The 136,733-nt window shown below is 45.1% G+C and overlaps 2 protein-coding genes across 4 annotated transcripts; both read right to left on the bottom strand.

The window, feature by feature from the left end:
• Window positions 1-20,899: 20,899 nt before the first annotated feature.
• LYPD6B (LY6/PLAUR domain containing 6B) lies at window positions 20,900-65,781 on the bottom strand. Of its 3 annotated transcripts, none has more exons than XM_032115067.1 (6): window positions 65,663-65,781; window positions 26,656-26,753; window positions 25,360-25,514; window positions 24,229-24,327; window positions 23,212-23,342; window positions 20,900-21,846 (listed from the first exon to the last, which is right to left on the bottom strand). In XM_032115067.1, the coding sequence occupies exons 3-6, from the start codon at window positions 25,472-25,474 to the stop codon at window positions 21,682-21,684; spliced, it is 510 nt and encodes a 169-aa protein (XP_031970958.1). In that variant the 5' UTR covers window positions 25,475-25,514; window positions 26,656-26,753; window positions 65,663-65,781; the 3' UTR covers window positions 20,900-21,681. The 3 variants fall into 3 exon arrangements, with proteins under 3 accessions (XP_031970958.1, XP_031970960.1, XP_031970957.1); XM_032115069.1 differs by lacking the exon at window positions 65,663-65,781 and adding an exon at window positions 27,066-27,161; XM_032115066.1 differs by lacking the exon at window positions 65,663-65,781 and adding an exon at window positions 26,889-27,049.
• Window positions 65,782-67,751: 1,970 nt separating this feature from the next.
• Window positions 67,752-134,211, bottom strand: KIF5C (kinesin family member 5C). The gene is made up of 26 exons (XM_032114524.1): window positions 134,029-134,211; window positions 114,473-114,563; window positions 110,305-110,378; window positions 105,804-105,908; window positions 103,398-103,446; window positions 102,515-102,570; window positions 101,550-101,637; window positions 100,207-100,331; window positions 98,603-98,707; window positions 98,145-98,293; window positions 95,083-95,231; window positions 92,087-92,262; window positions 90,751-90,819; window positions 87,367-87,573; window positions 86,405-86,551; window positions 84,102-84,290; window positions 82,444-82,561; window positions 81,871-81,947; window positions 80,755-80,864; window positions 79,832-79,933; window positions 79,172-79,232; window positions 78,754-78,825; window positions 78,145-78,249; window positions 75,373-75,589; window positions 74,308-74,421; window positions 67,752-71,638 (listed from the first exon to the last, which is right to left on the bottom strand). The coding sequence occupies exons 1-25, from the start codon at window positions 134,152-134,154 to the stop codon at window positions 74,315-74,317; spliced, it is 2,874 nt and encodes a 957-aa protein (XP_031970415.1). The 5' UTR covers window positions 134,155-134,211; the 3' UTR covers window positions 67,752-71,638; window positions 74,308-74,314.
• Between the last annotated feature and the right edge of the window lie 2,522 nt (window positions 134,212-136,733).

The raw sequence follows: 136,733 nt of genomic DNA, 5'->3' as shown, positions 1-136,733 counted from the left end.
ACACCTCCCACTGTCCCAGGCTGCTCCAAGCCCCGTCCAGCCTGGCCTGGGACACTTCCAGGGATCACCCCAGGGGCAGCCACAGCTTCTCTGGGCACCCTGTGCCAGGGCCTGCCCACCCTCCCAGGGAAGGATTCCTTCCCAATATCCCATCTAAATCTCCCCTCTTTTGGTTTAAGGAAGCATCTCCCTGGGTTTTATCAGGTGGCAGCTGCAGAAGTGGCTGAGGCACAGCAAACACGCCATGGTTCTCTACAGAGGGAGGTGGCAGCCAGCCTCATCCCAAAAATAGATGGGTAGAGAAAGAAATCTCCTTTTAGAGATCAGAAGAGTGGAACAGACCCAGAGCATTGCTAACAGAGGGTGGACACTCTCCTGACTCAGCTCAAATCCATCAGACCAAGAACCCTCACCTGACACTCGGGATTTAACAACACACCCTAATTATTTCCATATTTATCCACACAGATGCCATGAACAGGAACAGAACAATCTGTGTGCTGCTCTCAGTGCCTGTGAATCATCCCAGTGAATCAATCACAACACACCAAGGAGCTTTAGCGAAGAGAAAAGGAGCAGCAGCCACCTCTGAGACAGCAGCAGCACGATGAAAAGTTTGACAGGACACGCAAGAAATCCCGACCCAGAATCAGGATTAGAAGGGCCACAAAAGCCTTGTGCTCCTGCAGGGAGATTAGGAGGTCAAAAAGCCTCGCTGAGAAGGTTTAGATGAATCAATTTATTCCAGTCAGGATCCATAGGAGCGAACCCCTCCCTGCCTGGGTGTGCATGCACAGAGGGATTTCAAGCTTTGTATGGAACCCCATTGTGAAAAGAGCTCATAAAATCATGTCAGTCATAAATAAATCGGGAAGCATTTGAAGACTCCCGTACAGAGGTGAGGATTAAAGAAGGAATTGATGTCAGGCTTTGAAAATAAAAAAAAGCTGGGTAATTCTTTGGGAAAGACATCTCTGAGGAGCAGCCAGGCTCCACCTGCTGAGTGTGAGTCCTGATGTGGGGCATTTGGGGCAGCACTAACCAGAACATCCCAGTAAGTGCTGGGGTGTCTCACGCTGAGCCAAACTGGGCAGTCCTGGAGCATCCACAGGCAGCTCTTAACAGCAATTATTAACTCATTAATTGAAAGCATTCCATGGAAGAACTAACGCTCATAGAGGGTGACATCATCTCTGGGGTTGTCCTTCTGCTGAGGGACATCTGTTCCTCCACGAGTGCCTTCGAGGGCCGTGCCTCTGCCTTGGGGCACCCAGCAAAAATAGGTTTGAATTTTCACACCTCTTCAGACACTCCCGAACTGGGCAGGAATGAGCCCCATCGGCGTTTCCGCAGCTCAGCCCTTGGCTTCTGGGGCAGCTTTCAATGGCTTTCATTCATTTCTGGCGCCGGGTGCTTCATGAACGATCAGCTCATGGCTGCGGGAGATGAAAGCTGAGTTTCTAGCACAGTCAGCAGCTGCTGGAAAGGATTCCTCAAATTCCTCATAAACACTGGGGAAAGAGCTAAACTGGGATTAATAATTTCATTCTCTGTGTTCACCAGACCTAGTCTAGTCTAGCACAAAGCTGGGCTTTATCCGTGCCTCAGAGCAGTAATTCTGCTGTTAAATATAACTTATCACTGCTATTTATGGCTCTCCGCTATCAGCATCAAATAAAGCACGTCTGCCTAAATGAAATTTTGCTGTAGCCTTTTTTTTAAAAGCCTTCTGCCAGTTTTAAACCTTTGCTGAAGCAAAGAGCACCCAGAATTTGGTGTTTCTGGAAAACCAGTTTAGTTATTGCATGTAATCCCTGAAGGGGGATTAATTCTTGATAAACTTTTGGATTCAGCTCAAGATTTTGGAGGACAAAGCACCTTTGGGCTTGTGGAATTGGGGCTGGGTGTTGGAGCAGCCCTGAGAAGAAGGATTTGGTGGATAAGAGGATGGATATGACCTGGCTCTATGTGCTGGAATCCCAGAGTTGCATCCCAAGATTTTCCAAGTTTTGATCCTCTGGGTATCCCCTAATTCCTCCAAACCTCAGGAATTGAGGTGTTTGTGTGCCGGCCCTGGGGAGCATCACCAAAACCCAGCAGTGGCAGCAAGAAAGAGTCCAAAATCGACATTGAAATGTTAAAATTTACATCCAAGCAACACCATCAAAACGTTGAGTTTGGACACTTGGAGCTCCAAATCCGCTACCAAAATCCTGCCAGATTCGCTCCTTTGGGAGAAGATTCCAAGCCAACAGCCCTTGGAGAAGTATCCCAAGGTAGTGGTGCTTTACAGGCAAATCACAAATGTGGGGCTGAGGTTCCTGCATGCCCGAACAGTCCTGGGTTTCACCTGGAATTAGTGACATAATTAACAACTTTTAATAACCCTCAGCAGATGCTCGGAGCCAGAAGGAGCAGTTTAAAGACTGAATTTTCCAGTCCTGCAGAGGGAAGAAAAGAGAAAATCTGTGGTGTTGCTGGTCTCCAGCATCTGACTGCTTTCCCAGTAGTAAAACTGGGAACAGGTTATTTAATCCCAGTGCTTTAGGAAGAACGGGATAGACTGGGAGTTCCTGTGTCCCTCATTTCACTCCAGGCTTCCTGGTTCGAGAATTATTCAAACAGAGGGAAAAATCTGATTAATTCTCAATCCTAATTCCATCTAGTTTAACACCTCAACCAGCAAAGCACCTCAAAAATAAAAGGAATTCAGCACATCCCTTAGTTTTCCATGATAATTCCCAAACAGGATTCCTCTTGGACATGCCTGTGAGAGGAAATTGATAGAACAAAACACATCTCTAGTTCAATTAAAAAACAATTAATACCTCAAATAAACAAGGAAATATTCCAGGGAAGAGTGAGGTAGGAAAGACAGGCAGGTGAAGGAAAGCTGGAGGGGAAAAACAGGAATATTTCAAGGGCACAGAACATGGAGAAACAATTCCAAGTTGGCCAAAGAAGATGTGGGAATGTGGAAATGTTCAAGGCCAGGCTGGACGGGGTTGGAGGTTTTGAGGTGTGTGGTCTGCTGGAACAACACCCCACAATTTATAAACTCCGCTTTTAATGTGCCCATCGAGAACAAGATTTCAGCAAACAACTCACGGGGTGCTTTTCCTGCTTCCTTGGCCAGGAAGAAAATTCCAGAGGCAGGGACTGAGCATAGAAACTACGGCCGTGAGCCTTCTTGCTGGATGAAAAGTGCTCCGCAGAAGGAGCGCTTCTGGATCAGCAGCAGCTGGAAAAAAACATGGAATAAAGAAGTTTTTAAAAGGGAACCAGTGATGTAAAAAGGGGTTAATTTTTTTCCACAATCTTATTTCTTTTTGCTAAAGGAAGGGAGACAAATGAGAGGAATGAAAGAGACCCTGTTTCCCTCTGATTATCTGCCAGGAGCAGCAGCGCTTTAATTCCGAGAGTGAAAACCAGTGAGGAGCCCAAGGAGGGCTTGGCTTGGAGGCTTTGGGGAATTTCTGGTGGAAAATTGGGAATGAAGCCGATGGCTCCATATTCCATTCACTCTTCCTCTGGGATTGGCATAAAAATGCAAATATGGGAAAGCTCCTAAGGGGCTTTTGACAACTTTTGAGGATTTCTTGCTTTTTTTCCTCTTTCCACCTGGCATTGGAGTACTCCAGCATTAAAATTCATTTCGCCTCAACTCCAGCTGTGGATGTTTCATCCCTGGCAGTGTCCAAGGCCAGGTTGGATGGCGCTTGGAGCACCCTGGGATAGAGGAAGGCGTGGCAGGGGGTGGAATGGGATGAGCTTTAATATCCCTTCCACCCCAAACCATCCCGGGATTCTGTGAAAATAAAATAACAAATATCTCTATTTTTTTCCCTGTAATTAAACTCCATCCAGGAATTAAATTTTTTATTTTTTAATTTTTTTAATTGTTTATTAATTAATGAATGAATTAATTTTTTTTCTGAGCTTAGTTAAAAAAAAAAAAAAAAAAAGAAACAAAAAAACCCAGAGGAAAATCCATTGGGAAAATCCTTTAGAGTTAAGATGTGAATGGTCCAAGCTGACATCTGTGTTCTTCCTACCTTCTCCAAATACATGAAAACCCCCCTTGCTGATGATGTCAGCTTGCTTCGAGAGCGCACAGCAGATTTATTATTTCCTTTAGGAAAAAAAATGCACTTTGTTCTTCCTACGAGATCATTCCCATCAGCTGCAGCGTGCCAAGAGAAGCTGCTTTGGGAAGAAGCCAAGAAGATGGAGACCATGTGGGAGACCCTAAGCACAGACTATTTATGGGCTAGGGGAGAAAATCTCGGTGTGATTTTGGATGTCTGTGTTTGCTGTGAGTTAATGAGAAAGTCTGGGAGCCTGAGAAGTCTCATGAAGAGATGTCACTCCCAGATCCCATCTTGGTTTCTTCAATTTTCCTTTAAGCTGCTCCCAAGCTGGCTGAAAAGAAATCTTTATGAGAGAGGATGAGAGAAGCATTGGGAATTTTGAAGGCAAAGATGGCCTGGACAGATTTGTTGCAGTTATTTCGCTCTTGTGGTGAGAACTGACTGTGGCAGGGCTCTGGAAGCCCAGCTGTGTTTTCTTCCAGCTGTTCCCGTGTTTTTTTGGGATGAGCAGAGAGTTTCTGGGATACAAATTCGGTGTCAGTGACCCAGAAGGGGTGGAGTCCCCATCCCTGCGGGGATTTCAGAGCCCTGTGGATGTGGCACTGGGGGACATGGGCAGTGGTGGCCTCAGAGGGCTTTTCCAACCTAAAAGGTTCTGTGATTTAAGTGATGCAATCAGAGCTGAGTTACCTGCCAGGAGCTTCACCAGCAGGGCTCCATCCCAGATTCCTTGGCCATTCCCTTGTCCTCACTCGGCCTCAGGATTGGGAGAACGTGTTCAGTGTGCTCCTCATTCCCAATCCCAGGGTCCCTGCTGAGCCACAGCCATGCCCGGCAGGTCCCTTTGGCTCCTGGCACTGACATCAAACCAGGCTGGAGGGGAAAGCTGCAACATTCATTTAAGAGTTCAGCTCAGTCCTTGCTGCAAGCCCAGGTCTGGAAGCAGTTCTGAACCGAATTCCAGACTGGTTTGGGTTCAAAGGGATCTTAAATCCCATCCCATCCCACCCCCTGCCATGGGACACCTCCCACTGTCCCAGGCTGCTCCAAGCCCGGTCCAACCTGGCCTTGGACACTGCCAGGGATCCAGGGGCAGCCACAGCTTCCCTGGGCAACCTCCCCACCCTCCCAGCCAGGAATTCCTTCCCAATCTCCCATCCAGCCCTGCGCTCTGGCAGAGGGAAGCCATTCCCTGGGTCCTGTCCCTCCATGCCTTGTATACATAGAATATTATATAATACATGAACTATATTTATAACATAACCCCAACTTCACTTCTTTTTTCCCCTAAATTAACAGCAATTCCTAGGGAATTTTCCAGCGGGAGTTGTGGCATTGCAGCTGTTCCAAGGAACCCTCTCATCTGCCAGGTGGGCAGGCAATATTTGGAAGGATTTACAAGGAAGGAGAAACACAACTTCCTCTCTCCGTTCCCTCCCCAGGACCCTTTCGTGTCCCAGGCACGGAGCCGAGCTGTCTGCTCCTCACAGAAACCAGAGCAGCTGGAAAATTGCATCAGTGTAGAGATAAATCCCTCACCTGGGAGAAGCAGGGATCCACAGGCGCAGGGAGGAATGTGAGATGCGATCTCCCACAAACGCTCCCTGATAGTAACTGGGCAACTCAGAACGCTCCCGACCTGCACAACCGCACTGAAATCCAGCCCTTTCCCTCGCAAAAGTGCGGCTTTCCACATTTTTTTTTAATTGGGATGCACAGATATCCTAAAAAAAAATCAAAATGGGCTTTCGTGGTTCTTCCTGGAGTATTAAAAATTCAGATTTAATTTTTTTTTTTTTCAAATCTTCGCTACAAATCTCCAATGGTGAATGTGATTTATTGCTTCCCTGGAAGTGGAAACTTGTGGGAACCAAACCCTTCTCACCTTTTTTCCTGCTGATAATTCTTTTGGCACATTTTCAAGCTCATTAGCTGCCACTTGAATGATTCTGTTCCTAAAATAGCACCGTGGAAACTCATTTTCTCCGGACTATTTTCATCCCAGCAGATTTTTCATCACCGAGATGACTTCGTTTCATGGAAAACAGAACAGCTGAAAAAACTCCCTGTTCAAGGCAAATGAATTCTCTGGCAAACAGCAGCAGCTGTGGCTCAGGAAGGGGAGAGCCAAGGATTTCAATCAGGAATGGGAATGCTATGAAACCCCTCTTCCATGGTCCAATCCAAACGGGAATTGGATTCAGGTGGGATTCTCACAGGTTTAAATGTATATATCTCCCTGGCACAGCTTTCCAGAGCAGCTGGGGCTGCCCCTGGATCCCTGGCAGTGTCCAAGGCTGGGTTGGACATTGGGGCTTGGAGCAGCCTGGGACAGTGGAAGGGATCCATGGAATGGGATGGGCTTTAAGGTCCCTTCCCAATCCAAATCATTCCATGTTTCCAGCATGGTTTCAGGCTGGGATTCAATCCAATTCAGTCCAGCTGGCCGCTGGAACAGACTCATCAGAGGGGGAGAAAGGCTCTGGCGATCCTGATCTCCAGTGCTTCCCCAATTCCTTCAGCCTCACAATTTTCCTCCTGCTCTTCCCTGTGTTTCACCTCCCTGTCCTGCTTCCCAGAGCCTTCTGCCCTGCAGACACCCCCATCCTCCCACACCATGGATTTAGGAGAGGCCGGGAAGGAGAGAGACAGAGAGAAAGGGGCTTAACCAGCAGAGAAGGAACAACATCAAAGGGAGCAACAAGAAAGAGCAGAGCTCAAACCTCACGACATCAGAGAAAGGTCCAAAGGGTGGGAGCTCTTCAACCCACGGACATTTCCTGACAGAATCACAGGGGAAGTTCCTTAAAAGTTGACAAGGAACAATCCATTCAGCCTGTTCACAAGAGAATCATAGAATGGGTTGGAAAGGACTTTAAAGCCCATCCCATTCCCCCCCTGCCACGGGCAGGGACACCTTCCACTATCCCAGGCTGCTCCAACCTGGCCTTGGACGCTGCCAGTGCAGCAAAAACTCCTCAAACCAGACAGGAACAACTTTACAAGGATCAGCAGTCCCAGCCCTCTTCCAGGGATGCAGGACACTCCAAGCAGCGTCTGGGAGTTCTAACTTGTTTTCCCAACACATTAGTGACTGATTTATCTTGTTAATCTGAAAGGCTGGGAAGAGATTCCTGTCTTTAAGATTGATGGCAGAAAGTGGAGGGGGGTGGGGGAACGTGAAACAAAATGCCTTCGAGAGCAATTTGCTCATGCAAAATGATTCATGGGTGATGTGATATTGATGGGGGGATTTCTGGAAGTATTCCTGCAAGATTTAGGAGTCAGTCCTATTTTCCTGGGCCTCAAGTGGAAGGGCATTGTAGGAGAGGTTGTCCCATAATCAAACCCGTCACTGCTCTCCTTTGCAGCACCTGCAAATCAAAAAATCCTTCCCTCAGCCTGAACTGATTTAGAGGTGAAGGTTTTGGTGAGTGTTGAAAAGCTTTTAATCCAAAAACCTCCTTGTAATTTCCAATGAACTGTCAAAGAGGATTTTTTATTCTTCCCTTTATATTATAAATTATTATAATTTATCATAAATTAGGCTCTGAGCAAACCAAAGCCAGAGCCTGTGCAAACCTGGTCTTAACTAAACACAGACTTCCCGTGGCAAGGAATTCCACAGGGAAGGGGTTCAGGCCCTCCCCTTCCTCCGGGTGGTTGAGCCCCAGTTCTGCAAACAGAAAGGAAATTGTCATTCCCATGGATTTTTGGAAATCATACCTTCAGGATGCAGCCTGGATTTCACAGAAGGCAGAGGTGGTGTCATCATCCAGAGTGAAATCAGCACCTTTGGCTGTGGCATCCCAAAGAATCAGATCCCAAATGGGAAGGGGTGGAGGGAAAAGCTGCTTGGAAGCACCAAGGATTAACCCCAATACACATTGGTCCAGCATGTTATTAAACACAGAAATGTATTTAACGTGTCTGATTTTCACTTAGGGAACTGCTTAACAGCCAGCAGTGCATCTTGCTTCCCTGGAATGAAAAATGCCATTTTTCCCCCCCAAAATCCCCTTTCCTATATATTAGTGGAGCACAGCCCAGCCCTGATTTCCTCCAAGCCAGCAGGGCAGCCCCTTTAATCATTTTCAGCCTCTTTAAACTCATTTTCAGCCTCTGAAGCCCATGAATAACACCATTGTTGCCCCCTATCAGTGTTCAACGCTAGGGTTACACCACTTTGGGAAATCAGCAGCCTTGGGATCACCCCTCCTCACCAAGAGCAGGTTTGAGGCTTTTAAAGGCATTACAGCATACCAAACAAACCACAGGAAAATTAAAGTATCTCTAATTAGAACGAAAAACATGGATTCGGAGTGGCTGGGCAGCAGGAAAAACACAATTCCCTCCACACAACCAGCCTTCCATGGGCTCTACCTCCGTGGATTTATTGAGTCCAAGCTAACAATGGGAATAGTGAGGGGATCCAGGCAGGAAACACAGAGCCATTGAGGCCTATCGAGGGTTCCATCATCCCGATGTCCGACGGCACATTCCTGCTCTCTTGGATTTCAGCAGATACGGGGGGAAAAGTTGAGCAAATTTGATGTAATTGCCGTGCACTTTGGAGCTGCATTTCCCAGGAGCAGCGTGACATCCAGCTCTGCCATCCCTCGGGATCATCCCAGAGCTTCCCCAGCACTGCTTGACCTTGGGTTAGACCAGGAAAAAAAATCCAAAATATTTAAATTCCTCCCCTTCCCGGCAGATTTTACTGGATTTTGGGGTGAAACTCATGTTGTTGCATCAAGCTGGGGACAATCAGAGGCAGGAGGACCAAGCCAGCCAAGCTTTTCACGTGAGACAAATTGCTCTGGGTTTATTTGCCAGGAATTTCATGTTCCTGCTGGTTGTCCCCTTTGAACCTGGGCAGGATTAATCATCAGCTTAAATCTCTCCAAAATCTGCTCCTTAACGCACCTCTGGCAGCTTCAGCAATAAAACCACGGGGATTCATCGAAATTATGCTGATTTTTACTCTCTCTGGGCAACACTTCCAGTTTTCCCCCTGATTTACATAGCATGGACCAGCCTGGAAAGGTGGATTTGGTAATTTTGGGGGGTTTTTTAAGGTTATTGTAAAATACAAACTGCAGCAACTTCAAAATCCAACCCTGTTTGTTATTGAAAGTGAGGAGAATTTTAGCCACCTCCTCCCTTCTCTAGTTCACAAAGGATATTTTGGGACTTTAATGTGCCAGAATTTAAATTTTTAATGCCAGGAGTTACACAAAACTGGCTGGGATGACGAACACGTCAGCTTATTGTAGCCCCTGGCTTAATAATATGAATATTTATTAACATTTTAAACATTTTTATTTATTTATAGATTATTTATCTATTTTATATTTGTTTGATAAATGTATTTTATGTTCTTAGATGTAAAGTGTTTTCTAGTTTTATTTATCTACTTATTTCAATGTTATATATAATCCACTATTAACATTTTAACGTTATTCTTTACGAATGTTTTTAACATTTATAACTTAAAACGACATTAATTAATCGTTAATTAAACCAGACTTGTTGCCTTCTAATCCATCCCCTCTGACACACAAATATTACTTTAGAGAGAGCAAATACAGACAGAATTACACAGTGCAGCTGCAGGAGAAGAATTAAAATTACCCAAGCAATCAAGCCACTCATTTTAGGGGTTTTTTCCCCAAAATCTTTGTGAGGAGAAGCTTTTCCAGAGGTCTAATTACTGCTTAATCCTTGGGAGTATCGGGGATTTAAACAGCTGGATCTGGACATCAGGGCAAGATTAGGTTTGATGTCATCAGCTCTGGTGAAATCTGGTTAAAGCGACCAAAAATCCCTAATAAAATCCCATAAAAGTGGCACAAAAGAACACCAGGATTTTCAGTTTGGACAAACAAATGGGATTTTTTTAAAAAAATAGTCTATTTTAATTTATTCTTCTACCTGTAGAGGCACTTCCGAGTGAAAAACCAAAGCAAGCCACGAGAACACAGCAAAAACAGATTTTTTTTTCCCTCCAAAGTGGTTTTCCTTACAACCCTCCCAGTCTATTTTCTGAAGTTTGGGGACTTTTTTGGCAGATGGATCCTTTTGCTTCATTTTGTGAGGGAGAAGGAAACCTGAGAGTTTTTAGCCTGAGGCCCCACATTAATCCTTCCCTTTTTGAGAGATGTTGGCCTCCAGCTTTTGGCCAGGGAAAAAAGCAGGATAAAGCCCACGTGTCCTTGTTGAATATACGGCTCGGGATGTGGGAAAAGGAGCCCACAGAACCTAAAAAGAGCCAGAAAAGTGACTTTTAAAAGCCTCAAAAGAGCCTGGAAGGAGCCTAAAAAGAGCCTGGAAAGGTCTGAAAAGAGCCTAGAAAGGGCCAAAAAGAGCCTGAAGAGAACCTGAAAAGAGCCTAAAAAGAGCCTAAAAAAAGAGCCTTAAAATGACCTAGAAAGGCCTGAAAAGAGCCTGGAAAGCGCCTGGAAAGAGCCAGAAAGGGCCTGAAAAGAACCTAAAAAGAGCCTAGAAAGGGCTGAAAAGAGCCTGAAGAGAACCCAAAAAGAGCCCAAAAAGAGCCCAAAAAGAGCCTGAATCTAGCCTAAAAGGAGCTGGAAAAGGGCCTGTAAAGAGATTTAAAAGAGCCTAAAAGGAGCCTAAAAGGAGCCTAAAAGGAGCCTGCAGGGATTTCTGTTGGGCTTCCAAAGTGCCTCCAGCCTCATCCCAAGGTAAAAAAAAAGATAAAACATTGGAATAATCAATCAACACACAGGAATGTGGTGCAGGAATGAAGACACGGAGAGTTCTGGACCCTCCATCAGTCCCACAGCAGCTCGTGGGGAGGGCAGAGGGATGGAGCCGCTCTGGGATGAGAGATCCCTAGAATGGTATTTAGGCTCCATTTTGGCAGCAGCCTGGATATTTATGGAAGCTGCTTTTCCAAGGAAAGATGGAAAACAGGGCTGCCAACACCTCAGGCAGTTTGGGACACGGCAAAATCTGCTCTGAGCTGATGGCAAGGATGAGGTTATGAGGGAAGTGTTGTGCTCCCAATAGACACAGGGCTCTCTTGGAGCCTGTAAGAAATCCTAGAAGAAATCTGAAATAGCTATTAAATAAATATTTAATTATTTAATTATTCTTGCATTAATGGGTTGCCCAGAGCAGCTGGAGCTGCCCCATCCCTGGAAGTGTTGGGAACAACCTGGGATAACAGAAGGTGAATCTTCCAATAGGACGATCCTTAAAGTCCCTTCTGCCCCAGACCACTGTGATTCCATGAGTCAAAGTTGTCCCTAAATTCCTTCCGTAGGATGAAAGGTGTAAATATAATTTATTTCATTTATAATAAGGCCTGAAAAAAATTAATCTATTAATTATGCATCCATCCATCACTTTTATCCATCAGATTATTCTTTCATCCAAACCACAGATATCCTTCTCCAAAAAGTTCATACAAACCACTTTTTTTTCACCAGAAAAGTAACAAAAAAACCCCCAAACCCACTGAAATCCAGGCACTTTTCCTATCTCCAAAATCATCTCCCCGTGCTGGATTCAGGGCAGAGATTGACGGGGCTGAATGGCAGCCAGGGCCGGGGGTCACATCAGGGAGCTCTGAAATTCCCTGCCTCAGGACAACAAATTCCAGAGCAGTGACAGGGAAGCTCAGGGATAATGACAGCTTTGGATGGGCTGCTGACAGATGGAAAATTGTCCCGTTCCCCTGCAGTGCCAGCGTCCTGCTGGAGAGGGGAATTCCCTCTGGATAAAGCATTTTCTGGAATTAAGGTGTCTCTGGAAGCATCACCAGCTGTGCGTGTCAGCGTGACTGGGATGGGCACACTCAGATCCCAGTCACAGCTGGGATGGGCACACTCAGATCCCAAACTGGGATGGGCACACTCAGATCCCAGTCACAGCTGGGATGGGCACACTCAGATCCCAAACTGCGATGGGCACACTCAGATCCCAGTCACAGCTGGGATGGGCACACTCAGACCCCAAACTGCGATGGGCACACTCAGATCCCAGTCACAGCTGGGATGGGCACACTCAGATCCCAGTTACAACTGGGATGGGCACACTCAGATCCCAGTTACAGCTGGGATGGGCACACTCAGATCCCAAACTGCGATGGGCACACTCAGATCCCAGTCACAGCTGGGATGGGCACACTCAGATCCCAAACTGCGATGGGCACACTCAGATCCCAAACTGGGATGGGCACACTCAGATCCCAGTTACAGCTGGGATGGGCACACTCAGATCCCAAACTGGGATGGGCACACTCAGATCCCAGTCACAGCTGGGATGGGCACACTCAGATCCCAAACTGGGATGGGCACACTCAGATCCTAGTCACAGCTGGGATGGGCACACTCAGATCCCAATTACAACTGGGATGGGCACACTCAGATCCCAGTCACAGCTGGGATGGGCACACTCAGATCCCAAACTGCGATGGGCACACTCAGATCCCAGTCACAGCTGGGATGGGCACACTCAGATCCCAAACTGCGATGGGCACACTCAGATCCCAGTCACAGCTGGGATGGGCACACTCAGATCCCAATTACAACTGGGATGGGCACACTCAGATCCCAGTCACAGCTGGGATGGGCACACTCAGCTCCCAGTCACAACTGGGACCTACAAACTCCCACCTTCCCCGAACTCTTCTCGCCCTGTCCCAGCCAAAACGGTTTCAGGTTTCGCATCCAGTTCCCACCCTGGAATTCCAGGATGAATCCCTGGGCATTTTCAGTCCCCACCACTGGCTTTAAGGAACATTTCCTCAAGTCGAGTTCCCTCACGTGTTTTGCCTTTCCTCCCTCACGGTAATTCCCAAATTTCCCAGTAATTGGCTTTTCCAGAGCCTCCCTCTCCCCAGGCTGTGCAGGGACAGCTCAGACACCGCCAGCTCCCCACCCTTCCTTGCTCCTTCTCTCCCCATTCTTCCACATTCCCAATCCTCCTTTTCCAGCAGGATTTCCTTTTTTTCCCGCATTTATTTTAGATTATTTTTCAGGAGGAAACCAAGCTCCCCAGAGTGTTGCAGCTCTCCTGATGCTCCAGGAGATGATTTGGCTCAGGATAAAAAGAATCCCAGGATGGTTCGGGTTGGAAAGGACCTTAAACCCATCCCATTCCACCTCTGCCATGGCAGGGACACCTTCCACCTTTTCTGCCCCACACATCCCTTGATTTCCTTCAAGAGCGACCACTTTAGGTCTAACTTGAGCCTAACAAAAATAATCTTCCTTCTTCCCATTAAAAATTTTATAATTCAGTTCTCCTTCAAAGCCCACAGACCTCTCAAGTTTAATTTATAGGCCACGAGGCCAACCTTCGATGCAAAACTGTGCATCCAGTATTTTTCTGGAGATTTTTTATTTGAATTCCCTGACTGACCTGAAAGAAGCTTAATATAAATTGAGAAACTTCTAAACCTGGGTTAGTCGGACTTCTAAACCTGGATCAGCCAAACTTTCAGATCTAGATCAGTCAAATTTTTAAACGTGGATTAGCTGAACTTTTAAACCTGGATCAAACTTTTAAACCTGGATCAAATTTTTAAACCTGGATTTGTGAAATTTTTAAACCTAGATCAGTCAAACTTTTAAACCTGGATTAGCTGAACTTTTAAACCTGGATCGAACTTTTAAACCTGGATGAAACTTTTAAACCTGGATGAAACTTTTAAACCTGGATGAAACTTTTAAACCTGGATTTGTCAAACTTTTAAACCTGGATCAGCCCAACTTTTAAACCTGGATGAAACTTTTAAACGGATTAGCCAAATTTTAAACCTGGATCAGCCAAATTTTTAAACCTGGATCAAACTTTTAAACCTGGGTTCGTCAAACTTTTAAACCTAGATCAGTCAAACTTTTAAACCTGGATCAGCCAAACTTTTAAACCTGGATCAGCCAAACTTTTAAACCTGGATCAAACCTTTAAACCTGGATGTGTCAAACTTTTAAACCTGGATCAAACCTTCAGACCTGGATTAGCCAAATTTTTAAATCTGGATCAAACGTTTAAACCTGGATGAAACTTTTAAACCTGGATTAGTCAAACTTTTAGACCTGGATTAGCCAAACTTTTAAACCTGGATCAGCCAAAGTTTTAAGCCTGGATCAAACTTTTAGACCTGGATCAGGAAAACTTTTAAACCTGGATTAGCCAGATTTTTAGACCTGGATTTGCCAAACTTTCCGGCCTGGATCAGCCCCAGGATTTGCTGGCTGGACAGAAGAATCTGTTTCATTTCATTTCATTTCATTTGTCTCTCCATGGATGGATCGAGAGCAATATTCCAACCTTAAATCCATAAATACTGGATAATTCCAGCTAGGGCAAGTCCAGCCATCCCAGAATAATGAATCCACGCATACAAATGGATGGATCCCATGGAAATCCGAGCTTCAGGGCCCCTTCCAGCCCAACCCAGTCTGGAATTCTCTGGCATTCCCCAGTTTTCCACAAGGATGACAACCATGGAAAAGCAGCCGGCAACAAACAGGGAAACACCAAAGAAAAGCCAAAATTGGGTTTGAGTGGCCCTTTGAAACTGGCCTGCAGCAGGCATGGAATTCCAAGGAAATTCCAAGGAAATTCCAAGGAAATTCTGATAAAATTCTGATAAAATTCTGATAAAATTCCGATAAAATTCCGATAAAATTCCGATAAATTTTTAATAAAATAATGATAAAAATCGAATAAAATTCGAATAAAATTCTAACAAAGTGCGAACAGCAAAGGACAATTTGGGGTTTAAAAAGTCACAGCGGCTTCCAAGCCTCGATATCCTGGCGGGGTGTTGTGAAATCACAATTTTTTTTAAACAAAGTTCAGTTTATTCTTTCAATTTCCTCGAGCAGAAAGCAGCAGAACATTTCCTCGGAGACGATTAGAAACTAAAATTAAAGCTGGTCAGTGATGGTCACCAAAAATCCATCAAGCAAATGGGCTTTTCGTGAGGATTTGGAATTTTTTAACCAAACTTGAGGAAGTGTTGAGGCACAGATGAGAGCCAGCCTGGATCCCCAAATGATCCCAAAAATCGGGCTGGGATTTGCATTATTCCAATCCAGGCAGGGAAAGTCCTAAAGCAACAATTAATCCGTGCCTAAATCCTGAGCCTACAACTTCCAGAAGTGTGAAGTAACTCACAGGGCTAAAATTGGCTTTCCCGGTGTAAAATACAACACTCATTTTGTTGTATCTTTCATTTCTGACGTTGGTGTCTTATCTAGAAATGAATCCGAATTTTTTTGCATACTTAATTGCTTTTTTCAAACATTCTCCCCGCTTCTTCTTGTCCCAAATATATCCCAGCACCTTTAAGAAGAGGGAAGTGAGGCGTGAACAGGATTTCGTCTAATTTCTCTCATCTCTTTGGATTCATGCCCCACTTTCTCCATCAGTGTAAAATAATTCTTTCCCAAAAAAAAAAAAAAAAAAAAAGGCAAAACCCACCACAAACCACGCAAAAAAAACTTCCCAGGAACTCTCCAAAAAAACCCAAAAAACCCCCAAGAAACAAACTGCAAAAAAACCCCCCAAACCAATAAACCCAACAATGTTCAGCTCAGACCCAAGGACAAAGAGAAACCCATCGATTCCAGGAATTCCTTCTTCCTCACAACTTCCACGGGCTGCAGGAGTGATGTTCCAGGAAAACTCATCAAGGAAATGTTCTCCATGGGGAATTTCCCACAAATCTGCTTTGCTGCCAGCGTGAGCAGATTCCTCCTGGCCCATCCCCCTCTGTGCCCAGCACGGGCCGGCATCAGCCAGAGCGCTGAATTCCCAACTCTGGAACATTCCAGAACTTCCCAGGGGACACAGCCAAGCCAGGTCCTGCGAAAGGCACATCCCCCCCCAGGTTACGGGAACTCAGGAACGGGGGAAAAAAGGAAGAGTTGGAAGAATAATTCTGTATTTTCTCCATTGCTGAGGGCTGCAAAGTTCATTTATGGCTTGATTATCCAAAAATCTTATGGATATTGGATCTTACGGATTTCCATGGGCGAGTCCTCCTGATCTGCATCAAGTCCAGAAATTTTTTTTTTTATTGTTATTGTTATTTTTATTTTTATTCTATTCTATCATATTTATTGTATTTTTATATTATTTATATTTATATCTATATATACTAATGACTATATCTATATTTAGATTCATATTTATATTTATACTTATATTTATGCTCATGTTGATATTATTATATTTATTGTATTTTTATATTATTTATATTTATATATATCTATACCTATATGCATATCTATATTTATATTCATATTTATATTTATGCTTATGTTGATATTATTTTTATTATTATACTATAATATGTCATATTTATTGTATCTTTATATTATTTATATTTATATTTATAGCTATATCTATACTTACGTTTATGTTTATGTTTATATTATATTATCATATTTATTGTGTTTCTATATTATTTATGTTTATATCTATATCTGTATTTATGTATCTATATTTATGCCTATATTTATATTTTTATATACATTTATATTTACATTTATATTTATATCTTTATCTATATTTATATCTATATTTATATGCATATCTATATTTGTATTCATATTTATATTTATGCTTATGTTGATATTATTATTATACTATATTATATCATATTTATTGTATTTTTATATTATTTATATTTATATCTATATCTATACTTATGTCTATATTTATATCTATATTTATATTCATATTTATAGTTATGTTTATATTTGTGCTTATGTTTATATTATTATTGTATTATATTTACGGTATTTTAATATTATTTATATTTTAATATATATCTATATGTTTATATCTATATTTATGTCTATATTTATATCTATATTTATATTTACATTTATACTTATATCTATCTATATTTATGTTTATGTTTTGGTTTTTATTATTTTTATATTATTACTATATTATCATTACTACATTATATTATTATTGTTATTGTTATTTTGTCCTTAAAAGGAGAAGAAAATTAAAATACCTGGCAAAAGCACTGTAGGAAACAAGGTTATCCCAACCCTGTGCCTGACACCATTCCCAGGTCAGCTGTAATTCCCAGATGGATTTGGAGCCTCTTGGAAAGTCTCTTCCCGGCAGAGGTTTTGTGTTTTCCAAGGTTTTTGGATGCCCTGGATATTTATGGATATTGGATCTCCCCACTGCTCCTCACTGGGCTGTTCAACAGAAAATGAGCTTAAAACCAACCCAAAAAGGGGGGGAAAGGGAAGCAAACGGAGAAAAAAGAAGGCAAAACCAAAATTAAAAAAAAAACCATACAAACCAACACGGTAAAAAAAGGAAAGGGGGAAAAAAGATAAAAAATGTTTAAAATCCACCCAAAAAATTTTTTTCAAAAAAAAAAAAATTAATGCAAAAATTTTTAAAAATCCACACAAATTCAAAACTACAAGAAGTCAAAAATTTTAAAAAAAAATCAAAAAAAAATTATTAAAAACATTTAATTAGCCAAAATCAATATAAATTATAAACACCCCAACCAATGACACCAACCAGAAATAAAAAATATAAAATCTATGGAAAACTTAAAAAAAAGATAAAAATAAAGATCCCAACTCCCCTCACAAAATCCAGAAATAAGAATCCCCAACAACCAACACTAAAACTGGGATAAATGATCCCAAACAAACTTTGTGAGGTGACCTATAAACCCTTAAATCACTTCCTTTTTAAACAGTCTCAAAGAATTATGGATATTAAACACGAATATTAAAATAGAAATAGATGAATATTTATTTTCTCTTTTTCCACTCTCTCCTCCAACCTTGCAGCTGCTTTTTCTGCCTCTCCTCGATGCCACCAGCAGAATAAACGAGATTTCCATTTTATTTCCATTAAACCACTACAAAACTCCAACGAAAATTATTCCAGCGATGATTCCGAGTTTCAAAAATGCAAATAAAATTCAGTTTTCTTCAAGTCCTTTTTTAGTATCTCTGGGCACAGCGAGTCCCCATCAGGATAAATTACCCTCAAAAAGAGAAGGTAAATATTCCCAAAAATATTGCTGGGATAAGGCAAAGAAGATGAAATTTAAATTATGCCGAAGCCAGGGCAGAATTTAATTTAAATTACGAATTTAATTTAATGTAAATTTTGAATTAAATTGAAAATCACCACAAACGCTCTCCACCAGGAAATATTTGAATGTTTTTTATTAAAAGTGCCATTTCTGGAGAAGAATTCAACCACTTCCACAGCAATGAGAAAACATCCAAACACTGAATAATGAGGAATTTTGTCAGGATTTCAGCTCTAAAAAGAAACTTTCTACAGACTGTCCAGTGCAAGGTAAATAAAAATCATATTCCACACATATATATATCATAAAAAATACACTGAACTGCACAAATGGATGGGTTTGCCATTCTTTCAGAATTATTTTCAGCTTCAAAAATGGATGGACTTACAGAAACATCATTCCCAAATGTTTGGGAGTAAATTTAGGCAATGAAAAGTTGAAGATCTTTAAATTACAACATTTGTGGACCTAAACTGAGATAAAACGTCACTGAAAATTGATTTTATCACAAGAAAAAATGAAGATATTTAAATTACACTATCTGTGGACCTAAATTGAGATAAAACATCACAGAAAATTGGTTTTATCAGATGGGAAATTGAAGATATTTAAATTATAACATCTGTGAACCCAAACTGAGATAAAGGTATCACAGAAAATCGGTTTTATCACGAGAGAAGATGAAGATATTTAAATTACAATATCTGCGAAACCAAATTGAAATAAAGATGTCACAGAAAATTGGTTTTATCAAATGAAAATTGAAGATATTTAAATTGTAACATCTGTGAACCCAAACTGAGATAAAGATATCACAGAAAATTGGTGTTATCAAATCAAATAATACTTTTTGAAGTGAGATCTGAAGAGAAAATTCAGCTGATACCTGAAAGGATTTAATAGAAAAGTTCTGCCACAAATCAAGGTCGGATTTCTGTGCAGTCATTCATCCTGCCAAAAATACAGTGAATTTTAATACTCTTCTCTCTCCCCTCAGGAATCTTTGTTTTTCCTACAAAACCAGCATTGAACATCAAATCCAAGCAGGGTTTTCCATAAAAAAAGACGAAGAAAAAGGGAAAAATGGATATTCCCTCTTAAATTCCCTATTTCTTCTACCAAGTGCCTGTTTGTGCATTGCATTAACAGCATTTGCATATTCAATTCCCCATTAAAAACAATCCCAAACCTTGCAGTAACGAAGGTATTGATGCATCCAGGTGATTACAACTCATCCCGAATATTCTCCACTCTGGGAATTCTCTTCTTTTAAAAAATGAAATCCAACATCAAATCCTTCCCCACGGCCAAGCTGCACCCTTGGATCTTCCATTGGTTTCTTGGGGTTTATCCCAAACAATTCTTTCCCAAAAGCAGAGATGTTTTCTGAGGTTTAAAATCTTCATTTTAAGATTTCTTCACTTTCCAGTGAGGGGGTGGAAAAATCACTCAACCAAGGCAAAATCCCAGGGATTTTCCCTCCTAAAATGTCCTTTTTTTTTGGTTGGTGCAGCCAATTCCCTCTGCCCATCAGTTTTTTAGGGTCTCCTTACCATTCCCAAAAGCTCTGGAATGGCATTTCCAACATAAAAACCCTCAGCACTCAGATTATTGTAAATTATTGCCAGGAACTCCTGTAAGACCATGAGGCACTTGGAGGCCTCATTGAAATAGCAATAATTATTCCCAGAAATTGGATTTGAGAGAGATTTGTGCTTAGAGGCAGAAGCAGGAAAAATCCGATGGCCCAAAAGGTGGGAAACAACTTCCACCTGATCCAGGAATTCCCCCTGGAGCAGAGAGAAAGCTGGAATGGTTTTCCCACTAGAAAAAAAATCCTTTCATATGGAAAAATCCTTCAAGGAGCAGGAGGATGATGTTAATTATAGGATCATCAGAGAATCATGGAATGGTTTGGGTTGGGAAGGACTTTAAAGCTCACCCAGTTCATCCAGGGACACCTTCCACTATCCCAGGCTGCTCCAGCCTGGCCTTGGGCACTGCCAGGGATCCAGGGGCAGCCACAGCTGCTCTGGGAATTCCAGCCCAGCCCCTCCCCACCCTCCCAGCCAGCAATTCTCAATTCCCAATCTCCCATCCAGCTCTGCCCTCTGGCACTGGGAAGCCATTCCCTGTGTCCTGTCCCTCCATGCCTTGTCCCCAGTCCCTCTCCAGCTCTCCTGGAGCCCCTTCAGGCCCTGCAAGGGGCTCGGAGCTCTCCCTGTGTCCTTCCCTTCTCCAGGTGACCATTCCCAGCTCTCCCAGCCTGGCTCCAGAGCAGAATTCCAGCCCTGTTGGATGGCACAGCCACAGCCATGAGAATCCAGAGCTTGGGAAACCTTAACTCAGACATCAAGACCCATCCTCCCTTGGCAAGGAAAAAGCTTTCCCATCCAAGTTTTGTAGCTGGGCCATCGCCCATCCAGAAACCACAGACAGAATTCAGACACCTTCTCACATCCTAAGAATATTGTGGAGGCAATTCTGGAATGTCAACAAGCCTGGAAATATTTCAAAACCTGTTTTACAACTAAAATCTAATGAGTGGCATAAAATAGCAAATAATTAAGACAATATTGATGTAAAAGGACCCAAATTGGTTGTTACTCGAATTTTTCAGGGAACAGTTCCAAATCTCTTTTTTCAGTCACTTTTAGTGATCCATCCTTCCTGAAAAACATCCATCAGGACAGTAACACTCCTGGGAGAAACCTGTGCAAAATCAAGAGAGAACACAGCAGAATTCCTTCCTTTTTTATTCCAAGTGCCCACATGGAATTTTTAGGATCATGAAGCTGCTTGACCATAGCTGTGATTTCCAAGTTGTGATACCCCAATATCACAAAAACGATATTTTTCTGATATTCTGAGGTGAGACTCAATTGCAAGGAAAAAAATCCCTTTGGGCTGGAGGATCAGGAATTCTGCTCTAGGTGCTCCAAATGTAGGAATTCTACATTTCCCACCACTTTAAAATGGGAGGATGAGACATTTTACAGAAAGAAAAGATAGAATTTTGTCTTATTGCCGGGAGAAATGAGAGCTCCGATCAAGCAGAAAAAAAGAAATCTCATCCTTGTCCTCTATGAAAACCAGAGGTGTTTATGAAATCAAGATAAGCTTAAACACACCTTGATAAAACAAGAAACTCCATGTCCTTTATGCAAATAAAAGCTTTCAATCCAGTTTCCACCTGGCCACGTCGCCCATCCAAAGCTCCTTTCGGTCGTGATTGTCACAGTTCTGTCCCAAAAACCAAAACCACGCCAAGCAAACGCGCATTTCCCTCAGAAAACAGGGCATTAAAGCTTAGAGAGTCCACCCCACTGCCCCATCCACAGTTTGGGGTTTATTTTCAATCCTGGTGGGGAAGGATTCGCACTAAAACATCCAAGGAGTTCAGGATGTGCCTTTCTACCGTGCCCTTAACTTCGCTGTGGTTAAGGAGCATCAGCGACTTCTCCTTGGAGATCCTGGAGGTTCCTGGCCCAGGGACTGTCCCAGCAGCTCTGTCTGGGGGTGTCAGGACAGTGCCATTGTCACCACTGCCACCAGCAGTGCCACGCTGGGCACCCCGCGGCTGCCCCCGGCCGTCCTGCGGGCCTGCAGGACAGCTAACACCGCGTTGGTGGCGTTGGTGGGGATCTCCACGTTGCAGATCATGCCTTCACAGCAGGAAACACATTCCTGGTGGGGAAAAGGGGGAATTAATTAATTCAGGGGTGATTGATTTGGGGGTGATTGATTCAGAGAGGCTTTAACAGAAAAACGTGCATTGAATGGTGCAAAGTTGAGCTAAACAGACTCCGCAGCAGCCTGGCCCAGGGCAGCAGGTGGAGCAGAGATGCTAAAAATCACCCTAAAATCAAATCTATCCCTGAATCCAATCTCCAAATCAGGAGTGCAGTTTTCCCGGAGTAACTCATCCCGTGGGGTGTCCCCAAGCTGAGGTGGGATGTCACAGAGCTTCCCCTTCCAACGCACAAATTAAAAACATCCACTGGAACCTTTCAGGTCTCAGCTGTTTCAAGCTGGAAAATCCTGACTCTAAAAACTTTGCTCCCACTCAGTTTTCCCCTCAAGGTCTTGTGCTCAGTGCAGCTCCACGTGCTGAATCCACTTTATTTTTCACTCTCCAGGGCCACCAAAGCACTGACACAGCTGACTGCCAGGAGAGAATACAAACCCAATTCTCTTTACGTGACCACTTTACTAGAAAAGCCCAGAGAATAAATGAATAAAATGCCAATTCTTATCTAATCCAAAGGCACAACAACTTTTTAAAGATAAAATCCCTGCCCATGGCTGGGGGTTGGAACTAGATGAGCTTTAAGGTCCCTTCCAACGCAAACCAGGCTGGGATTTTGTAATTCTATGGAAATGCAGCAGAAGGAAGGATGCAGAGTCGTTTTACTCCCTCAAAACCTCTTGGAATCACTGGAATTTTCTGCAGAAAACACAGAGATGCTCTTACATTTAACATGGATGCTGCCTGCTTTGTTTTTTGGTGTCTGAAATGGTTCACGTTAAAAATAACAGAACTAATCTTCACATACCCCTATTAAGGAATTAGTGGATAAAATTTAACAGCAGAAAATAACACTCTGATGGGCCGTGCTTGATTATTAAGATTAAACTTTTCCCCATCATCCCCAGGCTGGGAGGAGACACCAGTTTGGGCTTTTTCCCATGGAACAAAACCTCAGCTGTGCCTCGTTTAAGCCCATGGCAAACAGAGTCTTGCACAACCTCCCTGAGAGCTCAAATCCCGAGCTCCAAGCCCTGGGAACACCCCAAAAAGCCCAGGAGTTCTCCTGGGAGTCATTGTCATCCTGTCCCACCCAGCAGGAGCAGGGAAGGAGGAAGGAGGGCTTGGTCCTGCTTCTCTTGCAGCAATTTGATTGTTCCCCACTGCGGAGCGGCTCTTGGCACATCCTCCTGAGCTCGGCAGGAAAAACGAGTCCTGGAATGCACAGCTCCGGCCCCAGGGGCTCCCCCTGCACCAGGAGTAGGGCAGGAGTAGGGCAGGAGTAGGGCAGGAGCAGCGCTTACCGTGTGCCCGCTGTCCCCATGGCGGTGGCACCCGACCAGGTGACATTCCTCGCCAGTGGCACATTTCTTGGTGACCGAGGTGCTCTCCCCGTGGGCCGTGAAGAGGTGAACTGTCAGGCAGTACTGAGTGCCTACAGCAGAAAATTTAGGATGTTTATTGCCAGAAATGAAGCCTTTGGAACAGGGTTTTAAAACTACACACAATCAAGGAAAATATTCCCCGAAAACGGCTGCACAAAACCGTTTGCAACTTGATCAAAAGAGCATTGAGCAAGAAATTAATTAGTGTGAAGTCTTAACTGACCCTTCAAGCCTCCAGAAAGGCTGCTTTTATTTAAATTACTAATTAGCACCATAATCTACACATTTATTTTCAGTTCTTTTTGGCAGCACGTTCCTGCTTGGTTTCACATTTGTTTCCTCATTCCTCTGCTTTGCTTCTTCCCCTTTCCCACCATTACTGAGAATGTCACCGGGAAGAAAAATGAGGAAACATTTTCATTCTTTTCTGGGTTTTATCCTCCTCTCACACAGGTGTGATCCCCAGTCAAGCAGGTCCTGCTGCTCACAAGGAACCACTGAATTTTGGGATGGTATCCAAGAAATTCTTCAGGTTTTTAACAGTTTTAATTTCAGTTTTAAATTCTTCAGGTTTTTTAAAGAACATCTTTCAGATTAACTCCTGGGAAGCACATCATTATAAATACACACAGAGAAACACATATGGCTAATTAATGTTGCTCTAGTGTTCAGAAATCTGTTTGTATATTAACATTTTATTGTTATATAGGATATCAAATTGAGAGAGACAGAGAGAAAGAATTTTTCACTGCTGCTTTACAGTCCAGAATGGTCAAAATTGTCACGTCAGCAGAAATTATCTGACTCAACCAGAAAACTCAGGGCACCACTGTGCTGGCACATGAATCCCATGAATCAGCCAGACTTGTACAAGGGGGTGAGTCAGGGAGAAGCCAGGTTTAAATATCACAAAGGATCTCCTTAGTTCAGCCTTACTTTCAGGACACCACCTATCCTCAGCCCATCTGTTGCAGTTGTAGTTGTCCACTGCGTTGTCACAGGTGAAGCACTTGAAGCTGTTTGGGAATGGAGTGGCTTGGAAAGCATTGAGAAAAAAAAAATTAAAATATTCAAAATAATGCTTGCACCTGCATATGTTTACAAAAATAAATTACATCTATTTACATCTTTTCACTGGCAGACAAATAAAACAAGTTTTGCAGAGACCTTTTTTTTCCCCCTAGGACTGAATTAAAATATATCCTCGTGTTTTCCTTCCCAAAATCCAAAATTGAAGTAGTGGTGGGAAAAGCAGGAAAGAAGGAAGAGTTTATCTTCCTCCTCATGGAGCTTTGCACAGCAAACACAAATCCCTGTTTTCCTTTGATGGAAAAGCTGCGTTTCCAAAGCAGCTCCAGAGCCTGATCTCCCACTCGGAAGGAGAAGTTGGATCCTTTAAACAAAGGGATCCAGAGGACTCTTTGAAAACGTCATTTCCATTATTGAAAGGAATTATTTGAAGGTGCAGGGTTCATTAGGGGCACATATTATACCCAGCTATTATATCCTGGCTGTTTTAATGATGCACATTATGCAAATGAAGGCACGAAACACCGGTGATGCCAGATAAGAGGCAAAAAAAAAAAAAAAAATTATGCCATTAGTGCCAGCTGGCTTCACAGGTCCCACGAGGTTTTTAATTACCTTCAGACTGAATTAATTGCATCCAGCAACACCTATTCCTCCCCCTTACAAAACCCCCAACAAGATAAAAGACCAAAACCACCTGTTCTGGGTTATTTATGAGCAAGCCGCTGCAGAATTTCCTCTGCAGGGAGACAGAAAAAAAGCTAAGAAAAGCCCTTAAAATGTCCAAGTCCTCATGCACTCTTTAATTTAGCAGTGCAGGTGATTTATTCCCATTCAGCCAACTTGTCAAATATTAGGGATGAAGGGCTGTGGGGTGAGAAGCAGAATACTTCTTTTAAAGTTTCTGTGGAGGCAAATGGGAGACAAACACCTGAAACCCGAAGGACTGGAAGGATGTGGCAAATAATTAAAAACTTAAGCTAGAATTCCACACAGAATTCTAGCAAAGGCTAGAACTCCATAAAAATGCCTACTTACGGTCTAGGGGAGGCCTCACGTTGTAGAAGTTGATGTTCTCAGCTGAAACCCAATTTCCCGAGAGGATGAGGAACGGGAGAACGGCTCCGGCCAGCGCCTGACGGAACAACACCATCCTGCCTGTCACTGCACATGGAAATCCAGACTCTTCAGGCCTGGAAAAGCAAGGGAACACATTTTTGAGTGGGAATCCTGAAAATTTGAGCATGCAGGACGATCGGTTTCCTGTGAAACCCTGCTGGAAGCTTGGAAATCCAGCCGGGAATGCCGGCGAGCCGGCACTGCTGAGCAGCACAAAGCTGAGCTGGTGGTGCCTTCTGCTGGCCAGAATCCCTCACAAAGGGCTTGGGCTTCCACAAAAATTCAAGTTCACGTTTTTTCTTTCATCCATTTGTCCTCCTGAGCAATGGGAATCTTAAAAATTCCTTGAAAGGATTCCTAAAAATCAACAGGGAAATTGAGGTCCTTCAGATCCGACTCAAAACAGCCTGGAATCAACAGCACCAAGGAAGCAAAATGCAGAGAAATCTCAATTTTAACACCAACAAGCAACCCCTCACCTGAGACAAAGAAATTTAACTTCAGACAAGCCTCATCATCTGAATTTTAAGTGCACTTTACATGGACACAGCATCGAAAATTCGAAGTGTAAATTCAATTTATTTCTTTTTTCAAGTGCATCCCAAGGGAATGCTAAGGAAGATGCCTGAGGATGGCCCAGAGGTTTTGGAGAAGGGCAGGGTGGAAAGTCCAGAAGGATGAGATGCAAATACCCAAAAATACATTTATTTAGGCCCCCCTGGGTGCTGTGCCAAGGCTTTAGAGAGAGAAGAGCTGAACATTTTGCTCCGCTTGATATTTAGATTTCCACACCTCCAGACAAACACAGGGAATTGTGGCAAATTCCAGTGACCCCAGAGCCTGGCTCTGATATTAAAAAGCACAATTAGCCTCGCTCCTCCCATGCAAATTCCCAGCAGGACAAACAAGCTGGAGTGGAGGCTCCTGCCAAACCAGAGCCAAAGGCATTCCTTCCAAATTTCCAGGCACACCCTGCCCAAGCTGAAAATGGTGCTCAGCACCACAGCAGAGAAATCAAGGAATTTCCCTCTTTTCCCTGGGTTTTGGGATTGTATTTTTCCTTTTCCAGTGGAGGTGGTTTTGCCAGCCAAGCAAACAACAGAATTTCAGGAGTTGTGAATTTTATTGTGAATTTAACCCTCCTGCTAAAGATCTGCTTATTAAATCCTGGCTTTATGGACATATTTCAGGAGATATTCCAAAGTCACAGCTTACCTCTGCTCCCTGTGGACTTCCAACAGTGTTTTCCATAGGATGGTCCAGATTTCTTCTGGCTGCAGCCCAGGATCTACAGAAGGATTAAGCAGAAGGATCTGTGGAGAATAAACAGCAAAAGATCATCAGAATTCTGTTTTGAAGAAATGAATTAGCATTCAATTAAAATAAAAATTAGGTTTTCATAACGAAATAGCCAAAGCAGCACTTGAAGTACACAACACGGCTCTTACTGAGTGCTCTGGCACTGCAGAAATTGAAATCCCCTCCTTCCTGGGATATTCCAGTGCCATAAAAGACAAATAAAAGACAAAAAGGGAAGGAATGAGGCTCAGTCCATCCCTGAGATGAGTTTCCTCCAGGAAAACCATTACTCAGGCAATGACCTGGGCGGGACCAGGCTGCACCACCTGAGTGAATATTCCAGAGATATCCCAACTTTCCACAGGAGTTATGCCCAAAACAGAAGCACAAATCAGCAGCGAGGGAACCTGAGAGAGCAAAGCCAAACCTTCAGCCTCCCAATTAGAGGCTGATGAACAAACAGGTCCTCCCCAATGTGTGGGGTTAACGCGACTCCTGGAATTCCAAGTAGGCTGCAATTTCCAGAGCCGCGCATTCCTGGTCCTAATTACTTCGTCCTTGTGTCCCTGCACCATCAGGGATCCAGTTTTCCTGACTCCAAGAGGGCTCCTTAATCCCTACTGGCTCGAGTGATGGCAACAAGATGAGAAGAGTCTTTTTTGTGCCTCAAGTCACCACCCTCCTTCCTGGATCCTTTGCAAATAACTGTGTTTATCTGGGAATTCCGGCAGGGTTTGGGTTGGAAGGGACTTTAAAGCTCATCCAGTTCCACCTCCCTTCCACTTGCTCCAAGCCCCTCCAGCCTGGCCTGGGTCATGTATACCCTTGGAATATCTCAAGCAACCCAGTTTCAATCAAGAATTTCACAACATTTCAGTGTCTTTCAAGCAGCTTTTAATTATTTCCATGTGACTCTGCAGGAAGGGAGGGAATTGAACCATTCCAACATTTCCAAAACTTCTCTCCTTGTCCTGTATCTGCTGCTAGCTTAAGGAAACTCTGCCTTTATGGGGAGGCTGGGTTGTAACTGGATCTGAAGCACCTGGACAGCAAATAAAAGGCACAATTCCACTTGTGCCAGTTTGCTGCAGATCCAGGCTCTCTCCTGCTCCCCTCCCCCAAATTCCTATCGCTTTCCCTCGTGCCGAATGGAAAATTTTAGGGAATATAACTACAAAAAACAACTCTGTGGCTGAGGGAAGGCTCGGTAAATCGACCTCCCAATTTGATGCAGTCAAAGGTGTCCTTGTTTGCCAAGCAGGCCAATAAATAATGGATGTTGTTTGCCATGGGCTTGGTTACACAGCTGCACCACGAGGGCGTCCTCAAATCAAATAAGAAAATATTGGCCCCAAAATGGCTTTCACAGCTCACCCAGAATCTTTCAAAAGCTTATTTTCCTCCCGGTGCCTTATCTTTGGTGTGCTTGCAGATAATATTATCTAGAAGAATGAGTAAATGTTTCATTAGACCCAATTAGGAGCTCTCATTAATGAAGGGGGAAACTGTCACAACATAGAAGATTAACTTCTATAAACAGGGAGCTGCAGCTTTCCTGGGGGAGGGAAGGCAATCCAAGAGGGAAGGGCTGCTGCTATAAAAAACCTGTGACTAAAACCCATTTCAAGCAAACAACCAGGAACACAATGGCTCAACTAATTAATATCTTCCAGCAGCTCGGAATCTCGCAGGGCGTGATGGAAAAGTCGGAAGCAGCAATCCCGGACTCCTGATTTTAATAAACTTCAAGTCTGTCAACATTGTTTTTCCTGGCGGGCTCGGTGGAGGATTAGAAGATCGAACAGCAGATACAGAATGCAAATGGAACTTCCTGCTGTCCTTCAGTGAGCAATTTTCAGGTGCTATTAGATAATTGCAAACACTTCTGTGGAGCTCGTTAATCTTCAGGACACGGGAGTTCCACCAGCACAGGCAGAAAAGGTATTTTATGTTCAGGGCTGAAAAGCTACAACCCAACACCTGACAGCCCCACGTCAGATCCCAAAGGCCACAGAGGAAATCCAACTCGGCTAAAAGGGCAAAAAAAGAGCTCCCCCATTCTCAGGTTTTCCCCTGGAGACCATTTAATTCCTGTCAAAGCCAGGGAATGAAGAAGTGGAGGGAGAAAGAAAAAAAAAAAAAAAAAAATCATAATTTTCTTTAGGAAACGAGCAGACACATTAAAAATAAAAAGGGGGGGAGAAGTGAATATTTTGATAAATTAAACCCCTCAAAAATTATTGCAGATCTGCAAATTTAAAGCTATTTGTTATGGAAGTTTTACCTTTTCTTCCCTGCTGAGCTAAGCCTCTATTTTTTCACTTTTTGCCTCCCAGCATGTTATTATCAGCACAGAACACCCCAGAAAAATGCATTTTACACAACACTGGCAGACATCTTTCCAAGGAGTGACACTGACAGCATCAAACTGGATCTTTAAACACCACACATTTCCTTTATCTGCACCCAGAGTCCAAATTTGGCTTTAATTATAAGAAATTACAGAGTTCTTTATCTGAGATCTTGTAAAAGTCAAGCACAACATCATTTAGCTCGGGGGATGAAGTTGGCACGGGAGGTGTGAGGTAAAGGGCTGGAGACTGGAGGTGTCTGGGACTCCACCAAACACACAACTGCCATGATTTCAGAAAGAAAATAATCCCTGATGAACACGATAAACCTGAGAAGTACCACTGGAGGGAAGGATATGCGAGGAGAAAACACGGAATGGAAAGTGCATTATTCCTTTCACAGCCCAAACTGACATTTAGGTTAAAATTCAGAATCCCCCATCGTGGATGGATGGATGGATGGATGGATGGATTTTCCCCATGTGGAAAATTATTTATTTTGTCTAAAAATCCAATAATGAGATTGAATTTCTGATTCCCTTCTTGCCAGTTTTCCATTTCCTCAAAGAGCTGCACTTTGCCAAAGTTCTGCATGGCCAAAAGTTGAGTTTGGAACAGCTTTTATCCGTCACCTGCAACTGATTTAAATCTCTCACCTGTTCAAGGCTGGAAATTGGGATTTAACGTGGCTCTGGAGAAAAGAGATTACAGGGATCAGCAGCATTTTTTCTTTCCTTGAGACTTGGTAAAACAACATTAAATTTAGAGAATATTTCATTAAATACCTCAGTGGATCTGACTATTAGTAACCAGTGAGGGTGACATGAGTGAGTACCCAATAGGGGAGAAAATTCTGATTTTCCGTGGTTTTCTTCTCCAAGTTTAGCTCCAGACCACATTCAATAAAAAATCTCTTTAATCCTGCCACGTTGTTCATATTCAGCAGTACTCCAGATACTCCTGCACACTCCAGACCTATTCTTCAACAGGAAAAAGGTGGGACGAAACAACACTGCTCAAAAAAAATCAAGAAAATTCCGTATACTTCTATGCATTAATTATTATTACATGGAAAAAGGAAGTTTTCAGGCATTTAACCTCAGAAACATCCCTGGGTTTTACTGCCTGCCTTTCCAAGTGAAATCCTATTTTTAACACTGCCCAGTGCACACAGGTACAGATGCCACGGAATTCCATTTCTCATTCCAGACAACACCAACAAGAACCTACACGATTCCCACTTGTCCAAGGAATATTATGTTCCCTTTCATGTTCAATTTTAAGATCAAGACCCACACAGGAAAGATTTACTGGGAGTGTCTGGCAGGCAGATCGACTTCAAATCCTAAATCCGCCAAAATCTGCTGGAGCCTGAAGCGGCCCCTTGGATCAGGGAAATCCAAAGGTTCTGCATCACACAGAACGTTCCTCACGAGCCTCACGTTCAGCTGCAATTCAGATTTAAGGGACAAGAGCTGAGCTCCTAAACCTGAAAAGCTGCTTTTTGAACCCAATTCTGATGTCTGCAGCGAGTTCACCGACATCACCCTTCCCCTTCTTCACTTGTGGTTGTTACCTAGTGACCTTGGGGGGTTTGTCCAGCTTTTAGGAACAATAATGGATGAAAAAAATCAGTTCCCTGTCCTTTCCTCTGGTTTTATTCAGATTTCCCAAGTCACGAAGGGTTTGGGATGTATCTGTGCCGATGCAAGCCCACATTTTGTGCTGAAAGGAGAGGGAGAAAAGGGAAATTACACTTGTCTGGTTTTATTTGGCTATCAGGGTCCAAACAAAACGTCCTTTCCCTTGCTGGAGCAGAACTCTTCACCAAACCCACGGGATTCCTACAACACCACAACACCAGAGCCAATCTTTTACCATCACTTTCCCAAAAATAAGGAAACAGTCAAGAACCGTGGAATATTCAAGCTGGAAAAGGCCTCTGATATCACTGGAACACTCCAGGTCCACCAAAAGGTCCTTCTGCCACCAGTTTAGGGCAGGAATTGCACTGGAATTGCAGAAAAGCCCCACGCAGAGTCACTCCTGGCAAGGTTGAAGGTGTGAAATTTCTCCCACTGCTCCTTGTCTGATGCAATCTCTGCCTCATGTTTACACCAGCTCCTGGCTCCAAGGAAATCCCTGGAATCCCGAACAGCATCACCTCCTGGAATGCACCAGGAATGGCTGCGAGTGCTTCCAGAGGGACACCAGCACTTCCCAGTGCTCCCACACCTCAGCCAGGGAGCTGCTGCTGAATAAATGAATTTAAAGCTCAGTTGTGACCTGTGGGGTCTAAATATTGAACCCACAGAGAAGGAACTTTTGTCCTGAAGCTCCTCAAGTGATTTCAAGCCCTGGGAATTCCCACTTTTTAAGGAATAAATGTGGCTGAATTGAAGTCCTGATTGAAAATGTAACTTTAAAAGCAGAAAATATCTATAGTTTTACGTATATGTATTTAAAAGGAGATAACTTCTCCAGGTTCTGTCTTGATGATTTAAAGCATGTTTCTGTTTATTAAAAGGACTCAGCAGCATCACAAATGTGATGGAGGCAGGGCAAGAGGGAAATCCTGACTGCTGTCCAGTCAATCCAACATTTCCTACAGGAATAACTCTCCAACTGCCATTGAAATACCCTTGCAGGCTCTTTCCCTATGGATCCACAGCACACCTCCTCCAGAGCATCACCAGCAGCGTGACAGAACCGGTTTTGAGCAGAAAATTAATGAGAGTGGCACTGATCACACCTCGGGAAAATGTTCTGTGCACAAAACCCCCTTGTCCACATTTCTCATCCACTGAAAACTGATCCGGTGGTTTGAGGAATTCCTGTTGCTCTGCCTGAGCTGAGGAAGATTCTCAAAGGGTCTTGCACTGGATGAGCCCGAATTGCGCATTTCCCCCCCAGTTTTCTCTTTGGAATCTCAAATCCAGCCACGGATCATTCAAATGTGGCTTCCTAAATTCCAGAGGGATGTTTTCCTCCTGGAGACACGGCCACTAACGGAGAAGAGCTGAGGAAAATCCCCTTCCCAAGCCAAGAGAACTTTTCCCTGTCTGCACTTTTCGCTCCTGTGTTTGCCAGCTCAGGGGGAGCTGAGCTGATGCTGAGAGGGATTTTGGTGGTGGCTTTTAGGAAAACCTTCCTAGATCTGACAGAATAAATCCAAGAAACGTTTATTTTAGAGTGCTGCAGGATTCCTTTGGAAGGAATTCCTCTGTCCAGAGGCACCAGAACTCTGCAAAAGTTGAGGATGAAAAGGGGATGAAAAAAGGAAAACCAACTTTAATTCTAACAAAATCTGGCTGAATTCCTCACGCAGCTCAGAACACAAAACGGCTCCAGGGCTGGGCGTAAAATGCTTTAAAAATTACGGAAGTGCTGCCCCATCCAAGCCCAGGAGCGTGAGGGGGCACCCTAATCATCACCCTAATTCCCATTTAATTCCAGCACCCTAATCCCGAGGGCTGGAAGCAGCGGAGAGCAGGGCTCTGCTTTTCCTGCCTCCCTTTGGGGTTGGCACAAGTCTCCCAGGGAGAGGGATCTGCCCTCATTCCAAAGGGAGGGACAAGAAAAACTCCTTTCCCAGGGCCACGAAGGCTCTGCTGACATTTACATCTTATTTTTGTATCATATGTTCAACTCCAAACCCCACATCCTGCGCTGTTTTCCTCCTCTAAGGCTCAGATTTTCAAACGAGAAATGCAAAAGATAATGTCCAGGGAGCCCCTAGCTTGTCTAAATTCCCCACCCCCCGGGAATCTGACTTACCACACTTGATGAGACATCTCTGAACACACACAGAGGGTCCCAGGAAATAAAATCTGCCACCGGCGTCCTCCGCCTTGGACCAGTCTCTACCAAGAGACTGCCAGCCCCCTCCTGGAGCACCACTGACTAGAACGCAGCCTGCTGCAGCAGAAGAAAGCAGCCACCCAAACAGCGGGCACTCGGTAAAAATGCCAAGGTGCCTCTTAGGGCACCTTCTAGCAAAGGTCCCTGTTCGGGCACCACTTGAGATGCCGAGCCAGGGGTTAGCCCGGAGGTCCAGCTGTGTCTTGCTGAAAGACAACTTGGCATCTGACAACTCTAGGGGACGAGCTCCTCTTCCTAAGGAGTTAGCCCCAAGCCATGATGGCAGGCACGTTGGTGGAGATAAAGAAGCAGGAGGGGGTCCCTCGTATGGGTTCCACAAGCTTGATTTATTCAGGGAGCAGGTGAAGGATCCAGGGACAAAGAACCAAGATCAAGAGAAGGTCCAGGGGTTTTACACTCGGGGAAAAAATAGGGCGGAGCTGAGGGGAACAGCCAATGAGGAAAAGCAGAGGGGGTGGGAACAACAACGGAGCAACCAGCAGGAGTAACACTTAGGAGGGGTCCACAACAGGAAGCCAATGTGAAACACAGAATTTTAAAAGAAACTCCAAAGATTTAGTTAGAAAGTTAGCTGTGCTGAATTTAGTTAAAATAGAAGTGAGTTTAGGCATGGCTAGAATTAATTAAAGGTTAATAGTTAAGAAGAGCTGGACCTGAAATGAGATTTCAAGATGCGAGCAACTGATTACTGAATAATTGATTGACTGTCACTTCTATGTTTGCTTAGCTGAGCTTAGAATGGGAAACAGAAACATTGATAAGTTGGTCTAAGGAACAAGGACAATTACCAATTTCCTCCCTATGTGAGAACTGATCCAAAAGTCATGCAAGAGGAAATTGGGAGGTCACCAAAATGATTAGTATTGTTAAAATTCAGAAAGGCGAAAAGTTTAAAATGAGGAGGACAAGTTTTACTTTATCCATTTGGGACCACTCCCCAAATAAAAGACCACCAACTCAATTCAGAGCACACACTACGCATGCTTAATGACATTTAAGCTCACTTCCATACGAAGCGGAGAATGGGAGGTGTTAATGTTATAAATATGCATTTGTATTTCGGATATTCATAATTTCTGTAGATAAATAAGCTCTGTGCTTGCTTGTATCTTTGCACTGCATATCAGGGAATTATCCTGCGCAGTTGCCCGGCACTGGAATAAGCATACACTTTCTAACTCTAAACTGTTAGAGAGTCTTTGTCCATCTAATATGGATATCAATACTAGATCCTTACCCATATTTTGGCAGATCAAACGGGGTGTCAAGTCAGGGAGAACGTTCTAGAACTCATACATAAGCAAACAGAGGATTTACATATTCAGTGCTCAATACGTAAAACGGGGAGGGGAAACATGAACTAACCAACATCAAGTAACCAAATTAAGATTGCAAAGGCCTGTGGGCACTCGCCACGACTACGGAGATGTTACAAATCCGTGCCTTTCCACCAGGACTTGTGGCGCTGCGTATCGGTGGCTGTGGCTACAGCCACATGCACAGCAACAGTTTTCTTCCTCTACGGCTCAGGTTTCGGGAGCAGAAGCTCAGAGCTTCCAGAATTATGGATACAAATTGGTGTTAATCATTAATAAATAAATATAATATCACTTAATTAAAATTATTTCAGAAAAAAATCGGTTTTGTACAGTTTCTCTCCATAAATATCCATGCTCCAGGACTGGGATCACATCACTTCTTCCAGCAGCTGGAAGAAAATCACATTTTAAGGTCCCTTCCACCTCAGGCCATTCCATGGCTCTGTGATTTTCCACTGGATTTATTTGCTAAAAGTTGAGTATTTAATATTAGAGAGGCCAAGGAAACATTCCCAGGATTCAGGAAAACAATCCATCCGTAATTTTGGGGGTTTTCATCATTTTCCAGGACAAACAGCATTTCATGGCATTTTTTCCTGATGTTTTTCACCAAAGCGTGATCCTCAACTTAGAATATTGGAAGGAAAAAATCTATAGCAGGAACAGATCTAATGCTGAGAGCTGTTCGTGATTCCTGGGAATTCCTCTCCTCCTCAAACCTCCCAGGGGCTGCTGCTGTGCTGGGATCCACGGGCCTGCTCCTAAAGGAAAGCACCCTGGGTTGCTCTGGGACAAATATTCCCTTTTCCTGACACACATTCCCAGACCCACGTTCCCATTCCCTGACACATGTTCCCACTCCCAGACCCACGTTCCCACTCCCAGCTGGGTCTATTTTAATTCCTTATCTCTCCAGCAGGATGCTACTGAGGAAGTTGAATTTTCCCACTTTTCAGAGGAGTTTACGTGGGAGTTTTATAACTCAAGTGATCCAATTTTCCTGTTCCGGACCCATCCCAGCTCTTCCATCCTATTTTCCAAGCCCCCTAAGGCTACTCCCACTTAAATCATCTTTATTTCTTCTTCACCTTTAGCTCCTGGATATTCCTGCCTGGAATTTCTCAGAGCTTCCAAAACTCTGGCAATTTATTCCTCTCAGCCAAGGCAATAAAAAAAGAATATATAAATATTAATAATAATAAAATTTAAAAATAAAATAATAATAATAATTAATAATAAAAGCAAACCACAGCAAGGGATTTCTAATCTGAATTTAAAGGGTTTTTCACTCAATTAGAAGAGCAATAAATGAAGTCTCTTTGAGAATTTATCTGCCCAAAAGACACTGCCAGATCCTTAATTAAGTCTTATTAATTACTAATAAGAATTCCTCTGGGTGGGGAGATTTATTCACTTTATACAGTGCCAGGTTTAATTTGACAAATTAGAGACAGATAATTTTTTAAAATTATTATTCTGTTTATTATTTTATAATTTTTAAATTATTTTATTATAGATGATATAAATTATATCATAGTATTAAATTATATGAGAAAAATATAAATAGAAAATATTATATAATAAAATAGGTATTATTTTCTATTATTTTTGTAGGATTTTTCTATTATTTTCTGATAATTTTTATTATTTTCTTTACTTTCTATTTCTTTCCATTGTTTTTCCATTTATATTTTAAATAGCTCCTATTTCTTATTATTCTGTTATTCTTTTGTTGCTTTTATTATTATTCTGCTGGTTTTACTATTTTTTTGATTCATTCTTTTTATGCTGTGCCTAAAAACGCTGCAGTCCCTTATAGCAAAAATGATACACACCCTTTAAAATTATTTTAAATAAAATTATTAATATTGTTATTATTATTATTGTTATTATTATTATTACTACCTTTTCAGGTCTGTGCTCACCAGGCTACACACATTTCCCTCAGCACTTGCAAATTTCATAGGAAAAGGGGAAAAAAATATAAAATTCAGGAAATTCAGGCCATTCCCTTTTGGAGGAGTCCAAGGATTTGGGTTGATTTTATTAATGAAAAACCTGACAACACCTAAATATTTCAAGTTGTGTGATACTACTCACCCTGAATGGATGAGAGTGGATTTTCAACTTGATGTTCTCCCATTAGAAAATACATTTTCCAAAGGTTTTTCCAGCCAGGACTCTTCCCTGGGAAGGTGGAAGTGCTGTTTGCCTGCGAGGTGGTTCTGCCCTGTGTCAGGAGCTCTTTTTTCCACCCAAAAGTGCCCAGCAGTGAGCAAATCCATGGAAAAATAGCTCGTTACAGTGATAATTCCTCCTCTTCCCAAGAATCTGAAATTCCTGGGATACAGACAGTGAGCAGATCTTGGTGTTTAATTACCTGGCTCGGTTAATTGAGCTGTCCAGAGGTTATTCCAAATAGGGTTTGAACCCTTCCAGAGCCACACCGCTGGATCCTGGGAATGCCAACATCCCCAAATCCCAACATTCCGCAGTAAATGGCAAAGTCCAAACACTTCCCTTTTTTAAAGTGCTTCCTGCTCTTTGTTTGGAACCTCTGGCATTTGTGGTCCCTGCACAAGGAGCCTCCTCCCTCCACCCTTCCTGCGCTTTCACTGCCCTCTCCCACATTCCCATTTCTTTTCCCAAGCTGGAAAATTGAAAACTTTTCCATGAAGTTGATTTTCTTCACCTCTCGTGTCTTCTCTGCATTTTTTTGTTCCTAGAAATCCTGAAATCAAGGGGAAAGCAAAGTGCAAGGGGGGAGAAATACACCCACAAATATTGATTTATAAGTCCTATACTCCAGACTAATCAGGCTTTATACCTAACCTGAAGGGAAAATTAAAATTTTCATGATTGTTAATAATACATTAAATTTCCTTCTGTTAACTCTATTGATTTTCATTAATTACACCCATTATCCCCAGGTCAGAAATACAATTTTGTGAGGGGTTAAGTGACTTTCAGAAATTGCTGGTTGGGAATAAATCCTCCAGGATTCAATCTCTCAGGGAGGCCAAGCAATTCCTCCAAATATTTTCTGGGAATATGAGAAATCAAGAGTTTCAGAGCAACTCTGAGCTCATTCCTTTTGTTGTGATCCCTCTCAGGTGGTAAATGGATTATTCAGGATTTAACACAAACATGAAACCAGTTCTTTCCTTCCAGGATTTACAGCTGCACATAAACAAAACAAAACGAGCCCTGAAACATTTCCAAATTCAAAATCTTCAATCCCAAATGTCAGCCCGGAGCAAAATTTTGAGTGTGAGCTACTGGATGCAATCCCCCAAACACCAAAAGGCTCAAAAAGAACATCCTTGAACGCTCTTGAATTATTCCTGCACTGAAAATTAGAGGTGAGCACTGTGGGGTGACAGAGGAGGGAAAATGGGGAAGAGAAAGGCAGGATGGGCTGGATCCATGGGCCAACGAAACAAAACCATGGACACGAGGGTCAGGACAAATTAATTCGTGGAGAATATCAAAAGCGAGCTGAATTTTAGAGCAAATTTGAAGCAAAATTTTAGATCTTTAAGGCTTTTTTTAGGTTTTTTTAGGCTTTTTTTAGGCCTGAAGGATTCTACAGAACAAAATGACCCAGCCCGTGGAAAGCTCCCCCTTCCACAATGCCAGGCAAAGACAGAGGAAGCAATAAAACTTTATTAGAGGAGGAAAAAAAAAGAGGTTCAACAACCTTTTGAAACAAGAGAACTTTATGCTGCAATTCTGGGCTCTCACTTATCCACCAGGAATGGGCTTTGGGGATTGAAAAGGGACAAAAACCGGAGCCAACATTCCTGAGCAGTTCTCAGGTGCTGTTTAATCATCAAGATAAAGGGATGCTGCTCCAGCAAAACCTCCTCAGTGCTTTCAGGAGTATTTTAAACATTCCCAAAGAAATGTTGCAACGCCTACAAAGAAGTGGATGCAGCAGCTGGAGGGAACAGCTTGGAAAATTGTGCATCTGATCCCTTCCTCTGCCTCTGAGGGAATAGAATTCCACCTTTTAAAATATCCTCTATCATTAAGATGTTGATTCCCCCTGCCCTGTCTCTCATCCCTGCCCATCATCTCCCCACGGCAGGGGTGGAATGGGACTGGATGAGCTTTAAGGTCCCTCCCAACCCAAATTCCATGATTTGTAGGACAAGCCTAGAGGAAGAAACTCCCCAGTTTGTCCCAAGTCTGTGGGTTGAGCTCCGAACTCACCCTGTTGTGTTTTCCTAACATCATCCTTGGAATTACTGCCTTTCCAAAATCATCTCCCAAAATCCTCAGTTGCTTAAGGTCATTTTTAATGAAAGTAACGAGGTACATCCCAAGGAGATAAAGGATGATGAAGTTTTCAATAAAGAATAAGAATAGAGGTTAAGTACAACAACAAGGCCAGAATTATTCAGGATGTGTTTAAATGCTGAGTGACCCTCAAATCCTCCCAGCTGCGGGGAGGGATCCAGCCTGATCTGCTGATCCAAAAGGGTGCAAGAAGAAGCCAAGAGCACGATCCTAATTCCCAGTTTTTAGCCATATGTCACCTCCTGCATTGCCACGTCGCTGTGAAAAACCCTTCGGATGTTCCACAGCTCGGAATTCAGCGGGGCACCAGCCCCTCCTCCAATTGCACCCCAGGAGTTGTGTGTGTGAGCCTGCCCTTTAATCTGAATTCTTTATTACGGCCTCAAAGGGTGGATTGCAGGTTGGAAAGGCAGTAATTCCAAGGATGTTGTTAGGAAAACACAACAGGGCGAGTCTGGAGCTCAACCCACAGGACTGGGAAAGAATTGGGACTTTCCTCCTCTAGGCTTGTCCTGTAAATCGTGGAATTTGGGTAGGGAGGGACCTTAAAGCTCATCCCATTCCACTATCCCAGGTTGCTCCAAGCCCAGTCCAACCTGGCCTTGGACACGTCCAGGCAAATCACAAATTCCTGCATATTTTATGAAGAAGGAAAAATTCCATTTACCAAATTCAGCCACTTAAACAGAGCAATTACTACCCCGCAGCAAGCAAAGCACCAACTCCACATCCACCCCTCAGTGCTCCCTAGGAAAACCTGCAGCAGGATGAATAATAAAACCTATAGGATGAAACCTATTTGGGGTCTCCAGCTCATCTAGTGGGTTTAGAACAGTCCTGAAAGCAAAAATCCCATGAAAATATTCATTAGCCTATTCCAAAGAACTCAAGTCACAGCCAACTGCACTGCCACAAGAAATAACTGTGGCAGGAAGGATTTTGGGGCAAAGAAAGAAACTCATTGGCCAAGAAAAGAATAAAAAACTCGACTTCTCTTCACACAAAGTACGAACCTAGAATTTTAAAAATTAACAAAGAAAGAAACTCATTGGCCAAGAAAAGGATAAAAACCTCAACTTTTCCTCACAGGACAAAGTATGAATCTAGAATTTAAAAAAATTAATAAAAAAAAAACCTCATTGGCCAAGGAGAGAATAAAAATTTCTGCTTTTCCTCACAGGACACCTAGAATTTTAAAAATTAGTGTATATCTTGCTTTTTGCAGCCATCTAAGCATAAAAATACCAATTTTGCCTGGAACAGAGTGAGGAGATACTGGAGCAGAAGCAGAATTCCTGCAGCTCTTATCAGCCACTGCATAAACACCACAAAGTGCTGGGGAAAGATAAAGTTCTCCATCTGCTGAGGGTTGCTGCTGTTATCAAGAACGGGGTCAAAAAGTTACCTCAGCCGTGAGGGGTTTAGAGCTGAAGCCCTTAAGAATAAAAACCAAATTTGGAGACAAAAAAGGGGCAGAGAACTGAGGCAAAGACAAGAGATAAGGCACGGAAAGGGCTGGGCCAGCTGAGCCAAGAGCAGATTCATCCAAATAATCTGAGTAATCAATAGCCAGAGACAAGAAAATTAATTAACTGCTGCACAAACCTCAACAGAAAATATTCCAAAGGAAAAGGAGGAATTATCATCGGAGTTATTCCTAATGAGATGAACGTGCCCTCCAAAAAGTCAATATCAAGCAAGGGAAAATGTTCATTTATTGCCAGGCTAAGGCTTGGAAGGGCCCAATTTCCCCCTTGCAAACATCTCCCATCCAAGGGAACTCACCAGCCTTCCCATTTTTCCAATATTTCGGAAAAATTGCGCGCCTTAAACATATTTAATCCACGACAGACTGGGAGGTGTTTGCTGGCAGCCAGAAATGTTGTGTTTTTAGAGGTACACATTGAATTTTACACCAAATAACCTCGAAGGAAGCAGATTTGTTGAAAACAAAGTCGAACCTTAAGCACTAGGCCCCACTTCAAAACCTAATATATCATTTAGTGGGATTCTGTCCATTCCTAAAGAACAGGAACAGCCAGGATTTATCCAACCAGCACTGAAACTGAAGGAAAAGGGAATGTCTTGTCCATGAAAAATGAAGAGCCACGGGAGTTTCCTGCAGGATAGGAGGAAAAGCATCCAGGTGATGATCACAGGGAGCCATATTGATAAACCAGGGTGAACTTTAATCCAGTTAGGGCTGGATTTACACCTAGGTGTAAATGGGCCCAAACCAGTCTCTTTCTCCATTTTTACGGCCGTTCAGAATAAAAAACTTTAGCAAATGAGTGGCATCTCCACGAGAAGCAGCGATTTTGTTGTTGTGATCATCTTCTGTCCCTATTTGATAAATTTCCCTGAGCTGGCAGCAATCCCTGACCCTGGAATCACTCCAGAGCCAGGAGAGCTGTGACAGCCTTTGCAGCCATCTGGCCTCTCTTCAAAGGCTCGGAAAAGCAGGGTGGGGAAAACAGGGTGGAGTGAAAAAAATAATCCCAATTTAATTATAAATAGAGCTGCAGAATCTCATCCACGTGAAATTCTCCTGCTTCGTGCCACGAGTACCTCCCGGGCTCGGAAAGCTGCCTGGGACAGGAAACCCTTGGCAGGAGCCTCTGGTGAAGTGAGGAGGAGCTGCAATGTTCCTCTTCACCAAATTGAGGGAATTTGTTGTTATTTTGCTCCAGGTTGGAGGTTCTGGGCCTGGAACAAGACAGGGAGATGGAGGTGTGGCTGTGCTTTCCCAAAGTCCAAAAAATTTCCTGTTCTTACTTGACTTGTGTTTTTTGGGGTCATCCATCCCTTCCCTACGTTCTCCTTGCTCTCCCTCACTGTCATTGCCAGATCCAACTACTTCATCCCCTCCTTTAAGAAATAAGGAGCAGAAATCAGGGAGGGGGAAGAGAAGGAAAACACAAGACGAGCCTCCAGAGAGTACGAACCACAGCAGAACTGTCTTTCAAAAGGAGCAGTGCTGTGAATGCTCCAAGATCTCTGAACAAAAAGCTCTCCTGGACTTCCCCACAAATCCAGGAGACCCTTTGTAGGAGCTATTTCATTTGGATTTTTGTGAGCTACAAAAAAAAAAAATCCAGTTTTATAATTCCCTATTCCAACGACATCGAAATGCACCCCTCAGGTTTGATGTGACCACTGAACCTCAGCAGGAGGAGAAGAAATTAATTAATGGAACATTAATAAATAGCAAAGATCACTGCAGCTACTCTATGAAGCCCAGAGGAGCTAAAGGTGCTGGACAAAGCTGAATTTACCTAAAAAAAGATATTAAATTACTCCTTGAAATGTCAACTGCTACTCTAACATTGAGAATTGTCACAAATAACACTAATGAAGTGCTAAGGTGATCCCTGACTGTGATATAACTGTAAATGAACCCCCAAAAAACCCTTTATCAGATATTGTTGATTGAATTGAAAGCAACTGCTGCCTGAGGGGAGACATTGCAACTTTCTAGGAAGTGTCTGGACACTTGGAAATCACAAAGTGTGACAAATGGAGCTCTCCACAACTCATATGGTGGGTAAGAAAAAAATATTCTCACTTTTTTGAGACAATCTGGACTGAACACACCAGTGTCACCAGATTTCTGCTGCTGGATCCCAAATGTTGGGAGGGCTTCTGAAACTTGTCCTTCAGAAACACATCCCACACGCCTCCCATTGTAAAAGCCAGCCTGAATCTTGGATGTGAAGTAGAAAACCTGCTCTGCCTCATCAGTCTTTGTTTATTCAGGCTTGACACTCACTGAAAAATCAGCATCCAAATGCATCTGCTCCATAATCCCTTTCCTTCCAGGAGAGCCTGCCTGTGGGCAGAGCTCTCCAAACGTGGTGTTTTGCTTGTAAAAATGCTGAACAGAAGTTTCAAGGTTTCAGTTATCGTAACAAATGTCCCAGCTGCTGGAAAGAACCCTCTGAGCCGTGTGTCTGGCACAACTGGGACATTTCCTCCCATTATGTTGCTGAAAAGGATTTTTTTCCCATCCCCTGGATAAAAATCCTGTCGATTCCTTCTACATTCCTACAAATGTCCTCACACTTTTCTGTTTGGGGTTTGACCTTTTAATCAACGTGTCTTAATAAACACCAAATGCTTCCTGTGTTGCATATTCTTACAAAGCCAAATATAAACCCAGGAAAATTATTTAAAGGAGGTTGTCCAGAGAAGCTGTGGCTGCTCCTGGATCCCTGGAAGTGTCCCAGGCCAGCTTGGAGCTGCCTGGGATAGTGGAAGGTGTCCCTGCCCATGGCAGGAGGTTCAAATAAGATGATCCATGAGGTCCCTTCCAACCCAAACTGTTCTCTAATTCCATGAAGAAGATAGAAAGAAAACAAAATCCAAAATCTTTGTCCTTGAACCACATTATTGATAAAATTTGTACAGTACAGGAGCAAAAATCCAAGCTTTTCTCACAGGAAATGCCAGGACTGAATTGCACAGATTCCCAAAGATTTGCACAGTGAATCTTTGCCTTAAAAGTGCCAGGATGGGGAATTATTTAGGGCAGAACTGAAGCACTCATCCAGACACTCAGCATCCCTGAGAGCCTTAGGACAGGCCCAGGATGGCAGCTGGGGGCTGAGGAGTGGGAAAAGGCTTTGGGGAGGAGGTAGCAGGAAGGTGGCAGCCGCAGGTGAACACAATCCCAGGAAAGGCAGCTTTCCAGCCCCATTCCCTTCCCTGATTCCCTCCCAGCTGTACAAATGCCTCTGCAAACAGAGCCTGCCATGGGCAGGAACACGGGAGCAGTAGTCACAGAGCTCCCTGTGAACTTCAGTTTGCCTTAAAATCAACCCTGGCCTTTCCCTGCCGCTCCCAGAGGAGCTGCCTCACATTCCTCACGTGCTTTGGGGCTGGATCAAGGATCCTCAGCTCCCTGCCTGTGCTCAGACACCCAGGGCAGCTAAAAATCAGCCCCTGCTGAGGGCAAACTGTGCTGAGGGAAAGCCTGAGGGGTTATGGCAGCACATTTAGGGAAGAGTGGGGACCTGTCCCAAAAAAACCAGCTTTGGGAGGCACAGGCTGGTGGGTTTGAGCTGGTTATACTATTGGCATTCCAGGAGAGCTGGAGAGGGACTTGGGACAAGGATGGAGGGATGGGACACAGGGAATGGCTTTCCAGTGCCAGAGGGCAGGGATGGATGAGATATTGGGAAAGAATTCCTGCCTGGGAGGGTGGGGAGAGCCTGGCACTGGTTATTCCATGGATGCCCCTGGATCCCTGGAAGTGTCCAAGGCCAGGTTGGACGGGGCTTGGAACAGCCTGGGATAGTGGAAGGTGTCCCTGCCCATGGAGGGGTGCAATCAGCTGATCTTTAGGCTCCTTCCCAACCCCAAGCAGTCTGGGATTCCACGATTCTCTTTAGACAAGGAAAAAAGCAGAAACTGGTGAAGGACAAAGCAATCAAACAGTTCAGGAACTCAAAGATTTGGAAAAGCAACCCACATGGAAAGATACAAAATCCAAGAGGAGCGGTTGTGCCTCAGGAGAAGGGAATTCAGGAAGAACAAGGCCCGGAGCACTGCCAGGAGTGAGAAATTCTGACATTCACAGCCTGCCTACCAAACACCAGCACAGACCTGGACACACACACTTAACAAAATCCACATTGCAGCATGGATTTAATTCAGGAAAAGGCCTTGGAAGGGGCTCCCAGGGAGGTTTGGATTCCCCATCCCTGAGGTGTCCAAGGAATTCCTGGACGTGGCACTCAGTGCTCTGGGCTGGGGACAGCTGGGGCTCCATGGTCCTGGAGGCCTTTTCAACCTTTTCCTGGGACTCCATAACCTCTTTCCATGCTTCTTTATCACAGTTTTTGCGGGATTAGCCAGAAGATGAAGGCAGAGTTGCCCAGTTGGAAGCTGGAGGTAAAATCCTGCATTTTAATCTTCATGCACAACAAAACACACCCTAATAAACCACTCAAAGATCCTGGCTGCATGTATAAAATATAAAACATAAAATATAAAATATACAAAAAAACAAAATACAAAAAAACAAAATACAAAAAAACAAAATGCATTTTCTGGTCTAACTGACTCATTTGAGACCTAAATCATCATCTCCAACTCTTTTGAGCTCCTTTTGTTCTCAGTTTCTCTTTGTAAGTGGAAACATCACTCGAAATGTTTCCTCTTGCACCACAAACCATTTTGAAGTGGTTTTAATTTGACACAAGAGCCACTTGCTGGCTCATGCTCCAGTGCCTGGAACTCTGTCACCCTGAGGACTCCTGATGAGTCTTGGACCATGTAGAAAAAAAAAAATAAAAGGAGCATTTACGCATAAATTACAAAAAAAGTTAATAATTAAATCACCTCACTGAGGCGGAAATGAAACTTAAGCAGAAAGTAGTCAAGAACTAAACCCCAGAAAATCATGGAAGAGAGAAACCAGAAAAAAAATTAAAATCTTATTTTTTGCTCTGTGATAAAAACAACAAAAAGAGTTTAAAAATAACGTAATCCCTCATCAGTGAAAGAAATAGCAAAACTTCCCATCAACCTCTCTAAAACCAGAATTTAACTTCAGGAAAAGAATTCTATAGAAAGGAATAAGTTTCTTTTCCAACCTAAATTAATTTATATAAGTTTATTTAAATGCAGACAATTCAGACATTATGATCACTCCTTTTCTTACTGGCACAGTAAAAGTAACATTGTAATTTCCATTTTTCCACCATACTCTACAAAGAGCGTGCAAGAAATATTCCCACAGCAGAGAAAGCTGCAAGTGACCATCGAAAAGGGATTTAAAGTGGGAAGGTAACCTTAAACACAGCTAAAATCATGCACAGGATTCTCCCAATTAGCTTAAGAACCTTCAACTATCCATAAAAACTGAACTGGTTTCCAAGATTAGCACAGAAATAGAGGTTTTATCACTCCAGATTAATTTTCTTTGCTCAGGGGTCGTTAATCAGGAGTTTCCTGAAAGGAGGTCCAAGTTCAAATATTTTTCTAAACGAATACAAAGGTTGCTTGGTTGTATTTTATCTTCTCTAATCCCCTCCTATCTCCTTTTAATAAACAAATTAGGGAAGTTTTACAGCAAAATACAGGAATTTCAAGGACTCCTAAATGATGTTTCTTATAAGAAACCAAGAGTAACTTTCAAGATGGGCTTTTAAAAAATCCCAGAATGGTTTGGCTTGGAAGAGGCTTTAAAACTCAATTAATTCCAACCTCCTGCCACGGGCAGGGACAGCTTCCCCCAGACCAGGTTGCTCAGAGCCTCAAATTGGGACTTGAAATCCTCTTCTGCTGCATTTTAGGGAAAACAGAGAAAATATGAAAAAACCGAATTGTTACACCTCAAGCACCCACCGAGTTCTACCACAGTGAGGTCAAGAAGAGATAAATTATTCAAGCAAAATCTTGGAAATCTCTTGTAATAGTGTCAGTGAGAGCAATCCTTGAAAGCTGATAAAAAAAATCTCATTTCTAAACTCAGCACAGCCTGGGCAGTGAGGCAGAAATGCCAGAAATTGCCATTTGAAAGGATCACAAGCAGTCCCACGAGCACCTGAGGAGCCCTTGAGGTCCTGCTTGCAGCAAGGCCTTTCCCAGCCTGTTTTAAAGTGAATTTTATATACTTCTGGCCTGCCTGGCTGTATCCCTGATGGTTTCCTTGAGCCTCTCACTCCCCACTGCCTTTTCTGCAGCAGTACCCTGGCCAAGCTGCCACCAGGGCTGGGCACTTCAGGCAGGAAGGAGCTGGGACAGGCTGTGGAGTCAGGAAAATCCCAGAGGATTTCTCGGCCACCACCATCTGCTGCCCTCAGAGGAGCTGAAAGCTCCAAGAATTTACTCAGTTGGAGGAGCATCCACGTGGCCTCGAGGCTTTGTGGGCAGGAAAGGGATGTGGAGGAATAAGTGGAGTTCAGTGAGAGGGGAAAGAAGGAATCAGAGAGCAGGAAAATGGCACAGACTCTTTGTTGAGGGATCTTTTCCTTGGGGTTTTTTTTTCCTTTTTTTTTTAACTGGATCCATTTCCTTACCAAGTTCATCCCTGCAGCACTGGAAGAGAAAGCCACAATTCCCAAACCATAACACCTGGGAAACACAACACTGAGGGTGAGAAATCATTACCTGCCCCACACAAAATCCCATCTAATGACTGTGCTTCCATACAACAATGAAAACCATTAAAAATTGAGTTTTTCCTCCTTTAAAGTGGCTACCACGGGGTGAAAGTCAATAATTGTCAGCAGCATCCCTAAGAGAAAGGGGCTCATTACACAGCATCTGATAAGCTCTTGGCACAGCTTACTGATAAAAAAAGGGACTCTGTCTGGAATCCCCTCGCAATCAAAGTCCTGAGAAACTCCTGAGTGCCAAGGAGACACAAACCCAGGCATCTGCAATTTTCCCAGCCCGCTGAAGAAAGCAGGGGGGCTGATTCCATGGCCTGAAGCCAAGGGGAATGACTGCGTATTCCACACCTGGAGGTCACAAACTTCGCACTCGAAGCACATTAAGCACAAGGCCCCTCTTTTCCCATCTCGTTTGAAGCCCAGTTTTTAATTGGGGATCATTTCAAACAAGTGGGGAGGGTTTATTTAGAAACAAGGAGAACATAATGAGAATTCAAGAAGAATTGTTTCCTTTTGTGCCGCGAAAGACACCACAGTCTTGTTTTGTGAAGTAAAACAGGGTTTTTAATGCTCACTTCAGGCAAACAGTGAGGCCAAGAAGAGATGCCTAATTCAAGCAAAATCTTGGAAATCTCTTGTAATAGTGTCAGTGAGAGCAGTCTGTGAAAGCTGATAAAAAAAATCTCATTTCTAAACTCAGCACAGCCTGGGCAGTGAGGCAGAAATGCCAGAAATTGCCATTTGAAAGGATCACAAGCAGTCCCACGAGCACTTGAAGAGCCCTTGAGGTCCTGCTTGCAGCAAGGCCTTTCCCAGCCTGTTTTAAAGTGAATTTTATATACTTTTTGGCCTGTCTGGGTGTATCCCTGATGGTTTCCATGGCCTGAAGCCAAGGGGAAGGACTGAGTATTCCACACCTGGTGGTCACACTTTGCACTCGAAGCACATCAAGCACAAGGCCCCTCATTTCCCAGTCACACAAATCCCATCTCGTTTGAAGCCCAGTTTTTAATTGGGGATCATTTCAAACAAGTGGGGAGGGTTTATTTAGAAACAAGGAGAATATAATGAGAATTCAAGAAGAATTGTTTCCTTTTGTGCCTCGAAAGACACCACAGACTTGTTTTGTGAAGTAAAACAGGGTTTTTAATGCTCACTTCAGCTGCTTGGGCCTGGAGAAAACCCCACACATTAAAATAAACAACTTCTCTATTTCTTGATGACAGAGACAATAAACAAGCCCGTGCTCCACATCAGTTCCTGACACCTCAGGAGAGGAGAAACTGCAGATTAAAGAATGTGAAAAGTCTTTGGAGGAGAGCTAATCCCTGGGGAAAGACTGCTTTGGGTTTCAAATGTGGAACCACATTTTGAAGTAGACAAATGAAGGAGATGAATAAAAAAAGGCTTTCCTCAAAGCAGTGTTACCTTGTAAAAGGAGCACACGTTTGGTTGGGTTTTAAAGTGATGAAAGCAGAGGGGAAAATACGTTGAGATGAACGGAAATCTAAAAGAAAACACCAGCAGATTCAAGCAGGATTGTACTGGGATTGTTCTGGGTTTTTTTCCAGAGGATGCTACGCTTGGATTTATGACCAAAACCAAAACTCCACATCAAACATGGTCTGAAGCCTTGCACTTGGTGCAAGTTAGTTTAAAAAAAAAAAAAAAAGGGGGGTTCAACCCTCTTTCAGCCCTCATATTCTCAGATGTCTCTTCTCATTTCAGTCTCCACCCAGGCATTTGCTGAGGCCCATTTTCCCTCGGCAACTTCCAGGGAATCCTCCTGGTCCCTCCTTTGCATTAAAATGAGTCTCACTACAAACACACTGGCTGGGTCTCTCTCTGTTACAGAATCAAAATCTACTAGAATTTAATTTGTGGCAAAGATTTGCCAGATTTTCCAAACAGAAAGGTTGTTGTGGTGGGTTGGGTTGGGTTTTTCCCCACCCTCCAAAAAAATAAGCAGGTGCGCATTTAAAATATTTTAATTGCCCCAATTTGTTTCCATGTCCATAATCCAAATGAAGGCCTGGAATTCACAAATAGAATCCCAAAATACTTCCAGCACTGCCCTTTTTTAAATAGGAAAATACATGCAGTGTTTGATTTATGTATCCTATGCTGTCTCTCCTATCACTGCACCGAGGTCGATCCTTTTCAAATATTGGTTCTTGCTGTTAAAAGAAAAGGTAATAAAATCAAGTTCAGTGTCTATTTTATTTCCAGACCTGCTGACATGCTAAAATCTGCATCCAATGTCACAGTTCTTGGCCTTTTCAAGTCTGTTTCCATGTCAGGAGCTTAATGAGCAGAAAACCAAACAAGAACTCCAAAGATCAATGTCATTCAACAACCTTTTGCCTTTTTTTTTTGGACGTGTGCATTCTTGAGAAGACACTGATGACAGATTGAATGTCAAAACCTTTAAAATGTTTTTCTAACCATTTAATTTTTTTTTTTTTTTGGAACTCTTAAAAATAAGCTTTGCTGCTTTGAGCTTATGCAATGTGAAAGCCAAAGCCCTGGAATAAAAGATACACTTGGCCTCCATCTGAAGCTTATTTAGCAACTCTTATTTCTTATTTAATGGGTCTAATCATATTTTATTTATAGAAACACCTTTTTTTATGAAGTTAAGATAAACATGCAGGTGTTTTATTGTGGTAATTTCTCCAAGGCAGCAAATACGGTGCTGACATGATTCAAGTTCAGCGCAGGAAGCCCTGACTCTGGAATTCCCTTCCCAGCATCACTCCTGGCTGCTGTTTACTTCTGGAAAATCCCTGCCCCAGTCTGAGTCTTGCTCTCCACTGATCCATAACCCACAGATGAGCCTCCATATGCCATGGAAAATGGAATACAATCCAAACAACCATTTGCTGTTTTTCCAGAGAGCCAATTTCTTAGGACTGAAGTCACAGTGGGAAACAGGATCTTAAGGTTTTGAGTTGTTACAAGCCTGAGCAATTAAATCTCACACAAAAACACATTAATACGTGGCCTAAGAGTTGCTGAGGTGAGGAAAGATTAATAACCCTGGTATTTAACATCCTGACATAGCTACAGGCACAGTGAATTTTCTCTGCCCGCTGTGCTTCAGGGGATTGCACTGCACAATGCATATTCACAGCCTCAGGCTTTCCCATTTAAACAGAAAATAAAAATCCCAGCTTTCTAAACCACTGGTCACTGCACTGACAGGTCAGTCCTGGGGCAGGGAAAGGCATTTGGGTGTTTCATTCACGCCCAGGGTGTCAGAATGCAGCCAAGCACAACCTGCCAATCCTTCCAATTTCAGTCCTTCTCCTCCAGCAGAGAGACTGGAAAAAACCTACAGCAAACTCCAGTGGAGCCAGTCTTGATGTGAGCCACGAACTCCATGGCATTCCTACAGCTAAATCCACCATCAGAAACTATTCCTGGGATTAGACTTTGGAGACTGAAGCTGATCTTGAAATGAATATTCTGAGTTGGAAGGACCTACCAGGATCATCAAGCCCAACTCTTAAGTGAATGGCCCATACTGATGTGATTTGTTTTTAAAGATATGAAACAGTAATTTTTTCAAGCACCTCATTTTACATCCACAAAATGAATTTGTGTTAAAAAAAAATAGGAAAAAATCAGAGTAACGAATAAGTGCAAACTTCGCATTCACCCTCTCAGCTGCTACCCGGATTGCTCAGGCACCCCCAAGTTTTCCATGCTGTAATCACACGAAATTCAGCTCTCAGGCACACCCAGACCTGGCAGGTCTGAGCAGCTTCCCACCCATCTCCCAGCTCAGTCTCACACTTGTACTCACAGGCCCTTCTCAGGGCTCCATCGAGGGGCTGATCCCGATGGCACTCGGACGGATCCCAGGTCTGGTGGGGAGGGAATAACTGGTGAAGGGGCTTTGCCCCTCCTGGGAGCTCAAAGAAGGTAAACAACACTCAGGTGTGGGAGATCTGGGGGAATTCCTGTTGGATTTGCAGCATGGTTTCTCCAAGGAAGTGTTCTGTCAGACTCCATGGGTTTATTTATAGCAGGAGGCTCTGGGTCTGTCTTGGGGAAGCTGAGACACCTTGCAGGGAACAACACAGGAACAACAAGACAGGGCCAGACACAGAGAAAAAAAGGTACAGGCACAGAGAAAGACTCACAGAGTGGTACATACTCAGAAGGACTCACACACACAAAGACTCACGCAGAGACGCACAAACACACGTGGAAAGACTCCACACACAGAGAAAGACACAGACACGCTCACTGAAAAACTCTCATTCACACACAGACTCAGAGAATGACACTCACACTCGGAAAGACTCTCCCATACACACAGAAACACACACAAAGGCCCCACATCCCCAGAAAGACTCCAGACACACACACAGACACACAATGACTCACGCACAAACGCACCACGTATGCGGCCCCAGACTCACACACACAGAGAAAGGCTCCGCACACCGCCAAAAACCCTCCACACTCACACACACAACAAAAAGACACTCACAGAAAGACTACACACACACTGAAAGACACAGAGCGACACCCACACTCTGAAAGACTCTCACAAACAGAAAAGCACTCACACACAGAAACTCACACTCTCACTCAGAGGAAGACACACACAAAAAGACCCCGTCACACAGAAGGGCCCACAGAGACACACACAGACCCACACACAGGAAAACTGACACAGACACACACCAAGACTTCATACACAGAGGAAGGCTCCACACACCCCCAAAAATCCTCCACACTCACACACACAACAAAAAGACACTCACAGAAAGACTGCACACACACGGAAAGGCACAGAGCGACACCTACACTCCTAAAGACTCTCATTCACACACGGACTCAGAGAATGACACCCACACTCTGAAAGACTCTCCCACACACAGGAAAACTGACAAAGACACACACAGACTCAAAGATTCATACACACAGACTCCACACACAAAGACTTCACGCACAGAGAAAGGCTCCACACACACAGAAAAAGACACACACACACCCCCAGACTCACACACACAGAAAGGCTCCACACACCCCCAAAAACTCTCCACGCTCACACACACAGCCCAGCATCACCTAGGAGGGGCACAACCCGCATTCCAGGCTTTGTTCCCCTTTATCAACTCTTTTATCCAGTGACTTTGGCACATAAAACATCTGCATTCTCAGTGAACACCAACGCCTCTGGTAAACCTGAATAAAGCTGCCTATTTCCAAGAGAGCCGCGGTTTTCAAAGCTGCGTTTCCCTCTCCTCCCTCTCTATAGCCCCAGGCAGCTTCCCACAGGTGGAATGGGGGCCCTTGACAGCTGCTGTGAATTTCCTTCCATTAGTCAAGAATCCAAAACACTGATTTTAGGGTTCCACGTGGCATTTCCTGGATTTCACTGCTATTTTAAGGGCTGCTTTCAAAACATATCTGAGTTTTCATGGATTCAGCCACAGGGCAGAGCTGGATAATCCATGTCTATCAGAGCAGATTGTTGAGGACGTGCAGGGAAAATGCATTTCCCCAAATGAGCTTAGGTACTTCTGAGTACTGGTGACACTGATTAACAATTAACCCTCCTCCAATCAGACTCAGAAGTTGATTAACTACTGCATCCTTGATATGGAAAGGAAACAATTCAGGTAAAGAAACCCAAATAAACAAGAGTTTAAAATTCTCCCAGAAGAAAAGAACCCCTTTCTAGGAGTACAGTTGTTAGAAGAATCCTGAAGGGATTTCCCCTCATCTCCTTTTCCAAAGAACAAATCCCATATTCCCCACACAAGGCCGTGTTTTAAGTGTATCTACATTACAGGAATCTTTCTGCAGTAGTAAAACGAGTAAACCTGAAGCTTTCAAAGGAACTTTACTGCTCATTTTATAGATTTACCTGGCCCTTTGATGAGCTGCCATTCCAGCAGGCAATCTCAGCTTCGTACTTTTGTTGCCTCTCCTCTCCTCAGCCCCACCCATTTCCAGGTTGTCTGTGGGAACAGCACGAGCTGGGAACTTGCCAGGCATCTCCCATCAGGAATCCTCCCAGCAGGGAGCCAAATGCCACGCGAGGATTGGGTCCAGCACGTGCACTTCAGCACCAAACCCATCACAGAGAGAAATAAAATCCGATGGGAATAAGATACAGGAGAGAAGCCACCGAGGGAATGGTGCTCCAGGAAATCCAGGCTGTTTTTAGCGATGTGGAATAAAGATTAGAATTGTTAAGGATGGAAAATCCCTCTCAGACCATCGAGTCCAACCAGTCCCCAGCACTGCCAAGGCCACCACTGACCCATGTCCCCAAATGCCACATCCACAGGGCTTTAAAACCCTTCCACGGATGGGGACTCCACCTGAGCTCCCGTTCCATAAAGGAATTTTCCCCAATATCCACCCTGCCCCTCCCCTGGCCCAGCCTGAGGCCGTTCCCTCTCCTTCTGTCCCTGCTCCCTGCCAGCAGAGCCCGACCCCCCCGGCTGCCCCCTCCTGTCAGGGACTTGTGCAGAGCCACAAGGTCCCCCCTGAGCTCCTTTGCTCCAGGCTGAGCCCCTTTCCCAGCTCCCCCATCTGCTCCTCACAAAACTTGTGCTTTTTGATTGCTTTATCCCATATTAATACAGAAATAAATGAATTTTGCTGCAGCCAGGAGAGCTGAACCTCCTCCTTTCAGTAGCTCCAAACAAGTCAATTTTCTGCAGGTCTAAACCTCGAGTTTCCAGTGGGGCAGAATCCAGTGGCCACCTTTAAAAATAAAGACAATCCCACTATTATCCCCATCCCATGGGAGGGAGCATTCTCCATCCAGGGATTATGGAACAGTTCCCAGTCCAGCTGTTTGTCCTCTGTCTAGAAATCAGGTGCTGAGGCTGCCCAAAGAAATGCAAATCTTGTGCACAGCCTGAATCAAATTATCCAGCAAAGTACATGAAGGAAAGATCAAAAAGCTACAGGCAAGTGGAGAGATGAAAATGAAAGACACTTGCTACAATCCACACAGTTCCCATTCCTGCCATTGTTTGAGGGGATAATCAAATCCTCCAGGTGCTCAGAATGAAACCCTTGATTTAAATGCCCCATTCCAAATGGAAATACACCAGAACTTTACTCCACAGCTGCAAAGTTTATTATTTTTCAGCTTTCTTCTGCGGAACAACCTGCAACGGGCTCCACTCTGGTGGAGGACAAAATCCTCATCTGCCTGCCTAATCTGACTGCTGCTAATTCATTTTTAACAGATTTTATACTCAATTTCTATGTAAATTTTAAGCCATTTCTCAGTCTATAGACAAAGACATACATCTACACGCTGTGGTTCCTCCGGTGTAAAAGAAGTAGCACTAAAACCTGGCCCTGGTGGCAAAGCCCAAATCTCCAGCTCGAATATCACTTTTCCCTGGTGACAAACTGGATAAACTCCAGAGAAAACTGAAGGAGCCTTACAGTAAGAGCTGGGATTACGGTGGTGCTGGAAATAAATTCTCTTTGCTTTTCTGTATAAATAAGAAACAGTTCAGGAGTTGTGCTGTGGCTGCTTTTAGCTGTGTTGACTTAAAAAGTGTCTGAACTGCCAAGTTTCAGGTTTCACCTCTCGCATGTGTCCAGACATGTGGTTTAGCACATTATCCTGAACCACTGGAGCCCAGTTTTTTATGGGGGCACTGCAGGAAAACAGGGCAGTGCTGTGTCAGGGAAGGCAAATCACTACCTCCCGAGCCACGATGGATTATCTTGAGAAACACTTCACGAACTGATAACATTCCTCACACACAGCCAGGCCCTCTCGAAGCCAAGGAGAAAAAAAAATAAATAAATAAAGCACAAAGCGATTTAAATGTGAATTATATCAACAACCCCTCACCTGTTACACTCACAGGGAGACAGTCCATGATCTTATCTAGGGGTGGTTAACCACAGGCAAGGTTGTAAACATGGATTTAACCAGTTAAGACAACCCTCACAATTCAGAGAAGATCTCAGCTCCCTTTATTTTGGCAGCTAAGTATATGGGTAAAAATTCCTTCTGCAATTAAACGTTCTTTTTAAAAGAATTTACCATGCAATTGCTTCACTGTGGTGGTCAAACTACTCACAAAGCCATGGACAGAAATATATTTTTAATAAATATCTACTTTTCACTTAGCTGGGTATTAACTGAGGGGAAAAAAATTAGTTTATAGCCACACAGAATAAAGGAAACTTTCTGCGGGAAGAGAGCTACAAATCGGACTTCCTCATCCTCACAGAGGCAACACAGCATTTTTGGCAATATTAAAGAAGATGGGGATATGGTTTTAAAATCCCCAAACCCTGGAAATAAAATTTGTTTTGAAAAGTCTTCAAGCATCCACCGAATTCTACAATTAAGTGGAATATTAAAACCATTCATAAAATCAGGAAAAAAAGCAATTTAGCAATATTATGTACAACAAGGCTGAGTGTTTATCCAGACAGAGCCTGAAATACCCTGGATTTTTATTCTGAACAACTCTTTGTATCCTTCCCTTGCCACCAGCCGAGGAACCACCATGTCCTCCTGGTGCCCAAGAGAATTCCAGGCCCAGCTGCCCAGTTCTGTGATTTTCACAGCCATTTCCCTGCTGGAAGAGCCCCACAGTTCATCCTTCCCAAAACCTCCAGGCCCTGAGGTCAACCCCAAACCCAGCTGTGGCCCCTCATTCCTGAAGGCTCCGCTCGGAGCTGTCCCAGAAATAAAGCAGGGCTGCCCCAAGCAAAGAAAGGAGCAGAAATACTTCCTTCTCCCTCTGTGCTGCCAAAAATCATCTGCTGGGCACCTCTGCGTTGCCCCCAGTTTATCCACTCAGCCTTCAAACCCCCGGGATTGTCCCTAACTGTGCTGCCCCTGGCATGCAAAGGGTGTTCTTAAATAAATTCACGTGTCCAGTGACATTTTCCGGTGTTTGGACACCACAGGACAGTTTTTTTTTTCAAGGCAGAACAACCCTTAAAACCAGCTCCAAGTGGTCCTTTTTCATGCCCTGTGCCCACTCCCATTATATTCCTGCATGGGTTTTACAAAGCTCTGACTGCAGCTGCTGCCCTGTGGTTAAAACCTGAGCCCCGCTGCAGCTCTTGGGGCATTTTTTATTGAATTAAGGCTTCTGAGGAGCTGCAGTTTGCCCTGGGCTTTTTGAAAAAGAAGGCAAAACACGGCTCCTTCCAATGCCAGGGCAGTTTTGTCATCCAGCTTTTCGGGAGGCAGCATCCCACCCTACAGCTGCCATTCCTGAAAGGCCTTCTTTTGCAAGGAAGGGGTGAGGGTTTGAGGTTTGAAAATCCAAGAGCGGCCTAAATACAAAGCAAGAGGTTCAGGTGGTCAATTATTATGGGATGTTGGGCATTGCAGAATGCACTTCTAAAAAATGCTTTATTTAAAATTTAAAATAAAAGGGAAAAGGCAGTTTAATAAGTGATGCAAAGGCAATCACTCATCCTCTCCCACCAGCACATCCATGCCTGGCCATTCCCTGAGCAAAAATCCTCTTTGGAGAGGCTCAACCCTCCGGTTTTATTGCTGAGGAAGACGTGATAAGGTATGGAAATGATGTGGAAAATGCCTTTGATCAGATCAGATCTGCTGTCCCAGCTGGCTGCAGTCGATGCACAGCACCAAATTCTGATGAAGAAAAACAAATTCTGCTCGTTTCAGATGTTACATAACCCAGCAAAAATGCATTTGAAGTATTTGATGTGACTTCAGTTACCCTGTGTGCCTTTTGGTAAAATGAAGGAGAGGAAAGAAATTTCTCTGTATCAAAACCCCACATCTAACAATTATCGTTTTTCAGAGCCTGCCCTGGGTGGGCTCACTAAGTTCTGCCAGGGAAAAATAAATCCTGTGGCATTGAAATACGTGAGCAAAGGCCTTTTCCTCCTCTCCTGAGGGAATAATCAAATCCTCCAGGCGCTCAGAATGAAACCCTTGATTTAAATGCCCAGTTCCAAATGGAAATACATCAGAACTTCGCTCTACAGCTGCAAAGTTTATTATTTTTCAGCTTTCTTCTGCAGAACAACCTGCCACAGGCTCCACTCTGGTGGAGGACAAACTCCTCATCTATCTACCCGATCTGACTGCTGTTTATTAAATACTAAAGGAAAAACAGGGAAAGAATTACCTCTCCTGGTAATTTTAAGTGATATATCTTTCTATACCTCTGAAACCTGGCTTCAAACCACAGCAAACAATACTTTGCCACCTGCCAACCATCATTTGTCAAACCACCAGGGCATTTCTGAGCTGGGGCTGGTCAGGAAAAGGAGTCAAGGCTACTCCAGCATTCCCTTGGGATTCACAGTGGCTCAGGAATCGCCCTGAGCAAAGGGAGGTTCCCAGTGCTGGCAGGTGGGTGGGAGGGATAAATCTGACATTTGAAGGGTTGGTACAAAACAATCGATGCCACAGCCAGGAATGACTGCAGCTGGCGAGGGTGGGGGGACACGGCACCGCGGGATACAAAGGGATAAAAACCATAAACCCAATTAAAACAACAAATGAGTTGCATTTTGATTCTCTGCAAGACAAACCCAAAAATAATATAAACTACTGTGTCATGATTCTGAAAATTTAATCTGCTTGGTTACAATACCCTGAGGTGGAAGGGACCCACAAGGACCATCCTGCACCTCTCCTGTGAGGAAAGGCCGAGACAGTTGGGATTGTCCAGCCTGGGGAAGCTTTGGGGTGACCTCATTGTGGCCTTGCAGTGCCTGAAGCAGCTGCAGGAAAGATGGAGAGAGGTGATTTACAAGGGATGGAGGGACAGGACAATGGGAATGGCTCCCCACTGCCAGAGGGCAGGGCTGGATGGGATATTGGGAAGGAATTCCTGGCTGGGAGGGTGGGCAGGCCCTGGCACAGGTTGCCCAGAGAAGCTGTGGCTGCCCCTGGATCCCTGCAAGTGTCCAAGGCCACGTTGGATGGGGCTTGGAGCAGCCTGGGACAGTGGAAGGTGTCCCGTGGCAGGGGTGGGGTGGGACGAGCTTTAAGGTCCCTTCCAGCCCAGGCCACTCATGGGTGGTGAATGCCCCGAATTCCAGTTTGATTCAGCACAGAGTTCACAGAGCCTGGGGCACTCGAGGGAGGCAGTGACAGCCCTTCATCCCTGCCTCCTAAAGAAAAAAATAAAAAAAGCAGATTTTAGCTAAATTAGCCGGCTGGTTCAACCAAAACCTTACTACTCTGAGTATTTTATCCACCTGTAGTAGAGAGTACAGTTTAAAGGACACTCGCAGCCCTGCACCCCAAATGTCTCATTTCCTGCAACCACTGAAGGAGAAATCCTACCTCACTCCACACATCACCCTCCTGCTCTAATCGTGCTGTAATTATTAACTTCATTTATTGCTTCAGAGAAAAGAGATTTTTTTCAAGTCTGTGCAGATCAGCTTAAGTCTGCAGCTCTTTGATACCTTGTGAATATTACAAACACCTATTTTAAGGTTTTCTGCACTAGAGATCACTTGTGTCAGTATAAATGTTGCAGCCATAATCTCACAAATCTGGTGATCTCCTCCAAATGTAAGAATGATCACAGGGAAGGAGAGGGAAAGATGGGAATTTCTGTTTCTGAATAGGAATATTTTGAAGAAATGAAGCCAAACAGTCAATTCTGAAATGTTATAAAGTTACTTTATATATCCATATCTATGTGTGTGTATAAGTATATATATATATATAGATATATGTCTCTAAGCTGAAATAAAGAAACAAGAAAATGAAACATAAAAACCCACAGGAAAAGTCCTTCCTGAAACTGAAAGAATTTTCCCCTTCTGTGCTGTGATTTTGAATGTTATCAGACTAGATTGATATCAGGCAGTGTTGCAATAATCTCAGGAAAATAAAATAATGAAGAGGGACAGAAAGCAGCCCCAGGCTGGAATCAGCTCTGCACGGGGAGACTCCCCAGCCCTTACACCCACACGGTGTTATAGAAGCTGATATCCCAGAGGAGCAGCTGCAGTGCCAGGATCTCCTGGGTTTGCTTGGACATTCTTCTTCCTTGACTTCTGCAGAATCCCTGCTGCTGGGTTTTATTAATAAACCTGAAATTAGTTCTTATATGTTTCTATAAACACCCTCTGATTTGACTCTTGCGACCATGTGAGGCAGATGAGATGCCCTGAACCTTTCCAAAGAGGGAAGAACCACTGTAATCTCAATTTTTAATTTTTTTGATGTGTAGGCTTAGTTTTAAAGGTTGGGCACAGGACCTGCCTTGGGAGCAAAGTCAAATTTTGGAGCAGCCATGCTTCCCTGGACAGCTGGGATCCAGCAGCTGATAATGCTCTGTCCTGCAACAGCCAGAGAGGGGATTATCCTACAGAGTCCAGGCCACAAAGAGCTGGGAGCTACAGAAAAAAGGATGAGCCTAGGGAAGATGTTTCATTACTCCAGCCAGGCACAACAGATGGAGACAGTGAACTTCCAAGGAAAAATGATGATCCCAGCCAGAAAACAGTGCTGGGACCTGAACACGCAACCGATGCTCTGAAATTAAAAGCCAAGGAAAATATGGCCACAAAAAACCCCACAGCCAAGGTCACCTGTTCAGCCTGGAGAAAAGACTGAGGGAGACTCATCCCGGTCTGGAGCTTCCTCCTGAGCGGCAGCTCCGATCTCTGCTCTGTGTGACCCAGGGAATGGCTGGAGATGGGACCGGGGAAGTTTGGGTTGGATTTCAGGGGAAGGTTCTTCCCCCAGAGCGTGGTGGGCACTGCCCAGGCTCCCCAGGGAATGGTCAGATTCCCAAGGCTGCCAGAGCTCCAGGGACAACACTCAGGAATGCACAGGGTGGGATTCTGGGGTGCCTGTGCAGGGCCAGGGGTTGCATCAATGATCCTGTGGGTCCCTTCCAGCTCAGGAGATTCTATGAAATGGATTTCCTTAGCTGCCAGCTGAAAAGAAGGAACAGCAACGCTCCAAGCCCACACCTAACACACCAAAACTCTTCATATCCAAAGCACCAAAACTCCTCAAGCCCAGCCTTAAATGACATTTAAGCCAAAGCAGCCCCTGGAAAGAAGGTTTGAGGTACGATGGGGGCACACGAGGCTCCTGCCTGTGCCTCTCTCCAAAGCTTTTAGCTCCATTTCAGTGTATTAAGCTGAGCTCTGAATTAGTGCAATTTGCCACAACAGGTTTCTTCACATCAGGACAAAACCGGGGCAGCGTTTTTCCCCAAAAAAAGGATTAGATGACGCTAAGTGCTCCCATCTGCATGTTTAGACTCCTGAGCAGGGTAATCACCACCCTCCAGGGCACGATCCCCAGGGCTGGGGAGATAATCTGGTGTCTGTCTTGCTGCTTCTGACGTGGCCCGAGTGGGGAGGTGAGGGAGGGAGGGTAGAAGAGTGCCCTGGAGCAGCAGCTATTCACCAGAGCCAAGGGCAGCTCCACAGAGGAGCCAGGCTGGGATGGCAGCCTGCTCCTTCCAACCCCAAACAGCTTCAACCCTGTGCTGGATGGCAGGGATTTCAGGGATGAAAGGTTCCATGGAGCCAGCTTGGGAGGAATTGTTATGGTACACTAGGGAAGGTATTTCATGCAGGGTTTTGGCCTGTTGAATTTTAAAGAACAGGCAAAAATTACCATATGTTGCATTTAAACCTAGGGTAAGGCTGCTCCTACAACTGGAGTTAATTCCCCATCCACATAAACCAAGGTGGGCTGAAGGATTTCAGTCTTAGCTTCCCTAACATTTGGGAATAACTGTGTAACCAGGCTACAAGGAAAAAAACCACATTTCTTTACAGGAAAACAAGGCCATTTTGACATAAGAAAGACAATTGTTCTCACAGACACCCTAATTTATGGGCAAAACTAATTAAGAGTGTGAGAACAACTCTGTTTCAAAATTTTGAAGCAGCAGAATGTCCCATTTATTTATGCACCTGATTTTTCACCCACGTGTTGCAAGCATCTCTTCCCACTTCGCTCATTAACACGTACTCCTGCTGTGAAAAATGCAGGATAATGAAGGATGAAAATGAAGGATGGAGTGGACCTTCCTCTGGACTGAGAGCTGGGTGATGCCTTCAAAGGTACCCCTGGGGAACCAGAGGCCATTCTCAAAATGGACCCCAAGACGGACCCCAGGTCACGAGTTCTTCACACTTTTACAGGTTTGGTTCATTTGCATATCACGGTTAATTCTCCAGTTAAAGCTTCAGTTAATGATGTAATTCCCCTCAGCTTGCTCCCCCCTTAGAGGCTTTTTGGTTTATACTTTTTGGGCCTGGGACAGCCTGGGTGTCCTTGAATAGCAGGCCTGGAGAGGCTTTGTTATGTCTACCCAGCATGAGAGAATGTTGGAATCCTGGGTTTAGAGAATTTAGGTTTTTGGGATATAATTATATGTAAGTGTAGCAATATGGAGGATTTGGGGTGTGGATTTATGTCTTCTTCTTTCTCCTTGTTCTTCACAAATCTAGGATTTATGCAATTGGGTCAAAAGTTTCGCATTGCGGAACATGAAAAGTTAGAAATTGGATTGTAAGTAAAAACATATTATTTAGCATTTCATAATTGGTTAATTTAGACTTTAAAAGAGCTTGAAAGTGAAAACTCACAGCCATTTTCCACCCTGCCAACTAGAAAGCACATCCTGTGTAGCTGTGCTAAAGATAAGAAATAATAAACATCAGTAAAGAAGAAAAGCCTGGCATCTCCTGCATTGTAATCCAAACTCTGAGTAAAAGAACACGAAACTCAGAAACAGAGAAAATTAATAAGAGAGCAGAAATTAACAGGCTACAAGAAACTTCAGAGTTACACACCAAGCAGTACAGGATCTGAAAAATATAAAAGTTAAAACCTAAGGCATCATGGGGAGAGGAAAGATTAAATCTAAGAATCCACGGTTCTCCCTGAAGAGCAGTGAGGGCAGGACTGGTTTCAACCTCTGTCACCTGCACCAACCTCAGGAGGATTGCTGGGAATGGGATGAGCTTTAAGGGCCCTTCCAACCCAAACCGTTCCAGGATGATTCTTTGGGGTTTTTTTAACACAAAACCTCAGGTTCTAATCCTTTACTGCCCCACTTCCAGACCTACACGGTGATATCAACAATGGGGTTTGTAAGTTTATTCCAAGCAGGTTTCACACAACAATTCAGATTTGTTTGAACATCAAAGAAAACCTAGACAAAACCCAAATGAAAAGCATTTTACCCCGAATTTGGTCCAAAGCCAAAGCCTGTACTTCAACCCAGGCACATCCAAAAGCCCCAGGCTTCAGGCAAGAAATCCCTGTTGGATCATAGCTTGTGCCCCTGTTCTGGCTGCTCATGGACACAGCAAGAAAACAAGGAATGCCAATGGTTATCCTGGGCCTTCACTTAAAATCATGGAATCCCAGGATGGTTTGGGTTGGAAGGCACCTTAAAGCTCATCCAGTTCCATGGGCAGGGACAGCTTCCACTGTCCCACGTGCTCCAAGCCCTGTCCAATCTGGCCTTCAGCGTTTGGCACTGGGAATGACCATCCTGGTGATCAAGCATCTACTGAAATCACGTGCAAAGCCCAGGTGAAACCTCCTTATTTAGACTCAAAGATTCTCCCAGCACTTACTGGAAAAATGCCTGCCAACATCACATGCATCACGCATTCCGCCTCAATCCCTCAGGAAAGCTGCCGCCTGAAATTCCTTCTGAAGTTTATTGGCATGGAACTATCGTGGGTGCCTTTTCAGCACTTCTGAACTGTTGGACATGCACCTCGTCCAGGAGGCCTTTGAGGCACACACGGGAATAACTGAAGCATTCCTTTCCTTTGAGTCCACAAGATCCAGCCAGTGGATGTGAGCAAAGGAATTAAAGTATTGAGGAACACAGACTTGGGGGAAAAAAAAAAAAAGAGGGGAATTTTGAGAAGTATCAGACTTCATGCAGCAAAATTACGATTGTTTTTTAATTTTTAATCACAGAATGGTTTGGGTTAGAAGGGACCTTAAAGCTCATCATGTTCTAAGCCCCTGCCATGGAAAGGGAATCTTCCACAGGCAGGGAATCTTCCACTTGGTGACTTCTGCTTTGTAACCCAAGTTTGCAGCTCCTGATTTCAGGCAGGGCTCTCCTACATAATTACCACAACCATATAAATTATTATTATTTAGGAAACATTATTACAAGAAACATTCCCTCTCTCTTCTGCCACATCTGAAACTTGGGAAAATGGGAAGGCAGGAAGAGATTGGAATAACCTGCCTCAATCTTGAGTTAACAAGGCGCAGGTGTCTCTCCTACAGAGCTCCCAAGGCTGCAGGAAAAGGCGCCTGTTCCTCTAAAATGGATTTTTTCCCTGCAGCACCTCGGGATGCCAATGGCAATACCTCTCTGACCCAGACACCACATCCCCCCCACCTTGGTCGTGCTTTCCCTCCTCCTCCTGGTGCTAGACAAAGCAGCCAGAAGAGGGAATTCATCACGAGTGTTCCAAGGATGAGCACGCGGGATCCATCCCGCATAAGCCGATTACGGGATTTCCCGGCTCCTGACAGTGAACATCACCCAGATGGCAAACCTCAGAGAGAGGGCCCTGCCAGAGCCAGGCTGAGGCTAAAGGCTGCAGATTATCCCCTCGGGAAGGGATGTCACTGAGAGGATGTGGCTGGCGGGGAGCACAGCAATTATCACGCTGGGAAGCACTAATTGACTTAAAGCAAGGAAGGCATGGCGGGAAGAGGGAGAACTCTGGTAACCGAGTTAATTGTGGGCTCACTGGAGAGTAAAAGTATCACCGTGCAAAGGCTGATGAATCACCAAGCTGTGAAAAACCAGGACAACTCCCTTGCTCTGTGCCATAAAACATCCCTCTGCAATTACCTCTGGAATTCACCTGCACTGCAGGTACAGGGCCTGGCCGGGCCAGGGGACACAGACACACACAACAGGGACAGAGTCTTTCAGCTCTGAATTCTCCTTCTCTGAGCTGATCTTTGTGTTCTCAAACTTTATTCATTGTCAGCACAAACCTTTTTAATCTTTTGGTCCTTTTCTTAAAACCTCACCCAAGCAGAGGTGTGACAATGACAAGGGTCAAAGTCACAGAGGAACCTGGAAAACTTTAAACTTAAAGGTTCAAAACTGACCCGAGAAACAGAGATCTCAGCAAGTATTGTTTAATGATTTTAAACAAAAACATGTTTCTTGAGGGAGAGAAACTTGACTCATTCTCTGAGCATCTGGGATCACCAGCACAGCATTTCTGGAGGAGGCTGCAGCACATGGCTCTGCAACTGCTCTGATCTCTGCCTTTGTCGTTCACTGTGTTACCCTCTGACAGACGGGAAATCGCACAATCCCATTTTCCTGAGATTGCCCTCAGGAATCAACCAGCTGGGTCTTGCAAGCCAGGTCTATCGGCGTGAACCACGTGCACTCCTCAAAGCCAGCACTGTTTTCATTCCCTGCATCAGCAGAGCACCCAGGGCCTCGTGCAGAACCGAGCCCTCAGCGCCCACGATCCCCACAGTCCCACACAACGCTGCTGGCTGTTGTTCCAATGGATTTACAGCCTGATTCAGCACAAGGAGATGCATCTGGATAGAGGGAATAGGTACCAGAAGCCTGTGTCCTATTCTGAAGGAAAACACCACACTAAAGGCAGCACTTCTACAGCCTGCCAGAGTCAGCCCAGCACCTGCTCATGTGCTTTCATAGGATCACAGGATGGTTTGGGTTGGGGGGACCTTAAACACATCGCAATCCACCTCCTGCCATGGCAGGAACACCTCCCACTATCCCAGGCTGCTCCAAGCCCTGCCCAGCCTGGCCTTAGACACTTCCAGGGATCCAGGGGCAGCCACAGCTGCTCTGGGCACCCTGTGCCAGGGCCTCGCCACCCTCGCACGGAACAATTTCATCCCAATATCCCATCTATCCCTGCCCTCTGGCAGTGGGAAGCCATTCCCCCTTGTCCCACCATCGCAGGCCCTTACCCAAAACCCCTCTGCAGCCTTCATGGCTTGTATTTTTCCCTCACAGTTTTTGCTGCACTAAGTACATTTTTATCGTGTTCTGTCATTTCCTACGGTGAAGCTTCACTGTTAAAGAGCCCGATGTTGGCGTCCACACCTGTGGAACACGGAGCCCAGTTCTTTTTACAGCTCTATAATCATCAGGAGACGTGTAATAACTGCACTTTTACAAGAGACCTGTAAAACACAGCCTGTGAATTGGGTCCCAGGCACTTGACGCTGCACACCCAGCGCTTCCCACAGCCTGGCTCCTTCCCGCCAGCACCACAGCCACTGGGGACACCCTGATTTTGGTGACACCTCCTGCTTCCTGTGTGGCTGGGGACACCTGGATTTAGGTGTCATGTCCTGCTCCCCAAAACCAGTGGGAGACACGCTGATTTTGGTGCCACCTCCTGCTCCCCCAAAACTGCCAAGGCTGGAGACACCTGATTTCGGGGCCACATCCTTCTCCTCAAAACCACCGGAGCTGCTGACACCCTGATTTTAGTGCCACCTCCTGCTCCCCAAAACCAGCAGGGCTGGGAACACCCTACTTTGGTGCCACCCTACTTTGGTGCCACCTCCCGCTCCCCAAAACCGGTGGGGCTGGAGACATCCTGATTTCAGTGACACTTTCCACTCCCCGCGGGGCTGGGGACACCCCGATTCCAGTGCCACTTCCCACTCCCCGTGACACTGGGGACACCCTGATTCCGGTGCCACTTCCCACTCCTCGGGACACGCTGATTTCGGTGCCACTTCGCCCTCCGGTGGGGCTGGGGACACCCTGATTTTGGTGCCACCTCCCACTCCCCTTGAGGCTGGGGACACCCAGATTTCGGTGCCATCTCCCTCTGGCCGCTCCCGCCGGGGCTGGGACGCGGCTCAGCATCACCGGGGCCGGCAGAGCGGGACCCGCAGCCCCGAGCCCGCCCCGCTCCCCGCTCCCCTCCGGGGCCCCTTCCCCGCACTCACCTCCGTGCCGGGCCGGCGGGACACGGGAGCTGCAGGACACGGGAGCTGCGGGACACGGGAGCAGCAGGACACGGGGACACGGCAGCAGCAGGACACCGGTGTTCGCCCCAGCCGTGTAGGCGGGGCGGGCGGAGGAGGGGCCGGGGCGGAGCGGGCGGCTCGGACACCCCGTGCCCGCCCCGGGGCGGTGGCACCTGCGGGCAGGGTGGGACCCGGACACCTGCGGGGAGAGAGGGGGCGGCTCCCGAACCTCCCGGGGATCCTTGGAAGCGAGACCCCCCCGATACCCCCTGCCTCGGCACCCACCCATCAGTTTTCCATCACAGCGCGTCAGGGCGACTACCAGGGATCTTGATCCCGAACTACCGAACATCCTCGTTTTAGGATAAGTACAGCTTCCCCTGGGATCAGCTCTGCTGGAAAATAAAGTGTTTCAGTTTGAGCTGAGAAGCGTTTGAATCAATAGCGGCAGCCTTGCAGTGAGTACTTTTCTAGGGATGCAACTCCCATTCCTTTGTTTTCGCTGCGCTCTTGCGAAAGTTGAAATCTTGGAAATGGATACAGTAATTTGTGATGTTTTCATAGCGTTAATTAACTGTTGCAATCCCACATTCCAAAAGCGAAATTGTAGGGATACACTTGCAAACAGTCTGCCCTCTAATTGAGTTCATCCTCCAGGCATAAGCTTTATCGAGAAGATCTTGAAGGGTGAATATTTTTTGACTCATGGAAAAAGCTCTGGCACCCTGCAGTGTTTGCCTTCCTCTGCAGCACTTTTGGGGAATGTTTGGACTTCCCATCTGCTCTCCTTAATATAAACCATCTACACTGGAAAGCCTTTTCTTCGCGGGTGGAGCCATCTTCATCCTGCAGGAGCTTCTCAGGGGGTGAGGAAGTGCCTCTTATGCACTGAACCCAAAATTTATCACAAGCCAAAATTTATTCAATTTTTTAAATAATCAACTCCAAATTTTACTGGAGTAATTTCTAAATCTGCTCTTTTTTTTTTTTTTTTTTTTGTTTTGTTTTGTTTTTTTTTTATTGTGCAAAAAGCAGATAATCCTCATTAGGAGTCTACTCAGCAGCAAAGAACCAGAGAGAGCCATCCATTCCAACAGAAACCTTGGGAGTGGCCAGAATTTGCATTGCTGAGGAGAAAAGCAACGATTTAATTGAGAAATGCTCAGAGTAATAATTACTGGAAATAAGCTCTTTCTAAAGCTCCCAAGTATGACTTTAGGGAAGTGGCAAGGACACAGCAACTTCTACTCCATTACATAAAGTGAGTGGAATATTCCTATAAAAATGGAAATACATGCACAGGGAAGTTGAAGAGGCTCCCTGTCATCCTCCAGGCTACTGAAAAAGGAAGAAGGAATATATCCATGGAGAGGTAGTAGAGAAGATGTAATTATTTATTTAAAAAATTAAAAATTATGCTGTGCTCATTCCCCTGTCACCCCAACCTTTTAATTACTGCTCCTGGATCCCTGGAAGTGTCCAAGGCCAGGCTGGATGGAGCTTGGAGCAACCTGGGATAGTGGAAGGCATCCCTGCCCATGGCAGGGGTGGAATGGGACGGGCTTTAAGGTCCCTTCCAACCAAACCAGTCTGGGATTCTCTGATTTTGTGAATGACTTGCTACAGGTTTAGAAGGAAAGCTGAAATCCAGAGCGTGGTCTCGGACATGGCCTCGGCCCACTCTGGAGTGCGGGTCCATTGAATTGGATTGAGAATAAACAAAATTCCATTGAATTGAATGGGTCACTCATGGAATCAGGGAGTACCCTGAGTGGGAAGGGAGCCATCGAGTCCAGCTCCTGGGCCTGCACAGACACCCTAAAATCCCACCCCGTGCATCCCTGGCAGCACTGTCCAAACGCTCCTGGAGCTCTGGCAGCCTCGGGGCTGTGCCCATTGCCTGGGGAATGTTCAGCACCCAGGACTCTCTGGGGGAAGAACCTTTTCCAGATACCCACCCTAAACATGCCCTGGGCACAGCTCCAGCCGTTCCCTGGGTCCTGTCCCTGTCACAGGGAGCTGTCACTGCCGCAGAGTGCCCCGTCCCGTGTCACACCAGGCCCACACGGAGGAGTTCAGTTCAGTTTTATTTTCCACTGTAACGGATTTCGAATGATACATCATGCAGTCTGCCAGTGTATCCATCCATCTCCGACAGAACTTCAGCACGAAGATAAAAAGATTTCTCTCCACGGGCTGGGGGGAGGAGGAGGGTTCAGGTCTGCTATCAAGAGTTTAATACAGTTCAGCATCATTTGATGCAATGGCAAAAAAAATTTCCCCTTGTTACCAGCAAAACGTGTCCACCATTTATTTCTTTTTTTTTTTTTTTCCTAAATTGAACACTACTGTAAAGATACATAGAGCCCAGAGAATACACATCTGCAGTACACGTTACACACTTTACAAACTAGACAGGTATAAATCTACAGACTGCCTCAGCCCCGTGGCTCCCCCACAGCCAGCGGGGCGGCCCTGCCGGGTGGTGGAGCGGTGTTGCCATCCTGCACAGCGGATGGTGCCGGTGCACGGCGCGGTTCCTACAGGCACAGTGAGGACAAAAGTCAAAGCAAGGGGAGATTCAGATTATCCTGCCCATTTGTTTTCCCTTTTTCCCCATGGAGGAGTACTTCAGTCGTGGTTACGTGAGGTATTTCTCCTCCAGCAAGGGGAATCTGATGAGCCCTTTTCCTTTTGGACCTTCATCACCGTTTGGTTTAAACATTTCTTCAAATAAAACCACATTCAAATTAAAATTCTTGATGTTGTTTGCTCTCAAGCCAGAGGGCAGGGATAGATGGGATATTGGGAAGGAATTCTGTGAGGGTGCGCAGGCCCTGGCACAGGGTGCCCAGAGAAGCTGTGGCTGCCCCTGGATCCCTGGCAGTGCCCAAGGCCAGGTTGGACAGGGCTTGGAGCAGCCTGGGATAGTGGAAGGTGTCCCTGCCATGGCAGGAGGTGGAATCAGCTGATCTTTAAGATCCCTTCCAACCAAACTATTCCATGATCCTACAATTTATACAGATTTCAGGCAAATGTGCATCTTAGCCCATCAGGATTTATAAAGTGGAATCGAAAAGCTACTCAAGGCTCTGTGGGCAGGAATTGTTGTAGCAAAAATTTTTTGTGACTTACTTTTAAGTCACAGTATATTCAGGATAATCCAACTCTCACCCTTGTTGAGTTTAATACAAAACTTAAAAATGCATCAGCCAAGGTCTTTCCAAGCTTAAAACTTTCCTTGCTTTCCAGAAAACAAGTTGATGAAACGTGAACTCAAGGACAAACACAAGATATTTGAACATATCATTAAGAGAAGCTCAAGTGAGCCAGAAATACTTTTTAATCACTAGCAAAAAGAACAATATGCACTTTAGTTCCATCTGAAATCCGTTTTCCATTCGGGAATGGTATTTCCACCCCGATTTGTCCCATGCATGACATTTTTTAGATGTGAAATTCCATTTGCGCTGTACAAACCACAACTTTAAAAATGAGCCTGGAATAAATAGAACACAACACTCAAAGAGCAAAGAAAGGAAGAGGGGGCCAGGAAACAGCAAGAGACAGGTTCTGATCTCTGCAGAGCAGATGTGTGGTTTTCCTTTCCAGATATAAAATGTGAAAGCCTTAAAAATGGTACAAAAGTTGAATATACAACACGCGACACAAACTGAAGTTGCCCAATTAAAATAGGCTTCGAAACTAAAAATTGATACAAGCAGAGTATGTTCAACTGAGAATTCATAATTTCCAATCATTAAATACCTTAGGTATTTAATTCTGAGGATTTTAGCCTAAGGCATCTTTGGGGCGTTTCTGAAAGCCCTCCTGCAGTGTTGGTGTAGAAGTGAACTTGGAGAAACTTCATCGTTTTCCTGCTGGTGGCACTGACTGGCTGATCAGCACCAGCACGAGGAAGAGATGTCCATGTTCACTTATCCCTCAAGCTGCAGGAAGCTGTCCCCCAAAAATTCCTGGTGATGCCTTGAGGAATCCAGACCTTTTTGTTGTCACGAATGCTGCATTTACAATAGAATCCCATACCAAACTCTGAGAGACACAACAGGAAGTTTGCCTACAATACAAAATCGTCGACAGCAAATAAGCGTGGGATCTCTTCCTAGAACCAAAACAAGAGGATTATTAATTCCTAGTAGAAACCTCAGCTCTGACCAGCTGGTAAGATAGCACAGAGTAGTTCTGAGTTAGTGATTTTATTAAAGATTGCATATGGCAAGTTCACAGTTCATTCTTCTGGCAGTGCACATGCACGTAACGAAAGAAAATATAAAACTTTGGAAAATACAAAATAAATTAAATACATGCAAATCTGCAACTTCATTAAATATGTTTAGCAAAATGCTCCCCCCAAATAGTGCAACATTAAAAAAAACAAAAACAAAACCCAAAAAACAAAACCAGTTAAATTAAGTCCAACTTACTTTGCAACACCCTAATTTCAGTAGAAAAAAATATCTAAAGTCAACTCACAATCTTCCAAAACGCTCTATGGAACTGAAGAGTTCTATACCTACACATTCAGAAATTTAAAAAAACCTCAATCAATCTCAAATTAAAGAAGAGCAAACGTCTGCAAAAGAAGACCAGAGGGCTACGCTCGGCCGGAGCCTTCCTGGAATCCCGGCTTCCGGGAGTCCCACCTGCCCCGGGAGATGTGGAGGGAGGAGGAGGAGGAGGAGCAGGAGCAGCACCTTCTGCCTGCCAGCAGAACCTTCCCAGAGCAATTCCAGTGCCCCCTTGCTGGGAAGATGGAAATTTGCTGTCTGAGAGATCCAAGGAAGGCTTCTCCTTACCTCTGGAGCACGAGCGGACCTTCCATAGGATGAGTGGATATAGTTGCTTAGAAAGACATTCCCTTCCCCTGGCAATGTGCTCCTCACATCCCAGCAAAAAAATTCCTAAATTTGTTCTACAAAGGACAGCTCGAGTGGACAACTCTCACCTCCTTCTGGATTTTTTAAGGAACGGTTTGGGGGATTTCGCTTTCCTTTGTTCTGGTAGGGGACTGTTCCCTCCGGGATCTGAATTCTGGTGTGAACAGATCAGGGCTTGTTTGGGGAAAGGGGGAGGGGGGAGGTGCTTGTTGGATTTTCCAAGGCAAGATTTCCACAGCATTCTGAAAGCCTTCCAAACTTCCTAGGGAACAACGCTCACAGACACATGGCTAAGCCATCCCACTCCAGGAAAACCTGCCACTGTAGGGAGAACTACGAGGAAATAGGAGCTTAATTTTAAAATAGGTCACACAGATAAATTCATGGAACTACCAAACTTCAAATCCTAGGTCTATACTAACAGATTTCTCTGCATCCCGTTTGTTCTTTACCAGGTACTGCAATAAAGGTTATTTTATACAGTCCAAAGATTTTTTTTTTTTAAATCAGGATATTACAAATGGTTCTTTGGGGAAATTTCCTTCTGAAAATGTTAAGCAGTAAAATTAAACCACATAGCAGCACATTTTCATCCCCTAAAAATATAAAATAATATGTATATTATACAGGAAATCAGTCATGACAGAGCACAATCACCTGCCTTTGATGGCACTTGGTCATTGAATAATTAATTCCTTGATGCCAGAAGTCGGGAATTACCAATGCCAATGGAGGACTTGGAAAAAAAAAAGCATCACTCTGAGTGGAGAAGCCCCAACCTAAGCAGCGCCAAGGGGTTGTGGAATTCGGAGTGGCAGACTCCCTATCATCCTGACTGAGGTGGGAATGTTCCAGACGTCGTACAAGGATCTGGAGGAGCTGAGCTGGACACTTCTGTACACGTGGAGATCCTACGAAGCTCGGAGTACCTGGAGCGGGGCGTCGCCGATGGCCGTGGGAAGCGCAGGATGGACAGGACGTGGACCAGGTTGGAGAGGGGCAAAAAAGAAACTAATGTGACTTAATGACAGTCCTTAACATGCTAAGTGAAACTGACCTGCCAGAGAGAGCAAGACAGGGAAGGACAATTAGTGGATTTGGGGGATTGGAAAGCAGAGCACACAAACTGGACGGGCAGCAAACAAAGCGATGAATCCAGAGTCACATTAAAAAAAATATGGAATTTGGGTCTCACAGACAGAATGAACCAACTCTCCTGATGGAATTCCCTCTCTGCCACCTGTAGCCTGGAATTATGTCTCACCCAAACACCATCTGAAGGTCTAACTTTTTTTTACTCTTTAATTTTCTGTTCCTTTGATGGGATTTTTCTCTTGGCTTGTTGGATGTGCTGAAGAGCTGGTGTGTGTTTATCTCACGTGATAAGGGAGGAAAGCAACAGCAGTGGAGTTCGAAAATTATAAATCAAAGGGATGAAAAAATACAAATCCAAACCCATCCTTCTGTTCTCTGTCTCCTAACAGAGATATTTTCCTGATATATAAGTGTTTACAGAAATATCTAAAATGTTTTTATATAGTATCATGATAATATTATAACAATATACTTTATCATTTCATATATGCACATCAGACAAACGCATTTTGTTAAATCCCACATTTCTTTTTCTTCCATCTGCTGGGTTAATCAATCATAACCACTGACCAGTCGAACAGAACTAAGTGTCTTTTATCTTTATGGTGAATAATGAATGAACACAAGATAAATCTCTCCTGAGCAAATGTTGAAATAGGAACCTCACTTTTATTTCGCTGCTGTTAAACGACTACAAAAGAAAGTTTTGTTCTAATTCCAGCTGGGTAGAACTGCACCATTCCAAAGCACTTTCTGCAGAGCACAGGAATGTCTCAACAATAACCTGGAAATAATCTGGATGAAGTTTTCCCTTCACTGGTAGCACCTTTACTAACACCCTTACTCAGACCCCTGGCTTTCCATCCAAGATCAGAATTCAGATTACTCAGATATTCCCAATTTTGGCAGCCAAACAGTTGGAATTTGCCAATAATCTTCTTAACCAAAGGACCAAAACTGAGGAGAATGGACCTTCTCCGATCACTTCCCAGCCTCTCCTGATTACATCTTCCACACTTATTTCTAGATATGAGCAAAGAATCAAGAACACTTAGTTTAAACAATTTAATTCCAACCTGTAGGGCTGCCATTTGGTTTTCAGATTTTTCCAAATTTTTCCAGAAACCGCAAGTCCGTTCACTTTATCCAGTTTCTCCTGAGATCTTCCATCTTCTTTTTCTCCAGCCTCATTTTCCCTGTTGCTCCTCTGCAACATGGCCTGAATCTGCTCAGCTCCACAGCCCTCTGATATAAACCTCAGCATCTAAAATATCTGGTGGGTGCTTTATGCCTCCTGATTGCTTTTTCTTGACTTCCACAGTCCTGTCTTGCTATTACAAACCCATCTAGTTCAAAGTGCGGTTATTTTATGGACAATTTTTATTTATCTACAGTTATTCACTTGATATGTGTGGCCTGTTTGAGTCTGACACTTCATTTCACAGCAGCTGGTAAATTAAAGGTGCATTTATTTGAGGCAGGAGGCAGCTTTTCCCCCTCAGAGTAGCTGTTACAATAAATGCTTAGAAATCTTTGACAAGGCTCTGTACCCCACTCTTTGCCTGGTCACAGAGGTGGGAATGCAACGAAGCAGATGGACAGAGGTACCTCACTTGTGAGATGGAAAAGCCAGTTTCAGACCAGAATGGACTGATGCACAAACCCTCTCAGCAAAGCCTTGCCCTAATTTATCCACACAGGAAACATGTTGCTGGAAGCTCATGGCAAACACAATGAGCAGGAACAATCCCTCAGCACAATAACAGCTTGAGTGTGGCGTGATGGATGCTTGGCATGCAAGCCTGACATGAAACATTCCCAAAAAAAAGCTAAAAACACCCAAGAACGCCTCGAGGAGACCACAGACCATGAAGACAGTTGTGAGACAGAATTAATCCTCAAGGAGGGCAAAAAGCCAGACTTGGAGGGACAACTTTGCTGTCCCCAGGCTGCTTTTCACAGCCACTCGCTGCCATCCGGCTTTTGGCATGTCTGTGGCATAAAGTGATCATCTAAAATAAGGCAGATAAAAAATCTCTCCAATAATGAGCATTTAAAGAAACAAATGGGAGGATGGAGTCCATGGAACAGTCTCCTGGGAATATGCTGCTCATCTTTTGCTTAGGAGAAACTCTCAAGCCCTGGCAATGGAAGTAAAATATTTAGATTTTTTTTTCATGAAGAGAACTAAGAGTGCAAAGTTGGCCAAATGGTGACACTAAAATTTGGAGATGTCTCTTGCTGCCACTGACAGCTGCTCTATCCCTGTCCCAGGCTGCAATATCCCAACATAGAAACACATCCATGGTACTGAAAGCAGAAGATGATACTGGCAGAAAGAACCTCTGGAACTGTATTTTTACTACATGAGTTTCACGCCTCTACGTGTGAACTTCAGATTTACCAGAGCAGTTTTTAAAAAACTTTTAAGTGCTAAATCGTTAAAATAAAACCTCTCCCCAGCAGTTGGCAAAGCCTCTTAACAGGCACTCAGTGAGTGAGTGTTGTAATTATCAGCAAACAACTACTAAAAATAGAAAAAAAAATACCATGGGGTCTCCTAAAAGCAAGATTGAAATAAGAGAGAACTGAGTGATCAGTGGGAGAAGAGGTAAGTTACTCTGGTCTTACCTCTCGTTTATTTGGTGTTGTGGTAGTAGCTGGAGTTGGACATCCCTCCCCCTCGGATGGCGTGGACGGCCGTCGGAGAAGACGCTGGGTAGTGACCAGGGCGGATGGGCTTGGCTGCAGAGGGAAAGGAGGGACCAGACAGACATTTTAGCTTTCACATTTTAGCTTTCCACCGCACCTTCTCCTCCAAGGGAAACCTCATTGTTTCCCAACTCAGATCTGTGCTTGCCAGAGTGGTTTCTAACCCAGCTCTGCAGAACACAGCATTCCCCGCCATGGCCAACAACAAATACACCCATTTTCCTGGTGGCAGAGCCATTTTCCTGGTGGCAGAGCCCTTCCCACGCATTTGCAGGATCTGCAAAGATGATGGACTGTCTAACAACAGAGGGAAGTCACTTGGTGGGCAGTGAGGCACTTTTTATGTCAAATTTACACCATTCCAGAAGATAGCAAGACAAAGCTTGGATGGCTCCCTACAAGAGGAAGCATTCAGGAGGTAACACTTTGGACTTAATCACTTAACCACTCAGGACTTAATACCCCAATATTGTCATCTCCATCTAAACTATTCTCCTTTAGCAATCCCAACAAATCATTCCAAGAATTGCCCCATCCGTTGTGTGCACACATTACATTGTGCCTCAGAGGTATATCAATATCTGAATGACAAAGGAAGATTTTTTTGTAATTAAATCACATGGAGGACTAATCAGGGGGAAAAAAAAGAAAGGGATGAGGTCCAGAAAGGCAAGGAAAGAATGAAAGCAGAGAGAGAGCGTGTGGGGGGAGGAGGAGGAAGAAAGTGAGCGACTAATTTAAGGAGACAAGTTTTCAGGTCACTAGAAGGGCACACAAGACCCATTATGCCCTTTATTTACGCAGTGAAACAGCAGAGCCTCTTTAAACTCGAGGTGGGGCAGATTCCATGAGAAAGTGAGGCCTTTGAAGATTCCTGTGCAGCGAAGGAGAAGCAGCCCCTGTGTTTTACTCCCTCCACTCAACCCCCAGCAACCAGCCCAAGCTTAAAGCATGTGGGCAGCCCCTTTAGCTCCATGTCCTCACCAATTTGGGCGGAGTGTGCTCTCCGGGCCATGTTTTTGGCTCTCACGGCCTCCTTAATGCGATCCACCTCCTGCTGGTAGCGCTTGCGGTCGCGCATGGCGTTTTCCTTGGCCTCCTTCAGTGCACTCTCCAGGGCCTTAACTCTCTCTGCCGTAGCTCGAAGGCGTTTCTCCAGCTTAGGAAGCTCGCAACGAAGATCTGCATTATCACGTACCAGCTGCGGGGAAAGCAGTTCAAAATACAAGGAGGTCAAAAGAAAGGGGCAAAAATCTCCTCAGAGAAATGGCGGGAAAAGTCCCCTCACAAGGAAGGAGAAAACGCCGCCTGTTGCTCTCCACGCCTCGTGTACTAAAATTAAACAGGTTTCTTCCAGAAATTAACATTAAAAAGCTTAGATTAATGAGAAATTTAGAATGTCCTGAGCTGGAATGGACCCACAAGGTCAAAAGAAAGGGGCAAAAATCTCTCCTCAGAGAAACGGCAGGAAAAGTCCCCTCACAAGGAAGGAGAAAGAAAACGCCACCTGTTTGCTCTCCATATCCTCGTGTACTAAAATTAAACAGAGGTTTCTTCCAGAAATGAATGTAAAAAGCTTTGATTAATGAGAAATTTAGAATGTCCTGAGCTGGAACAGACCCACAAGGATCAAGTCCAGCTCCTCACTGCACACAGGGCACCCCAACAACCCCACCCTGTTTCTGAGAGCATCGTCCAAGCTCAGTTTTGGTCACAAAATTCACTTATCTGGCTGAGGAGTGATATTCGTTAAAATTGTCCAGAAAGATCAAAGACAAACAGAGTTTATTCCATTCAACAAGATTCCTGATCCTGAAAGTGAGGACTCCTGGACCAACCCTGCCACTGCAGAGTCCTCGACAGCCAGATTTGCTTCTCTACACTTCAAAAACTGCAGCAGAAACTCTGCATTTCCTCAGAACACAGATATATCCAGGATTTTGCAAATCCTTGATCACCTCATTATTTTAAAATAATAATGCTTGAATATGTGTTACAGACAACACTGGGGATCACCCCAAATTCATCATTTCCAGTGGTTCTGATGTGTTCACCTGGGTGTTCCCTACTCAGCCATGTGGGAAAATTGGGAATTTCACTAAGAAATCACTTTCAGGCCTGTAACTATAAATATAACGATTGTATGCAACTTTGAATTCGTGCACTTCCTCAGTTTAATATGAACCCGAGCGAGGTCTATCAATTATCCAAATCACATCTGACTTCCCATGCAGCAACAGCCAAGAGAGGATTGATTTTTAATAAACGCAAAACTGATGCAAACGGGCAGAAAATCCAGCGCAATTTCTACTGAACAGATTACACCACTGCTGGAAGTCAACAGAAATCTGCTCCAAAAGAGTGACTCTCCCTTTTCTGGAGAGAAAAGTGAATTAACAACCACACTAATATCACAGCAAAGCAACAGCATGTCCTGACATTCACACGTTGCTTAACAATCAGAGCATTTTACACCTGCTGGGCCAGGCGTAGTGCTGCAGAATATCACAAACAAGCTAAAAAAACATTGTCACAATGTGATTTTTCTGCAAGTGCTGAGTTTCTGTTGTGTGAAATAGTTATGATACAAAATCCAAGCAGGGTGGTATCAAGTACAATGTCACTTTTCCCCTCTAAGTTTCCTACAAGATGTGGATTCCAAGTTGATTTTGAGTAAATACACACAAATGAGAGCTATAAAAATCCATATTTGAAACCCAGCAGATGCATGAAACGAGTGCAAAAAAAAGGCAAAATGGTAAAAGAAAAACCACTCTGAACATGTCCCAGTTTCCACATTTAGAAAGTAGGTCTTTAAACCATCTGTTCCCTGGGAATCTCAAAACCCCAAACCTTAGCGGACACTTGTCACAGTCCAGCACTTCCTGCTCTTTTGGCACTTCCACAGGAATAATTAAAGCAAATCTGGGAGTGTGGGTTACTAATACAGCTTCAGGAGAGTGCAGTGCACAGTGTTGTGTCACTGCTCAAAAAAGAAATCAAAACAGCTTTGGTGTTTTGTGTTGTGCACCTGAACAGTGGGACACAGCTCCAACATACTGGGAGAGGAGATTTTAGGGAGAAGACTTTCCCTGGGAGGGTGGGGAGGCCCTGGCACAGGGTGCCCAGAAAAGCTGTGGCTGCCCCTGGATCCCTGGAAGTGTCCAAGGCCAGGCTGGATGAGGCTTGGAGCAGCCTGGGATAGTGGGAGGTGTCCCTGGGCATGGCAGGGGTGGGATGGGCTTTAAGGTCCCTTTCCAACCCAAACCATTCTGAGATTCAGTGAAACTGAAATTCCATGAAGGAGGGAGGACACAGACATGGATAAGCCCAGAAATGACCAACCTCCGCACCCCAGGGAGGCACCAGCCCTTCAGCTGCACACAAAAGCCAAATTCCATTGTTTTCAGTGAAAACTTTGCTGGCTAAATCCACTCCAGTCACCTCCAAGGTGCCTCTGAGCAGCTTCAGGCCAGGAGTCAAATTGGGGATGCACAATCCATCCAGAAAACAGCTATTTTTAAGCATTTCTTTGTGCCAAAACAGATCTACTTTCACAGAAAAACAGTAATTCTTTATTTACCACATTCCTAGAAGTACAGAGAGTGGGAAGAGCAGCTCTAACACCAACTCCTAATGCCAAGGAGTTTAGTGGGTATTTTTTTCCTCAGACAGCACAGGTTACCTTCCAGAATTATCCTTGCAAACATTAAAAAAGTGCATTTTTTGATGGAAGGAGGGAAAGGGAGCCTTTACCTGTTTGTGAACCTTTGTAAGTTGTTCCAGGTTGTTCTCAAGAAAGGAAATTTTCTGCTTCTGCGCAGCACTTCCACCTCCATCATCACTGTCCAGTTCAACACTCTGCACACAAAATTGCAGCACTCACCAAAGCCAGGCACAAACTCAAGGGGAAGTTCAGCTCTTTGGGAAATCTGAGCCCCCCAAAAGCAGAAAAATCTTACAGAGCCCCAAATTTAAAAGAAATTATTGTAACTCTTTGGCTGATATTTAAGAATTACATTGCCCCTTACACAAAATCCAAGCTATTTTTACTGAGTAATTATGGGGGGATCCTGAATAGGAAAATCAAGTTACACTAAATAATTTCTGAAGTTCAACAGCTTTGAGAATTTTGCAGCTGAACTGCACTGGATGAGTTCATTCCCAAAACCACCAAAACTTGTCCTTAACAAATTAGGACCAAATAAAGTTGACATTCATCAGGAAAGTTTTAATCTTGTTTCTCATTGCTACTAAAAAAGACATTATCCCATTTTGTAAGAGCATGCACTAAAGGCTTCCACCAAATCACAAGACAACTGCAAAAAAAGGAGAAGATTTGGGTTTAAAAGAGTAGAGTTTTACTTTTTTAACGCGGGTGGTAAGATCCTGGACAAACAGTTTGCGCAGATTGTGAAGAGTCTGAAGTTCCCTTGCCTGGAATCAAAACAATAAAACAATAATTTTAAAACCCCCACAAATTACTAGGACAGCAGATACTCTGGTGTAAAAGGTCTCCTTGGATCTGAGTTGGTAACAGGAGAAAAGAGCTCTGGATTCTCTCTCTAGGAATCACCTGGACCCACCCCGAATGCCACAAAATAAACCCCATCCAGCCATAAAACCATACTGAAGGAAACAACTTCTCCAAAATCAGTAAAAGCAACCTTTTTAAAATTTTAATGTAGGCAGTTCAAAGCTGTTCACTCAAAAATTAAAATATATATCACCAGGGTATACAGATAGAGGGGGAAAAGCTGAATAAAGTGTCATTAAGACCTACCACTGTTTCCTCCAGCCCTTTAAGGTCTTCTCTTGCTTGTTCCCTTTTATCATTAAGGAGTCTGGAAAGATCACAACATGGAACACAAATCAATCATATTAAAACAGGGGAGAACCAACCAGCATCCACTTGGAGCAGCACATCTGCAGGAGGGAGCAAACTGTACGTCTCTAATTGTGCTTCTGACTGCCCCAAATATCCAACTTTCTCACATGGAAGGGCTCAGCCACCACCTCCACCTTTGTGTCCACACACAGGATTTTTCTCTCTCATTCCCAGGAAATGCTTTGACTCAGGCATCTGATCTAATACTTTTTAAAAAGCCCCAAAAATCAACAAAACCCCTCCCAAAAATTCCCAACTTCTTTCTTGCTTGTTTTGCTGTGCATTAAGGAATGAGAGGTTCAACACTTGCTGTGATACTTTATAAAATCAGAGCTCTAATAAACTCTTTTTGGCAAGTATCAAAGCCACTATTGGAATGGTATGAAAACAGAGAGTATTTGGTAATTATTTATTAGTTCCTGCTGGCTTTGCTGCTGAAATGATATTTTCAGTGTGAATATTCCAACACAAATCCCTCTCCCTAAGCACATTTTCTATGGACACATGAAGAGGCACGAGGTTCAGGGATACCAGATGAGGAAACTGTGGACTTACATGAGTTTTTCCAGTTTCATTTCTCTTTCCTGGTCCTCAATTTTTAATTTATCATAATCAGCACTCAGCTTCTCCTGTTCCAGCTGCAGCTTCTGGTTCATACTGGAAATGTGAAAGGAAAAGTCAGCACAGCTCAGCCTGAGCCCCAGGAGGAAGGGAGGATAAATCTCCACAAACAAAATGGGACTGGGCAGAGAAAAAGTAAAGCTGTAACTCTCTACTGGAAAATTGTGAAAGAAATCAAGCATAAAGAACCTGAAGGACATTGTTTTAAAATATTGGAGAGCTAAATTCAGTGTTTTTTTTCCTTTGCCTTAAAGGACACAAAGTGTTGTTGGCATCTCTCTGTCTTGCTTCCTCATTTCCCTACAATTAATCTTTGGCCATACAATAAATACGATAAAAGAATGCCCAGATTTTAGAAAAAGAAGAATACAAGAGCAAAACATAACAGAGTCACACTGGCATGTGAGCAGAAGATATAAAAACGCCTGAAAATGGGAGCTGTTTGAGTCACCCAGACTCTGAGAAGGTCTGGGGCAGGACTGGCCACCGTGAGAGGATCTCAAACCCTTCCTGGGGACATGGAACCATGTTCATGGTGGCTGAACTCAATGACCTTAAAGGCATTTTCCAACCCAAATGATTCCATGATCCTTTAAAACCTGCTCTCCTCCAAGCTCCTCTCACCCACTGACCTGCAGGTGCAATACTACTCTTTTTTTTTTTAACTCTCCATAATTTTATGGCCTTGTTAAAGCTCCCCAATAAAGAATTAGGCACTGTAATCCACCCTGAAAAATAATTACAGGGTTGGCTGCTGCATGTAAGGACAGAACTTCCAAAGAAACATCAGTCAAATCTAACAAAACCAACCCCAAACGAGCCCAGGACTGAGGAAGGGATGAAGGGGGTGAACATACTCCCTGATTTCATCAATTATTTTCTGCTTCTCTTCGATTTCATCCCTCAGCCTGGACAGCTGCTTCTGGTGGGCTTCCCTGTGGCTCTCCATCTGCTGCTCCAGGGCCTTCTGCAAACACCAGAGCCAGGAATCAGACACAGATCCAGGGACACACAGCTCCCTCTTACCCAGCCTCTAGATTGGAGAGAAAACTACCAAATCCATTCAGGAATCTGCCTGCCATTTCCTGCTGTAATCACAAAACTCTGTGTCTACTCATCCAAGCATTTAATTCAGTTTTTAGCAACAGATGTACAACAATTCTGACTCATTTTCTTGCAAAAACTACCACACAAAAACCCAGGGCTTGGCCACGAATGGCACTGATTTGACACCAATCCTCTCGTATTTCCCCTCTTTATTCCCCCAGGACAAGACATGCACAGCTCTACCTGTGGCAGAAGTAAAACCCAAACCTCTGGGAGCTGTTTATCCACAGCCCTGCTATTGAAATTGTTCCTTAAATTTAAATTCTAGGAATAAATATGCCTCGAGCAGCAAAAAAACCTCAATGTATCTCTTTAGATTGCTAACAAAAGATTCGCTTTTTTCCCCTCAGAGCTGTAAGGTACAACCACTTTAATCACAACTGATTTAATCACTTTACAACTGCTTTAATCACTTAAAATTTTTATCATGGAGGCAAAAGTTCTGCAGTCTACAAACCTCTATCACTATCCTCATAAAACTGCATTTTTCCTTCTCTGCAATTTGCAACCCCATCGAAACAACTCATTATTGCAAACATTGCTTTGCTTTCCAAAGGAAAAATACCAGAAAACAGGTTTATATATTTTATTGTTATTTCCAGGAGATAATCAGAATTCCAGCCAAACTTCAGGGAAGTAGCCTCTTTTAAAATCAAATTTATAACTACCTAAATGGATATTAACCCCAGTAGCCTCATTCACTACTGAGCAAATTGACTTTCAGCAGAGCTCCACCAGCAAAAAATGAGTGTAACGTAGAGGTGAATCAATGTAATTTTTGGTCACGTGAACAGGAAGACAAAATTCCACCCCAATGAACAATCTCACCACGAGATTCCCTCAAAATTTCCACTGTGCCAAGCTACCTTCATCTCCTCTGCATCCTGGAGCCGTGTCAGGTGTTCCTTCTCCTTGTCCTTGAAGCTGACTTCGTGCATTTTTTCTGTTTAAAGGTGGATACAGTTTTAATTTTAAATTTTAAATTTAAATTTTAGATCTTTAAGTAAGTTTAATTTATTCCAGGAGATGGAATAAAGATTCTGTTCTAACAGTACAGGAGATGATAAAATTTTTTAAAAAATAAAAGCCTTGTCCCCACCTGCTCCTCCCTCAGTCAGGGAAGATCTGCTTTTGATACACACACATTTTTCACATTAAGTTGGAGGGGGAAAACCAAGCAATCCTTAAAATGAAGTCAGCTGGGAGCTGGGAAAGACACAACCTGTGCACATCTGAGGGAAGCAGCTTTGTTTGGAATGGGGCAGGGGGTTTGCCAGAGGGACAGCTGACATTTAGATAAATTCTTCTCCCAGAATTTTACAGAATACTTACTTAGCAAGGTCGATTGGTGCTGTTTGGTAAAGGATCTGGGTGGGGTTTTTTATAATTTTTCACATCGTTAAAACACAAAACTGAGTCCACGAGACCCAAAGTTGTACCTTGAGCACGTAACTTGGCCAGCTCCTCGTTGAGGGAGTCCTGGGACTCCTCCAGCTGCCTCCTCTTCTGCTCCATGTTTTGCATGTAGTCTGTCAGGGACTTGATCTTTGCTTCGTGCTTTAAAGACAAGGAATAGCAGTGAGATGGGAGGAGCTGTGTCCTAGGAATTCAGGGAAAACTGTCCCACCCAAAGGAGAGAGAACAGAAAGACTTCCACATCCAGAGGTGATGACTGGGAGAGCACACAGCAAAATGTCTGGGAAGGAACTAAGAGATCAAAGCAGGCTGTGTTTTTAGAGGTCACACTCAGTAGCCCACTTTGGAATTCAGGCAGTAATCCCAAAACGTCCCTGGAAGCTCCTGACTTGGTGTTGAGCAGATTTTTAAAGGCAGATGGACACCAGCCTTATGAGGTGCCTTTGGGATCTTCAACCTGCAGAAGCTCAGATCCACTCTCCCCAGCCCTCCTGATGATTTGGTTCTTGCCAATGACCTTCTGAGCTAGAAAGGATTACGGTTAAACAGAAACCAGCGAAGTTTGTAGTGAAAACATCCAAAAAGGAATTAAAATATTCTAATTTGGGGACAACAATTAAGATACTGTTTGGATTATTGCATCCTAATTAAAAAGCCACTGAAGTACCTGTGGCTCACCTTAAAGTTCACCTTGGCAGGGAGGGAGGAGACCTCTGGGTCAGTGGCGCTGAGAAGGGGAGACTTGGAGGAACAACCCTGAGCTGGAATTAAAATAGTTCCCCCACCTTCTTTGGCTTTTAACCCCAGGGAGGCCTCCACAAGCACTCAGAAGGAAAACCTCCAAGATGCCAAGGCAGGAGATCGCCTGCTTGAAAGTTTTTCTGCTTGGTATCATTTTCAATTTACATTTTTGGGCAGCCCATACCGTGCAGTTTTAAGAACCATGCTTCCAGCTACAGCTTGATTGAGTAGAACTTAATAAAGACACTGTGCTGAAGGAAAAGGGGCTCTCCCTGCTCCAGGTGTGCTCAGGATAACTGCTAGGGAATGAAATACAGGAAACTGGATCATGTCTTTCCCTTCCCATGGCCACTTCCGAGCAGGTGAGGGTGTCAGAGCTCTCAGCCTTTCTCCACAAGCATCGCTGCCTGGCCCTGCCACCCACTCAGAACCCCTCCTCCCACCTGGATTTCTATCCCAAAAAGTTTTCCATGTTATTTTGTAGCTTGCTGCCTGGTTTTCTTGGCAGCACACCCACAGAGCAAATCCGGGGAGCTGCCCAAAGGTTTGGCTCGTGAAAAATATGGTCAGTGATCTTTTAAAGTGATCCAAGATGCATATTACAGAATCACAGAATGAACTAGGTTGGAAAAGATCTTCGAGATCATCAGATTCCTGGTGAGGAAACCACTCCAGGGAGGAATTTCAGTGCTATCCCACCAAACACGTTTTGAGACCTACTGTAGGACACGACCTTGCCAGAGCTCAGGACAGGACGTCAGAACGTGCTGAGAAACACTCAGGGGGAGGAACGAGAGAAGAGAGGGCAAACAACAAAACACGCAAGAGACGACACTGCTCCACTCCACAAGGCCCATGTCTCACTGCTGGCACACGCATTCCACGGGGAAGGAGGCTGGGAAGGCCACCAAAGCCCGGGAGAAGGCAGGAGCAGACCCACCTGGGAGATGAGGAGCTGGCAGGCCGCGAGCTCCCTCTCGCTGGCGTTCATCTTCCGGTTGGAGTCCATCTGGGCGCTCTCCAGCTGCTTGCTCCGGTTCACCAGCGACTTCACCTCCGACTTCATCTTGCTGATGTAGAGCCTGGCCATGGTGAACTCCTCCTCGATCACCCCGTTCACATCTGCCAACTGAGCACACAGGGGTTGCCAGCTGCTCACAGCCACAGCACCAAGAGCTTTTCCTGTTCTGGGAACTGGGCTGGAGGCTTGGTCTGGGATTTGGGATGGTTTTACAGGCCAGGTGTCATTTTAGAAAGAGTTTGGAGAAGGGGAGAAAGATGTTAATTATTGCATGGGAATTTCTGAGAACTTAAAACTCCTATTTGGAGGACAAAAAAAATCAAAATTGGGATCTTTTCACAAAGCAAAGAGTGTTTATTATATTAAGGAGACATCTTCCTTCAGAATTTTTGATTTGATTTGTCCTCTTTTCTCGTATGTTTTATACATATATGTGAAGGGATATCAAACCGTTTACCAGGTATTAGGTTGGATTTCAGGGAAAGGCTCTTCCCCCAGAGGGTGCTGGGGCACTGCCCAGGCTCCCCAGGGAATGGGCACATTCCCAAGGCTACCAGAGCTCCAGGAGCGTTTGGACAATGCTCCCAGGCACAGGGTGGGATTTTTGGGGTGTGTGTGCAGGGACAGGAGCTGGACTTTGATCCTTGGGAGTCCCTTCCAGCTCAGGATATTCCACTGAGGAGCTGTGCAAGTTCTCCCTGAGCAAAAACACGGCCCAACTTCATCTGCTTCTCCCCTTTTCCCAGCACTGCCAAAGGGAAGGGAACATGTGCTGCTTCTCCTCCCAAAAATCCTGAAAAACAAGAATTCTTCCAAAATTTTCAGTCCGCTCTGAAATTAGACACACTTGGAGAAGATGCTAATTGCCAACAAATTTGCAATTATTCCCCTAAATGCTCCTCAGTCTGGCCTGATTTCCACTGACAGCTGTCCCCTGAAGTGCTGACATCTCAGTTCCCATAAAAACTTGTACCAAACTGCCTCTGCCTCCATTTGCAAAGATCTCCTCTCCCAGTCCCTGCTCCTGCGGCCACCAGAGGCTGCTGTGACATCTCCGAAGGCTGGGATCTGCAGAACCACACGGACAGCAGGGACTGTGTCCTCTGCAGCAGGACAGGCTGGAGCTCATGCTGACCCAAGGGGGCCTTGGCAGGACATCAACAAAAAAGCGAACTAAAAGTAACAAAAATGTATTGCAAGGAGTTTTCATACATCTCAAAAATGAACGGAGCCAGTTTTAAGCACTGCTACTTTTCATGTGGTTTCAAATGGACAAAGATGGCACTAACACCACCAGGGAGATTTTCCAGGCCATGGAAAGTTTCCATCACTGCCATTTATCAATGGCCATAGAAATATTTTCTCTGAAATCAGCATTTTGTTCATCTACAGATGTGACAAAGTGAGCAGCCACCTCCTCTGCTGAGGAGGCCACACAAAGGCAAATCTCAAAGCGGGGCTGACCAAAATTTGCACCAAGCTTCAGACCAAAAATTGGCCACCTCAGAAGCCAAATCTCACCCCTAAAGCTTTTTCAAATTCTGGGAATTCTGAGTCATGCCACCTAAGGAAGGAGTTGGGCTACGTGTGTATTGTTTTGGGGGGAACTCAGACCCCCCATTAAACAGTTCAGTGACTCCCAGGTGGGCTCTGGCCCCAAATACTGAGCTGGGAATAACTGTGGGAACTGTGAGCCAGCCAGACAAAGAGCTCTGCAGTGTCTTCCAGCGTGCTCAGCCAGGATTTACACAGAATGTCCTGGGAGAAGGACTGCTGGATCCACATATTCCACATCTACTGATGCTCCCAGGGCTGAAGCCAGGATGGGAGAGCTGGGGGTGTTCACCTGGAGAAGGGAAGGCTCCAGGGAGAGCTCAGAGGCTCTTGCAGGGCCTGAAGTAGCTCCAGAAGAGCTGGAGAGGGACTGGGGACAAGGCATGGAGGGACAGGACACAGGGATGGGTGGGATACTGGGAAAGAATTCCCAACTGAGAGGGTGAGGAGGCCCTGGCACAGGGTGCCCAGAGAAGCTGGATCCCTGGGAGTGTCCAAGGCCAGGTTGGAGCAGTCTGGGATAGTGGGAGGTGTCCCTGGCCCTGGCAGGGGATTTGGAACTGGATGAGCTTTAAGTCCCTTCCAAGCCAAACCCCTCTGGGATTCCCGGATTTGCTGGAGTGTTTTTCCCTGCAGGAGGAGCTGGGGAAAGCACAAAGCCCACTCACAGTTTTCACGTCGTTGGTGCCAATGATTCCCCCGATCTCCCCCAGGTCCTTGAGCAGCAGGTTCAGGATTTCCGTGGCTCTCTTCTTCTGGTGGTTACTGAGCTCCTGCAGCTGGCCCAGCTCCCTCTGGGTCGCTGTCAGGGCACTCTGGAAAGGTTTAAAACCAAGGGTTACCCTCCCCCCTGCAGGCTGGGCAATTTTTGTGTGGCATTTTCCTCGTGCCTGCTGGCACAATGTACTGACACATCCAGTTCCACCTTGGCATAATCCACTTTCACAACTCACTTGCCACCAAAGGCTACTTTAGATCTATTAAATGTAGCAAATCCGCTAAGAATCTTATTTGCATAATACATCAAAGGAGGTTAATCACAGAGAAATAGGTATAGAGGGATAGAAAATTCAATTTTTTCCGATGGATTTCGTGGTAATCTGTTTTACTGAGGGAGATAACAAAGTCTTTAATGAAACAGTGCTGTTAACAACAGTTCCTTAAGTTGGTGTAATGAATTAAGGGAAAAGGATGCTTTAAGCTACTAAACCAGTCTTGATTTTCTTCAGATCACATTTTTCCCTTAAGATCAGGACACATCAGCTGAAAAAGCCGATTAATTTTTATCTGGTTCCTTCCTTGAGATCCCCTGGCTCCCTGTGAAATCCCTGCTCCGCCGCACAGAGTCCAGGAAACCACAAAATGCTGCCATTTGCATGAGGCAGATTTTCACAGCTTTCTTGGCAAAATACAGGTTTTAAATATCCAAAACACAGGATGGCCACTTCTCACATCCAGTTCCTTGCTGCAAGAGCTACAATCTGCCACCAACTTCCACGGAGCAGCTTCTGAATTACCTCAATTTAGTTGGTTAATTAATACAGGGAAGAGAGGGTGACACCAGCAGGTTTTTGGGAAGCCCTTGGGGAATGTTTAGGGAGCAAGCATAGGAAGAACAAGTTGCTCTTACACTTTTCTGTGCCAGCTCATCTGCCAGCTGCTCGTTGGTCCTTGTTTTGTCCTCCACTTCCTGGGATTTCTGGTCATAGTTGACAGCCAGCTCTTCCAGGGCTTGGAGCACCTCCTTCACTTCATCCTTGGCTGCCTCGTTCTCAATTTGGAGTCGGGTCAGCTCCTCCTGGATCTTCTCATAATCCCTTCTCGTGGAGGCCAGAAGCTGGGAAGGAATATCACAGCAGCATTAAGTGACCCAAAAACTCCTTCAAAAGACAACACTGGAAAGGGGAAAAACAGGCAAAGAGGGGGAAAAAGGGTGAGCACAAATCCTGTGTGCAGGAGGGGAGAAATCCTGAAAACAGCACCAATTCCAGCATAAATGTGTTTGGAGGAAGCACAGAAAAAACTCTGAACTTCAACAACAAGAAAAATCTTCATCAAATCCTATTATGACCCAAGACTTGAGGCAGAGAAACTGATTTTAAACAGCATCAGAGCACCAAAGACGTTTCCTGCCCTCAATCCAGGGCTGCAGCTCAGACCAAAAAAATATCACAAAGTGAAATGTTTCAGCAGAGGCTCGGGGCTTTGAACTGAGCTGAGGGAAAAGGGCTCTCTGAGGCAGCCTCAAAGACCTTGTGGCTCCACAGAAATATTTTGATAAGCAAACCTAAGATGATTATTCTCAGTTCTCATCTGAAGGATGATGCTGAGGACAGATTAGCTGCTCCTATTTGCTGAGGGAAAATATTCATCTCAGAAGAAAATACTGACTTCACACACACACACTGGTGAGTGTTTCCAGGCTGTAAAACTTACTAAAGTTACTCTCTGCACGCTGCTGAGGGAGATGCTGAGGTTTCAGTGACTGTCAGAGGTCACCGGCTTAGTCCTGTCCCTTGCCCTTGAACCAATGTTCAGTGAGGTGGTAAAGCCATGAAAATTCAGCTGTGGTGTCCTCAGCACAACCCCAGCCCCACCAGCAGCCCTGTGCTGCAGAATGATGTGAAAAGAAATAAAAGTGACACCTAACATTTACTGCTGATACTGCACTTTCAAGAATAAGAACAAAATCAGGGCTTGGCATGGCATGAAAACATCAAATAGGGAATTACACCAGATAAAACCCATGCAGGAGATAGGAGAGGGCCTCATGCTCATCTTAACAGCCAAGTCTGGACACTCATCCACAGAATTCACTCCTTCCCAAGAAGTCTGGACTATGGGTTAGTATAATATTGCAGACAGCGGAATAAAACATTCCCTGCTGAAACGTTTTGGGTGGATTTCTCCTGCTCTGCCCACCAAGCAGCTGAGTGAGAGACCCCCAGCAGAACACACACCCCCCCTCTCAAGCAGACCACCCAAAAAGCAGAATGTCCCAGGAGAAATGGGGCTTTTTTTGGCTCAGAGTGCTCGTGGAAAATAGGAAAGCAGGGAGGCAGCTCTGGAGGCTGGCATGTGCCCAGAGAGGCACCGAGAGGATTCAGATGTAAGGGAAATTTATCTCCCTGGTAATGCTGCAGCCTCAGAAGTGCACTCACGTTATGGAAAAACCCATTGGATTGCCAGAGCCAGATGGCATGTAAATATTTAAACAACAAAATAGCTTCAAATAATCTTCCTGCTAAACACAGATGGAACTATTATTTACATTTACTTAAGAAATTTTCTCTGTGAATATTACCGTGCCTTCGAGAAGCACTGTGCATCACCTACAGCATAAACAAAGTGATTCTGGCTGATACTATGTGGAAAAACGGAGCAAGGTTTTCAAAAGCCACTGATAACACGTTAAAATGATGAGCTGGAAACAAAGGGAAAAGGTCCATGGCTGCAGCACCTCGTGGATCAGTTCTATGTGGGGATGGAATATTCAGAATCCCCCAAAACACCCACCTTAAGCAGCAGCCAGGGGTGAAAAAGGTATCAACTCCCCCCCAAAATCAGCCTCATCTGCAGCAGGCCTCAGGTTTATAATTAACCTGCTGGCTTAATCAAGCAGAAATAAGGACTGGTTAATTAGGGGGGAGCAGAGTGAGGCAGCTGCTCGTGGATCAGTGAGCTCATCACATCTCCAGGGGAGAGCAGGGACAGCTGATGTGGGGAAAAACACCTTGAATAATAAAATACCACCTTATCCTTCAGAGGTCAGAGCCCGGCAAGCTCCTGAGGTGAGTCAGAAAAAGATTCTGAACAACATCAGCTGCAGAGATTTCACAGCTTAGCAAAGCTGGACTAGGAATGTGTGCAAAAAAAAAAAAGGGGGAAAAGTGGCCACTGAAAACCTGATTCCTCTTCCAGAGGAGATACTGGAACAGGGAGGGTGGGAAATAATTGTGTCAGCTGCTCCCAAACAGGAGGAATGCACATCACCCCAAAAGCAAGGCACGAGGACAAGTGTGAGGGAAAAATCCACCTCAGGTGATTTTGAAAAGGGATGTAAAAAGATGGGAGAAGTGAGGTGACACAAAAACTCGTAGCACACATCAGGAAACAATGGGCTGAGCAGGCATAAAGTGCATTATTATGCTGGTGGAGCCACAGGCAGCACTGCTCAGTGCAGGGCAATCAAATCAAGCCGTGGCAAGAGAATGAGGAGCTTAATCTTGGACTAAAATAAAGCTGGAGATTCCCCCAGCCAGGCCAAGTCCCCAGAGGGGGCAGGTGAACCCTGAGTGATGAATTACAGATGTGTTCAGACGTTGTTTTCTCCCTGATAACACCTTGGGAACCCTTTCTGAGGGCCTGGATTCCCAGTAAAAGCAATTCCTAAGAAATATCACAGCAACATTTGGGGAACTTGGTGGTTTTGCCTCATTTTGCATCTTTAAAACTCCTCATAAATGACAGATAAGGGAATGGCTTGACTGAGTTTAGTCATCATATTTCCCATCTTAAACCCAAACCCACATTCATTTTAGGGACAGAAAAAATGCAATCAAATGTTTGAAGTGAGCAATCCAAGATTTTACAGCAAATCTGTGGCAGCACCAATTATCAGGTTTTTCCATCTCACAGATTGCTGCCTCTAATTGCCAAAATAATGACAATTAGTAATTTAATATCAGCAAATCTCTAACTCCCTGTAGTCCATAGTGCCTGGATACCTGAATGGGTACAACGAAAATCACATTTGGCGTGAAAAATCCTGGCCCCACTCCTCCCCTGGACCTCCAGCATCACTTCCCAGTGGGAGGGATTGTTATTTCAAGGCGTCTTATCAAAGGCTTCATGAGACTATGATGAAATTTAAAGTTTAAACCTGGCTGACACCTTTTCCAATTGAATTTTAGCCAGTGAATATGAACAGCTGTGATGGAATCATTAAACAAGGGGCTCAGGAGCAAAATGGAAAGGGGTTTTTTTGGTTGGTTTATTTGTTTTAGTTTCTTACCTCCTCTTGATCCAACATTTGCTGCTTTAGTTTTTCAGCCAACTGGCTCTGCTGGTTGATTTCATCATCCTGCAATGAAACAGGGGTTGAGATTTTTAATTTCTCTTCACAGCTCTCATTTGATCACTTTTTATCTCCCCTTTCTAGAAAAGAAAGGGGAATAATTCAGCAAACTTTGTGAGGGGAGAGAAAAATAAACATCCACGGAGCTCTGCAGTAAAAGCTGTCAACACTGGTGTAAATGGAGATATTTTGGGTTTGGGATCCCAGTGTTTGGGATCAAATATCTTCTCATTTCCTACAGTGCTGTGCCAAATTATGCTTCCCATGTTTTCTAGGGAAGAACTCAAACCTGCTGCCAGTTCCCTCCAGAATAATTTAAGAGGCTTTGCTGCTTTTGATGAGGAAAGTGAAAGAAGGACTGAATTTTTCTTTTTCTTTCCCTAATCAATATGTAAAAGCTGGAGATTGCTGCTGGGGATGTAGTCAGAGAAAAGCTGGAATTTCTCACAGAAAACTGCTCCTTTCAGTGCCATCAACACTGCTGTGCAACCAGACTGTGCAGGGACACCTCGAGCACACCAAAATTAAGGTTTAAACACGATTCCTCTGTAGCCACAAACAGCCAAACTCCAATTTTAACAGGCAAGGACACACTGGGCTTTTTTCTGCTATTTTCCTGCTAATTACAACTGAATTTTCAAATTGAGTATCAATTCATGATGAGAGCTGCCCTTTCTCTAGACAACCTTTTTGCTGCTCTCATCCACAGTGGTGAGTGGCTTTTTCTGGGCCTTTTTCCCCCCCCCACCACTTTTCATTTTTCCAAGAGCCAAAGCTCTTAATGGCCGGATGAGGGAATTGCTGAGAGCTTTAAGTGCCAGTGATGTCCCTCAAGCTGTGCAAAGAGATAAATAAATAAGCCACCTGCACTTGGGGCTGTGTTTGCAGCTCCAGCTACACAAACAAAAGGGGATGGGGATATATTTTCCTGAAAATTGTGAGCTGGAATTATTAAGGACAGTCACCATTTGTTTCTTTCCCTGGTGACTCCAGGGTGATGTTACAGTTTGCTGAGGGATTTTACAGAAATCACTGAAGGAAAGGAAAAGCCTGAACTTAAAATTGAAGGAAAACTTGGCTCTGATTTCCTGGAGAGTGCTCCCAAACACTGTCAGCACATGGAAAGGGGGTGGAGAGCTGAGAGGATCTGCTTTTACGCAGTGTTTGGAATTTTCCAGCGTTCTCCAGCTCACAATGCTCAAGAAACGGAGAAAAAATACACCCACAATATGGCAATAATTTTCCATTTCCACCTGGAATCAAGCATTCCCACCTTATCATCCAGCTGCCTGTAGAGACTGGCAATCTCCTCATCGTATTTCTGCTTCTCCTCTGTGGAGATGCTGGCGACCACGGGGGTGATGTTATCAATGATTGGGGTGTTATCACAAGGCTCCAGGTTCTTCTGGTCCTTGGCACTGATCTGCTCCTCCTCGGGCACAGCTTCTCCTGCAGGAACACGACTCATGACAATCCCAAATCCATGGATACTTTAGGATGGGCCTTGCCAGTCACTGAGGGACTCAGGGGAGTAAGGAAGGGCTTTTGTGCCACTGCCTGGGATACAAATGACATGGAAAAGGTGTGGGAAGGTGGCCACCCTCGTGAGGAGGATGATTCCATGGAAATGCAAACTCCATGGACTCCGTGACCTTGGAGGTCTTTTCCAAGCTTAATGATCCTATAAAAACCAGCAACAGGTTGAACCCTAAAAGCACTGAAATCCTTTCACTCCCAGGATTAACTCCATGGATTAACAGAGGTGTAAATAAGGAGGGAAACCCGCAAATTCCAGCCTAAAATCTGCTGGCATTTAAATGTCTCTTCCTCTCGGGATTTCCAGCTCCAGGATAGACCAGAAGGGCACCAGAGGTGTTCAAAACAATATTCACCTTCTGCCTTGCAAATTCAAGCACAAACACCAACTTCCAGAGGTTGCCTGCACACACCAGACACATTTCCTACAAAATCCCTGTCCCCAAGGAATATTTCCTTCGGGAACAGCGCTGTGTCACAATCACAGGCTCAGTGATGAGGGATGGGCAAGCTACTCATACCAGAAATTAAATCCACTCTCCCCAGAGGCTAGGGAGAGGCTCTGGGAGCCCCTGGATGCTGCTCAGGGAGTGGGGAGGTTACAGCCAGCCCTGATCCACAATCAGGTTTTTTTCCTTTCCCAGGAAAAGCTCCTATATTTTAGCCCCTGAAAGCTTTACCAGCCTTTCCTCTTGCCAATTTATCTCACTGGCAGGGGAACAGGTCAGCAGGACAAATATATCAAAGCCCAGAAAGGCTGAGTGGGGCCCCAAAGCAAAACAAAAAGGGCAAGAAAAAGCACAACCAACCAACCAGATGATTTTTTTCCCAGCTTAAAGCAGGAAAAAGTGGAATTTGAAATCAAGCAGCATCACCTCTATCAAGGTACTTCACTCCAAATATTTTCTGCCCTGTTTCTGAAGGGTTGATGGTATTTTATATTATTAATGAGGGAAATGTGGATTGATTTTTTGCTGTTGGAGCAGAGAAGGAAAGGTGGGTTCGGTCAGAATGTGGGGCCTTGTACACAAAACAACACTCCTCAGGCTGTGGAGAATCCACCAGGAGCTTCCCAAAAGGAATGTTTAATTTGTCATCCACTGGATGAGAACCTCCTGCCTGTAAAACACAAGAGAATTGTGCACTTGGTGCTGAAACCCTCAGTGAGAATTGAGCTCACCCATTTCCTGCTGCCCTTTTCTTTTGTAGAATAAATCCTTCATTCCTGGAATAAGCTGTACCGGTGGAATATTATCCAAGATGTGATTTCTGTGACAGCTTCCTTTGTAAAAAGCCTCCTTCCTTCCAGAGGATGGGATTGCAGAAGGTCAGACAAGAAATCAATAATCTTTTGAATGCATTGCTGGGTAACCCTGATGGAACTGCAGCACTGAGGGAGGGGATGAGGACGGGGATAGTTAAACAAAAGGATCCATCCAGGCTTTTCTTTAAAAAAAAAAAAAAATGGGAAGGAAATTCCTCAAGAACGGGAAGGAAATCGAAGTGGCCACATGTGGCAAACATGGGCAGAAGGAGGGAGAACAGAGCAGGTCCCAAATCCCCATCCCAGCATCTCCATAGCAATGGGGCTGTGCTGAGAAGGAAAAATTCCCTGTGCCAGGGTCTGCAGAGAAAGGCACAATGAGGGGGTAACAGCTCCTCTGAAAGAAACAGCACAGGGAGGCGGCAGAGGGAACGCTCTGCATCCCTGAAGAGCAGCGATTATCCTGCCAGGATTGCAGTGGGACGGGAGACACCAGAGCTGCCCGTGCCACATCAACTGGGACTCATCATTAAACCACCCTTTGCTCTTGGTTCAGGCTTTTCTCGAGACACATCCACACACAGAGCCTGGAGGACACGGAATTTAGAGAATAAAAAGGACTCCAGAGCAGCATTCGTGGGGATTTGTTGGGATTTCAGGGATGCAGGGTTGGTTTCTTTGGATTGGGGGGGGATTTTTGTTGGTTTGGAGGTTGGGGGTTGATTTTTCACTCGTGAAATAAACAATTCAAACTGAGGATAGGTTGCTAAAATTATTTGTCAGCATTGCAGATTGAATTAATTTATTTTCAATTTGTATTTCAATAAAAATTTGTTAATTTGTATTTCAATAAAAACTCTTTCATTTCTATGTATCCATATTCTGCCTCCTCTACCACCCTACAGCTGATGTTACAACCTACCCTGAACAGCAATTCCCCATGTTTCTAAACAGAAAATTGGCTGTTCTCAAGAAAAAATTTCATTTAGAAACCACAGGAGCAGGCAAATGGTGATTCTTCTAATCAGATGCCACTCGCTGTCATTGTGCTAAAGGACTAATTCTTCTAATGTTAAATTCAATTATAAAAAATCCCCAAACCCAAGGTCCAATTACCTTCAAGCACAATGATCCTCATGCCTGAGGAGCAGAGTTATTTAAAAAAACCCCCAAATATAATGACATTTTTCCTTTTCTTTATTAACATCATTAACAACATTAAAATTAGGGATGCCTCCCATATTCTCCACAGCTGAAATCACACTAATTTTGGCATTTTCACTGGTTCTTCCTGCAAATAGCTGCTGGTTTGCCTGGTTTCTGCCTCTTCACCTTTCATTATTGTTATGAAGTGTGAGTTATAACTGAGTGTGAGTTTAGAATTAGTGATCAGACAGAATTAACTAGAACTGTGATTTAGGGCAGGATTTCAACACAGACACATCCAGCTCCCAGTTTTTGGCACCTACCATTCCTCCACCTGTTCAGCTCCAGCTCCAGGTGCTGGATAACATTCTTTAAACTCTTGTTCTTGTCCTTCTCCTTCTCATACTTCTTCTTCCACTCCTCTGCTGTCAGCTCCAGGTTCACAGACACCGTGTTCTTGATGGTCTTGGCCCTGCACAACAAAACCCAGGTCAGCTGCTCTGGGATTTTTATCCCAGTGCAACAGCGGGGATTGGGAATTTTTCTGTGATCCAGAGGGAAATTAACAGAGAAATTGTGGGTTCCCCATCGCTGGAAGCGTCCAAGGCCAGGTTGGATGGGGCTTGGAGGAACCTATGGAAGGTGTCTCTGCCCATGGGAATGAGAGGAGCTCTGATGTCCCTTCCAGCCCAAATTCTAGGATTCTGTGAAAATGAGAAGCTCTGGAATCTGCTCCCGGGTTAAGGACAAAGCCAAGTCCTGTCCTTGCTGCTGTGCAAAGTCAGCTGCCACGTCCAGCTTCAGCTGAGACCCCCCCAGCAGCACCTTGGGCTCATCCCAACTCTCCACAACCACCCCTGAAACTCCCCCAGCAAAACTCATCCGTGTTTGGAGCATCAAAGGGAGTCAGAGAGGGAAATTCATCCTTCCTGAAAGCTGAACAGGCCTTTCAAAGCCCATTTCGGGGAGGGAGGGAAGGAAGGAGAGAAGGGAGGGAGGAAGGGAGGAGCCTGGGGGGTCACCACCAGGGCATGGGGTTATCCAGGGCTGAGCAAGGGATGCTGAACTCCTGCCAGAGCCTCTGGAGCCAGCCTCAGGAGTTCCTGCCTCCCTAGGCAGAAATATCCCAGATTTCAACCCTGCTAACAGCAACCAGCACCTCTTCCTCATTGTGAAAGTGCTCAGCTCCAACCAAACCCAAACAATTGTGCCAGGAAGTGCAAAGCAAGCAGGAAACAATGCCCAGCACCTACTGCAGCAAATCCACGTTGAAAAAGGGAACCCAAACCAATCACTCTGAATTAAGAAAGCCTCAGATTTTGGCCCTTCACTGCTCAGACACCAAGTCCCTTCAAATGCCTCCAGTGTTGTTGAATAAAGCAGAGGATAAGGAAAGGAATAACAGACAAACCTCCAGCAGTTTATAAAGCTTCAGTGATTTGCACTCTGTGGCAAGCAGGAGTTCTATTATCCTTAAAAATATTTTAAAGTAACCCCGTGCTTTTAAAATAATCCCAAATATTTTAAAGTAACCCCGTACTTTTAACATAATTCCTAACGGGGTTTGCACATTGTCTCTGCTCAAGTTTCCACTCATTTAACTGCACCAGGGGAAAAAAAAAACCCCACCCCAGCAGGAAGTTTATCCTGATGATGGATGAAGCCCTTGCTGACAACTAAAATTAAAAATGATATAAAAACACAAGGAAAGATGGAGTAGAAAGAGAAAAAAAGCTGATTCACTACTAGCAGAGGAGCACTTGTACAATTTGATTGGTACAAAAGCTCCTGTGAAGATGGATTTTATTCCTGACATTTATTTTAATGGGGACATAATTCTTTTTTTCCCAGGAAAAATGAAGGAATCAGCAATCAGCCATGAGTCATGGGCCTTCCCCTAATGCTATTCAGGTCCTCAGCTGTGTCACAGCAGACAAATGAGACACCACAACCCAAGAGCCTGGAAAAGAATCCACATCAGGCAGCACCATTCCCACCCCAGTGCTGACAGAGAACGTTGTGCATGGATAATCCATGGGCTGCTCTGCATGGACCACCAGTCCTCCCAGGGAAATACAAGTGATTTCCTTCCTGCCAATTCAGTGCTGTCCACAAGGAACTCCTGTTCCACCCTCAACCCCAACCAAGCTCACAAATATTTCCCTATTTCCCCAGTTCTTGCAATCCCATCCTCAGTGAGGATCCCCTTCAAAATGTTCCTCCTCCTAGGAAAGCCTTGAATGCTTAGCCAGGATGTGCAGAGTCACTTGGAAAACTGCTTTGCCCCAAAAAGAAAGGCAAATTTCTCTGATTACTGGGAAGAGCAATGAAACCAGGAGGAATGTAAGCTGCAATTTAACTTGGAAGCTGGAGTTCAGAGCTGTCAGTGCTCTCTGTTTAATTCCTGCATCTCAGTGCTCGTGTTTGCTCCACACAGGGCGTGATCTGGGCAGCAGAAGTTTGGATCTTCAGTAGCTAAAACTCATCCTGGCCACACAATGGGGAAATAAAACTACAAAGCAACTCTTTAACCCCATTTTGTTCATGGCCACTGAATTTTGTGGGACAAAAGCTCCATGTGGTGGAAAACAACCCAATTTCAAACAAATCAAAGGTTCTGTATCCTCCAAACTGTTCAATTCTCTTTCAAACAATCCTAACTTGCCAGTAGTTTTCCTTTCTGCTGCTACACAAACCAAACAAAACAAGTAATTTTCCAAAGGATCCGAGTTCTCCTCAATTACCACAAAAGCAGTAATTACATAATGAGCCTGACCTATTTCTGCACACTTTCCCAGTGCATTTCATATCACTGTTACCAATAAATGCACATGCAAGAGAAATTTTCTTTCTGCATCCTTCCATACTTTTTGATCCTAAATTATCCAGATCCTCCAAACATCAGGTCCACGAGCTGCCGTGGCAACCTCTCAAAGCTGTCAATATTACAGAGTCCACACTCTTTAATTTTCCTGATTTTTAAAGACACTTTTTACAACCATAACAATGATCCCTGAGGTGAAACTCAGGGAGAAGACACCTCTTAAAAAGCATCAAGAGCAGTGTCAGATACAGCAAAACTGAATTTTTCCACAGAAAACTGCCCAGTGCCTTTATCTTTCCCATAAAAATTTCAAGGAATTAAGATAACACTTTGTACTTCCTGCAGGAAAATCAATTGGGGCTTCCAAGCAGAGCAGGAAAATCAACTGGGGCTTCCAAGCAGAGCAGCTTGGCCAACATTAACATTGATTTTTCTGGGAATGAAGAGACAGCTCTCTGAAGTTCTCCAGTTTTTGACCAACTCCAGAAACCACAAGCTCTGGACTTCCAACACCTGGAGGAGCCCCAGGGATGCATCCAGGCTGATCCCAGCGGGACTCACCGCTGGCCAAACATCAGGGTGGACTTGGTCTCTGCCTCGTTGAACACGGAGGGGGAGCAGCAGATGACAATGGTGGTCCTGCAGTTCCCACCCAGGGAATCCTGGAGGATCCGGGTCATTTTGCTGTCTCGGTAGGGAACGTGGGTTTTCTAATCCAGATACAAGGAAGAGACAAGAACAATTCTTTTAAACAGAGCAGTAAGGGAGAATGTGAGGCCAGCAGGAACGGATCTGAAGCACACAGTTGTTCTGATTGTGCCAAGGTTTGATAACCAGCGACATCACAGAGAATTAATTCCTTATCTCGGGCAGAACAGCCAAAGTGTCACTGGTTTGTGGCTGGTCAGCCAATGTTTTCTCCCTTCAGAACTGAAATGTGAGCTCCTTTTTCTCCCGTGGATGGCAAAGAAACAGATAAATAAAAGCCCCTGGGCACTCCCACGGACAGGATTACTCACAGTTCCCTCAGCCAGCGCCGAGATCACGTTGCCCAGAGCAGACAGAGACTTATTGATATTTTTAGCTTCATCCAGAACAGCCCCCTCTGCTCCAGTTTTGCTGACCTGCCAAAGAGAGCAGGCGAGAGTCAGGCTCTGCTGGCAGCACAAGAAGCCCCAGCCCCGCAGAGCTGTGCCTAAAGATGCTCCTGGAGGAGCAAATCCCAGCTTAGCTCAGCATGGACGAGGAGAATTTTACATCAGCTTTTCTGTTAGCACATGCCTCTAATAATTCCACTTCTCTCCCACTCCAAGAGCAAGCTGTCCCTAATTTTATTCAGGGAGAAGTCTGTGCTCACTTGAGGACATTTGGGAAGCACGTCCAAGGCCAAGCTGTCCATACAGACAGGGAGCACCACATGGAGACTCTCAGTGGCCACCAAATGAGCATCTTGGCTCTGTATTTTGCTTGCACGGACCAAAAATATCAGGCCAGGTTTTGTTCGTGGCCACTGCCTCCTTTTGCAGGCCAAAAATGACACGTGGTGGAAAACAATCCATTTTCACACCAAGACAAATGTATCCTAAAAACTGCTAAATTCTATTTCAAACCATTCTAACTTGCTGGTATTTTTCCTTTCTGCTACCACGCAAATATAACAAAACGAGTAATTTTCCAAAGTATCCAAATGTAGGATAAAGCCACATATTTTTCATTAAATTAAAACTATCTGTACTTTCACCTAAAAATGACATAAAGTAAAAATAGTTGTGTCTTTTAGGAAGACAACCTACCCAGGAAACCCCAATCTCAGGTTTTCTGTACCATGTCCAGACATAACAAACCACAAAAGTTTATTTTTCAGAGAAGAGCAGTGCCTGTCCAGGCCCTCACTTCGTAAACATCATAAAGAGCTTTTAATTTAACATTCATATGCAATCATTACCGTGATTAATTACTCTGACAAATCACTTCTGCATTGTACCCATGGGTTATCAATTAACATGTCACAATGAGCAACCCAAAATCCCAATAAACCTGATTTTGAACACTCCAGAAGACATCAGAATGAGAATTGGGAAACATTTTTGCATTGCAGCACTACTCTGAACCTTTACTCTTTTGGTAAACAGATCAAAGTTATTTTTCTGGGGTTTATTTTTCTACATTGGAAAGCAGAAATAGTCACCACAATCAAGATTCAGGGAGCTTCAAGGAGACTTGAAAACTGCATTAACTGCTGGTATTTCATCCATTTAATATGTGAAATAATTACAGAAAAACCTAGAACCAGGACATGACAATATGAGCAAGTGACAACATCTTATTTGATAAATTATATAAAAATTACATTCCTTTTTCCAGCTCCACAGATGTAAATGTAAAGCTATATAAAAGTACACTGGTTCAGCTCACTCCATTATAAATGCAGACCTTGGGGGGTTGCCTTTCACACCAATAATTCTGATCTGCTCCTTTCCTCCAGCCCGCATTAACCAAAAAATTACAACAGCCCTATTAATGATAATCTAAGGTGAGAGTTCTGTGAAACCTCTCTGAAACAACCTCACATCCTCAGTGTGGTGATCCCAGTGGGAGCAGTCCAGGAGAAAGGAGAATTTACCTTCTCACTCCCAGCCAAGTCCACCAGGTAGAGCTTCCCACTGAGCTTCTTCTCCGTTTCCACATTCTCCTGTTTGATGTTAATGAGGAAGATGCTGTGGCTCCTCGAGCTGTGCTCATTCATATCTGCAACCACAGGTCAGGGCTTTTGTTTAAATGCCTTTCATGGTTTGTTTAAATGCCTTTCAAACCTGGCAGGGAATTCCATCCCATCCGAGCTGGCCCATGGCTACCAAATTCCAAACCCCAAAGAAGTTGGGCAGGTCTCGGTGTGACTCTGGGAGGGGATCTCACAGTTAGGCAAAGTTTTCATCCAAACCACACTGTTTAGACCCAAATGTCACTTTTTTATTGCTTACCTAGGTGAAAATCCCCCTTTGCCCAGGTCACAGGTAAAACACAGTTGCAGTTTCAGCTGCCACTTAAAAATAAGTTTGATTGTAACCAGGTTATGCTGGAATTTCATAAAGTAGCAACAAGAAAATACTAAGAATCAAGGAACCACTTTCTCAATCAGCAAATTAGTATTTGGGTATTTTTTGTTAAAGAAAATAGCAGGAGCAATGGGAGGAAACGTAGCTCAGAACAAATTTCTATCAGTATGATGGCAAAAAAAGCAATGTAATATTTACCAAAGCAAGAAGGCAGGGACAGAGAAGAGAAAGGAGTTAACCAGGGCATCAAAAGAAATCAAATTAAATTAAAATTAAAAACAGAAACACAAAAAACCCCAAATATACCCAAAATACCACCCCACCACCAAGAATTTCTTTATAAACTGAGGTTCTGCCAAGGTGACTGCTTGGATCAGGGACATCTTCCAGTACAAATTTGGGAACAGACCCTTTTACCTCCATTCATGCAACACAACATCAACAAGTTTGGATTCTTTTGGGGTTTAATTCCTGAAGATTTGTTTGTTTTGCCATCATTGGAGCCCAATCCAAGTCACTGCTTTGCTGGGATAAACAGGCAGAGGCTGAAAATTGCCCTATGCTCTCTGGCTGCTGTTTGACCAGGGAATTGCAGCCCAAAGGAACATGTAAGTACATCATTTTAGCTCTTTGTAATTCCAAAATATCTTCAGTCTGAGCCCAAACCTGTGCTGTGATGTTTTATGGAGCAATTCCAGTTCATGCCACGCCTTAAATTCAGAGTTCAGAGCTGACAGTCAGTGGAGGTTCTGTACAAAAGTACAGTCAGTTGATTGAAAGTGTTATCATTCCAGCAGCATTACATCGTTCACAGACTAACTCTGAGTCCTTGGTGGACAGGAGGGATCAATAAATCCCTTGGAAGCACAACCACCCCCTCTGGAGAGCCAGAGAATCCATGGACACTCACTTGTCACGGCCACGTGCCGGTTGGCCTTCCCTTCGTCGATGACATCCAGGACTTCTTCAGGACTGGATACGAATCTTTCTGTACAACCCTGGGGACAGGCAAGTCAGCAGTGTTTAGCAGGAATGAATCAGGAGTGTTTAGCAGGAGGAGCATTTAGCACTAATGAACAAAATAATTAGGAGAACCATCAGCATCCCACAGGATCCTTGGCGAGGCAATGGACCCGAACGTGCTTTAGGGTGATTTTCACGGGGAACTTGGGAGCCAATTTTTTTCCACAAGATTAAAGACTCGGTGAAATCCAAACACACAGCACGAAATTTTCCATGGGAAACATGGAGTGATACAACACATACTCCTAATTCGGGTTAGATTTCACACCCAAGTTAATTTTTCCCCCTCAAACTACAAGACAAAATGCAAAGTCCTTCTCTCTTCATGCAACAGCACTGAATAATTTAATTTTATGGGGTTTTTTTGCTCCTCAGGCTGAGAATAAACAGAAAAATACTATATATCTATCATTTAGGCTCACATATGTTCATGTCAAACGTATTGCATTCAAGTGAGGGCCCAGAAAGTCGTACAAGTAATTCCTAACCCAACCAAACTGTTCTGAGCTCTTGCGAGATTACAGCATCCACGCAGCAAAATATTAAAGAACAAAATTCCTCAGGTTGTTCTCTTTCATATCTGACATGAAAGGGGAATGTGAATACTTAAAATTTAACAGCATCCTAACAAAATGGCAACGTTCAAAGCCAGGAAAATAAAACAAACATGATTCAAGCCCATTAATATTTCAGGAAACTTGTTTAAACCCAGGAACCAACACAACCTGAACATTCAAGGCTTCAAACAGGAGTTGAATTATTTCAGCAAACACGCTGGATGCAAATGGAAATGTGTAAATAAATGCACATGTGGGAAAGAATGAAAAGCTGAGGATTAAATTATTCTTTTACCTTAACATATGGGACTCTGTTTTTATCTTCATGTACAGCGAGGTTTGTCTTTGACACTGGAAAAGACGTGCAGATCATCAGGAATATTCCAGAGGTGATAAATAACGTGTCAGCTCCAGGCATGACAGACGCATTTTGGTGATGGGAATTTGTAAATGAGGTCTGCAGTCACTCCCCACTCCTTATGAACCTCTAATATTTCTGACACATAGAAGTTGTTTCCTGCTCTGTCAGTCTTTTACCTGTTTATTTATAGCCAACTTCGGGGCACAAAACCTTTTGTTTATTGCTTAGGTGAATCAAATAAGCCCAGACTAAGCTGGGTTTTGGCAAAGCAGAGGAGACAGGAGAGCAGCCTGGGATTCAGAACAGCTCAGTGTCACATTTACAGTCATTTCTACATTTACAGACATTTCTACATTTACAGTCACTTCTACATTTACAGACATTTCTGTCCTCACACTGATTAACAAATTCACCTTCATTAACACACAACATGCAGAAGTAGAGGCATGAACTGTGCAAGAAGCAGATCCTCCCCACCAAACTGCCTGACAGAAGCAAGGGATAATTCTAAAACACTCCCTGCATTTTGGAATCAGTTTTTCTTGAGGAACACACACATGGCCAAGGAGGCCCAGCCCTGCCTTGCAGGCTGTGAAATCCTCAGTGCCCTCTGATTCAGAATGAAGCTCGTGCTCTGCAGAGGCAGGTGCACAGGAGACAGATCAGATGATTTAAACTGCAAAATTCTCCTGCTCAAACCCTGGCACACAGTTTAAATTTAATCCCCTCCCAAATAAAGTCAGTTTCCCCTCAGGCTTTGGTTCAAAGCTCTGCATGAAGCCAAGGCGCTCAGTCACGTAAGAAGCACAGAACTTACCATCAAGTAGGTCCCTTATTTTGTCCAAATATATCTCAAAGTAGGAAACCTAATTAAATAATCACAAACATTACAGATTTAAACGTTGCTGATTTAATGTATTGCTGTCTCTGTGTTTCCACCCCTGTCAAAGCACCAAAGTAAAAATAAAATCCCACCTCCCACACAGTTTGAATTACATCTTTCGTGAGAGCACGCTTGTGTCTTGAATGATTTACAAGCCATTGATCTTTCTCCATTTATCAATGATTCATCAGGAAAGTACACAAAAAAAACTTCAGGCAAATCTTCTCTTCTTTTTTTTTTTGGGTAACACAGGCAGAATTGACAAAAACATTGAGCTGAATCAAACCAATCCAGCTCCCGCCACACCTGTGCAGCTGCGCCATGAGAAGGGTCGGGTTTGAGGACTGTAGAAGATTGTACATTGATTTTCACCCCCACAAAAGCAGAGAGCACCTTTACCATACAATTTCCATAAGCTTCAGCAATACATATGAAATTAAACTTTTAAATGAAGCACACGTGACGGTTCTGCCTTGAATCAAACCCAAGGAAGAAAATGAAAATGAGCTCTGCTGTAACAAAGACAATTGTCCTCAAGAAAAAAAAATTAAGGAGAAGGAGAATGAATGAATGAATGTGTTTCCTAATAAAAGGGTATTTGACTCACAGAAGCAAACAGAAATATGTGAGGGGAGTAAGGTCTAACCCTTCCCTAATTCAGGTTTATCCAGATTATTCAGCAGGAAAGGCTGCGTTCCAGGTATCAATGAACTCCTGGTATTTAGTGAAGTCTCATTTTCTCTGATCTGAAGAATAATGTCTGAGCTTTTTATACAGGTGAGTTGATCTTTCCATGTAACAACTGCTATTAAATACAGATATATTTTGCTTTTGTGCCTTTACTTCCCCATTTAAAGCCCTCCTCTGGACCAGCTGATTCCAAGAGCCCACTTAGGCCAGACTTAATATTTCACACTGAAAACCAACACACGGGGGAGAGACCAAATTCTAAATGGATCCCCACTAGAGAGAGAGGGGGAAAAAATGTTATTAATTTTCAGTGCTGGCTCAGTTATTAGAAGAGTTTGGTTAAACCCTGGCTGCTGATGACGGAACACTTCTCTCCCTGACAGCTCCTTGTACAACCACTCTCTGCTGCTCAGGCAGCTTTTCTGGGAGAGATTGATCAGCTCTGGTGGGAAACCACTGGAACAGTGCTGGCAGAACGTGGTTTCCAACATGACACACCAGGAGTTTCCCATGACTTGGGGTCCCCATCTCTTGGTATCCAAGGGCTGTCGCGTGGAATTGCAGCAGCCCCGGGAAAGCTTTCCAGAGGAGGGGAGGGAATCTGTGCCACTCCTGTGGGAATTCAGAGGGGTCTCTCCATCTTTTACAATCTAAGGTCTCTGCAAGTATTTCGTGGTTTATTTGTAGTATTTTTTCTGCCTGTACCTCGTTGCTGAGAAGGTTCCCAATAAATGACTGAGCCCTTCCAGAAGCTGGTTCAGAGGTGCAAGGTTATTAAAATAAATACACAAATATTCCCCCAGGAGCACTTCTAACAATTTAACGCAAATAGCACTAAAAATAGCACTTATCTCTAACTTTTAGGCACAGAAAGGACAGAGAGCTCCATTCTCAGTGAGCAGCAGGAGAAGGGAGAATGTTTTTACATCTATCTGTGCTCAGCTACCGAAGTATTTAGGCCTGGTTTTGTTTTGGGGCAGGGATGACACAGAGAGCTCCTTTTCCCTGCAATCCATGGCCATTTTACTGATGTCTGCTTGGAAAGAAGCTGCAGCCTGACCCTGGCTCTGCCAGATGGACCAGTGCCCCCCACGGCTGACAGCTCCCCGGGACACTGGATGGACAGTGGGAATTAAAGGTCACTCCGAAGCATTTGGGACATCACATGGCTGGGATGAAGGAAGGGACATGGAAAAACATGGCAGCTGTTCCTTGGACCTCCATCAGAAGGAGCCTGCGCACCAGGAATTCAAAAATCACTTCTAAACATCCTTCCATGGACTGCCCAATCTTCCCCCACTTCCAACCCCACATCCTTGAGATAGGATGTCAGTCTTTTCCCAAATGTCCTGCAGCTCCATGGGATTTCTGGTCATGCCCAGTGGGGTCCAATCTCTGGAGAAGCTGCAGTTAATCAATATTTGGCCACCCAAAGGGTGGTTCCAGCAAACCTGAGCCGGACACATACTCCAGAAAAAAATTCCAGTAGCTGCATGAGGTGATTTCTAGGAAGTACCCTCAGTAATAAATACTGGATTTTGAGTTACAAAAGGGATGGAGGAGAAAACTCCCCCCACAACATTCCAAGGCAGATTTTCCATGGATTTCCTTCCCTTCAACCCATTACATAACATGTCACTCCACATTTACCTTTATGTGGAACTCCAAGTTCTCATCCATGGAGTAGATGTGATCAAAGATGTCGTGTGCAATTCTGGGGATGATTCCCATGAGCTGAGGGTCGTGCAGTTTTCCCTGCGGACACAAAACCCAATGGTAACTTGGGAATCGTCCCTCAGGGACAAGACAGGAGGGAGATTTATCCAAACTTCCCTCTTCCAGAGGGTCCCTATGAACGTTTATTGCTCTGGGGAGGGGTTAACTTGATGTTAGTGCTCAGAGAAGGTGTCAGAACCAACTCCACACCTTGAAATTCCTCACCCCATGGAGAACCCCTTTGTCCTGTCAGCTCCTGCTGCTGTTTCCACTCTCACCCTCTGACTGACAAGCACAACAAACATCCAACTCACAGCCAGATTCTCCCTGTAAAGCAGGATTTTGGGAATTTGTCAGTGACAAGAAGCATTGAAACATCCCATTCCTCCTTCCTGCTATGCTGGGGGAAGATCTGAGTGATGGGGATTTGAGGATTCCAGTCCAATTCCAATTCCAGTTCCAATTGGAGCTCACTGGCCCTACTGCCAGGGAGCCATGCCTCACAAACACTCCTGCTTTCCATATTCCTCTGCACAACCACCTTCCCCTGTTCCTCCAGGAACTGAGGATTAACTCATCCCAACAATTTCCCTGCGTTGCTCTCCCAGGCACGTCCGGGAGAGGCAACGCCACGGAAATGGGAACAGAAACCACATTTTGAGACAAAACCCTCCTCTGACCACAGCTCACACTGAAATGCTGCTTCCAAACGTTCCATGAAACTGCTTAAATATGAGCTAAGAAGTCCACAGTCGAAGATTCCATCAGAACACGGTGTCTGGAATCTCTGGCACACCTCTGGGATAAATCTTTGTCCAATTAAAACTGCCCACATCAGCACAAAAAAGATTCTTACTCCAAACAGTGGTAGGGAATTGTTATTATTTTAGAAAAATATAGCAGGTAACCACACAATTCCCAATCATGGGAGGTCAGATTTGATCTGGAATTGCTAAATTTTTTTTTTTTACATTTTTTTTTTAGCAAAATAGAAGAAAATCACACATGCATGTATGTGGTTTTTATTATTATGTTTGCCAGTGACCAGTGGGTCACACTGACCTGTTTTCCCACTTTTTCAGCTTTTATTAGCATCCTTAAATATAGTGAAAAATATAGATATTATATATATAAAAAATAATATACAAAATATGTAATATATAAGTATATTCTATTGATATATAAATATATTGTGTTAATATATAATTGTATAATATATAAATGTATATAAATTGCATCCTTAAATATAGTGAAAAATATAGATATTATATATATAAAAAATAATACATAAAATATGTAATATATTATAAGTATATTCTATTGATATATAAATATATTATGTTAATACATAATTGTATTATGTTAACATATAATTATAGATATATTATAAGATATAATAATAAATAATAGACTATAAATAATATATAATACATAAAAATTTTGGCCTAAAATACAGGCTAAAATATAAATTTTAGCCACTGCCTTGTTTAGCGAAAGCCGGTGGAATGGCAGTGAATTTCCCAGCACCAGCCAGGGATGAAGGCAATTTCACACAAAGAACTGGCACCACCTCTCCCTCCACCCCAGAGCTTGTGGTTAAAGCACTGATTGGGTTCCTGCCCCTGAATTCCACAAACATCTTGAGGGGGGGAAAAAAAAAGGGATAAATCAGCTCCATTGCTGACTGCTTTCCCTACAAAGCAGCACTCAGCTGGAGCTAAACCGTGAATATTTTATTTATGTTATACAAATCACATCCCCTCCTGCAGCAGTTAAACCCTACACCACACCCAACATCTCATTGAGCTGCTCCAAAACTAAAAAGTCCTCCCCATCTGAGGCACCATTTTATTTCAGATTATGAGAATGGGGAAAAAAAAGGTAATTAATTAAATTAAATCCTTGAGGAAGGGGAAAACTTGAATATATGAACACCCCCCAAGACTTTGTTCTCCCTTGCTCCACCACACCGTGAGCGCAGCCCCATTTCCACACTCTCCATCCCTTCTCCCTGGAGAAACCCCTGAAAATCTCACTGGAACCAACCCTGTGTTGCTGCTCAGGGAGTTTTCCCTAAGAGGGGAAAGGAGCTTTTCCTAAACTGGGATAAGCAGGGATTTGCTGGGATTCCTTCAGGGCGCTCAACTCCAACCCAAGCTGTGCCTACACTCCAAAGCACAGCAGAACACGGAATTCCTAAGGCAGCCACAAAACCAGGAACGCTCCAGCCACTTTCCTGCAGTGGTTTTGGTGGAGCCGGATTTTACCTCAGCCAGAGGAGCCTTCAGATTCCAACTTGTGCTGCAGAGACCTCTGGCAGCACCAGGTAAACCTATCCCTTAAAAATTTTTCGGAAGTGACAATAAATGCATTTAATTAAATATTCTCACAAGCCCCATGGTAATTGTATTTTCCTTTCCACAGCTCCTCTAGCTCAGAGGAGAAATCCAGGTGTAAAACCTGAAGTGTGAGGGACGCTCAGCCACAGCTGCCACTGTTTAAATCAGTAGAAATTTCCGTGGATTTGCATTCAAACAAGAGGGGATGGAAGTGGATTCCACTTTTATGTATAGAATGGTTTGGGTTGGAAGGGACCTTACAGCTCATCTCAGTCCATGGGCAGGGAATCTCCCACTGCAAGAGAGGGACCAGAAACAGGAAGGCAAGAACAAGGACAAGGTGGGCTGGAAAGCTGGAATTAAAAATGGAAAGAAACCACAAATATTCTCATGGATTCTGCTGTAACCTCACGGAAAAAGGGGTTGGAAAACTGTGGCGCTGCTGTCACTGCAGCTGGGAAATTCCTCCGAAGAGTTCTCTGCTCGTTAAAGCTCAGATTTTAATAAAAACAGTAATTTCCACAGGTGAAGTGCAACATTTGAGGCAGAGCTGGTTTCATTCAGGATGTTGATACAGTAACACCGATTTATGGGGACCGAGCACTGAAAGCTCTGCTGTGGGGTCAAAGCCCATCAATTTAATTTATGGTAAAAAAAAAAAAAAGGTGTTTTTTCAAGTTTTATCCTGATATTCAGGCAGCAAAGAAAGATCTGTGCCTTTTAGAAAGGCTGTCCTGGTTGTGTTCTAGCCCCATGTCCTGGTGGAGCTTAACACCAACACTGTGAAGCATTTCCCATTTCCCATTTCACAGAAAATCCCCCGTAACAGCTTTTCCAAGAGGATTTACTATTTCTTCAACTTCAGACTATTTTTTTTCCCCCTTCCACAACACACTTTAGCAACTTCACAAGAGGATGTAAGGCTAAGAGGGGGATTAAAGCTGAATATAGACTTGATTCCACTTTGAAACGACAGCTTTTCCTTTATTAAAGGAGGAAAACAGCCGTTTTTCCATGGTCATTTTCCTTTATCACCGCTCGGAATTCTGAATATAAATTGGCTTTAGGAGATCTTTCCCAGGCCATGTGGAAGCACCAGCTCGAGCCCCGCAGACATTTTGATTTAATTACACCCAGAGCTGGTGGATTACTCAAGGATTGTGCCATCTGTGAGGCCTGAGCCAGTGATTTCCCCCCCTCCTCTCAAGGACAGACTTAATTAGACACCACTGATTGCACCCTCCAGGAATGCAGCGATTTTCCCAAGGCCCCGTGGCTCCCATTGTCCTTTAACCTTCAGGTTTGGTGGCTCACCTGTGGTAATTGTGGAACAAAACCACGGGGTGCTGCTGAACCCAGGAAAACTCAGTTTTAACTCCCCCAGAGCCCAGCTTTGCTGAGTTGAGATGCCCCAAGCCACAGACACCCAGTTTGGGGAGGAGCAGCCTCATGCAAGGATGAAATCCTTGGAATTCAGCAGGAATACCTAAATATCTTCTGCCTGACCCCAAAAAAAAAAACCCCAAACCACAGGAAAAGCCTTGCTCTGTCACCCTCAGAGCAGCAGGAACATGAACAGACTCAGCATTTCAGCCCCTGGAATTTGCTGTAATTCCGTGCCCTTCTCCAAGAATTCCAACTCCATCCGTCTGTGCTGCAGGATGCCAGAGGGGCATTCCCAGAAGGAGACTGCAAATGAGAAACCCAAGAACCAAGGCAGGAATTTCCCTAATCCTGCAGTGCCAGGGAACTCCGCAGACTTTTACTGCTGCTCTCATCCGTGGATTCACAAACCCCCCTCAAACCCTTTAAAACACAAACATTCCTGTAATGACAAACAAGGAGAAACCACACCTGATGTGTTCTGCTCACCGTTTGCTCCAAATAAATCTGGGATTTACTCAGATATCTGTGGAAAAACCTTGGGAAAAACATCCACATTGACTGAACTGCTGAAGGCAGGAGGAGCTGAACATTCCCAAATCCCTTTTTCCATGTTTCTCCCAGCTCAGAGCTCCAGGGATCTGCCCTGCCCAGGTAATTGACACATGGAATTTTCCTCCTCCCCCCAAACTGGTTTGATTTTGCCCCTGTACCTCCATAGTGTGTGTTTTTCCTGATGAGGTCTGTCCATAAGCAAAGATTGTGCCGTTGTAGCCTTCCAGAACATCTGCAAGGAGAAGGAAAACAAAACTTTTTAATGACATCCTCAAGCTGAATTATCAGCATTTTTTAAGTCTTTAAAGTGTTGGAGCTGAATTAGGAAGTAGTTTGGGCAATAAAGAATGGGGAAAATATGAGATATTGAGCTAATTTTAGGCCACAAAAAATCGTTATAAAATCTAAATTAGAGAATTTTAGAATTATTGGCATCTCTGTCACTCTCCTGGGAGAAAAACCTCTCTGGACATCAGATATCATCCAAACACATCTGTGGAACACGGGGAAGAAAAAGCTGAACTGCATTTAAAACCATCAGGCACCCTGGAGAAAATCAGACAAATTCCCAGATACTCCTTATTATAAATTCACATTCTATTTCCTACTTCTGTATCACAGTTCACGGCCTCATTAATTTCCAGGCCTGTCTGCAAAGCAAGAAGAAAGTCAAATGAACAGGAATTTGAAAACCAGCTTCTCTCAGGGCAGAATGAATCATTTGATACTGGATTCAGATATCAAAATATTGACTTTGCAGTGACTGCCCACTTCCAGCAGTCTGGGAGGGCTGTAAATTGTATTTGTGATGTTTCCCATCCTCTGGATCTCCATTAATAGAGGTTTCCAGGCAAAGGAAAAAATGAAATTAATTAGATTATAGATGATATGTCATATAGATGGCATTTACATAAATACACAAATAATCCCCTTACTTGCAGCTCCATGTAGGTGCTCCAGACACGAAGGAAGATTGAATAAGATACAGTAGAAAAATAGAAAAAGAGTCTTGAACTCAAAGACAGTGACAAAGTTAGAGGCCATATTTACTGTCCTTCTGGAATTAACATTTTTAATTAATTTAACATCCTCAGCTGCCCACAAAAATAGAAACACTGCTTGCTTTAAGGAAACTAAAATAATTGATTATCAATAATTATGGGATGGATAAAAAAATCCAGTTGTACTATTCCATAGGAGTTCATTACTACTATTTCATCTTCCTGCCAAATTTGGTTAATTTTTTTTTTTTTAATAGCTTGAATTAAAAACAAGAAAGTGAAAAAAAAGAAAAAAAAAAGGGTTATTATCTCCAGGTAAATGCAAGGTACCAACTGAGCTCACAGCCAAGGGGGAAAATAACCTGATTAATCAACTGTTATGTAAGAAAATTGCTCAGAATTTGCATCAATATTTGCATTTTGCTGGAGGAAGCAGAGATAAGTCATTTACCTTCTCAATTAGCAAAAAATACCTTATCCTATTAAGGAAAAAAAATAGCCCTCTGCATCACCTGCAGTGAAAACAAGTCAGAGGTGTCAGTATTGAGGTTATTTTTGTTGGAAGATTTTCCACCTGAAGTCATTTATGGGCCATCTGTGCACTGAATCCAGAGAGAAACAGCCCCAGACAGAAAGAACAAAACTCCAAAGGGAGGGGGAAAAAATCAGATTAACAAAGGGACTGAACCAAGATCAGGTGGGATTTTTAAGTAATTCCCAGAAAAAAAGGAAGTCTGAGTGGTTTTGTCAACTCCTGGCCCACAGTGATTCCCAGTTTTTCCCCAAAATCCTCCTTCTGCCCCTCAGCTGCTGCCTTTTTTTCCTGAGGATGGACACAACAAACACATTCCCACAGCCACATTTTTAGCCCTGTACTTCTCTTTTTCACCCATCATCTTCCCCAATTCCCCATATTTACAACCAGAAAAGTCACTCAGCTCCCAGGTGGGAGCAACACCACCACCCAAAAAATCCTTTAAAGCCATTTTCTCCTCCTCCCAGGCCACACACACATGCACTGAGGTGCTCCAGTGCTCCCAGACATTCCCCCCTCCGTGGAATTGCAGGAAAAATGCAAAATCCAGGCCCACACGTGCACCTGGGTGGATTCAGGAGATAAAAACTGGGTTTTTGGGCAACAGAGAGCAATAGGAAGCAAAGCAGAAGTGGTGGCAATCACACCCTGTTGTCCCCTGGCAGATTTGGGGCTATTTGGGAGCTTTGGTTAAAAAGAAGCAATCCCCACTGGTGATTCCACACACATTTCCACTGCTGGCACTCTGGCCCTCAGGAGTCCCTTCCTCCTCCCAAAAACTCCCTGTTCCCCATGTTTCTCACGTCAGGAATGTGAAACACTTGGGCAGGGATGGAGCTGTTTGCTCAAACCTAATCCCAGGCCTTGTTTGGTAAAAACCCCCTCGTTTGGGTCATTCTGATTGTCAATATAGTTATTCCAAGCACTGCTCCAGGGCCAGCGGGCATTTTCTGGGATGGCAGGAATCACAGTGGAGCCATCAGCCATTCCATGGGAGCGCAGTGAAACCGGAGAGCAAACGGGAACCTTGGGAAGCTGCCTGGAAAACCCTCAGGGATTCATTCACACGGTGCCCCGAGTTGTGCCACACTCAGCCCCCCTTTCCATGCAGGAAATTACAGGGAATGCAGCCCATCAGGAACATTTCACAGCCTGCACTTTATTAGGCTTTAAAATGGAGATTAAATGGAAGGAAATCTAAGTCCAGAGCTCCAGAGCTTCACTCCAGGGCTGCTGTGCTCTCCCTCCCTCCTTGTCTTGCCCTCTCCTCTTCCCCCTCTCCTCCCCATCCTTCACTTCCTTGTTCTCTCCTTCTCTCTTTTCCCCCCATTTCTCTCTCCTTTTCTTCCAAACCTTCCCCTCACCAACCTTGCCTTTCAAAATACCTGGGAAGTCCAAATCAACCCACATGGAAAATACATTTGAGTGCTATTTTCAAACGGAATTTGGGAAGTATTTGCCTTTCTCTTTGGTTCATAAAGACAATTCAGTCAGTGATTCAGTTCTTCCCAATTCCTCTCGCAAAGGATTTTATTTCTCTCACCATTTTTGGAGGAAAACCAACTTCCAAAGGGGATATAAAGGCCCTCCACAAATTCACCAGCAGCACACCCTGTAGGATTGAAACAGCTCCCCAAACTTCCAGGCAGTGCAGTGGTGTGTCAGCAACCTGAACTAACGATCCCTGAACTCCACAAATCCAGTTTTTATTAAAGGCTCACCCATCTGAGGGCAGAGCTGCTGTAATCAGACCCCTCTGAGAAGAGGCAGCCGAGTTCTGACTCATTTCTGCTCTCTAACATCAAATAACTTTCCCTCTGGTCCTTCCCCCCATCACCTGGGCTGCCCCAGGTTGGGCTGCTCGAGGTTTTCTGAGTGAGCCAAACAAATTCCTGCAGAGCTGCTCCCAGGGTTTGGAGCAGGACCCCGAAACACCAAAATAAAAACCTTGGAGGGCACAGGGACACCCCACAAGGCCAGGGAACAACGAGGGTTCTGCTGATAACCCCTGGATGCTGCAGTGTGGTCACAAATCCAGCCCTGAGCTCCAGGAATGGTTGGACAATGTTCCCAGGCTCATGGTGGGACTTTTGGGGTGTCCTGTCCAGGGCCAGGAGCTGCACTGATGATCCTGTGGGTGCTTTCCAGCTCAGCATATGCACAATTTTATGAATATGACCATGGATGGATCATCCAGCACCAGAACAAAGCGTGAGGGTGACTTCGGCACTGGGGGGGTTTGCCAGGTGATTAACATGCACCCCCAAAAAAAAGATTTTGCAGTGAAAATCTTAAAATTTCAACCATTTAGGAAGGTTTTGTTCCAAGAACTAGGCTGTTTTCCAAGAGGCATCTGTGTCCTCATTCCAGTTTTAAATTAAAGCTCTCTGCATGCAAAGCAACTCCCAAACCAGGGCCTTCCCCACTCTCCTTCAATGATCCATCCTCCCACTCCATTATACAGATATTCCACACTCATCCTGGACTGAACAGTCTCACACTGCATGAAAAACACACTTTTTGTCCCTTATATCCCAAAAACCAAGTGTTTGTGTGGAATAACAAGGAGAGAGTAAGGAACAGCTGTGCTGCAATTCCTTCAGCATTGATGGTTTTGGTTTTTTCCACACAGACAAGCCCTTAAAAAAAGGAAATGTTTGGAATTACTAATTACTAAACTCCCCTTCAGACATCCAAACATTCATTACCCAGTCTTTAAACAGCTTGAGGGCATAGAGACATCCTTTTCCCTCCCCCCAGGCAGGGACAATAAACAAAGACAACACCTACCTTTGACAATCTGCTTGGCACAGGCATTATAAACTTGTTCCTGGGTTGTGTTAGGAGGTAACACCCTGTCAAAGACGTAGGGCTTCCCTTGCTGCAAACAGAGGAGAAACTCCATGAGACAAAGAACATTCCAACCCCTTTATCATTCCAATCTGACATCCTGAAATGCAGCATTTCCCACAGAGGGAGCCATTCAGTGCACTGGACAGGACAGTATCTTGTGGACTGAACAGATGTGACATTTTGGGTGCTCCAAACCCATCTTTTGTATGGCTGGCAAATAAAACGTGGCATATGTTCCCTGTGTGCTCACGTTGGGGTCAGCAGCCACGGATGGGGGAGACAAGCAGCAGGAGCTGGATATTTCCTTCCCCTCCTGGGAATTGAGGGGAAATAGCTATGTAAAAACTGGGGGGATAATCCTGTAAATATTGGGGGAATAATCCTAAATATCGGGGGAATAATCCCGTAAATATTGGGGGAATAATCCTGTAACTATTGGGGGAATAATCCCGTAAATATTGGGGGAATAATCCTGTAACTATTGGGGGAATAATCCTGTAAATATCGGGGCAATAATCCCGTAAATATTGGGGGAATAATCCTGTAACTATCAGGGCAATAATCCTGTAAATATTGGGGGAATAATCCCATAAACATCAGGGGAACAGCCATGTAAATATCAGGGGAATAGCCAAGTAAATTTTGGGGGACTAATCTTGTAAATATCAGGGGAATAACCCTGTAAACACTGGGGCAATAGCCATGTAAATATTAGGAGAACAGCCATATAAATACTGGGGGAATAACCCTGTAAACACTGGGGGAACAGTCATGTAACTATAGGGGGAACAACCCTGTAACTATTGGGGCAGTAACCCTGTAAATACCTGCAGAAGCTCTGCAGTTCATTCCTACAAACCACTGAAAGCTGTGCTGTGAGAAAAGCCCAGAGCTGAGCTCAAGTTTGCAGGTCCTGAGTTCTGCTGAGGCCCAGGTGACCCAGAACGGTCCCAGTACAGTCCCAGTACCCTACTGGTTTCATCCCTATGGTAAACATGCAAATGTGTCACCAAAAGCACAGCTTGGAGCCAAAGCAGGCAGCCCATCACAGTTATGTCACCCTAAACTTGTATCATATTCAGAAAAGGTTGTGATTTTCATCCTCAGCACCAACAAATCACCTGACGCTGTGTGGGAGGCGCCCCGCAGTGACATCTGGAGCGGGACTGGTGCCACGCCGAGCTCCCCGATTCCCAAGTGACACCAGGAGTGACATTCCCACACGGATTCACGGCGCAGCACAACCCGCGCTCCCGGAAAGCCTTGATCCCTCTTTGCAAGAACCGTAATTGCTCACAAGCCAAACACGCATCACCACCCCTAAAAACAGCCTCGTGTGACACTTCAAAGGCCCCTTCAGACAGAGCTCTGCTCCCCCAGCTGCACGCCGCATTTAAAACACGAATCCTCTATCGAAAGCGACACCCTTCTCATCTCCCATCAAAGCTCCCGGTGTTCCCCCTTCTCCAAGACACCACTGAGGAGGCCTTCAAAGCTGAGGAGGTGGCTGGTAGCCGGTGTCATGCTCAGCTGAGGGAGGTGCCACCGGTGCCACTCGCAGCAGCAGCTGCTCCAACGCTCCGCTCAATTAACCATTTTTGTCACGCTTTGATTCGACTTCAAGAGAGCAGATCAGGAGCTTCCACTCACCTGCTCCTTCAGCTCGGGGGAAAAGGAGGCAGGGAGGGGTTTGCCTGAAGTGTGTGTTGCTGCTCCATCCCGGGGTTTTGGAGTTCCAGGATGAGAAGGCAATTTCTGAGTGGTTTAGTGGGTAATTCCTGGGTGTGGGGCCACCCACGCAGCCCCTTGTAAGACACAAGCCTGGAGAGGCGACTCCCGATCCCAGATTTCCCCCATTCCCAGGAAAGTGGGGAGACCAGCCAGCACCTACCCCACACTCTGTTTCCTCACAGCTCCCCACACTGGGATGCTCCCAGCCAGCCAAAGCTCTGCACTCCCAGCATGAGCTGCCCTGCCCTGCTATGAATATTCCAGAACCATTTCCCAAATGGAATTTTACCCCCTTACCCCAATTTTGCCCATCCCAAGCTCCAGGCAACCAAGCCAAAAAAGCCCACAACCTCAAATATTCACTTATCCCATTTATTCCCTTCATGCCCGAGTTGAGGCTCAGAGAGCTGTCAGTGCCTCATCCCACCAAGGCAAACACAGCTCTGGTGCCATCAATCCAGCCCGTCCATGGAGCATTCCATGCCTGGAATGTCAGAGAGCCTGAAAAAAGAGTAATTCCATAATAACTGTGCTCCATGCAGCTGGAAGAGGCACTGCCTGCGAGTGGGATTTATCTGCCGGGCTGAAAAGCTCCAAGTGCAAAGCAGCAACTCCTAAAAGTGCTCCACAGGTCAGGTTTCCTCCTTTCAGGAGTTTTGTTTGGGAAGCTGAAAGGCTGGAAAAGCCACCACTGATATCTGAAGGAAATAAAGGAATGTGGGGGATCACAGAGCATCTTCACTGACTGCACGAAATGAGGGCAGTTGTGGGGTTTTGGGGGGTGGGTCTCGTGCTTCAAACCTACATGGATCTCATTCTTTGTTCAGGAGCTCCTGGCTGGATCTCTGATGTTGGGAAGATGCTGGGCTCTTCCTGTGTCACCCCACTCGAGCTTCCTGAGCCTTCCTCCTGTGCCACCAGCTCCTCGCTGCCACATCCACACAGCCCCAGGTTTTTATGTTTGGGATGGGGGTTTTCCTGTTTGTTTGGTTTGGTTTTGTTTTGGGGTTTTTTTGGTTTTTGGGGGTCTTTTGTGTTCTTCTTATGATCTCCTGAATTCTGAGAGGTTTTCCCCAAAGATAACAAAAGCCACATCCACCCTACAGAGGCAACACCCTCCAGATCCAAAGGGTTTGCCCCAAACCAGAAGGCAGCATGAGCAACCACGAATATCCCGATTTTCAGCGTGTTCCCTTTTCTCCCCGTTGTCACCTTCAGAAGTGACATAACTGCATTCATTTCGTTTTACCAAATGTAACTCATCCTGCATTAAACACCAAAATCAAGAGGTATAATTCAAGGAAGCAACAAGCAGCCAGAAATAAAATGTTATTTTCTGAGCGATGCCAACCGTTTCATCTGTGCACCTCGTGCATTATTTTCCAAACTTTCTCATTACATGCAGGTTATTATCTCCCATCCATAAATCACATCTGCTTTCCTTCCTACAGTCCCCCTGACAATCTGTTCCATTAACTTGTGCCACTGCTGCATAATGGCTGGGATAAGTGCTCTGATCCACCCACACAATTCCTGCTGGAGTTGCACTGACAGCCAGAGAGATTCTGCTCTGGACCCTGGACAGCACCAGAAATTCTGTTCAGACATATTGACAATTATTATTGCACTTCTCTAGTTTCCTATTGAGTTAAAAGGCATTTTAAAAAAAGAAAAAGAGGATTCACAACCACAAAAAGGATCTTCACCATAAATGCCAAATTTACCCTCAGAGCAGCACTGTCGCCAGAAGCTAATGCAGTCTCAACTAAAGAAATTAAAGATAACCAAATACATTTCCTGGTTTAATAAAATAAATAAATAAACCTCAACTCCCCCAAATTCCCTAGAGAGAGGAAATGAGGAAAGCTCAGAGCTGCCTGCTAAGGGTGAGAAGCCCTAATGGAATTCCATGATTAATCCCCTGCGATCCTCAGGGTGGACTCCAGCCCTGGGTGTGCAGGTTGTGATGTGAAGGGAGATGACACCTCCCCTTCAGGCATCTGAATCCACTCCCAGATCCATCCCCCCCCAAAAAAAACCCCTTATAAATACCATGGGCAAGGTACGATGGCTCAGAACAGAATTCCCAAGTGCTTGAGTAGAAAGGAAGCAGGAAGACAACAAAATCCTGGATTTCTTTGAATTTGGGGGGCTGGGAGGAGGCATTTGAGTATGATGAGGGATTTTAGCCTGAAACCACCCCCCAAAATTAGAGATTCTCACAGGTCACACACAAGAGCACAAAACCACAGAGGCAGGAGAGGGGGACCCTGAGAAGTTTCTCAGAGCAGCTGTGGCTGCCCCTGGATCCCTGGCAGTGCCCAAAGCCGGGCTGGACAGGGCTTGGAGCAGCCTGGGATGGTGGAAGGTGTCCCTGCCCATGGCAGGGGGTGGCACTGGATGGGCTTTAAGGTCCCTTCACCCCAAACTGGTGTGGGATGCTCTGACCCATTTCAGGATTACACAAGATTAGAGGATGACCAGGCAAGAACAGGGAGAGATGGGGGTGATTTGAGAAGGAAACAACATGGGATGAAGGGACAAAAGCCCCAGCTCTAAGCTGCTCACTGTGCTTGTCTGGCCATGCCCCACACTCCACCAGCACAGTCCTATCCTCTCCCCAAATTCCTTCCTAACTCTTTTTCCAGGTGAGGGACTTCACAGGGGTCTAAAGACCAGCCACCTGAGTGGGGCTGCAGGTCACAAGGTCCCTGTGTCCACGCTGCCTGTGGTGCCAGGGGGTTTGGGAAGGGAGTGGGAGGGTTCTTTTCCCCCTCACCTGGTGAAATAAAAGCACCCCCTTTACCCCCTGAACAGGCTGCCTGAGTCATGCAACCACTCAGAGAAACTGCACAAACCAAAGTGCCAAATCACCCAGCTCTGAATCCCTTGGCAAAGCCTGGCTGTGCTGGATCCCTGTTACTGTCACCCTGGCTCCACGCTCAGGCCAGGCAGTTTTATTGGGATGATCTCAGGGAGGATTTATGGCACCTCACACGGCACCACTGCCAGCACAGGTAACGGAGCCACGTGACGTGCAGGAGCTTAATTAATGGAGAATTATCTCCCAGATAGTTTTCAGTACCCTGAGTGCTCTTGTAGGAGAGGGTTTGTAAATAAAAGATGGATAATTGCAGGCCTGGAAGACAGAATCTTTTCAAAGCAAACCCTCACGGGTGGCAATGGGATTGGTGAGTCGAAGCACTTCCCACCCAGCATGGAGCTTCTCCCTCAGAAGGTGGAACAAAACACATTCCTTCCCTCCAGCCTCCAGAGCAGGAATTAAAGCCTTCCCTCCCTTTGAAAACGGAGAGGCCACATTTGCTGAATGCTGTCTCCATTCCCAACTGGATAAGTGGCTGGCCCTGCAAATTCCCCCTGGAATTGCAGAGAACTTTTTAGATTGAAGGGGTTCTTTTCCCCACAAGTCACAGGGATGCTGCAGCTACAAGGCTGTTGCTGTTTTGCTGATGAAGCCCAAGAAATAAACAGGATCCATCCCATCCTCCTGAAGCCATTTATCTCTACTGAGAATTGAAAACACGGTTGAAAACAAATGGGGAAAATAAAAGCATGTTAGAAAAACAGCAAAATTCAGCTGTACTGACTGAGGAAATGCTGCTGCCATCCCCATCCATTTTCTGTGTCAGCTTGCCCTACAAAAACATTGGAACAGCAGCAAATCACCCAGTGGGTGAAAATTCAGAATCCCTGGGTGAAAAAAGAATAAGGAAATTTATTCAGAATAACCTGAATACAGTACAGAGTCAAACTGAAGCATCAAAAAAACCCCCAAAAATCCTTAAATCTTGATAATATTCCTAAAACTCATTTGGAAAATAAATGAAACCAAGCAGCCCTGTTTGAACAGGCACCGCAGAGCAACTGGAGTCAAACCCAGCATTACTTTTGCAGAGGGGGCTTAATTATTGATTTATCTCATGAATATTTCTGTGGAGCTGATGGAGTTTGGCTCGTGGCCAGTGATCCACGTTCAGCTCTCAGTGCCAGCAGAAAAGAGCCTTTAACTCCTTGCAACAAATCCCCCCCCCCTCAGAAAACATCATTTCATTTTGGTGTAGCTCTGCAATTCAGGAAATCAGACCTTGGGGAATATTTTAAAGCTGTTCTTCCACCTTGATGCACGACCTGGAAAACAGACTCTTCCGAAAAGGAATCGGAAGTACAAAGATGCCCCGAAACAAAGGCAGCTATTAAAAAACCCTCTTGAGCAACATTTTTGCATAGTTCTGACACAGCAATACTCAGAGTAGCAGCTCTCTCACTATTATTGACTCGCACTGGTGCAACCAAGTCACTGCCAGACTCAAAATCATCCAAATTTTCTCCAGTTTTCACCAGGCTCCAGCATTTCAGCTAACCTACCCTACTTCCTTACAGCAGTGGGAGAAGAGAATTTGGTCATTTCTTTTGTTTAATTAACAGTTTAGAGAGAAAAGGCAGAAAAATGTTATCTGTAGAAGAAAAGAAAAAAAAAAGATGCCATAATTCATGAGGCCTGAGACCCCTCTAACTAAAAGTCTCCTGATTTTAGGAGCAGTTGAGAATGAAAAGAGAACAGTGGATATTAGGAAAAGTTTCTTCCCAGAAAGGGTGACCAAGTGATCAGGAAAGTGGTGGAGTCCCCATTCCTGGAGGGATTTAAAATCCATGTGGATGTGGCACTTGGGGACACAGGTCAGTGGTGGCCTTGGCAGTGCTGGGGAAAGGCTGGACTCAATGATCTTAAAGGTCTTCTCCAGCCTAAATTCCACGATTGTCCATTTCGTAAACATCCAACACTTCGAAGCCGATTGTAAACTACTGGGGTTTTACTGTTATTCAGAGAACGTCACGATTTCCTTTGAACAAAACTAAAATTTCACAGCCAGAAAATAAAACCCATCCTCAGGCAGCTCCTGGAGCAGCACTGGAGGAGGGGTCAGACAAGGCCACCTCAGGGGCAGGGATAACCCATGGGTGGAGCAGGGTTTAGGATATTCCAAAACAAAGTGGAACAGGTGGAAATTTCCAAACAAAGCAGTTTTGGTGAAAGCCCCAAGGACCTTCAGCTGCACCTCCAGAAGCAAGAGCTCCATCCCAGTTGTGCCATGGCAGTGCCGTGTTAATCTCCACTTTGTTAAACCTATCACTGGCAGATTTATGGGGCCACGGGGTGGCTCAGGAGATTTGTAATGGGATCCTGAGCGTGGAGTCAAATCCAGTCTGGGGCAGGAGAGGTCACAGCGGCTCCACAGGGCACCTCTGGCCCCTGGAGCAGCTTCCCTGTCAGCAAGAGCCAGGATGGAGGGGGATCAGGGAACAATCCTGGTCACGGGGCATCCTGGCAGGGTGGCAGAGGGAGACAAGGGGGATCCCTGCACCTCCCTGCAAAGAAAGCATTTCCCGAGCTCCCACTGTCACATTTGCTCTGGGGTGCACCGGTTCAGAGCCTAATTTAGTGTGTGGCTGAATCCTGAGGGAGGAATTCCTGGAGGGCCTTGATCATGACAGCAGTGAGCCCCCGGGCACATCTCTGCCCCCCAAACCTCCACCTGTGAGGGGCCAAAACACCTCAGGACATCAGGACAAGGACACAGTCCCTCACCAGAGAGCTTTGTTCTCATCCCATCACCACCAGCAGCACCGCTGCAGGCAGATCATTCTCCTCTGCCCTCCAGAACTGCAAATCTCGAGTATTCCCAACTCCAGGAGAGAGGAAGATTCCAGCATCCACGATTTAACAGAGCAACCACACCCCAGAGCTCAGGGAATAATCCCTTGGTTCCCCGCTGGTCGGGTGTGCTCCTGATCCACTGGAGACCAGTGACAACAACTTAAATTCCCTTCCTCACTTGCAAACCGAGGAGCTAAATGCCAGCAGTGCTGGAAGCCGGAATGTTTACAGATCTGATGCTGCAGCAGGATTGCAAAAGCCCGGGATGGAACAGAAACATTCTCCCCGCCCTGCTCCAGCCTCCGACCACACTAAAACCTCACGAACTGAAAACACGGCAGAGAATCACGGAAGGAGAATGACAGCACCAGGAGTTCTGCGCTTCCCTGCACCTTTTCCATGGAAAAGGGATACTCCAAAGGGCTGGAAGGGCAGCAGGCACCACAGTGCTGGGCATGATTTTGTCTACAGACAGAACTGATGTGCAGCTAGCCCAGCATCACCTGGTTTGTAGCATCGTAGCCTTGACCTGCATCCCTTGGAAAAACTCGGCTCTGCATCCCAAGGACTGCAGGAATAGCCACGATTGGAGGGTGGCACAGCCTCCACAGGCACAGCAATTACCCTGCAGAGCAGCTGCTCCCAGCAACAAACCTCTTCCAGCAGGGATGGAGCAGAGGGATCCATCTGCAGGGGCATTCACACCTCCCACTGCTCTGGCTCCGTGGCACCGGGGCAGAGCCAGCCCTGCCAGGGCCAAGCCACAGCTGAAACACCTGCTGAAACCCCATGCCACAGCTGAAATATCTCCTAAAACCCCATGCCACAGCTGAAACACCTGCTGAAACCTCATTCAATAAGAACACGGAGGAAGATCAGCTCTTCCAGGAAGGAATGCACAGGAACGTCAGTGCTTCACACAGTGTTTGATCCCCACTATAAAATCACTGAGCTCTCTTCCCTCTAACAGCATTCCACTGGTTTCTTTTACCTTCCAATTCTTATCTCTTTGCCCAGTTTCTTCTGCTCCTTCCCTACCCCCAGTTTTGGAGGGGTGGGATGGAGGACAGAGGACACAGCTCCCCTTTGGGCCACGCACCATCCCAGTCCTCGGAGCCTCAGCTCCAGTTCCTCTCATCCGTAACCCCTGTGGAAAGAGGAACTTGCTCATTCCCACCCATCACCTTCCAAACAGCTTCTGCTTCTTGCCCGATTTCCTTCTATCCCTCATTATCTGGAGAAAATCCAAAAAGCAGAACTCTGAGTTTTACTCAAAATGTCCAAATCTCACCATTTTGGCACCAACCCTCCAATCCCCCTCAAGAACAAGCAGTTGGGGAGCAGGTAATGGTAACAAAACTACAAATTTTAGTAAAATTTTTAAAAAATAAGGATTCTTTCCCTGATGTAGCAGGGTCTAGGAAAGCTTAAATAGGAAACTGCTAAGCAGAGACCCCCCCCAATGCTGTTTGGAAAACATTTGCATTTGTGGGAGCAGGGCTATGATGACTGCAGTGCTTGGTTTGGTGACACTCAGCAATCCTATCCCTGTTAATAAAATTGTATCAGGCAATTAGACAAGCAGAGACCAAAAAGTCATCACAAAAATGTTACAAACCAGAATTGCTGCTTCCTCCATTTCTGCACCAGTTATCAGGAGGAAAGCAGAATATTTAATAATTTGGTAAATTAATCCACCGCTGATAAAGTCAAGCATCAAGAAATTCAGATTTGTTTAAATCTAAATCAAAATTTAAGGGGAATTGCAGCTGGCTCTGCATTTGGTGGGAAGAACATCTCCATCAGCTTGTCCCACCCTGAGGCATGGGTGGTGACACACCTTGTGCTTCCCTGGACAGCTGGCAAAGGGTGCTGGATGTGTTACTACAGCAACTGCAGCCCAAACCCTCACAGCAGGAATGTGAAGGAAAGTGGTATTTCTGAGCTGGTAAAATACACACACAAAACACATCCCCCTCCTGGGAACTCAGTAAGGACAAAGAGCTGCTTGGACTTTCTTTGGTAATTTTTTGGGGGGCTTTTTATGAGCAAGAACAGATTTTCTGGCTCATAACCCTTCCTGTGCTCTCCCTGCAGCAAGCAAGGCATTACAGCCTGCAGAGAGCTCATCTCCTACAGCACAGCAATGAGATCAGCAGAGCAGCCCCACTTTCTGCTAAATTATCCCCAAACAGGCCGGAATTATCTGGCAGTAATTCCATCAGCAGCTTTAGCAGTGCGTTCCCTGAGCACTTTTCCCAGAGCAGAGAGCAGCCCCGTTCCCTCCCAGCTCCAGAGGCTCTGATCCTGTTAAACTCTTCCAGCCATGAGTGAAAGCTCTGCCGCTGCTTCCTGACACACCAGGACAGGGAAGAGGAGGGAAGCACCACGACCTGTAAAATGACAGCCCTGTAAACACAGCACCTGCTGGCTCTTATGTAAACCCTGCCTCTTATTCTGATTTTTCTACAGCAGAAACAAAGCCAAACCTGCAAGACACTGGGCTGGCAACTAGCAGGGGATAAGGAGGTGCAAATCATCATTAACTGGGTGCAAATAATCATTAACAGGATGATTTAATAACCTTTTTTTTTTGATTAACATAAGCACTTGCTCTTCCTGATAAGCCACAAGCCGTTCTGCAGGACTTCAGCCTCCAGCCTCCCTCAGCATTTGGTAATGTTTTAAGGGAAAAAAACCAAACCAAACAAAAACCAACACACCAACAAGGGGCTCCAGGTCCCAAGCACTGCAGGTGCCTCTCTCCACCACTCCAGGACAGGACAATTTGCTCTGAATTCCCACCTCCACTGGCAGCACCACGGCTGCTGCAGCTTTCGGGCTCTCACCTTGCAGAGAACCCCAAATGACTTTCTCAACACCAGCCTGAAGCGTGCACAAGCAGCTCTCACAGTCCCAAAAATCTGAAATATCTGGAATTCAAACCTCCAAACCTTCAACAGATCAGAGAAAAGCAAGGAGTATTTCCACTGCACAAACAGGGAGCCGATGCTTGAGGTCACTGGGAAGTCAAATCCAGGTTTTTTCAGTTCCATACAAAGTTTGCATCCCAAACAGCCCAAATCCAAGCTCTGCTGAGGATAATGGATTAACAGCAGCACCAGGAGCAATTCTATGTTTATCTAGCACTGCTTTTGGTGAAATAGCACATGGATTTACTACAGAACAACAAAGAATGGTTCATTTTAAGGAAAACACGAATCCCGTATTTAGTGATTCGCTCTGACCCGTTCTGGCACACACCCAGCCATAAAACCACCTCAGGGGCTCCCATTTTCCCCCAGCATTCCCACCTTCCTCCTGCACAGCCCCACAGCTCCAGCATCACACAAGGCACATAAATAAGTTTTTTGTGCTGGCAACAGCTTTGTTTGAAGTTTATGGCTGAGTTTACTCCACAATACTCAGAAAATCTGGGCCGCACACAAAGCAAGCCACGGAGAGAATAAATCCTCTATCACCAACATAAGCAAACATTTTTCTCCAGGAAAATGTTCCTGCACATGCTCCCATGTAGTGAGATTAACTCTGCTTTTAAGATTCGTTTGCAGCGCTGAACTGTTTTGCTTTGAAGTTAAATTGTGAGAGATACCATAAAGTGAGAAATAATCAAGCCAAGTGACAGCAGTTTTCCACTGGGTATTTATGGGTGAGCCAGAAAGCGGGAAGAAAATACAAAAAGCATAGGGAGAGGTCCTGAGAGGAGAAAACCAAGCAAAATGCAAGATAAAAGGGGAGAGGGGGGGAGAAGTAATAAAGGAGAGAGGGAGAATAGAAATGCAAAATAAAAGGAGATGTAAAGGGAGAGAGAGGTAGAGGATGGATATGACAGGGGGGTGCAGGAACAAAAAAGGGCACAGATCCTCACCCAGTGAACCACAGGACCAAGCCCTGTGAGAAGTAGCAGCATTGCCCCCATCTCCCTGCTGGCCTAAATACAGAGCATGGAGCAGTGCAGGAGGGCTGTGCAGGCAGAAAAGAGATTACAGCTGCAGAAAAACCTGACTTCTGGTAACAGCTCGGCTAAAAATACTCCCTAACCCAGTTACCCCAATCCAGAGAACGCTCTCCTGCTCAGCCTTTGCTAAGTGGGGGAATAATTTAGTAGCCAGGATGATTCCTGGGTATCAGTGTGACTTTGAAATTCAACTTCCACCCCTCAGAAGCACAGGTCTTCAGCTCAGGAGCTGCCACAACATCTTTTGCTGACTGGAAAATGCTGCCATAGGAACAGGATCTCAGCAAATTTGGGAATATTTTGTACTGCCAAAAGGTGTTGGAGGCCTTTGGGGTCGTTGAACGTGTAACAAAATGTGGTTTCGGTATCAAATCCTCCTCGTGGAAGAGAAAGCAGCTTCAAAACCACCCCAGCTTTTCAAGGTTCACTCCATTCCCTGAGCCAGGAGAAAGATTTTTACACCATCCAAGAGCATCTCCTGTCCATCATCATAACCAGGTAGTGAAAAAAGGAATTCTCTCAGCAGAGAAAGAGAGAGAGAGGCACTGAAAAAATGAATCACTTTTAGCAAAGACTACTATTAAATATTTAAGTTTTTGTCTCTGGATACTCATTTCTCATGGGGGGAAAAAAAAAATCCCACATTCCTGGTGTTAGTGAGACTCAGTCTCACAGTTGGGAAATAGGCATTTTCTGAAGCTGTTCTGTGACCAATTATTGATATTTTAATGGGAATCTGATGACAATTACAAGCACTTCCCATAAAAAGCCAAGAACCAAAGAGGCCATAAATCTGTAGAAATGGATGAATAAAAGCAGGAATCCATCAGCAATGCCATGCCTGTGACTCCACACCTTTAAGGCTGTGAAGGATCCCATTTTGGATATTTTGAGGCAAATTTTTGCTGCTGTGCTTGCTTTGTTTTGCTGGGATTATATAAATATGCAATGTTTTCACACTCCAAAATCCAATAAAAATGAATTAAGTTCACAAACCACAAACAAGCACCATTATCCCATGTGTACCTTCCAGGGGAGCTGGAAAAACAAACATTGGCAACACCTCAGCCAAATCCAAAGTGTCAAACAATTACTGAGCAGCTCCAAACCACTTCTCTGTCTGCACACCTGGGTTTTAAAAGGTTGCAGCAACACCAAATCAAGCAAAAGAGGGAAAATAAAGAGCCTGAGAGTATTTGGGAGGAGTTGGGAGTATTTGGGAGTTGAAGAACCCAACAAACACAAGAACACCCCTGCAGATGTTAAGAAAAATAAAACAAGCCACAAGCAAATCCCCCTGTCCAGAAGGGATCTTTTGAGGAAAAGATTCACACCAAATTCCAGATACACTTTTGCATTCAGCTAAACCAGCCAGGACTTAACCAGAAACGCCTCAGCAGCCAGACAGCCCCAAGCCAGGGAAGCTGAGGTGGAAATGTGGGGTTTTAAGAAATACATGGCAATACCTGGAGACACCTTAGGCAGCACAGAACAAGGAATTTTGGAAGAAAACAAATCCCAAGTGAGTCATTTTCACGACAACAGGAAGGACACCCAGGATAATAGCAAGGCTGTCAGCAGCCAAGCTGAAACCGTCACGAGAAACGAAACGAAATCATCTTTCCTCCCAAGCCTGTTTTCCTCACAGAAACTCCCCCAGAGAAAAGCAGATCAATATTAAAGACTTACAAGCAGCACTGCATCCTTAATTTTCCCTTTCTGAACAGCTTTATTCTTCTGGCACAGTTGGAAGCCCCAAGCCAGTGCAGGGAGCTGCGAGCACACGTCCCCCCCCGGGAGCTTCCCCCGCACGCTCGGGGCAGGGAGCCTTGGGAAAAATCCTCTCCAGTGGAGCACACCAAGCGCTCCCAGACTGCCCCAAATAACCCCAAATCTCCCTGCACCAGCCTCAACACTTGCCAAAACAAATCCGAGCCCCAGTGGTTGACTGGTGCATCCCAGGGGAAGGAAAAGGACTGGGACAAGCAGGAATGATGCTCAATGTTTAAACCTTCTGGTCCCAAAAAACGGCATCCAGCAGGAGGGGAAAAGACAACACAGAGTGGCTTGAAACTTCATTTTCCTGTGGTTTGACAATTTGTCTTGTTGGAATCCATCACCTGTGCTTTAAGTTTTGAAAGTTTAAGTAGGAATCCATATTTCTGACAGGATAGGTTTGGAGAAGGATGCCCAGAGGGGATTGGGAAAAGAGAAAAAAAGATGCCCCAAGAAAACACAAAAGGGAAATTGCCGGGGCGAGGAAATATGCTTTTTATTTTGAGTAAATCATCTTTCTAGCAGCACCATCAATAAATAGAAGCCATTTTCACACCTGAGTTCTCACCGCTCTTTTAGAAAACAGAAAAGCAAACACAAGGGCAGCTTTACCCATAAAACACACATTGACCTGTGCTGGATCACCTGCCCCCAGTTCAGCACTTACAGACAAGCCTGGAAGAGCAGGAATGTCCATTCCAGAAGGAAAACAGCTGAGGATTCAGAGGAGAATCAAACAACCCCCTGCCCCGAACCACTCAGAAGTGGCTTAAACCTGGCAAGAATGGGCCAGGCAGCCAAGGATTTCGCTTTGAACCTTTTTGTGAAGTATCCCTGTCTTGGGAACACCTCACAAAATTGAGTCAATTCCAACAGAATCCCAGGAGCTGAACCGGCTGCCACTCATCCCAATAACCTGTGGTTCTGGGATTAGACAAAGGCATGGTGGAAAAGGAGAATATCTGGAGAAATCCTCATCAACACAGATTTTTTCCATTGCCACTGTGGCAGGGTAATATTGCACACCTGCTTCGGTGCTTTCTGGGAGTCTCACTGCCACAAGAAATAAATGTGTTTCTTGATAATCAGCACCAGAACAGTTCCATCCTGTCCCAACACACTGTAAAAACAGAACCAAACCCCTCCTCAGTCATCTCATCAGGCCCCTGATTCTAATATTCCACACAAGCTCCCGAAAATAAGTGTGGAACACAGGAACTGCCTTAAAAAAACAGCCACTTTTTAAATATCTGCAAATATCAAGCTTGGGAGCAGCTCCCTGAATGGCCACACCAGTTCTTCAGGAAATGAAATCGTTTCTTCTGCAGGGAACAGAAAATTCATCCAGACCCAGTGGGATCACCCTGTGTTTGCTCTTTCCCAAATGAGCAGCAACGTGATCCACAGGCTTCTGGTTCTTCCCGAGGTACCTATGGAGCAACGTCAACCCAAAGCAAAAAGCCAGAGCCAGAGCTCTGGAAATAGTCTGACCTGAAAGCACCAGAGCCACAGGGGATGAGCACAGCACAGTGTGGCTCAACTCCTCCACGGAATGGGGAAAGGCAGCGGGGTCCAGACGTTATTCCAGGCTGCAGGAAAATCCTGGGGTGTGCAGGAAGGGGGGGGGACATTTCTGAAACAAACAGCTCCCACAAAGTGTTTGTCAGCTGTCTGAAGACACCAATTCCCCAGGAATTCCATGCTCAGCCAGGTATTTGTATCCCAAAAGTCCTTCTCAGAAGCTTTCAGCCAAAACTCACTCGGTCCTCACCGGAAAAGAGGAGCTGGAAAACACCGGAGATGCTGGGAGGCAAAGCAAGGAGCAGCTCTGCAGAACATGGGATCTGCCAGGAGAACAGCACCCCACAATCCACTGACAGCCCTGGGGCCACAGCCTCCCATCTCACATCCAGAAGGAGCTTTTTGCACAAGTCACTTGTAGGAACAAACCCTCCACAGGCACAGGGGATGTGCGTCGGGGGTCGAGATGGACGCTTGGCTTTTGGGAAAAGCTGCACCAAGAAAAAACAACCCCAGCAGCACAGGGCAGTTTTTAAATTTTTATTTCTTTTAAACTCACCATTTATCTGTTATCCCAAGGATTTTTGTTTTTTTTTTTTTTAATCTGTTTTACCCACAGATTAAACACTGTGGGTAAAACAACTGTAAAAACAACTGTTTAACAGCACTCAGAGATCTCTGTACAGGAGGGATTTTGGAACGTGCTCTTCACTAGCACAAACTCTGCTGACTTCACTGGTATACATGGAACAAAAGATAAAGCATATCCAAATATTTTAGGGATGAAAATAAGTGAGAATCTCTCCACAAGACATCCCAAAATGCACTTACAGCACAAAGTGTTAAAAAAAGAAAAGAAAACAAAACCACAGCACTGCTCAGAAAGGAATTAGCCATCAATCTTTGTTTTCCTTTCTCTCACAGAATATTCTGAGCTGGAAGAGACCCACAGAGATGATCCAACTCTCAGCCCTGCACAGGAATTCCTCTCATGGAATATGACACTGCAGAACAGCAGTGACCACGGCAGAGTGGCAGGGCATCAGGTGATGGTTTTGTTTGCTTTGAGGCACGTTAGTTATTTAAGTGGAATATTTCACGGATGAGACAACAGAATCTCCCCCGTGTGAGTAAAGCACAATCCTGGGGGATCCTCCCACTGATCCCGGAGGCCTCCTGGATTTCCCAGGGGCTGGAGCCCCCTGGGATGGGCAGAGAGGGGAAGGGGGAGGCTGTGCCTGAGCCTGACACGGGCAGCACGCGGGGACTGCAGAGCTCAGCAGCTCCTGCTAAGCCGGGCTTTACAAATCCCTCCCGCCGCAGCGCCAAAGGCAGCTGACAGCCACAATGAAGAGCCTTTTATCCCTTCCTGGGAACAACATGAGGTTCCCGAGCTGCCTTTTGGACGTTCAGCTTCCTAACAGATGTTTTCCTGAGCCACCAGCCTGGGAACAGCCCCGCGCTCAAAGGAAGCGGCTGCTCCAGACAAAAAATAAAGGGGCTGAAAACAACAACCCCTCCACAACTAAATTCCTAAATATTTTACACCAGGGCTGGCTGGCAGGATTCTCTGCCACAAACCTAAACCAGCGAGCATCCCAGCAGGTGCTGAGGCTCTGTGCATCCTCCCTTCCCAGATGCCCAGGAATAAAAGCACCCAGAGGAACAGGACAGGAGCACACACCAGGAGCTGCCTCCCTTTGCCAGCCCAGCAAAGAGCTCCATGCTCTCCCACGAGCAGGAAGCCAGCTAGAAAAATGCATTTTTAGGTATGTCAGCCAACACAATCAATCAGAGAGTCACCTTGAGGCTGCAGAGGAGCAGGGAGAGAAAATGAAGCTGCAGCCTGGTGAGACTCCTGGGTAGCCAACCACAGAATAAAGCCCTGGATTCATCCCCCATCCCCTTTTCCTGCCCTGCTGAGAGGGGAGATTCACCTAAAAGGCTTTTTGTGCTTTAAACTCTCTGGCAGAACGGAAGCATGGAGGGTTTTGTCTGATTTAAGCAAAGGAAAAGTCAAGGTAAGACGTTCTCACCCTCCACGAGCCCGGAGATGGGCGGGAGACAGCAAATAAACAGAGAACAAAACAAATCCCAACTCCCAGGGATTTATCCCGTCGGAATAGAGTCAGGACACTGCGCCGGGGCTTCCCTGAGGAGCAGCTCTGACCCACACAACCCCAGTCCCAGCCCAGGGAAACTCAGCCTAAGTGGTTAAACTTTCCCTCTTGGCCACTCCTTCCCACAAACACCAAGTCATGATCTGCAATTTCTTTGCCCAAGGCCCCAGGGAAGTGTAACAGGAGATGACAGTGGGAAACTCAGGAAGAAAGCTTTTTCCCCTGTGTTTACTGGGAAGAAATAAATTTATTCAGACTTACTAGTTAGAAAAAAAAAGAAGAAAAAATAGATGGTTCCCTTGAATCAGTTATATTTTATTTTTTTCTTACGTGGTGACATAATTCCTCTGGGGGGAAGCTGATAGTTGTGTCTGGATTCTCAAATCTTAACAGAACCCTTCTCTTTCCAATCCACGGATCAAAAATAAAAGCTGCATTGCAGTGTTTTCAAATGCTATAGTAAAACACAAAAAAAGTGGTTGGTCCTGGTTTATTTTTGCTCCTAAGAGCTTGTGAAGACTGAAATCCTGCTTTTCCTAGAAGGAAGTCTGCTCTGGTGGTGCCTTCCCACGGATCAGGATTCCTTCCTTGCCCCTGCCAGGCGTTATTTGTTGGAGCAAAGCAGCCACTCTAAACCAATAAAATAATAATAAAAATAATAAAAATAATAAAATCCAGCAGCGCTTCCCACTCCTGCTGCAGTGGGATTCACTGGGGATTGAGCTACACCAGAGCCCAGCGAGCTCAGGGCTGCAAATAAAGAGGACAAAGAATATGGGAAGGTTTTTATGTTCCCTTCCACTCAGCCAAACTACAGCTATTCCCCCAGAACTCCAGCTGATGGCTCCTCCTTGGGAAACAGAAGCTGGATTTGAGGACATATTGCATTAGCTGAGATGATTAAAATCCTAAATAATTACAATTTTTGCCTTAAGAAGGGAAGGCAAACTCTAAGCTTCTGACTTGGTTTTCAAGATAGCAAATAACGCCCCAAAATGAGCTGCCAACCTGAATATCCACGTAAAATAAATATCCATGAAAATCAATACGTGCACTTTCCTTGCTTCTCTCTATTTTTTTTTAACTTCCATGGAAGGAAATTAAAAGTTGCTGTTGTTTTTTCCTCTTTTTTACCCCCACCAAAGGAATTACTCTCACCTGCAAGATACAAAAACCTTGCCCAAAGCATCACAGCTACTGTTTTCCCAGACAACAGATACTTTACGGACAAAGACACATGAGGAGTGGGAAAAGAGAATTTTGAACTCCTCTTCAAAACACAGCGCTGTTAAAGGATTTACAGGAGCTGTATTTTAATCTGCTTTTAACATGTCTGAGGGTTTATTTATTGGGGGGGAGGGGACCGTGCTGACATTGGTTTCTTAAACATCCAATGGTACAGATATATTTTCCCTCCCAATATTTGTTGGCCAAATCCAGCCCTCTGCTGCTGGCCAAGATTGATAACCAATTTGATTATTCTATTGTTAACAGGCTGCTGGGGGTGCCACCGCTTTAACCTTCACAGAAAGACAATTAATTTGGCAGGACAGAGGGCATTTAATATTAAAAAAATAACTGTGTATGTTCGTAATTCACCAATTTTTTCCCTTGCAACTGTTCGGCAACTTTCAGGAGGGAAGTTTCTGATGACCTCAAGGTTTTGGTAAGAATTTTAACAAACCGTCCAAGGAGTTGTGCTGACCATTAGTTTTAGGGTCTCTTTATCATCATACGGAGCACGTTACTGGTTTAACCACAGATGACCAAATCGGAACTAAAGCACCACAGCCCAGGCTGGCCGGACACTAAACCAAAAATCTGCGTTCAGGCCCCCAGCAGCGCCCATGAACCCCCACCCAAAGCGGCACCGGGGGCTCTGAGCGCGGCCCCTCCGAGGGACCCGCGCTGGGAGAGGGAGAGGGAAGATGCTGGGCTACGCTGAGCCCTGGGATCAGCCACATCCCGACCCTTTGTTCCCACTAAACCTCTGGAGCAGCCGAGCCCCGGCAGAGCGCGGGGGCCGCGCAGGGCCGGGCGTGCGGCTGCTGCGGGCTGGGGGCGATTTGGCTTCATTTTAGTGTTTTAAACGCGGAAAAAGCCCCAAACTTGGGTCGCTTCCCGCAGCGCTGCCCGGCGCGGTCCCGCCGCCGCTCTGCGGGTACCGCCCGCTCTGCGGGGCTGCCGTGCGGCCGCGGGGCGCTGCCGGCGATGGGGATCCCGGGATTGCGGCTCCCGGGATGCGGCTCCCGGCCCCGGGATAACTTCGGTGCCGGCGGCTGCCGCAGGGGCGCGGCGGAGGCGCGGGCGGCCGCCCCAGTCGAGCATGCCCAGTCCCCGGCATGACATCAGCGCCCGAGCCCGCGGCTCCCCCGCGCCCCCCGGGCCCCCCGAGACCCCCGGCACCCCCGGGGACCCCCGGGCCCCTCGGCCGGTGGGTTGGGGGCAGCCCCGGCGGGGGGGGGGGAGGGAAGCGGGCAGCGCCGCCCCCTCCCCAATCCCGCTCGGCCACTGCGGGAACAATGGATGGGATGGGGGGGACACGCGGGGAGGGCCCGGGGGGCTCCGGCGGGCGCGGGCACCGCGGGGAGGGATGCTCGCCCCGAGAGCAGGGACGCTCGCCCCGCGCCGAGGGATGCTCGCCCCACCCGCGCGGGCGGCAGCGGGATGCGGGATGCCGCAGACTCACCCCGATGACCACGGTCTCGTCGCCCTTGAATTTGGGGATGAATTTGTCGCCGCGCAGGATCTCGGCCTCGTTGAGGGGCCGGAAGCGGCACATCACCTTGATGCTGCACTCGGCGGGGTCCGCCATGGCGGCGGGCGGGCGCCGGGGCTGCGCGGGGCAGGTGCGGCAGCGGCGGGGCTGGGGCCGCCGGGCGGGCGGGGCCGGGAGCCCTCGCAGCCGCTCAGAGCCCGCGGACACGCCCCGGACCGGCCCCGCTCGGGCGCGGCTGCGCGGCCACCGCGGGGACCTCCCCCCGCAGCAGCGGCGAGGGGTGCGGGGAAAGCGACCCTGAAGATCTTCCGCTGCTGCGAGTCCCACAGCTCCCACTGTGCCAGGCTGCTCCCAGCCCCAGTGTCCAGCCTGGCCTTGGACGCTGACAGGGATTCAGGAGCAGCCACAGCTGCTCTGGGCACCCTGTGCCAGGGCCTGCCCACCCTCGCAAGGAAGGATTTTCTTCCATCTGTCCGAACAAAATTTCCCTATCACTCCACTTGCCCATAAAGAGTCCCTCTCCAGCTTCTTCCAGACACTGGAAACCTGCTACGGGCTCTCCACACAACCTTCTCCTCCAGCATTCCCAGCCAGTCTCCATAGGGAACGTGCTCTAGTTCCCATATGAGCTTCGTGGTTTTCCTCCGGATTTGCTCCAACAAAGCCCCCCTCAGCATCCTCCCCCTTTGCCTCTGGCACAAGCCGGATCTATAACCAGGTTAAAGGATATTTCTTCCTGGAATATCACTCCATGTTCTCATTCCTGGGAGGAAAAGTAGAAGCAGTGGTGCCTCTGGGCAACACTTTGACCTTGCTCAATTTACAAGAAGTTTTGTCACGATGCAGCCGGTGATTCAGCATCTGGGAAAAGCAGCGTCTGGAGCCTGCATCTCCTCATCAGGGGTGCTGTCCTCATCCTCCTGCCCTAAAAATGCTCCTTCCTTACTTGCTAAAATCACCTGCAACTCTCCCTCCTGGCTCATTTATTTCCCTGCATTCACATGACTTGAAACTGTCTAAAATACCATGAAGGAAGTCTCCTCCTCCTCCATCATTTTCTCCCTACGAGAATCTCCTGCTTAAAGAAGAATCCAAACACCATTGATGTCCTCCGGGAAGTTGCAGACACGGCCCAGGCTCCAGCAACTCCTGATCCTGGTTTCCACCAGAGTTTTATTCAATTAGCCTCAGCTACACAATTAAGATGAGGGTGGACAACGCTCCAGCATTTTGATGGAGATCTCCCTTTCCTTCAGTCCTTACCTGAGGTGGATGTGAGGAGCAGGCTGGCTACAAAGCCTCTCACACCCTTCTTAAAAGCAATTCCATGGGGGAGAGTTAGCAATGTGCAGCATGTGATAAGACATTATTACATAATGGGATTTATTCCCGTGGATTACCAATTATCCCTTTTATTTCTCTTATGTTTCAAGCTTTTACCCTGAATAGCAAATTTGTTAGTCATGACAAGTAGGGGCTTAGTCATAAAAGACAACCCTTTGGATGAATTAATCCTTATTCTCCTCCATTATCAAGAGCTCATTTTGGAGTGAGATAAGCACAACTCCATTTTTCTATTCGAGCAGGTATAATCTGCCATCAGGAAGAATGCAGAGAGCCATCTTTTCCCAGCAGTTTTGTCACAAACAATGTGACATTGTCTGGAGCGCAGACAATTCTGTATTGTCACCCAGCTGCTATTTTTACTGCTTATTGCCAGATTAGGTGAAGCAGCCTGGTAGGAACATTCATTTTCAGGCAGATTCGGGAGTGATCAGCACCTCCTTGGGTCTGTGAGCTGCTCCCAGGCTGGGCTGGGTGCCTGAAGGTGTGAGGGACAGTGTGGTGGGAACCTGCTTTGTAAAAACATGAAGATACAGAAAAGCAGAGCTTAAATACTTCACTCCTGCCACCTTAATTCATTTCTTGCCCTTCTCAGTAAAAAATATCATTTTTCAGCTGGATGCTTTCAAGAAATCCACGTAGAGTTACATTTTTCTCAGCTTACTTACATCAGAACATAGGAAAATTGTCTTCCAGTCAGCACCACAAAAGTAAAACTAAGAGAACCTGGATCTTATCTCCATTTCCCACTTTCCCAGCAAGTTCTCCAGCTCCCCGTTTTAGCTCACCCTGGCAGATCAGATATGGTTTGACAGCAAGTTCTGATTTTTCCTGAAGAAATTCTCCAGCTGAGCCAACCTCACTTCACTAAAGATCCCAAGCTACCAGAGCTCTCCAAAAGGAATAACAAATTCCCTCCTCAAGGACTGGGATCATAAAGGAATGACAGGATTCCATCCCTCTGCAGGGGAGCCTCCAGCACAGCCAAGGTGTTGAGGCTGCAGGAAAACCAGGGAGAGGACAGGACCTGAACAACAGCAGGACACGGATTCTGACAGAGGTGATCCCGCAGAAATGAGGGAACATTTCAGCATTTCCTGTGCACAGAGCCCACTGCTTCCCTTCCTTGCTTCTGGGCTCCAGGAATGGGCTTTAGAGCTGGGAGGGAGAAAGCAGCAAGGTTGAATTTCTGCTGTGCTGAACAATTCCGTGCAAGGAGCAGACACCAGTGCTGGCCAGGGGCGCGAGTTGTCAGCAGGGAGAGCGGCTTTAATGCACATCCCATTGATCCCGGTGGCTCAGCAGTGGCCAGAGGCAGGAAATTTGATATG

Source organism: Corvus moneduloides, chromosome 7, assembly GCF_009650955.1.
Source record: "Corvus moneduloides isolate bCorMon1 chromosome 7, bCorMon1.pri, whole genome shotgun sequence".
Lineage (NCBI taxonomy): Eukaryota > Metazoa > Chordata > Aves > Passeriformes > Corvidae > Corvus > Corvus moneduloides.
The sequence above is the reverse complement of the archived record's forward strand: the minus strand, read 5'-3'. Positions and strand labels throughout refer to the sequence as shown.

What these genes read in the sequence shown, in the direction of transcription:
- KIF5C (XM_032114524.1), bottom strand. Translation starts at nt 134,154, where the DNA reads ATGGCGGACCCCGCCGAGTGCAGCATCAAGGTGATGTGCCGCTTCCGG. An exon ending in AAATGTTGGATCAAGAGGAG is followed by an intron (nt 87,574 to 90,750) that starts GTAAGAAACTAA and finishes ATTCCTTCCCAG; the next exon opens with CTTCTGGCCTCCACGAGAAG. An exon ending in AAGGGCTGGAGGAAACAGTG is followed by an intron (nt 78,826 to 79,171) that starts GTAGGTCTTAAT and finishes TTTTGATTCCAG; the next exon opens with GCAAGGGAACTTCAGACTCT.
- LYPD6B (XM_032115066.1), bottom strand. Translation starts at nt 27,026, where the DNA reads ATGGTTTTCCTGGAGGAAACTCATCTCAGGGATGGACTGAGCCTCATT. An exon ending in CTGCAGTGCCAGAGCACTCA is followed by an intron (nt 26,754 to 26,888) that starts GTAAGAGCCGTG and finishes TATTCTCCACAG; the next exon opens with ATCCTTCTGCTTAATCCTTC. An exon ending in GAAGTCCACAGGGAGCAGAG is followed by an intron (nt 25,515 to 26,655) that starts GTAAGCTGTGAC and finishes TTGCTTTTCCAG; the next exon opens with GCCTGAAGAGTCTGGATTTC.